The following is a 144,179-nucleotide window of genomic DNA, read 5'->3' as shown; positions in this document are numbered from 1 at the left end:
CATGTGGAGAATGTGTATATATCTTAGACACCATTTATCAAACATAGTCCTTTGGCTATCATTCAACTATCTTAAATAGTGAACGATATTGACATTCCAAACATTGAGTTCAGGCATGTGAAGGGCATGCAGTTTTTTAATCCAATTAAGAAAATAGATATTCGACCTGCAAGCAATGAAGAACGAACAATTGATGTTGTACATGATCAAAAGATCACTGCAAAAGATGTAGAACCATGTAGGCAAACCAATGTCAATGATCTTTATCACAATAATTTGAATGACATTCAACCTTCCTTGGCAAATGACAAAGCTAGGTACAAATTGTTTGACTTTATAATTTATACTTAGATATAGGTGCAATGATAGATGTGGAGTTTTTATGATTAATCTTGAATATTAAAAATGCAAGAATATTGAATACATGAAAGCAATAGATATGAATTTTGATTTAGTTTGTGCAACCGAAAAATCAATTAATGGTAACAATGATCACATTGACAGTAAATAATTGGATGATGTTGATGATGATAACTATACCATGTCGATGGAAGAGGATAAAAACAATTATAACATAGAAGAAATAATGGTGGGTGAAAGTGATGCACAAATGACATTTTTTGAAGTCAAACCCTTGGTATGTTGTATAAGTTATATGAATATTTGTTGTGTAGTATAATTGTTTTATGTTATTACACTAATGAGATGTGGTTGAATAGGTTCCCGTTCAATGAATTTTTCTACAATCAAGAGCAATTGAAAATCATTAAAGTGTAGGTACCATGTTTGTATAACGAGTTGTATAACAAACATCTTAATGATTATGAACAATTCAAGTGGCTAACAATATGCGCAAACGATCAAGAAATTGCTTTCATAAAAAGGTTTAATGATCTTTAGAATTGCCATGAGTTTTTGAAAGAGCATGTGATCATGAATAACTATAAAACAAATTTCTTAAAGAATTGCAATAGCAGAGTCATTGTCGTATATACGAGAAAAAAACTCACATACTATGGTTGATTGCCTCTGGAAGATCCATTGCACAAAGGTGCACGGAGTAGGATTCTTTCAAGTGAAGAAGTATCAAAGTGAGCATATATGTAGTGGATCATTGGGCAACCTTATAGTAAAAAAATGACTTTCAAGTAGATTTCAGGTGTTATTCACAAATGCATGCACGATAACTCAAAGATAACTTTAAGAGAAATCATGAATGACATCAGTTATAAGGAAGGTGTGGAGGTTACTCATTAACAAGCATAGCATGAACAAGAATAGGCTAAGGGGGCATTATATGGGTCATTCAAAGAGTTTTTCATGATGCTTTCTACCTATTTAGATCATTTGATGAAGGCTAACCAAGGATCACTAGAGTACATTCAGATCAATTAGAAATATTGATTTCAATACTTGTTCTTATCCTTTCGTTCAAGCATCAATGGGTTTTTTAAAAGTTGCCCTCTAGTTCTTATGGTAGATGAAACATTCTTAAAAGAAAGATACACATGTATTTTGTTGTCTGCCCGTAATATTGATCTTTATGGTGAGATGTTTCTAGTAGCATTTACAATTGTTGATAAGAAGTCAAAAAATTCATGAGAATGATTTTTGAAACATTTAAAGGAGGAACTCATACACTTTGATGAATATAAAGAGAGATTAGAGCTTACAGTTATCTTAGATAGGAATGAAAGTCTAAAGTATGTTGTCCTTCACACGTGGCTTACATGTCGTGTTAGATATTAAATGAAATATTTGATGAAGAACTTTTCTAAAAAAATTGATTAACCACTTCGTGCACTTTAGTGGAGTGCAACTCAAACATTCACACGATAACAATGCAATTATTTTCTTCAAAAAAAATGGGAGCAAGACAAAGTCATATACAATTATGTTGTCACTGACGTGAAACATGAATATTAGGCTAACAATCAGTTTTTAGTGAAAAGATATGAGTATTTGACATCTAATATAACAACGAGCTTTAATTGATAGATTTGCATCATACGTGATAAGCCCCTATTTTTTTTTATTGAAAGGCTTCACCTCATGTTGATAAAACTTTTTGATAAAGGAAAGAATACCAAGCAGTATATATCATGCATTATGGTGTCAAAGGTAAAATAAAAGCTAGAGAAACTGAAGATAAAAGTATAACAACTATGTATGTAAGTAATGCATTGTCACTAGCGTTGATACAAAGCTCGTGATCGATCTCACAGTTATAGTGTTGATCTTGAGAATCACTTGTACTCTTGTGAAGAGTGGCAAGTTAGCAGGATTCTCTGTGAACATGTGATCTTATGCATTTCATACGAGGGCATACTACCAGAGGTTTATTGCGACAAGTTCTTCATAATTGAATCATATCGAGGTGCATATAATAAATATCCATTTTTTCTGGTGGTGGATAATGTCTCACATATCATTCCATTGACTCGTATACTTGTCTATCTACCAAAAGTGGTTCGTAAGATAGGTTGACCTAAGATGAAGAGACAGATAACAAAACACAAAGATATTGTGTCATACATGTGTTGTGTATGTGGTGAGGTTGGACATAACAGGCGAAAGCATGAATAACAATATGTTAGAGTACATATGCTTTGCAAAATATATGATTTGTTAAAAGTTTTTTAATGAATTGCTTCATTATATTTATCTAGTGTTTTTTAATAAATTGTTCCAATGTCTTATGTTTTCTATGTATAGGTTAGGTATGTTTTCTATGTATAAATATAAAGGAAAATGTGATAGAAAGGAAACCAAACCTCCATCCTCACCCCAATCAAAAAACCAATTGTGGTGACTGAGGTATAATCAATGTGACAAGTGATGTAAGTGTTAAGTTTGTTTGTTTATATAGTTATTCTTTAGTTACGCTTATATGTAGACTCATTTGAATCTAACATGAATGTACCACATATTTTAACTATGTAGCATCTAGTAAAATTCATATAAAGACTGAAAGTGGTCTATAATAAGGGCATGGAAAGAAGAACAAAACTGTCAAGAACTATTTACCTTACCTCGTATTTCTTTGTGAGTCTGAAAAGCGATGTTTTTATTATTTTTCTACCCACTAATAAAAACTAACTGATAAATATTTATATCTATAGCAAATAGTCAGAACTAAAGGGTCATGAGATGGGGCAATTGGGTGCTTGGAGAGAAGTGAGTTGTTGTATCAATTCTTTAAAGCTAACAAGGTATCCATTTGACAACTTTGCATACTTATAAAACTTAAATTTCTATGTGCATAATAACTTTAAACTCAATTTATGTTACAACTCTTAATTCATGTCAATTTGGGCGACTACCACTAGGTTCTTTGAGAAATGGACATGAAGGAGAAAGTGTTAAAATTGTACAATTTTATAAGGTTGATAGTGTGTGCAAAAGAGAATGCCATACAAATAGTACAATAATATTACTTATTCAATAATGTACTCACTTTTATATATGTTTCTTAATTTATTTATTTTTGTATATGTTTGTTAACTCTTTTTTGTAGATTTATTTCTTTTGGTTGGTTTGGCTATGACTATTACAATGATTGGACAATTGAGATTATAGAGGGTATTCCTCAATAACAAAATGAGTAATTACTTTGCATATGTCTATTAACTCAATTCATACATATACATGTTCTTGACTTCATATATAATTGTTACATGTATAATTATAATATATTTGTCCTACTATATATGCAGTACTTGAGAAAAAACTAAAAATTGAAATTCGCATAGGTACATGTTTATATATCATGTTATATTTAGTTCTTTGGGATGTAAGCTATAGTTGTTCCCTAATAACCTTTTTTCAAAAAGATGTCATAGAGTACAAGAGGTATATGATCAAATTCTATGAACACATGAAGAAGGATACTTTAGAGGGTCCAAAAAAAAAAGGCTAACGAGGAGGTAAAGAACAAAAATGAATCCAGCATACCACAGATGGTACAAAAGCCAATAAAAAGGTGGGGGTTGAGGAGACATCAGTCAGTGAGATGCCGATTGGTGAGGTCTCAATAGTTGAGCTGTAGACAATTATGGAGAGTTTAGTTTAAATAGTCAATATAAATTCCTTTGAATGGTCAAACTTTAAGGATGTAAATTATAAGTTTAAATTTTAGATGTTCTTTAAATATTTTATAATCTGTAAATTATGTTTTGTAAATGAAGGATGTTCTTTAAATAGTTAACATGGTTCTACAAATTTTATATGTTTAACTTTATTTCATATGTGAATTATGGAAATGTTTTCAATTTGATTATGTAATTATAAACATGTGAATTATGTAATTATAAACATGCCAAATCATAAATAAGTGAATTAAGTAAATATTGTCAATTTAAATTTACCAGAAAAATTTGTAAATTTAGAGAATGAGGAAAGCCCACAAAAAAGATAGGTGAAAAATGACCAATATTTATTAAGGTGAGGAAGTCTACATAACAAGTGAATTATTTTTGTGGACTTCCACGTCCTCTCAAATGTACAGTTTTACCTACTCAAATTAAATTGATAGTATTTACACAATTCAAATGCTTATAATTATAATCTACAATTAAAATCTACATGTATAAGAAATACTTTTTATATTCAAATTCATAGCACTTACACAATTCACCTGTTTATAATTAAAATCTACAATTATAATTTCATAAAAAGCTTTAACATTTACATACATGTTTACAATTAAAATTTGCAGCACTCACAATTCAAATTCACAACACTTACGATTCAAATTTATAGTAGATACAAAATTATATGATTTATGGTTTTATAATAAACTATTGTTGTGATTTATAATTCAAATTTAGAATTACATATATAATTCAATCAAAGGCAGTTTAATGATTTACAATAAATCTTAGTTACACTCAAATTTATAAAATAATCAAAGGCAAAAGTCATTGTTGTGGATGCTTTGGGCGTGCTCGTAGCTCCTCAATGACCTTATTTGTGTTATCTAGAAGGCCAACTCGAGTTTGTATGATGTCCTTCAGCTTGTAAATTTTGTTTAGTGCAAGAGTCCGATTTCTGCTCCACTTGTAGTCTTTTTGTGCTTCACTCTAACTTCTTATGCACCCTCAATGAACCTCTTTGTAGAGAGACTACATGCAACCTGCTGGGATACAACAACTACATCCTCATTATCGGTAGTGTGTACCATAGATGACAAGTTAATGTTTTTATCGTTGTCGTGTCGGTCTTCAAGTTTAGAGAAGAATACCATGAGATAATCCTTCTTCTGATCTTTTATTGGCATCAAGATGAATTTGCTAACTACGTGAGGGTGATGAGGTTATTGAACAAACCCAAATTTTTGGATGACTCCACTGGCCATTTGAAGTTCAACTTCATTCATATTGTGCAACAAAGTGTCCATCCTCACGATGTCCTTCTTCCCCATAATCACATCGACATTCTTCTTCTCCTCTTCTGCGTCTTCATAGGGGCACCACTTTATATACATAATGAAATTTCATTCATGGTTAGTCCTATATAGTATTTTTTATAAAAGTATAGAAAAATATCATCAATAACACTTACATCTACCCTGGTCAGACTACATAATGATGCAATGCATTGGGTACATCCCATGTGAAGCCCCATCACTCTTTGATTCGTTTACCTCTTCGTTGTGTAACTGAGTCCATATTGCAACATGTGAAAATTCTTGAAGATAGTCATGCATCTAAGGTCTTGCAATGGATGTGTGCTCTCATATCCAAACCTACAAGGATTAATACACAATATATTACATTAACAATGTTAAATAATGTTTGAGTATAAATCAAAAGTTTAGGTATAATGAATGAATAAAGACCTCCAACAACACTATTTCGGTCATGTTTTTTGTTTCACTCTTTACACTACTAAAACTTCCATAAAGTGTGCAAGTGAAGCTTCTCCTCATGTATATTGATTGATGTGGTCCAGGTCTTACAATAGTTCAATATATGATACATGGATCAACTTTACACTAATTATAATGCTCCAATTTTTTAAACCAAAAATGTAGGGAATTTTTTTTCTTTTAAATCCTTTTACATGATTTTCAAGAAACACAACAAAAATACTTTTTGAATATGGTTCAAGCCTTGTGTGGGTTACAAACATAACACACACGTATAAAAACTAGAATAACTAAAACAAACCATAATATGCATTTAATTAAATCAAATACTAGTCTCAAACTTTATTAGAGTTAACAGGACTTAATCAAATAAACAAATAACAAAATATCAAGTCCCCTCCAAACTGTAAATAATTGTAACCCTCTCGGCACCACCTTGACCAACGATCATTACCTATCAACTTGTCTTTTACCTAAAATATTATAAATAAAGGCATAAGTCCACAACTTCAGTAGGTAATCACCAAAACATGTGAACACAAATATTCCAATCACATAAATAAACTTTAGCATATTTTCAGATAACATCTACATCATACAACATCACAATATCAGAATTAAGCATAATTCATAATTACACAAATAATCATACTCGTCTTCATATTTCATAAATAACATGCTACAATGCATCATGCCAATGGAATAACAATTTATGCAAAAACTAAAATATTACAATGACTTCATTCTGATTTCTTATGTGCCACTTTTTCTCATGCCCGAAGGTATACTCTCGGGTTCCTAACTTTGATTCATCCAATTAAATGAGGGGTATATTATGCCATGTATTTTATTAACCCCATTGAACTGAAAGAACCTGCAACTTTACCTCAAGGTTCCACTGGAGCAGTCTGTAACTGAGAGAACTCTCAGTGGTCCTGCGCAGAATTGATTCCTACTCTATAGAGATTTTGGACCTATCATCTAGGACATATGGTAGTTCGAGCCCCATACGATAAGAGACAGGGGACTAGGAGACACCGCTGCTCTCCAAAATAAAACAACAGTCAACCGATCGTGTGCAACCCCACTCTCTCTAAAGTGGGTCCCAGTCCAAATGACATGTTCTAAATGGGTCATAGGTGTTATTTAATTATTAGGTTCATAAATTAAATTATATGTGCCCATCATATACACATTCGAGCTCACCAGCCCAATCACTCCACTGAAGATTTCATAAGTAAGTTTGTTTTTTACCCATCCAGATCTCATGGTTAACACTATGAGCCCAACCTCCACGAGACCATTATATGATTATGTGTATGGATATCTTTCTATCTTTGGTGCACCCATAGGTTCCACCAAACCTTGGCTCACACCAATCCACATACACATGCTCATATCACACATCATTATCATCATGTCATATGCTCACATGCATAAATAAAGGCTGCAACCACATGCAATTCATGATCATACTTAAACAAGCAACAACATGTGTAACAATTCACTTTACATTGATCATATCTTATGATATTCAATATTCATTAACATGCATGTCATATGAATGGTTATAAATCAAGAATAACATGAAATACATTTAGTTTGCATGCATATCAGCTCAAATTTCAAGATAAACATCCATAGCTATGCTGCATAATCTAAAATACATTTTGGCATTCATACATGTCATCATGTATAAATTTAGATCCTTGTTAACCCATTTTTTGGAAAACCCACCAAAAGTTAAAAGAAATAAATTACACTTTCTCAATTTTATTGAAAATGCCCTTATATCTCACGAAAAGAATCCAAGAAATAGAACCATGAAATTTGTTGTACAAAAATCATGAAAATTCTTGGACTAAACCCTATTCTAGAAAAATCTAAGCCAAATCTTGTCATCTGCAGAAATTTATCCCGGTTTGGAGAATTTCTCCAGGCCTATATAAAAATATTTTTTATAAAACCCTTTTTATAGAATCGTCTTATACCTATTTTCTTTCACCCAATTTTTTTCTAATTTATTCGAATTAATTTTGATTAAGTATTTAAAACCAACAAAATCGTGGGTCGAAATAGTTCTGCAGACGGGGCAGAAAATCAATGTTCTATTGAAAGGGATGTTTTGGCCTCAATACTGCTCCAAACGAAGCGATTCAACATTCTAAATTTAAGCCCTGGGTATGTAGAACACTTCAGTATTTTTATTTTTATTTATTGATGAACATGCATAATTTATATATTTTAGATACATATTTTTATGCATGATCTGTCAAAAAAATGAATTAAAAACCCATTCTTGTTAATGTTTTTGAGAAACTACTTTAAAATAAAAATTAAGGAAAAAATGTAGATTTCAATCTTATTTGCATATTTTAATTAATTTAGGAGTTTATGATTCATATTTTAATTAGTTTAGGATTGAGTATTTTTGAAAATTAGTTTTTAGCAAGGTAGTTTTTAAAATTAGTAGAAAATTAAACGTAGTTTTTAGAAAAAATCTTGTGTTGCCCTAGATGTTTAGTATAAAAATAATTTTTTGAGACAGAGGGAGTGTCCTCCCTTTAAAAAAATGCAGGTGCTTTTCTCTCCTTCTCCTCTTTGTTTCTTACCTCTTTGCTTCGTTTGATCATCAGTTCTCCCTCTTCTCTTCTCTTCTCTTCTCTTCTCTTCTCTTCTCTTCTCTTCCCTTCTTCAATCTCGATTTCATCTTTCTTTGAACCTTTGCTATCGCCGATGCTTCTTGCCTCGGCGTTGGAGTACACGTTCAACCATGGGAGCAACCACTCTTTTTCTCAACCCTTACATTAAAAGCGACCACGAGGTATGTTTCTTCTCCCTCATCTCAATTGTCAGTTTAAAGTTACTGCATGTATCGTACTTTATTTTTAGCATTATTAGTCTAGCTAGCTTAGTTTGATTTCATTAATTATTTTTGCACATTAGATAAAAAAAGTTTTCTTGTTGCATCATATAGTAGTTGGTGCTTTACTTTAGTTAATTTTTGGTAGAAAACGCAGTGTTGGGGATTCATTTTTTTTTTTGGTTGTAGAACTGGTTGGTGTGATCTGTATTAAATAAATCAAAGAATAATGTGATATGCAAACACGTTGACCTGCGTGATTTGCAGATCACGTGATCTTCAAGCGCTCGTTAACTATATAGTGTAGATTGTGTTCTTTATTTTCTGATCAAGAGAACTAAATGGCCTATGTGTGATTCAGATCACACAGAATCATCGTTGCCAGTGAGAATCATGATCTAATGTAATTAATTCTTTTTTTTTCACCAACATAGAATAGTTGTCAACCAAGATCACGCAGACCTGGTTCTATGTACTTTATCAGAACCCACCGTCAATCACGCACACCAGCATGATTGACGTTGGTCACTCATGGCCTGTATAATATAGCAGTCACTACATTCATAAGTTAGTATGATTTACATTTTTTTATATATACTATTTAGATTAGGTTGTTTGATTCAATGTTTTTTGTCTCATTAATTGTTTTAGATTTTAATGTTAGGCCTAGTTAGTTTATTGTTTGGTTTACATTGTCTTTCATTTTACCCATCACTTAGTTAATACAATAATCCAGCATTAGTTAATTAACATAGTTAAATTAATATTTGGATTAGTTAGATTAGATTTAATTGTTAATCTTTTCTTTTTGTAGCTATACTTGAATTGATGTCTTCCTTTACTTAGAGTTAGTTTAGCTTATTTTGTTAGTTAGGTAGAGTCAATTAGAATTGTTAAAATTACTTTTAAGTTGGATCAATTAGATTAGATTTACCTATTTCATAGACTTTGTTTAGTTAGTTGTTGAATCAACGTGTTCTAGATTTAGTTATTTAGAATTTACTGTAGCGTATTTCATAATTAGTCAAGTTTTAGTTAATTGTTAAATTTATTTAGTTTTGATCTAATGGTTTCTTGATTTTAGTTATTCAAAAGTTATTTTAGCTTATTTCTTACTTAGATTTAATTAATTTGTTAGATTAATTAGTGCTATTCACATTTTTCTTGAATTGAGTTAGTTAGTTTGTTTTAATTTGTTTCTAGTTAGTTTGTTTGTTTCATAGTTGTTACTTAGTTTGTTACATGTTAGTTTATTTGTTACTAGTTTGTTAGATTCTTGTTCCTTTTTTGGATTTGACTAACATTAGTTTTAGGGATAGTTTTTTGTTTGTTTGTTTGTGTTCTTGTTCTTTTTGTGTTTTGCAGGGAAGCGGTTTCCCTTCAAAAAGGCCTTCCGAGCCCTCAGAGGTCCCTAAAAGGCCCTTCAAGAGAGCCCTCATCAAGTGAGCAAAGAGTACAGGAGCCTACAGATCAAATACTAGTAGCTCATTGATTTAGAGGAACACAACAACATATCAAGGGACTAGAGCTCAAGCAACAAAAGACTTTTTTCTTTTTTTCTTTTTTTCTTTTTTTCTTTTCTTTTTTTTCTTTTAGTTTTAGGGCCATTTATTTTAAGCAAAATTGTAATAAGGCCTATTTATTATTTTTTTGAGCCCTCTACAAGAAGGCAACTCATTATAATTAGTTAGTTATTTTTATTTACTTTTTTTTAAGGCAATAAAGTCTGTATTTTTGTGGAACACAAAGTTTTTCATTTTGTTCCCTAAGTTGGACCTGGATCTCACCCTAGTGTGTGCCGGTTTTTATAATTTGGTGTCTAGCTTTCACAAAATGTTTTATAAAAAATATATCTTTAAAAATCTATTTCATAAAACTTACACCAATTGACTTCGTTGTCAAGGAGTTATCGATTTTTTTCTGAAATAGGTTGGGATAAAAAAATAAGGACAGAAAATCCAAGATTCAAACTCATGCAATATTCATAAAAAAAGAACAAAATTCAAGGTAAAGGTCCATACAATCATGATTTTTTATGCTATAAACATGTTTATATCCTTATATAATAAATCTTTGCTCAGATCCATGCTAATCTTGCTAAAACAATAACATGCAACATCCAAGAATTGTAAAACCATATAAAAATAACTCGAATTAGATTACATCTATGAAAGAATCATAATAAACCCTAAACAATCATGGAAACATGAATTTTTTATACACTAACATGTTGTTTAATCATGTTAAACATGAAATAATCCATCATACATGCTCAGATCAACTTTCTTTATCAAAAACATCAAAACCCTAAAAATGTTTTTGCCAAATCCTTCTTTAAAATGATCTTTCACATACAAGAACATAAATTCAAGCATATAACAAATTTCTAGAACTTATAAAATATATATCTCATCAATATAAATTAAGATTAACATATTAATCATGCCAGAACAAATAAGATTTAACAAAGAACAATAAAGAAGCTTTTCTCAAATCATTTTTCTTTAAAGACCCATAAATCATCCTGTTTAAAAAACTACTTTTTTTTATTCTTTGGTAACATAGATCCATAAAAACATGTTCTCTAGATTGTAAATTAATCTTAGAGAAGTGTTTAAAGGTCTGATTCATCATTAGTTTATATCTAAAAATCATCCCATGCATATTTCATGCATTTAAAAAAATTGATATCTACGTGATTGATGTACCTACCTTAATCAAATTTTCAACCATAGATCGGCCTTCGTCTCCCATCTTAGAAACTTGGAAGAGCTTCAATGGTTGTTGTAAAGGCTCCAAGAAAGAAGAAAGAAAGAAAAGAAAGAAAGAAAGAAAAGAAATAAGAAAAAGAAGAAAAAAATAGGAAAGAAGAATAATAGAGAGTTCTCCTTTTTTTTATATAATATAAAACCTAACAAGGAAGTGTCCCCCTCCTTGGACTTCCAATATAGCTGGTACTCTCTAGGGTTGATCCCTATGAGTCTTATTCCAAGAATATTCTAACTAATTCCCTTAATTAATTAAGTAATTACTTTATTTGATCTTATTTTAATCTTAATTAATTACTAATTAATTTAAATAAATTATGACTCTACTAAGGAGGGGTGTCCCACCCTCTCTAGAGTCTTCTATGGTTTAAGGACTCTCTAGGAGCTAGAGAGGATCCTACTTGGATCCAAATCCAAAAATGAACTGGATCCAAAAATCTGATCCATATTCAAAACCCGATTTAGATCCAAAATCTGATCCAAATTCAAAAACCTAGTTAGGTTAGATCTAAGAACCAAATAAAAAGATCCAAAACTAAAACCTAATTAAAGATTTATATCCAAACATAAGATCTAAATCAACATTGGATCTAAACTTAAGTTTGAATTCGAACCTAACCCAATCCAAGATCCATAATCACAATTTTATATATATATATATATATATATATATATATATATATATATCATTTATTCTCTTGTTTAATCCTCATATTTTAAATTTTATAATTATTCTTGTAATTTTTTTCATAACTTGAGTCTTAATTTTATAATAACTCGAAATCAAGAAAATCAAGAATTTCAAGAAAGCCAAGAAAATCGCATATGTTACACCAGTGTCGATGAATAATCATGTGCCAAAAAAGTAGAGCAAAAATGCTCTCACCTCCTTCTTCACCCTACTACCGCCATTCCCTCCAACATATAGTAGCTTTCTTTCATCATCTTCCCTTTGTTAGGGTCATAGTGGTTATTTAACCATGATAACTTTGACATTTCTCATTCGAACGCATCATCCTTCACTTTCAAATAAAGATCACACATGTGCAAAATTTCTTCACCGTTGTCCACTCACTAGCTTTTCATGACACTTAAATTCGATGATTCATGTTACGTCCTCCAATGTGATGGTCATCTCAAGATCTCCATACTAAAATGTGTTGGTTGTTGGAATCCATAACTGCACAACAACCTCTGATAGGGTGTCTGATGTTTCACAGTGTGATCTCCAGGAAATGTCAGAAATGCATCTGATACAACCACTCCTTTACTTCCTCTGTTAGTATTAGGAATAATTAGTATTGTGGACTGACCTCGCTACTCTCAAGATCTATGATGAGTTATGCTTTAAATGCTTGTGCATGAGTAGTTGACGTGCAACTAGCTTCTGTGCAAACCTGAACAGTCCCTGCACAGCGTGTGTGCGTGGACAATCCTTAAAATTGGAAGTCATCAATTGGCCAAGTACAAGCCATTACAAGGTTCATCATATATGAGTTGCCGGCAGAAACTAAATATTCGTTGGAAATGCACATATGATTTGCCGAGAAATAACTTTAATAATCTAGCCAAGCGATATGAGTGTGTCAAAGGCAGGCTAAACTTCGAAGTCACTTTCGAAAGTGAATTCACCTCCAATTTTGACATGTAAATACTCGATTTGATAGCCCTCAACCTGAGGAATCTGAATACGCAATTGTATTGGCTGATGGGATATCAACTGGTCAAAATAAATTTTAGAACAAAAATGATGTTGTTCAAGAAGCCTGATTTCCAATAGAAACTAGGTGAACTTGATTGGATCTTGATGCAATATTCTGACCCTTAGCTTGATTAGAGAAAATGATGATAGTGAACTATTGGAGATCAATAGATTATTGAAGGTAGTGAAAGCAGCAAGTAGATCATAATAAAGGCTCATCCTATATGAGATTCGCTTTGTTTGGGTCAATCACATCATAAGAACCACAAAGCAAGTGTGTTTGTCTACTCTGATATGAGTTTTAAGATGGTCGTGAGCTTTGAAAAGCTCAGGCGATGCACCTGAGGCATTTTGCCGTATCTAGTAGTGATTTTCGAGTAATCAGCCAGTTGATCTCTGTTTGGCTCAACTGCAGATCAAGTTTTGGTCCAAATTTACAATCTCTGCCAGTTGAACAACAGACCTGGAACTCAACTATACAATGGCTTGAAGCAACGATCCGATTCACCGATTAGGAGAATTAAGCCACTTCACTCGCACTAAGTCACACCCTACGCGCATAGTCGCTAGTGGTGCATGTCACATGCCACCGCGCTCATGTGTGTTGAGAGCCCATGTGCCACATGTGTGTGCACGTTGCTTGTGCACTGCACATGTGTGTGCCCTGCGCTCGCGCATCATGCATGTGTGTGCCCTGCACTCGCGCATCATGCATGTGTGTGCCCTGCACTTGTGGGCCACGTGCATGCACCCTACGCTCGCACATTGTGCATGTGTGTGCCTAACACTTGTGCCACGTGCATGCACCATGCTGATGTGCACCTCACGCCTGTGTTTTCCTACGGCTTAAGCCATGGCTCTTGCTTGTGCTCGATAGGCAATTGCAAGCTATGTGTTCATAGTCTGATTTGCAACACTGGTGTGCTTGGAACTACTAGAACTGGTGCATGTAGGTAGTTGGATCTTCTTAATCCTTTGGTTGTGGATCTTGTAATCACAATTAATTTTGCTAGAATTAGTCAAATTAATCATTGAATTTCACACACATATAAATATAATGTTTTAACAATCTAGTTATCCTAAAAACATGTTTCACACATGACAAACTAATCAATCAATTACAATATTCAAACTAGTTGAAATTATTAGTGGTAACCTTAGCAACATTCAACTAGTCAAATTCATTCATGGATAGTGGTAACCTTAACAACATTTAACTAATTAAAATAATTAAATAATTCAATTAATCACAATAGACACTTTTACCTTTTAATATACAAATTATTTAAATATTCAATTAACATAAAAGGTTTAATATAAAATTAGAACTATTAAGCAACTTGAGCCAATTTTTCTAAAACTTAACATAATGATTATGAACAAAACCAAGTTATTAATGTGGTTTTTAAGTGAAGGAATGTTAATAGACATTATTGTTGATTCAATGAGAAATAATAGTTTATGCTTCACACACACACACACACACACACACACACACACACACACACACACACACACACACACACACACACACATATATATATATATATATACAACATTTTATACATTGAACTGCAAGAATTAAATTCGTTATCCTAAAAATATATTTCACACATACACATGTATATATATATAACATTTAAAGGTATTTGTTGTTAATTGTTTGAGTGCAGATTTTTTTTATTTACAAAGAGTGCATTTTTATGACACCACAAGAAAATAGGTGATTAGCGACAGAATTATTCTGGCGCTACTTAGCGACGGATTAACGAGAGACATATATCCATCGCTATAGTAAATAAAATTTATGAAAATAGCGACGGAATGTATTCTCTCGCAGAAGCCATCGCTAAGTAGCGACGGACAAGTTTTCGTCGCTATGGTGCGGCGGAATGGCGACGGAATATATTTCGTCGCTATGTTCATAAATTTCGTGTACGCTGGATTAGCGATGGAATTAATTTCGTCGCTAATTATCGATAAACCTATTCCCAAACCTCTTTTCCTTTTTTTCTTTCCCTGCTCCTGCTCCTGCTCCCGCCGTTTGCCCTCTCCCGCCGTTCGCCCGCTTTCGACGTTTGTCTGCTGTCGTCTTTCCCGCTGTTCGCCCGAAGAAAGGTACGCCTGTCCCGACGTTCGCCCGGAGAAAGGCAGGGGGTTAACCCTCTGGCGGTTCCGACCGGGGGTTAACCCCCTGCCGGAACAGGTAGGGGGTTAACCGTTGTGCCTTTCCGACACGGGGTGGGTTAACCCCGTGTCGGAACAAGCAGGGGGTCGACTCCCATTCCGGCAGGGGGTTAACCCCTGCCGGAACAGTCATGGGGTCGACTCCCGTTCCGGCAAGGTGTTAACCCCTTGCCGGAAAGGCAAGGGGTTAACCCCCTGCCGGAACAGGCAGGGGATCGACCCTGACCCCCTGCCGGAAAGGCAGGGGGTCGACCCTCTGCCGGAACAGGTAGGGGGGTCGACCCCCTGCTGTTCCGGCGGGGGGCCGACTCCCCTATCAAAACGTAGGGGTCAACCCCCTGTGGTTTTCGTCAGGGGGTCGACCCCCTGTGTTCTTGTAGGGGGTCACCCCCTGCGGTTTCAGTAGGTCATTGGGTACTGGGCTTCTCAAGGCCTATGCAAAAATGTTTTATTTTGCCTCGGTTTTTTTTATGGTGACTTCATTTTAAAACATTGTTTTTTGCAGATTTCTCAACGGAACCCGCTTGTACTCAGCCACCCGTGGTAAGTGAAAAAAATAATGCAAATTGGGTAAATACCCGTGGTGAGTAAGTGATGCAAGCGTATCACATGTTATTTAATTTATTAGATGTAACACTTTATTTTTCACACATTCACTTAGTTGTTGATATTTAGGGTTGCTTTGTTGGAGTTCGGAGATCATGCTAAGCATGATTTTAATGTATGAATATGGAAGTGTTCTTATTTTTGGAGTACGAAGTCCATGCTAGGCATGGTAGTAGTTAGTGAAATATTGAAGTGTGTTTGCTGCAGGTACATGTTTGTCATTTGTCTGATATGAATGGTTACGATTTATTGCAATGTTTGATGTAATCGTATTCATGCTTGCATGCAGTTACTTTCAATTTAATGTGTTTTCCATGTGAAATTGTATAATAAAAGCATGCTTCAAATTATTGTATTGTGTCATTAATAGTTTGCACATGAAAATATTAAGTTATCAATACATGCATCATAATTTTTGTTATTGTATGACATCATATATTGCATGATAAATTTGATATTTTCTTCATCATAGCATTCTGATGGTTCTCTTTTAATTTGTTAGGTTATTATTCGTAGCATCATAAGAAAATGACTGCAAACCGTGAATGGATGTACCGTAGGATAGTGGACAATGAGTTATCGCATGAATATATGGATGGTGTTGAAAGTTTTATTGAATTTGCAACGACAAGTGTCAGTACAGTGGATCTCACAGGTCGGATTAGGTGTCCCTGCAAGATTTGTAAGAATAATCGATTTGTAGAACTTTATGGCGTTAGACATCACCTATATAGGAAGGGTTTTGTGAGTGATTATTAGAACTGGACGTTTCATGGAGAAGAATTTAGAAACGATTTTGAATACATTGTAATACTTGATACGAATGATTTGAATGCATTGCAATGAATGATGTGAATGATTTGAATTATTTGAATGTATTGTAATACTTGATGCGAATGAATGAGTTCTATTACAATACTTGATGTGAATGATTTGAATTATTTGAATATATTGTAATACTTGATACGAATGATTTGAATGCATTGCAATACTTACTGTGAATGATTTGAATTATTTGAATGCATTGTAATACTTGATGTGAATGATTTGAATGCATTGCAATGCTTGATGTGAATGATTTGAATGCATTGTCGTGTTTGATATGAATGATTTGAATGTATTGTAATACTTGTTGTGAATCATTTGAATGTATTGCAATACTTGATGCGAATGATTTGAATTATTGGAATACTTGATGCGAATGACTTGAATGTATTGTAATACTTGATGCGAATTATTTGAATGTATTGTATGACATATGTTATTTGTTAGAATATGGTTCGTGGAGGTTACAGTGGTCGCTCATCCAGTAGTAGCAAGGCCCAGCCTTCATCTTCACGGGCTCCTGTGATAGGTATATCATTTAACTAATTGAATATTTGATTAGTTCAAATGCGCATTCTAAGAATTTTTAACGTATTTTTTTACAAATGATGTTTCGCTTGTACACGACCCACCTACACCAGTTGAACACACAAGTCAGGAGCCAACACAAGAAGCAAGGTCTTCTCAGTCTGGCACAAGAAGACTCATTCGAATAGTGTATATCGATAATCGACCGTAAGTATTTTGTTTTCAATTATTACATATCTTATAAATATTTTATATTGATATTTACTATGTACTAATTCATGTGTAGCACGAGGTTTGAGCCACAAGAAGTAGTACACGAGATTAGAAATTCACTTCTTCAACATCTACTAGAATCGGTTGCTCAATGGAAAGAGTATCCAAAGGAGGTGTTAGACAGATTGTGGTCATCATTCACGGTATACAGTTGTTTCTCATAGTTAATGTGTTTCATATATAATTTTTTTTAGTCATGTCTACTAACTTTATGAAAATATTTGTAGGCTTCAAATCGCTTCGCAACTACGGTGAAAGAAAATGATGCAAGGAAGGTGTAGCAGAAGGTGGCTGCCAATCGATTTGCAGACATGTTGCACAATATGAAGACTGCAGCAAAAAAAGCATCTGACGGAATAGATAATCCACTACAGTGGAAGGGTCATGGCCCTATTACTATCAGGAGAGATTATTGGGATGGAATGTGCGATAAGTGGGCGGGAGATGCATTTCGAAATCGCTCTGCAAAGGCTGCACAAAATCGAGCGAAAATGCCCGAAGTCCATCTACACACAAGTGGATCTAAGACATTTGGGAGCCACCAGAAGAAAATGGTAACTCATCAATATATAATATTAATTTTATAAGTATTATTGCAAACTTGTTAACTAAATCTTTTATCATTTCACTTCGCAGGAAGCAAAAAAAAGGAGGCATTGTACCATATAAGGATGTGTTTGTTGAAACATATAAACGGAAGACCATGGGAGACTTTGTATCAGAAAAGGCGAGAACGACACCGGTATGTATTTATTCTACTAATAATCAATGCAATATGCAAGTTATCATAATGTTATCATTAATTATTAATGCATACTTTAAACATTATTTTGTAGGAGGCATATGAGCAACAGATGGTAGAGCGATATGGCGATGACGCTACTTAGCATCCATCATTTGATCCTGCAGCATGGGTGACTGCAACAGGTGAACCCAAAAAAAATTGTGTGTTCGGGTTTGGGAGTAATATGAACACTTCACATGTTATTGCTTCTTCTAGTTACGACTCACTGACTTCTTCCGCCGCCGTAAGCTCTAAGCAGCAGGCTATTCTTTCTGGTGAAGATGTACGCCAGATCGTTAAGGACACACTGCGTGACTACTTCCATGAAACCGTCGCCGACGTTCTCCGAGATGAGTTCAACAGTTTTTTGCTGAACAGGGGATCTTCGATTGCAGGTCCCTCTCAGGTATAATCACATATTCAGTTTTTTGACTACCTTAGAACACATATGAGCATAATCGAATCACATATATAACTTTTTGCCTGCCTTAGAGCACATATGAGCATGATAGAATCACATATAGAGTTTTTTGCCTGCCTTAGAGCACAGATGAACATGCTATAATCACATATAAAGTTTTTTGTCTGCCTTAGAGCACATATGAGCATGATAGAATCACATATAAAGTTTTTTTGACTGCCTTAGAACACATATGAGCATGCTATAATCACATATTCAATTTTTTGACTGCCTTAGAACACATATGAGAATGTTATAATCACATATTCAGTTTTTTGACTACCTTAAAACACATATGAGCATGCCAAAATCACATATAGAATTTTTTTACTGTCTTAGAATATATATCATTCATGATAGAATCACATATAAAGTTTTTTGCTTTGCCTGCCTTAGAGCACATATGAGCATGATAGAATCACATATAGAGTTTTTCTGACTGCCTTAGAACACATATGAGCATGCTATAATCACATATTCAATTTTTTGACTACCTTAGCACACATATGAGCACGATCGAATAACATATATAGCTTTTTGTCTGCCTTAGAGCACATATGAGCCTGGTAGAATCACATATATAGTTTTTCTAGCTGCTTTAGAACACATATGAGCACGATATAATCGCATATAAAGTTTTTTTACTGCCTTAAAACACATATCATTCATGATAGAATCACATAGAGTTTTTTGCCTGCCTTAGAGCACATATGAGCATGATAGAATCACATATAAAGTTTTTTTACTGCCTTAGAACACAAATGAGCACATGATAGAATCACATATAGTGTATAATTTATTTCATTATATTTTGTTTATCAATACTGATTGTTCTTTTCTTGTGTAGGCTGCTAGCGATAATCAGCGTAGCGGAGCTGAAAGGATAGATCAAGGCAATGAACAAGAAGACGCATAAAATCTTGGCGATAATTAGAGAACTGTGTTGAAGAAGTTCTATTTTTTTTTTTTGAAATTGTAATTGTTGAATTGTAAATAATTAAACTTGTTAATTTTAAGGTGAAACAATTAATTGTTGTAGATTCCTTTTATATGAAATTTTATATGTACTTTATTTTTTATTTACATAAAATATAAATTATACCGTTCTCGATATTTAATTTTCAAATAAATTTTTTTTTTATTTTTTTTCGTTTTTGCGACGGATTAGCGACGGATTTTTCTATCGCTATGCATATAAATCTAGCGACGCCTTAGCGACGAATGTAAATCCGTCGCCAATTCGAGGTCGCTGTTTAGTATCGGCGGATTGGCGATGGAATACGTCGTTCGTTATTCCCTCGCAATTAGCGACGGAACTGGCGACGAATTTATTTCGTCGCCAGTTAGCATCGAAAAATTCGTGATGCAAGCTTTCCGTCGCCTCGTCGTTGCTAAGCCGGTTAGCGACGGAATGTGGTCGTCGCTAATCCAGTGCTTTGTTGTGGTGTGAAAAATGTTGGACACCCAGATTCTTGGCATTGGATGTGACTCCCTCTATATCAATGTGTCAAGCTTACTCTGTGCTTCATAATACATTGAATGACAGAATTCATAATTTTTGTTCTTTGACTTTTTTTGTTTAGCTTCAACACTAGAAGATAATATGAGTGTGGACTCCTTTGACACAGTCTAATCAGTGATTATATTATATTAAATAAATTCAAAATTATCTAAAATAACAAGATAAGGAATATAGGTAACTAGGTGAGCAACAGAGACACAACACAAGCTATTGAAAAAGCATTGCAAAAAATAAACAAAATATCTTATTAACAATACAAAAACTGAATCATTAAAGGAAAAAAATTAAAAGTGTTTTTAACATACCATATTTATCGCACGAGATACACAACATATAAATAAGCAAACTAGAGGATAGAAGCATATGAATCATTGAAACAAATGAAATAGGTTATTGAACATGCAAAGATAACTTGAAAACTATGCAATTCTTTTACAAAATAACTAACTCATGCTAATTGTTAAAAAAAAAACAACTTATTCCTGCCATTGTTTTAAAAAACTAATTAATTTGGCTGTTAAAGATGTGCTTACTAAAAAAATCATCGTCAATTATAGGATGAAGTGTCGCTGATGAATCGCTAAAAATAGTAGCAAAAAATAGTTGCAAAAAATGACACTGACGAAAAGCAGGTTGGAGACCACAAAGAACTCTAGTTTATGCTAAAATAGCCTTAGGGTGCGAACAATCGATTTTTATGCTCAATCATTTAGGAGTGTGATCTTCATGAGGTATATGTGTTGATCGCGACTTTAGTCCGGTATTTGCAAAGTTACATGATTTAGTTTAACTTCACATATATGTGGTGATCACTACTTCGTGAGTATATATGCGATTAAGTAGGATATTTGTGAGGTTACAAAGTTCTCACACATTTTTATATGAATTTTGTATTATATATGTGAACTTAGTCAGGTATTTGCAAAATTTCAAGGTTTGGGTTTAACGGGATGTTTACAAATCGTGATGTCTAGAAAAAAAAAACATGTGAACCTCCTTTTAAGTGAAAGTTTGTTATACTCGGTGAACGGAGCTATATAATGCACACAAGTGAAGGATAAAAAAGAACTAGTGAAGTTGGCTATTTGAACATGAGGCATATTTCAAAAATTATGATGCATTTGGAGAAACATGTCATTTTTTGTGTACGGTATGGTCATTTGCAGCTAATTGCGGCTATGATAAGGCTGATGCGTTGGACAGGACCTTATTTAAATATTGAGGTTCCAAAAGATGAGAGAAACTATAGCATATGGCTTTTTATCATTTACAAGTCAAAAGGTGTAATCATATGCTTGAAAATACACATTTGACAAAGTTGGAAACCTCCAACAGTCATTGTTCAGAAACCCATTTTACATTCTATTCACTAGTGGCATCTCTCTCTCTCTCTCTCTCTCTCTCTCTCTCTCTCTCTCTCTCTCTCTCGTGTATACCTAAAGTATGTTGTGGTTAACCATTTTAGACATAAGATAACATACATTAGGCAAATCAGTCCCATCCCTTAGTTTATAAAGCAGCAGTTAAAGGATTCTACTGCCCATTAGATGTGTAGACCAACTAAAGTAATTGTTTCTCTTGAGTCGAGGATGGATCGAACAAGATTAAACGTCAATCAAGGCAAAATCATTTTCAGAAATCCAAATCCAATAATACAGCACCAAGAAGAGTGCAAGCCACCAATTGCAACTCCACTATTATCAGTTTCCTTTTTCTTTTTCTTTTCTTTTTCTTTTCTCTTTTTTTTTTAAGAGAAGGAAAAGAGAATATATTAAAGTTGAAAACACCTATACCTGGCTGAAAATGACAAGGTTGCCTTCAAAGGAGAAAATGAAATATGCAATTAAGCACAACAAAAACCAATGTCAAAGCTTCATTAGAATCCACATTGAGCATTTCAACTTTCTTCCTTTGAGGTTTTCTTTTTCAAGCAATTTTAGGGATGGGTTTAATTGGTGAGAGCAAAGATGTTTCTGAAGCATTGATAGAAGAGTAAGCAGCCTATGTTCATTAAAAAAATATTTTCTGTAAATAAAATGTATAGCCATCATTAGCACAACCGATGGAAATGACCTCAAACCTAGGAGGAATGTAGGGGTAAGTTTCTGAATGGGTTTCAGCAGGACTACGAGTACATTAATGAACTAGGATAGCAACTTGATCCTATGGACATGGGTGAAACAAAGAACCGGCTCAGAAACAATACCAAGCTCACGCGTGACAGACTCTGAGAGGTGGTTCAGGCCAGGTAAACTTTGGTCCAGTGCAAGATGAGCCGGTCAAGTGGTTGATTCTCCAAAAAACCTAGTTGAGTCAATACTACCACCGGTCCAACCTGGACCAACTAGTGCAGCCCAACGTTGGCAGAATAGGGTCCACAATACTGAGAGAAGTTGGGACCACTGCAGGGCTAGCCAAGGGCTAGTGGGGTGGTTGTAAGGTGCCGGGATGAAGGCACCGGATCAAACCCCACTGGCACACGGGTGTGTCCATAGCTTTCAGAGGTGGGCCACGTAAGGTAGGGTGGTCGTGGGGTCCCACCCAGGGTTTTCCTAGATTCGGCAAGGGCTCATCATAAAAAAATACTAAGAGAAGTTGGGAAACGTTCCGACACTTTCCTTGATTCTGGTCCCAAGTTTGAGACAGGAGCTGCAACCTGTCCAGTATCCATCCCCTCCAAACAGTAAATGAGTGCACGGAAAGCGGGGAATGGACATTGAAATTGGGCGCTTCTTTCTGACGGGAAAGCAGCTTCCATGTTTGCGTTGCACAGTGAAGCCCGTGGAAATGGCACAGCCACCGACATGTTTCTGTGTAATGCACCTATTTTTATGTGTGATGCAAACATACCCATAGCTCTGAAGCTAAACCATAGAAGGCTGGCACTATGGAACTCGACTGCACAGGAGAAAGTGGGGAGGCCTGGTTTAAAGATGGACCAGACTCCGATACCTGGGAGAGAATAAGAGCATCGATCCTATTTGCTGGGTATCAGTTGCTTATGAAAACAATAAAAAGGTTTATTAATGGTGTTAAGATGGAAAGATTAAATGTCTGGTCGGGTACAATAATTGCCTGATACATGAGAGACTAACCATGTGAAAATCCTCTAATACAATTATAATTTACATTTACTTGTACATGTGAGCACATCCATACAAATTAGTGCTCATAAATTAAATAAATCCAAATTCTATCAACTTGGTGACACCAAACTTTGCTCGCAGAATCGCAGTGCCCTCGCCAGACTGCTTTACTTGCTCACGGTTTCAACAGTTTCAACTTTCAAGCACTCTGCATCTAGAAAAGCAAGGCCATGTTAATTTTAGGCAAAATTTTCTACAATATGAAATAATGATCAATGGTCTTTAAAAACTTTTATTACGAGAAGCTCATCGTTGCAATTGCCAAAGCTTTGAGAGGTACAAGGATCGGCTTTTTTCTTCACAGAGGCTCTCATGATTTGTCCTTTGGGTCACTGCAGCACTCCTGCTTGTCGTCAGAATCTTCATCAAGAATGCTGTCTTTATTTGTTACTTTTGGATCATCACAACTGTTCTCTGCCTCTGGTACAGTTTCTTCAGGAGAACCCTGCTTCTCTTCTACACCATCTGAGAGAAAAGTTGGGAACAAACATCATTTTTGCAATAATGCATAACAAAGTTACTCCAAAGGAAAGAAAAGTGCCACCGGTTTCACTTAATGACACAAGAACACCAGATGATCTAAGCATGTGTATCTGGGTGCATAAGAGAGAGAGAGAGAGAGAGAGAGAGACGTTGAATATTAGTGTGCGCTTGGGTTCTTGTCAAAGTGGTCATGTAATTGAATGTTTTGGGCATTTCGGCAAAAGTGCCATGTGCAAAGATTTGAAGTGCAATCTTGGGATTTGCAAAATATTGTATAGGTAGTATAAACATGGAAAAATAAGCTAAAGATATAAGCTAGGAACGCACATAGTGGGTCAAGCAGTGGTATATGTGGAGTCAATGTAATGGTTAGGAGAATTATGACATGCATGTAGTAAGTATTGAAATGAAATGGGGATCTTCGAAACACGAGCTTAGATTAACAAGAGCAAGTGTCAAAAATGACACTAAAGCATAACCCTTAAAAAGGGTATAACTGGAAACAAAATAAAAATAAAAATGTATTCTTTATTGATATGAAAAACCAATTGCTTAAGAAGCATTGGACTAAAATAAAGAGGGGCTGCACCCCTTTATATACACAGCTGAAAGAGGACTCAATAGAGCTGTTGGGCACAGTCCAACAGCTCTATTTAGAGCTGTTGGACTGTGTCAGTCCAACAACTCTATTGCTAGTCAAGTCTGGACAGGACTTGACTAGCAACAGTCATTCTAGTTCAAACTGAACTAGATGACATAAAGACAAAAAATAAAAATAAAGGAAAAAAATTACAGAAAAGAAAGAAATGAAAAATGTATTTATATATATATATATATAATATAATATTATTATATATACATATATGTACAGTTTTACATTTTAACACTCCCCCTCAAACTTACGGTACAATGAGCGAAAGTTTGTCTAAGAGAAAGTGAAATCGGGGAGCAGCAAGAGGCTTTGTAAAGAAGTCTGCTAACTGATATTCTGAAGTGACATATGGCAGATCAATTATCCCGTGTAGATATTCCTCTCTGACGTAATGACAATCCATTTCGATGTGTTTGGTGCATTCGTGGAATGTTCTGTTACTGGCAATGTAGATCGCACTTTTGTTGTCACAACACATTTGTGAAGCCTTTGTTGCTTCAACTCCCATGTCAGCAAGCAGTCGTCGGAGCCAAACTACTTCCATGGTCGTGGTTGCCATGGCTCTGTATTCAGCTTCGGTGGATGAGAGAGATACCTTCTGCTGCTTTTTACACCTCCACGAGATTAATGATTCCCCTAAAAAGACACAAAAGCCAGTGGTTGAGTGTCTGTTATTGGGATCACCTCCCCAATCAGCATCAGTATATGCAATTAAATCAAGAGAAGAGGAGGAAGATAAGAAAAGTCCTCGTGAAAGAGAGGACTTGATGCATCTGATAATACGCATAACTGCTCACATATGAACAGAAGTAGGAGCATGTTGAAATTGACTTGCTGTATGAACAGCATGTGCTATATCTGGTCTGTTAATGGATAGATAGGAAAGTGCCCCGACAAGCTGTCTGTAAGGAGTAGGGTCTGCAAGATGTTCTCCATCATCAATCTTCATTTTAACATTAACAACTTCTGGAGTGTCGACTTTCTTATCATCAGTAATACCAGACCTGAAAACAATATCAAAAGCAAATTTAGTCTGAGATAATAAATATCCTCTAGGAGAATAAGCAACTTCAATGCCTAAAAAATATCTCAACAAGCCCAAATCAGTCATTTCAAAATGAGATTTAAGAAGTGTTTTGATTGTTTCAACTCTCTGTTTATCGCTTCCGGTGATGATCATATCATCCACATAGAGAAGAAGCACAATGATCCCTGCATCAGAATTCTTAATAAACAAAGCAGTGTTAGTTAAACAGAATTGAAAACCAATATCAATCATAACACGACTAAACCTATCATACCAAGCTTTTGGTGCTTGTTTAAGTCCATAAAGAACTTTTTCTAAGCGAAAGACTTTACCCTTAGGAATACTTAGACCAGGAGGGGGTTCCATATATACTTCTTCAACTAGCTTTCCATTTAAAAAAGCATTTTTGACATCCATTTGAAAAATAGACCATTTTTTGATAGAAGCTAAGGCAATTAAGGTTCGAACAGTAGTCATACGAGCCACCGGAGCAAAGGTTTCTTCATAATCAATCCCATATTCTTAGGCATAACCTTTGGCTACTAAACGGGCTTTATATCTTTCAAGAGTACCATCACTCTTGGTTTTAATTTTATAAACCCATCGACATCCTATAGTTTTCTTCCCTGGAGGAAGATCTTGAATATTCCATGTAGAAGCCTTTTCAAGTGCATCTAATTCAGCTTTCATGGCTTCTATCCATTTGATATCATTTTTTGCTTGAAAATATGTGGATGGTTCTTCATATGAGTGAATTAATGCAATAACTGCCCTATATGTGGGTGAGAAAGACTCGTATGATGCAAACTTTCCTGTAGGCCTCGAGATTCGGGTTGATTGTCTAGTTGGAATGTTAGAATATTTCTCAAGTGCACATGGAGGATTAGACTCTTGTCGCCTGAAATATTGAATACTAGTATCTCTATGAACTTCTTCATTTTCAACATTAAGATCAATAATTCTTTGATCATCATCAAAGTTGCAGTCAAGGTCATATTCATCTGATGTTGATGTTAGATCTAGCAAAAAGGAGTACTCAGTGACGTCTTTTAATTTTCTAAAATCAAAGAAGCTCTCCTTTTCAAAAAAGGAAACATTTCTAGACACATATAGTTTATTATTTTTGAAGTCAAAACATCTATAACCTTTCTGGTTTTCAGCATATCCTAAAAAGGCACAGGGAATCGCACGAGGGGAAAGTTTATCATTTTTGTCAGTAAATATGAAACATTTGCACCCAAATATTCTTAGTTTAGAGTAGTCTGGAGAAATGTTCATAAGTTTTTCAATGGGAGTGATATTTTGTAACGAAGAAGATGGCATCATATTAATGAGATAGGTGGCAGTTAAGGCAACTTCTGCCCAAAAGTCTTTCGGGACTTGATTTGCTATTAATAAAGTCCTAGTGGTTTCTATAATATGGCGATGTTTTCGTTCTGCCAGTCCATTTTGTTGAGGTGTATAAGGACAAGATCTTTGATGTGTGATGCCATGCAATTTAAGATAATTTTGAAAATCTGTGGATAAAAACTCTCCCCCTGAATCTGTGCGAAAAATAGTAATATCATTTTGAAACTTGTTTTTAACCATATTATGAAAAGTTTGAAAGTATGAAAATACTTCAGACTTATGTTTGAGAAAGTACATCCACGTATGTCGGGAGAAATCATCGACAAAAATAACATAGTAAACAAATCCTCCTTTAGAAATTACTGGTGCAGGACCCCAAACATCCGAGTGTATTAATTCAAGTGGTCTTGAAGAGAAAAAGGTTCTGTTCTGAAATGGTAATCTTTTCATTTTGCCGAGAATACAATCTTTACAATCAAATGATTCAGAGTTACAAAATTTCCCTAGATTTGGAAAATGTTGGATTTTGGCTATATGTGGGTGACGAAGTCTCTTATGCCACAGTTCCAACTCTATTTTTTTAATATTATAACAAAAAGCTTTCTTCGGCATTTCCAAAAAATCCATGTAATAAAGTCCTCCTTCTCTATGGCCTTCCCCAATCAGCTTGCCTGACTGGCGATCCTGTACCCAACAACCATGAGAAGAAAAAGAAATATTACACCCATAATCAGAAATTTGAGATACAGATAAAAGATTTAAATTTAATTTGGGAACATGTCTAATTTCTGGAATAAAAAAAATTTTTGTTTTATAATTTTTTTCAAAATTTCCTATTCCTTCTATTTCAAGAGAAGTCTCATCAGCAGTAAAGACCTTTGACACACTTGTTTTATTTTTAACACATTTGGATAGACTTTGATTATTTGGGGTCATATGAAAAGATGCACCAGAGTCAAGAAGCCAAAAAATTTTACCTAGATCTGAAAAAGATGAGGCTGCTGCGCCGGTTGAAGCTTTAGATGAGGAAGATGCATCTTTGATGAGAGGCTGAAGAATCTCCATTAGTTGGGCCAGGGAAACTGGTGCATCCTGATCTTTAGGCTCCGATCCAGCAATTGCAGCTCTTTTTTCTCTCAACTCCTTAAGTTTGGGACATTGTGGCCTGTAGTGTCCCGGTTCATGACAGTGATGACAAATAACTTTCTTCTTATCATAGTCACCATTTTGTCGGTTAAAGTGAGGAGGCCTATATGATCGAACATGATTCCCTGGTCTAGACACGGCTAAAACGGAATCATCTTCAATTTTTAAAGAACCTTTCCGGAGACGATTTTCTTCCATTGTTAACTCTTCAATAGTTTCAACAATAGAAGGATTTTTTCCCCGGTGAAGTAGGGCCGATTTAGTGGTTTCAAATCCGGCCTTAATCCAGTGATAAACTGGTAAAAATGTTCAGCATCGAGTTGTTTCTGACGAAGCTCGATGTCTTCGGCACAATGCCACTTTGGTTCTAAAAGGGAAAGTTCTTCCCAAAGTTCGGACAACCCATTGTAATATTCACGAATAGTTTTGTCTCCTTGTGTCATCATTCGAACTTTTTCTTGGAGGTTGCACACGTGTGCAATATCTTTAAGGGAATACATATTCTTAAGGTATTCCCATGCCTTATCGGCATGATCAAATTTGGCAAGACTTGAGCATTTTTTAATGTCAACGCTATTGATAAGCCATGACATTATCTTCGCATGAGATATTCTCCATTCTTTCCATTTCTTCTCGTATGAGGCAATAGCCTTGATTTTCTCTTCTTCCGATAGAGGGACCTCTTTATCTCCCTCCCTTTTAGTAAGAGATAGCTTAGGTTCCGAATCGGAACCATCCACAATCCCCCATAAGCCTTTTCCCCATATATGGTGCTTCATGATTGAAGCCCATGTTACATAGTTCGTATCGCTTAGTTTCATAGGCATGATGGTGACTTTATCATTGTCATCCATCGATTACAAGGAGAGAAAGAATAGGGATAAAAGAGAAACAAGAAGGAAAATGAAAAAGAAAGAAAAAAAAAAAACAATACAACAAGATGTGAAATCTTCTCCAATGAAGTGATAAAATACTTCTCTTCAAGTGGCGAACACTTTTGCAAACGGGCACGGAAACCGAGGCAGCTTTTCCTCAAGATTTAGTACTTCCGCGGCTCTGATACCATGAAATGAAATGGGGATCTTCGAAACACGAGCTTAGATTAACAAGAGCAAGTGTCAAAAATGACACTAAAGCATAACCCTTAAAAAGGGTATAACTGAAAACAAAATAAAAATAAAAATGTATTCTTTATTGATATGAAAAACCAATTGCTTAAGAAGCATTGGAGTAAAATACAAGAGGGGCTGCACCCCTTTATATACACAGTTGAAAGAGGACTCAATAGAGCTGTTGGGCACAGTCCAACAGCTCTATTGCTAGTCAAGTCTGGACAGGACTTGACTAGCAACAGTCATTCTAGTTCAAACTGAACTAGATGACATAAAGACAAAAAATAAAAATAAAGGAAAAAAATTACAGAAAAGAAAGAAATGAAAAATGTATTTATATATATATATATATAATATAATATTATTATATATACATATATGTACAGTTTTACATTTTAACAGTATTTCCAGGGTGATGCATGGGTTTAGTGGTTATTGTGTTGTGGTTATAAACTGTCATGTATGTTCTTAATGTGTCATTAATCTTAATTTATTAGGTAAATTCGTGCTTAATGTTGAGGTCCATACAAAGAAGAACAAAAATCATAACAAGTGTAGTAGAAGTGTGTAGAAAGGGTCTCCATCAGTATACATGTGTTGAGAATGTATTTTGTGTACTGTGAACAAGTATAATTGTGCTTTAAAAAAATATTGCTCTTTTTTTCTCCTTGGTTTTCCTTTTTGGGTTGGGTGGTTATCTTCTTGATTAAAGATAGGGGTTTTTCCCTATAAAAGATGGCATCTGCAACTGCTTCTATCAGGTGGAAAAGGTAAACAAAAAAAGGGAAAATATAATAGCTGAAAACTAAAGACCAGAAGTCACTCACCTTCATTAATGGTGTCAGAACCAACCTGCTCATGACAGTCGGAATGTCCGGATGCATCTTCAATCTCAGCTTCATGAGCCAGAGAACCTGTCTTATTCTTGGATGATTTACGTGAAAACTTCACAGCTGAATTGGGACTGTTTTCCTTTCTGACTCTTAAAAAGCAGCCACATTTTAATAAAGGATGCAAAACAAAAATGACAAGCATGTAATTATAACGTGAGGAAATTGATTACTTTTTTACTGTGCTCTTTCTTTTTCCAGAGACACCACAACCTTTCTTAACTGTTCTGTTTCCTGATGACCTGAAACATCAATGAAGTGACCACGTAAATAGAAAGAACTTCATAGTAGAAAAGTTCCACATACATGGTTGAATTATAAAATCTAGAATCACACAGTTACTTTGAGCAAAATAATAACTTACTTCCCCTGAGGGGTGGATGCACTTGGCAGCTGTGACCACTGGAAAAGGAAAATATTCATTAGGAGTTATGGAAACAATAGAACCTCGAGAAAGTTTTATTTCTCGAGGAAGAGAATCAAAATTTAGTTTACCAAGTCTGAATGGAAGAGAAAAGGACCTTTGGCATATGATCATCATCAATCATCTCCCATTTCTCCTTTCCTAACTTAAGTGTTTCAACATCACCATCATCATATAATATCTGTGAAACAAAATGGTCATACTTAAACATTAGCTGAGGATGAAGTAAGTTTTATTCAAAGGAAAAAAAAATCAGATATGTAGATTACCAAATGTTTCTTCTTTTTAACATCAAAAGATTGCACAACACCTTCATAGAACCTGAACATGCACAAGCAAATCCATCACGAACAAATAAAGAAGCTTAGAGTTAAAATAGAAAAATACAGTTGCTAAGACAATAACTAATGAGAAGTGTGTTCAACTTTTAGGTCTCTGTATTCAATCTGCATAAGAATGTTTTAAAAATAAACAACTTCCATTTGACCATATGAAGCAATTAAATTAGGATGAAATTTGGACCATAATGCAAGAAATGGTCCACCATGGGCTGACCTGTCTGCTGTGGTTACACTTCAATGGGCTCAATGAATATCAATACCCAACCTAGTCCAATCACATGTATTTATCTTCACTCAGACACTTCACTTGGCATGTGTCTCATATTGACACAATATGAACTGCAGACACCATGACAGTTCACGGACAGTCAAACCCATATGGATACGGTCAACACCATGTCCCTAACTTTATCTAGTTTTTTCAATGATCTTGATTGTTCATTTTGTACTTGTGTAATTTTTCTTTTAAAATTTGTCCTTGATTACATTACATATCAATTTTCAACTCAGATTTTCTAGTATTGCTTATGATCATAATGATTTAGAACTGTTCAAGAATCTGCATGGTAATCATGCATTATTGCTTTAAGCATATATATATATATATATATATATATATATATATATTGGTAATGATAGGGTGATTCCGGAGTACCTACTCCCACTTAATTGATGTCTTAGATTTTCAAAAAAAATATTTTTTTTTGTTGATAAGACCCTATAGATATGATCTATAAGCATTATTTAGTAAAAAACAAGTTTTGGATCATGTGATTATAGCATACATGTATGTTTTTTAAGGCCTTTAAAAATCAATGGCTCACAATGTATCAAAATTTCATGACTTAAAAATTCTTATTTTTATGTTCAAAAAATATGATCCAAAGCATGATTCCTATCAAATAAACTATGTTGAGTACATCCATAAGGTTTGATTGAAAAGATACAACCTACAACTTACAAGCTGATTTCTAGTCTGTGGGAGTAGGTACTCCCGGAGCACCGGAGCATTACTATATATATATATATATATATATATATATATATATATATATATATATATATATATATATATATATATATATATATATATATATATATATATATATATATATATAAGGCATCCTGTGTCCATGTCACATACGTATTTATCTAATTTTATTAGAGCATTGTCTGGTTGTGGCCTATGCAGAAGAGACAAACATCATCAACTATTTTATTAGCAAAGACAATTTCACCAACTGTTTTATTCTGTTCTCGTTGATTGAGAGCTCCATATTTACTACATGCAACCTGTACAGTACTTTTCCCTATAGGTACACTGGTCAAATAATTAAAGTCAAACCCCTGTGACATTAAGCTCGAAAGAAGGCAGTAAGTGTTGCATATGTAAATCAACAAAAATGTTACAATCGGATCTAGTTTATAAGCAATCAAAGAGATTAGGACACTAGGTCATGCAACACCATCCTCGCTAATTCAGTTTCTATGAATGTCATTTTCAAAATATCTAGAAGTCTATGTCACACGGACTCGGCTAGGGGGTCGACGCACCCGCGTCGACACGCCCCGACACGGGTACGGACACGAGTGCGGTTTTGGACACGGGGCAGACACGGTCAACCAAGTGTCGGACTCAGTCAATGCACCGGGGCCGAGTCTGTCCACATTTTGGACTCGGTCAACTTTGACCGAGTATTTTTATCCATTTTTTAAGGCAAAAAACTAAAAAATTTGATATATATATATATATATATATATAGCCGAGTCTTATTATTGTTATATATATATATAGCCATGTCCCCTAATGGGCACAACTTTGACCGAGTCTTATATATATATATATAGCCGTGTCCCCGTGTCCAAATTTTTTGAAATTGCTCTGTACCCGTGTCGCACCCGCACCCATGTGACATAGCTAGAAGTTCTTTTGTCAAAAGTAGAAAAGGTCTAGGAGTTTTGAATGGAGAAAGAAAAAATGAAGATATAAACCCATCTTCCAAGAGGGGCATATTTTTCCAGAAAATTGGTTTTACATATACAATGCTGCAAGAAATTTTAACATGTACAAAATGCTTAGCAGCCTTTCAAGGCTTTCAAGGAAGCCTTTACGCCTTGCTCTGTGTCATATTTCTGAGATTGATGCCAGCACAGATTATACTTAACCACTATTGAATGGAAATTTTCCTCAAATTATTTTCAGTAATTGCACAATGAAATTCACTTTCAGAATGTAAAGTTCTTCAGCAACAAAATACAATGGCTTAAACTCGTATAGTTCTTCTATACATGTTGAAAAAAGCATATAGGTTGTAACTGAAGTTTCTACATGTTTTACAGATGCAGATGTTAAAATTAAGAGAAGCCAGCCAGAACTTATGTTAGTGCAATGGTGCTAGTTGCACCCAAGATGGTACACGAAAAAATACATCAAAGTTAAAACTCTGTATAGTTAAAATTTTGTCAATCAGAAATTAAACTTGCCGTTTATCCATTGGCCACCAAACCTTTATTCTGCATCCAATCAACTCCAAATCACTTTTATCAGCCATTTTCAAAGAACACTGCAGAAAAGAAGAATGAAGAATCTGTTCACAGCTTGTAATTGAATTTGTGAGAAAATGAATCGACAAGAATATTTATGGGTTAATAAATTAAATTGGCAAATCACTTGCAAATCATGAATTAAACCTTAAATAACCTTCCAGCATAGGAGCTACCAAATCAAGGAGCTAAAAAAACAAACAAATAAATAAAAGAGAGAATGACTAGCAATGCTTAACACTGATAAAAAATAAATAAATAAAGGAAACAATGAGGATCAAGCATTTCCTTGCATTAGTGACTCAAGCAACATTACACTCAGAAGTAATCTGAAACTATAAATCAAAACATTCTCTCCTTCTGAATGATTTTCTCAACAGGTTAGAGATGGTTTTTCGCATTTAATAATCTGTTGTAAGGCCTAAGTTGCAACAGATGAAGTTGAGAAGCAGATGCAGAAGGTACATGGATGGTATGAATTCAGGAAAAAATTACCTAGATAAAGGCATTCTTAATTTTCTAAGAATTTTTCATTTTGCATAGTAAAAATATACTTAAGGAGAATTATGAATGTATTGTAACATTCAAGAGTGGGTCTAATGTCTCACAAGTCAACTACTCTTGATAAGGAAGAAAAGTCTATACAACTTGTAATACCTGTGACAAACCAAACAGTGTCTTAAAATAGGATGTGAACCATTTTATACATACACAACAAAGAGAAGTTACAGGATTCCCAGAAAATTAGGGAATATATTTATAAACATATTTTTATCATGTTGGGTGTGTCGGACACCGTGTCGAACGTGTCAGACACCATGTCTATATGTCGTGCAGTGTCTGCATGCTGGCCACGATGGTGACCGTGTAAAACACGAATCACAACATGTCCAGTGTCTGAATCTGTGTCATGTTGTTTCGACAAGAGATTCGCCACCTAAGTGGTGGCATGTCCATGTGACATAGGATGAGAATATAGATTGTCCAGCTCCAATGGTTGGAGGAGTTCTGTTGGCCAGGTCAACAGCTTTGTTGGATGGTGGAAGGAGATTTTATGGTTAAGGATTTGACTATGCAAGGCTCAATTTCTTAAGAGTGATTAAAGGGCACATAAAACAGAGAGAGAGTTGCCCCTGTAGATCAGTGTTGACTGAAAACTGATGGCCAATAGACATCATCAGTGTTGGGCAGCTCTAGTGGCCTGTCAAGCTGCACCAAACTAGACTGGGATAGATCACCGCAACGAACAGGCCACACAACCTGGTTCCAGGCTCTAACCATCAATAGCAAAAAAAGATGGGCTTTTTGAAACACCTCACATTCAAGAGAATGACTAAGGTTGCAAATGGCTGGATTCAACTGCCCAAACAAATTTACCTACACTATAGGTATCAAAATCAGGTAAAGAAAGGCCTGCCACAAACCTTAAACGTGAGGACTGCAGGCACTGGACCCCATCCTAATCACAAGATCAGTGAATTGGCCAATAAGCTTCAATAATTAGGCTAAAAAGGCACCCAGTTAGCCTGTATTGCCCCAAAAACAACAGCAAATAGGTTGACTTTTATTGGCCAATTGGTAGGCCAGACCTTTTTGCGGCCAAAACCCTCAGCCCACATTTACAACCGCAATAGAGAGAAAACTGTTTGAGAACAAGGGATCTGACTTTGACTTGAAGCATACATGATCTAAAGCAAGCTGTGACATGAGTGGTCAGGTGGTGAGCAAGAATCATCCAGTGATATATGGTCAAGAAAATTATGGCTCAAGCAGACACAAAGTAGTCAGATACGAGTAGTAGGAAAACACCTAGAGAAACATATTAAAGTACATACATGCACAGGGTAAAATACGAGATTATGAAAGTTGTTGCCGTGTGATGACAACAAAAAATCACTAATAAAACATTGAGTGCATGTGCTTCACATCACATTACCTACAATAACTACATAAAATCTAACAGCAAGTTTCCCCTCACTCCCACACCTACATGTCCATATCAGTGATCTGCCTCAGAATATAAACAGTCCACGTCAACTACAACATATAAGACCCATAATAGAAAAAGAAAGCAACACAAGATAATGTTTGAAATTTGAACATGGAGTCATGAAGGTAAAAAAAAGCCCAAAGAAATATCAGATTTATGACCTATTTTAATATTAAATTAACAGGTCAAGAACTCAAAAATAATTTAAATGGAATATTGACAAAACAATTTTCAAAAATAAATGCAAGACATCGCTGAAAATCACTAAAACACTTGCATTCTTGTAAGTATGAACACAGGAAATCTCACCTTCTCCAACCCTGCAATTCTTTTTTCTTTACACTTTTTGGTAGATCTTACATATTCTCTAGCATTACAAAGCTTCTCATCATTCAAGGATGAATCCTGCGAAGGCATATACAGAATCAATTTGCGCTACAACTGCAAAACCACACAATAAGGCTTTGAACAATATATGACTACCTGCATACAGACCTTCTTTTGCAGAAAGCTTACCTCTTTTTTTTCGTGCTTGGTCTCTCCACCAATATATGTATCATCCTTCAAAGTGTGACTTGAACTTTTTCTTTTACCCCTTGATGGTACCTTTTTCCTAGTTTCCAAGACTGGTTCCATCAAATCTGTGTTATTAGTTGGTTCAACTCTCACTTTGTCAATAGATAATTCACCTTCTAATTGATTAGAGCCATGGTTCATACCGAATGGTTCTGATGTTAAATCACTAGTAACTTGCAAATCAACCCCTAAGTCTTTTTTATGTTTTTTTTTGGGTTTTGAAGAGCCAGGTCCAGTCAAGTCATCAGGATCAGAAACTTTTCTTTTATGATTAGAATCACACCCATATGTCTCCTTGCTTGGAGACAGTGGCACATTCCCATTGTTGTTACTATTAATCATTTCTTCCCTCTCCAAAGATGTGGTATCAGGTGCAAGTTCCCCTACTTCCAAGCTTTTGTCTCCAGCAAGATTTTCTGATTCAATTTCCTTCACCATACTCAAAATATCTAGGTCATCTTCTTGACTTTTTACATTATCCGATGCAGTGGCTGTGACCACATTCTTTTTCTTGGATTTGTTTGACTTTAGCATTTTCATCATCTTCTTAAGGGGCAATTCTGTCTCATCCTTGTCTCTAGGCTTTAAGTTCTTCTTATCCTTGATTCCAGATTCAACCTGAAAGTTATTACATAAGACACTGCTAAACACCTGCAGTAGACATAGCGTAAATAGTTGTGTGAAGAAAAAAAACATATGAAAGGATTTAAGAAAGTACCCCTGCCCGGTTTTGCAAGCTCAATGACTGAAAATGAACAACTAGATCATCACGAGCTAACCATGAAAGTGAATACTCGCCATTGGTCTAAATGTAAAGAGATAGAAGTGAGAAACAGAAGAAAAGCAATTCAATGACTCAGATGAAGATACAAAATAAATTGATGAAGTGCCAATGTTGTACATTCATTTTTCAGCTACCAGCCTACCAGACAAAAGCACATATCACGAAGGACACATCAATGGGTGGTCCTAAGGGTTTTAGGAGGTATGAAATTCACAGATGTTTAACGCATCAGCTTGGGTGTCATGGCCATTTGTTTCATACTAAAAAAAAAAGTTTGTTCTTCCATTGTTTTGGGGTGGGCTGCACATACAAAAATCTATTTTGACAAATTTGCATTGCATTGTATACCATCAATGAAAATTTAAAATAAACTGAAGACGAATCATAATCCTCAGTGAGGATAATAACATACCTAGATCCAAAGGAATTACAAAAATCTAAAAAGCACAACAAAGCCCTCAAAATATATAAAATTACAAAAGGCCAAAGATATAAAATGTCTTGTGTGTGAATGAATGTGTTATGTGGACATGTTTGGATAATTGTGTGATCACATGTTCACTGTGGTTTTGGCATGAGATGCATCCAGATGCATCCGTGGCCTGAATGTGAACCATTGTAGGCCATGTGGGCCACGAGCAGGTGTTGTTTTAAGTTTCGTTGAATATTTTACAAAAATTCATATAAAATTTATTGGTTTTTTAAATTAATTATATTGTTAAATATTGTAACGAGCTAAGGTCCCGTGTTGTGTTTTGCATGTTGATTTGCAAAACGAATAATCTTTCTTTTGATAAAAAGATAAAAGAGACAAAACAATATAATTAATGTTTCTTCCTAAATGCCCCTTCCACAATGTGGGAATCCTGGATGATAAATTTGGAAAACCGTGAGGATACTAAAACTCCATGTGTGATTACGCCTCTAAACCCGATATGGTGGTTCACCTCCCGATCATGATTTTAGGGAGTTTTCGCCACTTTTGCTTAGGGGTAGTGTATTGACATAGCTCTTGTTATTGGTACACCAAGAAAATGGAATCAGTGGATGTTGATTTCCGTATTATCCCGATATTAGATGTTGAATTTTAATGTTTCCTGATATCGGTCCAGGGCTAAGTGAAACCCAGTTTAAAATACAAATTGTGTTAAGCTACAACTGAGAACTTATTTTCAATTTCGAGAATTGTTGTGTCCGTTTTGAGTATCTGCGGGTTTCAATGAAAAGTGAAACTAAAATTATGTTCATTTAATAAGGACATGTATACAAAAGAAAACTCTAATAATAACTTAAGTTATTCATGCATGTACATTAATGTCACGTTTATTTATTGTTTTGCATTAGTTCATGCAATTGTATTTGTTTATTTCCTTGTTAGCTATTGTAATCTTGAATACCTGAATAACTATTGAGTTGTGAGATTATTGTAGTTATGTTTCCTCTAAAACTATTGCATGGATTTGATTTATGCTTTTCTTATTTATTTGAATTATTAGAGGAATTCGTATGCAATCTTTAATTCTGACTCTGTGCCCTTATGTTTTTCACAGGACCTGAAGCTCAGTGATGAGGACATCTGCTATATGGAGCTTACGAGGTTGCGTGACTACTTTATGATATTTTCTTTTGGACAGTGTGGCTTCATTGTTATTGACATTTATTTGATTATGTTCTTAAATTTTAATTATTGATGAATAAAGTAAATTAGTTGATTGTTGGGTTAGTGTAAGATCCCTTGTGGTTTAGATTGTGTTATGTCTGTAAGGCCCCGGATCTCTGGGTAGGGATCCCGCAATTGTTTAAAAAAAATCACTTTTCAACAGGGATGAGCTGGGGTCGTTACATTCAGTTGAATGCTCAAAGTAGCAAGTCTTATGATTTTGTATTCTAAATAAGAAGGGATCACATTTTCCATCCAAAGTTCTCATATGTTATCTTTATGATTGGTTATTTATGACTGGTCAGTCACACATCTTCAAGGGTTTTGTCATATATGGGCTCATTCAGGCAGGGCCTGATCAGACAGATCACTGTTATGATGTTATCTGAAAATTCATAGTGGGTCTTAACAACTACAGACCATAAAAAAGTTCTTGGTGTCATATAAAACAAACAGAAATACAAGATATTTAGTTATGATCAGTATACAAGTGGAGTTGCATGTGAAGGTATTAAAAATAACACCATCTTCAAGGGTTTTGTCATATATGGGCTCATTCAGGCAGGGCCTGATCAGACAGATCACTGTTATGATGTTATCTGAAAATTCATAGTGGGTCTTAACAACTACAGACCATAAAAAAGTTCTTGGTGTCATATAAAACAAACAGAAATACAAGATATTTAGTTATGATCAGTATACAAGTGGAGTTGCACGTGAAGGTATTAAAAATAACACCTCCATGATCATTAGATCTGGTGATTATGCATAAATACAAAGAAGTATGAGTTATTTCCAACTTGTTATCACATGAAACAGATTTATCAATAAACTATGAGTTGGAGCAATCCGTGACATAAAGTGAGCTTACCATATTGTCATCAATCTTACTCTTATCAACTGGGCCATAAAGTATTGGTGGTAGAGAAATGGAATGAGTAAACTCTGTATCCAACTGGTTACTGTATAAATAATTGATAATGATAAGCCCCAGATCACATATAATGTGTGAGTTCTGCAAATATTCAAACAGAGCCATCAAAAAGTAAATAAGAAATAACGAAAGAAAATTGGGTGACATGTAGAACAAGAAATAACTTTCATTTATTTGGAAAGGCATCTATTATTTTGCCCTCTCTGATAAATCTCAATTATAATCCTCCTCATCAGATGATAACCCACCTTTGATTTAGTTAAATCTACTATATCGCCAGAAAGTTTGATGCTTTGGAAGATTGAGATAATGGCACTAACTCTCTCACGTGCATCTGTGCAAACAGTCTCAAATTTCCCCTCCTCATTTTGATGTAACAGCACTGAAAGAAATGCTCGCAACTTCCTGGATAGTACAAGTGATTCAGTAAACGAAGATGGCATGAAATTTGGCTTATTAAGCTGTCTTTCTATTCCAAGCAGTGAACATGAAGTATTTTTTGCACACAGCCCTGTGGGGAAGTTGTTTCCTAGGGGGGGGGGGGGGGGGGGGGAGTGCAGGGACCCTATTTCCATATGAAAATGGGGGATGGACATTTAATTTGCAGGCCCTGTGTCCCCTTTTCCACAGGGCATTCATTTTCGCCCATGCACAAAAGAGCCCTGTAACCAGGATTTTTTGGCTCTTGCATTCTTGGTGACATAGATATTGTCACTGGATACAATACATATATGATGTGTGTGATAACATAAATTCAAAATTCACAATCCAAAGTCATAAAAAATGAATATCATCTTAAAAGTGCAAATTCTTGAACAAAAATTCCAATTCATTAAGGATTAACATTTAAATAACAAATAGATTCATGTTTAAACATAAATGCACATAATCAATCATAAAATTTTAAAATAAAAAACAAACTACAAAATAAAGGATCAAGACAAAAAGAAAAAAAAGGCATAGACGAGGCTAAGGGCATAGTATTGACTATTGATTATGTTCATAAAGTGTCATCACATCTGGTGTTTGTGTTAGTGCCATTACATGTTGAGGTAGGACATGCAAACCCAGCATCAATGTGACATAACTTGCATTTCCCAGTATACCTTTCTGGATAATTTTCATAGCAGTAAGTCCCTTCTATTGAGAGTGAAAGTTTTCTCCAGAATCAACGATCAGGAAACTGTAGAGAAGAAAGAGAATGGGGCTGCAACTATTCACGATTTTCCCTTATGGAAAAATCGTGATCTCTACCTTTTAATTTATATAACAAAACCTAATACAAGGTACTTTACAAGTAACCCTAATAGGTTAGGGGTATTTACAAGTATGCCCCAATATTGGCTGGACATGTTACACAAAAGTAGTTTGGATCCGGATCTGGATCCAAACTTAGATACAAATACAAATGCATGATATCTGCCCTGACTAACAGTCCCCCTCAAGTTGTGCATGATTTTGAATCATGGACAACTTGCTCTTTAGGAACCAAAAACGACACTTTGTGAGTCCCTTAGTGAACAAATCAGCCACTTGGTCTTTTGTTCTAACATAATGGGGCTCAATCTCTTTTTCCTCAATCTTCTGCCTGATAAAATGCTGATCAATCTCAATGTGTTTGGTCTTGCTGTGATGAATAGGATTAAGAGATATTTTAATAGCACTTTGGTTGTCAGAAAGGAGAAAGCAACTAGCAATCGGTTTCTTTAATTTTGTTAACAAATGTCTAGTTCATGTTACTTCTGACGTAGCAACAGCCATCGCCCTGTATTCGGCTTATGTGCTAGATCTAGCCATTGCCTTTTGTTTTCTACTACTCCAGGAAACAAGATTGGCACCAATGAAAACCCCGTATCCTGAAACTGACTTTCGATCATCAGGATCTTCGGCCCAGTCTGCATCTGAATAAGCAATGATGTCATGAACAGTACTTATGGTTCTGCTTTTAGTGTACAAAAGTCCATCGCCAACAGTACTCTTCAAATATCTCAGTATCCTTTTTACTGCATCCATGTGTCCCGTTCTTGGCTCATGCATGAATTGAGAAACTTGATTGACTGAATATGTGATATCAGGCCTGGTAAACGTGAGATATTGAAGCATTCCCACTAAACTCCGATATTTGGTGGAATCATGATACAAGTCTTCGTCTTGCGTACTTAATTTCTGGTTAAGCACACTAGAAGTAGCAAGAGGTTTGCAATCCTTCATTCCAGCCTTTTCTAACAGATCGAGAGTGTATTTATGTTGGGTCAAAGTAAGCTTATTTTCTTGATTATCCACCTCTACTCCAAGAAAGTACCGAAGATTTCCAAGGTCCTTCATTTTGAATCTTTGGCTCAGAAGATTTTTAATCTCTTGAACATGGTTCTCACTACTTCCTGTAATAATTATATCATCGACATATATCAATAAGAAGGTAGTAGACTCCTTACTTCGATGAATAAAAAGAGAATGATCAAATTGCGATCGATAAAAACCATGTCTTTGAATTTCAAGGGAGAAACTCTTAAACCAAGATCGAGACGATTGTTTCAGGCCATAGAGGGCTCGATTTAATCTGCATAAATACTCCTTTGAATCTCCTTCTGCGTACCTTGGCGATTGTTCCATGTATACTTCTTCCTTCAAATCCCCATGAAGAAAAACATTCTTCACATCTAGCTGGCTTATTCTCCAACCATAATCTACAGCTAATAAAAGAACAATGTGAATTGTGCCCATTTTCACGACTAGACTAAAGGTTTCATCATAATCCTGTCCAAATTCTTGGGTGAATCCTTTTGCTACGAGACGAGCTTTGTATCGCTCAACACTCCCATCCGGTTTGTATTTGATCTTGTAAACCCATCGCGACCCAACAACATTCTTACCTGAAGGTCGAGGGACAAATGTCCATGTTTGACATTGGTATAAAGCTTCCATCTCTTCATTCATGGCCTGAATCCATTTCTTGGAGTTAATAGCTTGATGAAAATGTCTAGGCTCGGTCTCTTTTTCAATCTGAGACAAAAATAATTGAAAATCCATGGTGAAATTCTCATAACTAACCCACCTTTCAATAAGATGTCGGGCTCTTTCTGATCGTCTGATCGGGAATGCTACGGTATTCGGAATTGGAGAAGTAGCGGTGTCATTGGGTGGATAAGACGTAAGAGCTCCTTCTTCAATATTATTTGGGGTCAAAAGGGACCTTTCTCTTCTCCTATAAACTTGCCCAAAAAACTTATCAATGTCTGGAGGATTGTCTACTTCAAGTTCTTTTATTCTGTTGTTTCCATCTTGACAGGATATCCCTAAAGCACAGGAGGAAGAGCACGCATTGCTTGTTTCAGGAAAAAGCTCTGCACTAAGCCATGGATCATAGAAAAAAGCGTTCATATTGGTTTTGGCATAAACACATTCTCCATCTCCAAAATCATTTTCATCAAAAACTACATTTTTAGATATCTTGATTCGCCTGTTGTCAGGATCATAACATTTGTACCCTTTATGGTGATTTGCATATCCAACAAATCTGCACTTTGATGCCTTAGCCTGAAACTTATTTCGCAGAGAAGAGTCAATATGAACATAACACATACAGCCAAAAAATTTTAGTTCATCATAATTAGGATGCTTCCCAAATAAAGTGAAATAAGGTGATTTATTTTCTAAAATCTTCATGGGCAGACAATTAATGATGTAAACAGCATAATGAAAAGCCTCTGTCCATAATCCTATGGGAACACGACTTCCGTGCATCATGCTCATAGAACTCTCCACAATGTGGCGGTGTTTCCGTTCTGCAACTTCATTTTGTTGAGATGTATGCGGGCAAGATACTCTACGATTTATTCCACTATCTTGGAGGTAATTGATAAATTCCCTAGAGGAGTATTTCCCCCCACCATCACATTGGAAATGTAAAATATTACAAGAAAATTGAGTTTTAATAAACGCATGAAAACAATGGAAAATAGAGAAGACTTCCGATTTATTCTTCATAAAGTATATCCAGGTGAAACGAGAGAAATTATCGATGAAAATAACATAGTATTTGCTGCCAAAATTAGAGGAATCAGGGGCCGGTCCCCACACATCAGAACAGACGATTTCAAAAGGCCTTGAAGCTCTCTCATTTATTGAATGGAAAGGAAGAACATGACTCTTACACAGTTGACAACTGGAACATATTTTATCATCTGATCTAGGAATCAAGCTAGATTCAGGAATAAGTCTATTAGATATCAGTCGTTTAACAAAGACTCGACCACAATGACCAATACGAGAATGCCAAAAATCAGGCTTATTACATTTATTTGAAGATTGCAAACTAAACACACGAATACTCTTTGACGGCATAGATTGAGGAGACTTCAAGGTAGGTCGGACACAAGTAGAAGGATCCTCCTAGAAGACATACATATTTCCCCGGCGTTCCCCTCAAGCGAACGTCTTCTTCGTTTGTAGATCCTTGACATAAACAAAAGACAGAGTAAATTCAACGGAAGAATTAGTATGATCAACAAGCTTAGAAACGGAAACTATATTTTTCTTAATATCTGGAGCATGCAGGACATTGGAAAGATGAAGTGGGGATTTACACAAGGGAATAGAAACATTTCCAATGTGAGTGATGGGATGGTGTGACCCATCTCCAGTGACAATATTACTTTTTCCAAAATAAGGAATTAAATTAGAGAATTTACCTGCATTACCTGTGACATGAGTAGTTGCCCCTGAATCAATGTACCACACTCCTTTATCATCACGCTTCAGATCAAGATCAGACAACGTGGCCAAGAAAATCTCTTTCACATCCCCACCAAACTTTGAAGAGTTCTCTTTTCGTCCTGACGAGCTCTCACCCTTTTGGAACTTTCCTTTGTTCTGCGGATTGTGCCAACAATTGGCTTTGATGTGACCTCGCTTGTTACAGAGATAACATGTGGGTACATTTTTTACATTATAAATTGATGTAACATTAGGAGTAGGGAGTAACCCACGCCCCCCTGGAGTACCTCATCCTCTGCCACCTCCAAAATTATTATCCCCACATCACTGACCAAAAGAAATCCCAGCAGCAAGAACCTGTCCATCAGTCTCATGTGACATCCCCTTCAAAGTCATCTCATATTGAAGTAGTTTTGCTTGCAAGTCCTCAAATGACGGTAAGTCGGGTAGACATAGCAATGAAGTCAAAAGAACATGAAATTCCGGTCCCAAGCCATTCAAGGTTTGCCTGACTTTGTCTTTATCTGTCACTTCATACCCTACAACTGCTAGTTGATCACTGATACTCTTAACTTTGTTCAAGTACTCCATGACGGACATGGAGCCCTTAGTCAAGAGTTGAAATTCACGCTGAAGAAAAGAAATTCTAGCCTCTGATATCTGAGAGTATGTCTTGACCAGCCTGTCCCACAATTCCTTTGCTGAACACTCGTCTGGAATTCCCACCAATACTTCTTGAGAGATAGTAGAAATAATAAAGGCAATTGCAGCTTGATCACGCTTCATCCAAATCTCGTATTGGGGATTTGGAATTTGTTGTATAAAATCAGCTTCATTTCCATTCTTAGTTTCTTGTATAACAAATTCTGGAGGAGCTGAGATTGATCCATTTAAATGTCCAGAGAGACCTTGGCTTTTAATGAATGGAAGAATTTGTCTTTTCCAAATCAAAAAATTGGAATTGGTAAGCTTTTCAGAAATGAGTTGACCAAGGAAATTAGATGAGAGAAATGAATGGGAAGAAGAATCCATGACTTTAAAAAAATTTGTTTTTTTTTGACGTGTGCAATCAGTATGTAAAATGGTCTCAGACCAAGATGCAACAAATAAGTCTCATCCTTTTTTTTTTAGGAGAGAGCTTGAATATTCAACGTGAATGAGAAAAGTTAGGTCTGATACACAGATCTATTTTGATTGCATTCAAAGAAGTGACCAAAATGAAGATTATATATTTTTTTTTTTAGATTGCACACAACAATAATGAAAACAGAGAAGAACAGGTGAAACCAAGTCTGCAGACTGACTCTAACCAATAGTCAGATTTAATGCATCGATCTGGGAAATACCATGAGGTGTCAGATCTATCACACAGATCCGATGAACAACGAGAATGAATTTAACGCAAAACTGAAAAGAAATATCGTGAAACTGGTTTGGGTTTGTCGTGAAACTGATTTGTGTGAAAAATAACTCGACCCAAATCAGTTTGACGCAAATCTGATACCAAAGATGTCACGAAACTGATTTGGAATAGAAGGGCTGTCGTGAAACTGATTTCAAAAAGAGGGGAAAGATCTGAACCTGATTTGACGCAAACCAGATGGCTGATCTGATTTGTATATTAGGTCAGAAAGAAAAGATTAATAAGAACGAGAATCTAGAGAGCAAGAAATACTTGAAAACAGAATATTGAAGATGAAGAACAGAATGAAAAACGTAGAACAGCAAAAGGTTAGAGGGGAGACAGAAAAGGGAATAAGATCTCTTAGGGACACACCTGTTGGAAAGAATTTCAACCTTCGGATCAGACTCGCTCTGATACCATGAAAGTTTTCTCCAGAATCAACGATCAGGAAACTGTAGAGAAGAAAGAGAATGGGGCTGCAACTATTCACGATTTTCCCTTATGGAAAAATCGTGATCTCTACCTTTTAATTTATATAACAAAACCTAATACAATGTACTTTACAAGTAACCCTAATAGGTTACAGGTATTTACAAGTATGCCCCAATATTGGCTGGACATGTTACACAAAAGTAGTTTGGATCCGGATCCAAACTTAGATACAAATACAAATGCACGATATCTGCCCTGTCTAACAGAGAGTTCTTGCAATGCTAGTTCATTTCCATGCATTGAATTTGAATTTCTTTGTTAAGGTAAAAAAACTTCCACTTGAAAAGAGCAACCAAAAAAAAGGCAATGACCACCATGATACAACTCACCAAACTCACATTTTGTAAAATTACTAATTAATATTCCATGCATGCATGACTACTGAACTGGAAACATATAATGTGGTACTCAGATTTAGTGCAGTAACAGAGCAGTTAAACTGCAAAGGGACCTTTGTATTGAAGCATGTGGCAGGAACTCTAATATGAACTTCATCCTGGTCATGTGGGAGCTAAGCTGCCCACCAAAGACACATTTAGTGCGGAGTCACTCAAACATAGTTGCAACCATCACAAACTATGAGAAAGCTACTCCATGACTGAAACCAAACATGCTTGTAAGACCTGTTCAAGATTGCTGTTTAAGGTGCATGACATTTTATCACAACCTACTATTGCAGAAGTATATGGCAGTGAGATATGTGAGAGTTTAGGAATTACAGATGGGTACACTGTAATGAAATGGAAGTGATCTCACAAAGCACAACCCAATAGGGTTCATACAAGAGACAAGATTTCATTTTGATTCTCATTCAATTCTTATATTGATTTTTTTTTCGCTTCCCGCTTCCTATACATTTTAAAATGTATATGATGCAGAGCATCCGGATATTAGTGAGGAGCAGAAGACCCAATCTGGATTGTAAGACCCATAACCCCATGTCAAAATCGCTCATTTTTTGGTCCATTTGGGATTGAGGGGTATTTTGGTCATTTCATGTCATTTAATTTTATGAGAATTTTGTTTCGTCCATCTCAGAAAATTCATTTTGTAATATTGGTTCCATTCTTGTGATTTTTGGAACAATGTTAAAAACATTTGTATTTTTTTGTTTTATCTGTTTTAGGTGTTGGATTCTAGGTCTAGTGCCCATTAGGATCTATTTGTGGCACTAGAGGGTGTAAGGGGCAAAATAATAATTTTTTATTTTGTTCCAGCTATGGATCCGGATATTGAATTCAATTTTGTCTTGAATTTTGGAGGTCCAATCCATCTAAGTTGGAGCCCTTCGATTGGCCAGTTCTTTTAAAGTGTCATTGGCCAAAGTGTGAGGTGGTCACTTAAGGGTCCATTCAAATTTCAGCCACCTCACCATCCTCCCATTGGTGGCCTCTTGAGGTGCCACCCACTTTAAACCTCTTATCAATGTTGGTGGCTTTCATTGGTTAAGATTGAAGTACAATGAGACAAGATGATTCAAATCCTGTTCTCTCATTGGTCTCTACCAAGGTGACCTCCCAAAAGCCCAATGAGAGATCATTCTACATCGTCTCCCACATATAAAACTTTTCCAGCAAAAAATGTGGAGGTCTTTTGGCTTTTTTGAAAAAAATTCTGAAAAAGAAAGAATAAAGGAAATTGAGAGAGTACCCTTGGGAAGGTTGACCACTTTGGAGGAACCCTAATTAGGGTTTGTGTGAAGAAAACCCTAGCCGACCTACGGTGTTTTTGCTTGAACTTGCTCATGTTTGAACTTGTTGGTGGCTGCCATTTTGGTGGAGCATCATTGCTGGAGCAAATTTCCATTATTGCTTACGTGAGATTGACAAGATCGTGTTTGTGATCCTGATGGTCGTGAGAAGTTTGTTGGTTCGAGATTGGTAACCATTGGAAGGCTATATCTCATTCCTTGTAACTTGTGGATCATTGTTTGTGTTGTTGTTTGGCTAACTCCTCCTTCGTCGGTTTGGCTAGAAACTTATGTGTTGTTGATCTTGTGTTTGAACAATTGTGAACGGTAGTTTTGTTTCAAATTGCTAGATTGTTGATTTATAAAAATGTTGGATTTGATTGGTGTTTTTTGAAAGCTCATTTTGTAAAAGTTGTTCAAAATATTAGCACATGTTTAGTAGATGATCTAACCGAAGTTGGGTTTAAGGAGGAAGGGATTAGTTTCATTGGAGAACTGGATTAGAAGTGTTTTCTCTACAGGTTGAAATTAAACATCTAACTAAAACCAAATAAATTAAATTTTGGTTTGTTTAAGGTTGTGTTTGTTCTCGGTTTGGATTTTCTTCCAACCAAGTCTCAATAAACGGATCATATCTCCATTGATATTGGTCAGTTTACAGAGTTCCTGGACTCGTTGGAAACCTGTCGAATAGCTCAACAACTTTTATGTTTTGACCATCATATAATTCGATCATCTTTGTTTCTGAAAACAAACTTTAACTTATGCTTCAGTTTTATGTGTGCTTGTTTTTCAGAGTTCGGGCCTAACCTGACCCGCCTGTGGTATTTTAGGCATAACTCTCTTGTTTGTGATTGAAAAATTTCATGGTTTGTTTCGTCGAAAAGTTATCAACTTTTCCATCAATCTTCGTGTTCTGGTGATTCCCTGTTTCGGGAGTTATCGTTGTTGAAAACGGCCCGGAACAGGAAGGACAGCCACTCAGGTGACTGTTTTGTCCTTAGTCAGTCCGCCTCATTGATTAAATCATAACTGGACCATCCAAAATCCAAAAATTTTGATTTTTATTTCGTTGAAAAGATAACTAATTTGTCTAAAACTTTCGTGTTTGGACCAGTCGCAGATTCAATCCATAATGTCTCTGAAACTGGTCGTGAACAGTCTGTTGCTTGCCTGCCCCGGGACCATTTTCTCGTGAATTTTTTTGTCCAAAGGGTCATATTGTCAAGGGCAATAATGCCATTGACAATACCTATAAAAGACAACAGAAAATAGAAAAAGGAAAATAAAGAAAATAGAAAAAGTATGAAGACAGTTCTGCCCCTAATGGAGACATTCTTAACATTTGCATATTCATGTTCACTCTCCGATAACTAATCTAGTTCCAATAGAAAGACTGATTCAAGACAACTACAACAAACTAAAATGAGGTAGAAGTAAATACTGCATTTCACCAGAGGTAGAAGAATTAATCATACTGATAAATTGGCACAAACGCTTCAGCACTTGGACATTCATCAATGTTGGGGAATGCATCATCATGTGCAAGAGCATGGATAAAATATGCAAGAATATATTCTGGATAATCTGATGGTAGATTCAGGCCAGATGGTAAATAAAGCTGTCGTGACTTCGCTTCACGGTAAAGCATCTCAATAATTTCAACTAGACAATGCCTGTACTGTAGAGTAAAGAAAAGATTAAAGACATTAGCCTTCACACATGCATGACAAAAGATTGATAGGCACCAAAAGCTTTTGAAAACAAATCTAAAAGTATATTGACCTTTTTGTGTTCATGTTCAGTCATTCCATCTAAGCCCAGTGGAAGGGCAATTGCATACTTGGCATCCACAAGCCGATCTTTTGCATACTGGTGCACTTTATAAAGGAAGGGCTTCCTAACTTGTGGGTAGACATCCTGCAAGTTATGATAAGATTAAGGCCACCATCCAAATAGCTATAAAGTAAGACCTTGAAACCAAATTTGATGTAACTGCTTTATGTAACAAGAACAAATATCAGATGAGGCAGCAGCATCTCAACTGCATTCAGCTTGTTCAACAAACAGAATGTCCTCAAATTCCCATACATAGTAGTAGAAAACCTCAAATAGGATGTACGCACCTGTGAGATTCTTACAGTCAAATGAAATACATCGATCGGTATTTTATGGTCCCAGACCTTTGACAATCGCAGAATTGATTTTGCTGAAGCAAGTCTCAGATGGGCTTTATCAACAGTGCTGATAGGATAAAATAACAAATGGTAAACTTTCTAACTTGCATAACATATAAAAATGTGTGGTAGGCATAAAGGAAAACCTATATTATTTGAATCAGATTTGAAAAGTAACATTAGGAGCTGGTCTACCTTGATTCTACACCCTGTGATACCTCCCCGAAAGAAAGAAGACCTTTAAGCATTTCCAAAAGGTTTTCAATTCCGCTACGTAGATGAGCATCCTTTACAGGCAAGTAGCTCTTTACCAAGGTCTTAATAGCAAATATCTGCAGTTATCCACAAATATTTTTCATGCTGCAGAGTTATAAACAGTGAAAAAATGCAAGGGCTAGCATGTAATGCAGAATATCTTATAGCAATTTCCCATAAACTGTAACAGTTACAGCCTACAAGTCACAAACAAAGTAAAGACTTCCCAGAATCAGACTGACCTTCAGCAAGCATTGTTCACTTCTTTCATCCCAATCTGTATTAGAAATATTCTCTACAATCTGATAAAAGGTAAGCAACATACTTAGACTGAAAAAAAAAGTCCGGATAGAAATCAAGAAAATATTATAATATCACATGCAAGATTCAGTTTATGTGTGCATACACTTCCATCCATAATTTGGTCTGATATAAACCCAACAATTTCCTCCTCCCTGGTTTCAAATATTGGCATGGCAATTTGCGCAATACAACCCAAAGATTGTAATATCGCAGGAAGGTGTGTTCTTTTCTCTAGCATATCCACCAGGTGCTGAACTTCCAGTAAGAAACACCACCCATGTAAGAACCTAGATCATCATAATCTAACCATTCGCTTGCAGCTGAAACTTAAATGCAACTTCAGAGGAACGTGTACACTACTTGATTAAGAATTAATGGTAGGCAAACCTTATAAAGCAGTGAAAGTGACTTAAGGCCATCATCAATTGTTACTGCAGCAAGAGCTTGCACAGAATATTTTGCTTGCTTCCTTGTACCTTCTAAACATAGTCTCTCTAAAAAAAGGTCTACTGAGCTGCAATAAAACCAAATATATCAAACTCATATTTAAGTGAAGAGACCCAACCTTATGAGATGGTGGTACCTGGCTAGAATTGGAAGTTGGTCTCTGATAGCTCCGCCAGCCTTTGCAAGAATGTGCACAAGGCCTTCCTTAATTGCTTCATTATCATCTTTAAGGAGAAGGACCAGCCGTTCTTCTGCTCCTCTAAAAATTGGTGGAAAGAAACTTGCAAGAATCTGAAAATTAAATGACAAGGGATCAAAATATGCATGTCTAAATGCTGCAAGCATACAAGGCACATTTTAAGGCACTGACCTGCATATGTACATAACATATGCATGCATGTGTGAATGTATCCAAACACACATAGATGTGCCTGTGTGGTTGTGTGGGTATGTGTTTTTGAGAGAGAGAGAGAGAGTAGTTTTTCCTGGCACTGGTTTGGCTGGAATGATGTTGGCTAGTAGGGTGACGTTGATTGGTAGCACTAGCCATAGAACTGAGTTATCCATTTATATTTGAATGTATGAATAAGAGCATTTTTCATCATAGATTTTTTGGGCAAGCTAGTTATGGCATGAAGCAAGTCAATGGTGGCCAAAACTAGGCCTAAAACACATCTATGTTTGGAGATGCCCATCCAAAAGAGTATTCTCCACTTTTTCCACCACAGGAAAGATATTAGCAGAGAATCTACTAGGAAAATATAAAACACCAACTACTGGAGTCAACATAGATGAGAAACAGTAGGGTGCAATCACACCACATAGTATATCATGTCAAATTCACCAGTATTGTGCCACACACACACACACTCTCTGTTGTTAAATATGTATATGTAAATGAATATATTTTTGTACTGTATTGTACCACTTGTACAGCATACTGTACTGTATTGTACTACTGTACTGTATTGTACAGCATGCTGTACTGTATTGTACTATTGTACTGTATTGTACCACTCGTACAACATATAAATATCAATGGAAAGGGGACTCATAAGACATCATTGCCGCCCAACATTTTTTTCTCTCTTCCCTCTTACCTCTCTCTCTATCTCTTGCTACGATAGTAAGGTGACTCCCACATCTGATTTCTCACATCTGTAAGACCCGAGATTTTTAATATATATATATATATATATCGGATGTTGGATCCAACCGGATCCGGTTCCCAGCCCACGCCTTGCGTGGGCTATTTAAACCCCCCTTTACTCTCCCGTCTCTCGCTCTCTCTCACTCTCCCTTCGCTGGAGCCAGAGCCACCTTCGCCGGGAGCAGCCGACCCCCCCTCACCAGGTACGTCTCCCGCCTCCCTGCTCTCTCTCTCTCTTTCCCTGTTAGCTCAGCAGAGGAGGGGCGTTGCCCCTCCCTGCTTTCTCTTTCCCCTTTTTCAGTAGAGAAGGGGTGTCGCCCCTCCCTATTCTCTCTCTCTTTCCCTATTAGCTCAGCAAAGGAGGGGTATCGCCCCTCCCTGCTGCCCTTTCTCAGCAGAGGAGAGGTGTCGCCCCTCCCTTAGCTCAGCAGAGGAGGGGCGCCGCCCCTCCTGCCTCCTCCTCTCCTGTCTCCCTGTTTAAAACGAGGCAGAGGAGGGGTGTCACCCCTCCTGCCCTCTTCTCTCTCATCTCTCTGTTTTTCCTCTTCTCGGTTGGCAGGCAGGGGCGACACCCCTTCTGCCCTTCCTCTTCCCTGTTAGCAGGCAGGGGCGACGCCCTTCCTGCCCCCTCCTTTTCCCTGTTAGTAGGCAAGAGTGATGCCCCTCCTACTCCCCCTCCCCGCTCAGCCAAGCTGAGTCCCGACAGGACCAACCCCTATCGCACCCCGCTCAGCCGAGATGAGCCTCGACAGGGCCATCCCCTGTTGCACCTCTTGTACCAATCTCGGCTCAGTCCGGTCAGCTCGAGCTGGGTTTGGGTTTGACCCCTGCAACATGAGCATCGCTTAATTTATTAAATTAAAACTTGTTTCAGCGGACGCGACACGTGCACCAAGGCACGAGCCCTTGATAACCTACGCTCAGAATCGTCAATAAATCTGACCATCTCCGAATTAGGGAAAAGTTGCATACAAGGACAATGGCAGAACACTTCGAGCATATATATATATATATATATATATATAGAGAGAGAGAGAGAGAGAGATAGATAGATAGATAGATAGATAGAGATATTCTTTTAACTCAAAGACACAATTTTGCGTATTTTTGTTTATTTAAATTTATGTTATTTACTTTGCAGTCGTGTTGTAACATGCACAGCTATGTCACAGGGACTCTCCAACTAGGTGTCGCACCCGCACCTGATGCAGTCAACCTGAACCTGGGTGCAGTCAACGCACCTAGGGTCATTTATGTCCAACTTTTAGACTTTATATATATATATATATATATATATATATATATATATATATAATTTTTTATATTTTTGCCGCACTCCCCCACCTCCGCATCCAAGTTTTTTGAAAGTGCTGCACCCCCAACACCCATGTGACATAGGTGCACAGGCTACTGCTTACGCAATTTATTTAGTCGATGTACGGTTGCGTACATTATGCATCGCTTACGCAGTTTATTTAGCTCGATGTATGGTTTCGCACATCGAGTCTTTCTTTATATCATTTACTTTGCCGCCACGTTGTAACGTGCACAGACTACTATTTACGCAATTTATTTAGCCGATATACAGTTGCATACATCGTGTATCGCTTACGCAGTTTATTTAGCTCAATGTGTGGTTTCACACATCGAATCTCACTTTATGTCATTTACTTTGTCACTGCGTTGTTACGTGCACAAGCTTACGCAATTTATTTAGCCGATGTACGGTTGCGTACATCGTACATCGCTTATGCAGTTTATTTAGCTCGATGTGTGGTTTCTCATATCGAGTCTTGCTTTATGTCATTTACATTATTGTCGCGCTGTAATGTGTAGAGGCTTATGCTTTGATATATATGTATGATATATACATATATATGACTTTGTAAGGTACGCAATTTTGCGTACTTCTGCCTACCTTGCATTATACTTGCATTTAAAGATGTAGAATTGTGCATGCTCGCCAAGTCTTTAAAGAAAAAGAAAATTTCATGTGAGGTTCCAATGTTTGTAATATTCGTTGTTTCAAAAAGCGAAAACGAATATCTGATGATTGTTTATTTGCAACCAAGTCATTCTCTCAACCCTGCGTAGCCCTAAGAGGTACATACGGTCTTTTGTTTGATATCCAAAAATGACTCGGACATCCCCAACCTAGAGCACGAGACGATGAAATTTTCTAAACAAAGTTGGGGTTTCTTTCTGAGGAACTGATACATCTTTCATTGTAACCAGAGTTACCGAAAATGCCTATACAGTAGGGAAAGTGCGCTTCGGAAGCGCGAAACGTAGCACTTCCGAAACGCACGGAAAAGTGCACGCTTATATCAGGAAGCGCATACCACATTAAAGGGGTATGTGCACCCCTTTAAAGGGGTACGAAGGGGCAATTTACAAGTTTACCCTTGTTTTAAACCTTTTTTCCCAAAAAAATTAAAAGAATGAGTTTTTTTAATAAGGGCAAAATAAAAATTTTGAAAAACCTGTGAAAATCAAAACTTGAAAGGGCATCAAGGTTTTTTTATCACGCTGCAGCTAAATCTGAGTCTCCTCCTCTCTCTCTCCTCTCTCTGGCAACCAATCGGTACAATCCAAAATCCGATGACCTTCACCGACGTCCGACGGCCTTCACCGACGTCCGGCAACCTCCACCGACCGACGATGAGGATATTCAGGTATGTACTCTCCTCTCTCCATCTCATGTATCTCCCACGGAATACCGCTCATGCTCTGTTCTCCCTTACCAGTTCCCTGTATATATTATTTTCGTTGTAAAAGAGTAGTGATAGGGCTCCGCTAGTCTGGTAGAAGCAGCTACTGCAGGTCACCTTGTGTTGGGACGTTGCAGGTTCAAAACCTAATGGTATAGTTATATGACTGGTAGGGATCTGCCTAACCCCATCTTGCCTCTTAAAAAAAGTACCAACAGTGGCTCCGCATGGTTGGTATGAGCTGTCAGTGGGCGTCGCTTTGTGGTGGAAAGTTGGTTCAAAACCCATTGGTACTTTGAATAACTGGGGTTCTGCCTAACCCCAAATTGCCTTTCAAGAAAAAGAAAGATAGTGATGGACTGATTTGTAAAAGTCCGACAACACATTATGATACTTTCAGCAGCAGCTAGCAATGCACTACAAGTCATAAAGGTAGGCATCATTTTGAATTTTTTGCAAATTTATAACCAGAAATTCAAAGGCCATGATGACCTACTTTTGATGTATCACTTTTTTAAATATTTGCACGTTTTTTTCATTTTTAAATAACTTTGTCATCTTAAATGACAGTTTTTCTTTACATTATTGAAAAAAAACAAAGTTTTTAAATTATTGTGGGATTTTCTCTTGCCAAAAAAATCTAGATATGTGATTAAGCATATTATTAAAGGGTAATAAAAAAATTGACAAAAACTTCTCAAAATGAGGGCATTATTTAAGTGTTGCACTCCTAAAGTATGGCAAAAACAAGTGGGTCATTGTTAGCAACACGTGAAAAGGCAAAATATCATTAAATACTGAAAATGTAATTTAAAAGGTTTTGCACTAAAAAGTGGATTACAAAAAAAATCGGCAAACAATAGAAGGTGGATTAATATAAAAAAAAACAGAAGTTATTCGTATCATGTCTCTGTTATGAATATTTTTTGAAAGCTTTTCATTAAGCAAAATAGAAGGTCAAATATTTTGGAAAAGAAAAGGAAAATGATTGAGGGTCAGGTGGAGATTTTTGGGGGAAAAGGCCTACTAATTAGGGGGATCCTTAGATGAAAAATAGGTACAACATTCAACCAAGTAAATTTGAGAAGGAAAAACATAGTTCCAATCAATGGTAAAACTTGAAGAATCAAAATTTAGTTTAATATATCTGAATAATATGCTTCGGTTTCACAATCAAACTATTAGGCTGGTAAAACTTTTTATATGAAATTGTCTTTAATCAATATATGTAACGAAAATAGATTGGAGAGGAGAAGAGAATAGAATTAGCAGCATAGGAAGAAAAAATTGCTTCTTCCAATCATTTCATCAGACGGTTTTTCATTGTTGGCAGGTTTGTGTAGTGTGAAAGAAGATGGAACCTGCTTAAGACAATTAATTGAATGCTGGTATAATTGTTCTGATTGAATTTTGAAAATATGCATGTTTTTTAATGCGCAGGCTAGTGGACTTGAAATTGCAAGTCCCATTTTGCATATTTTTCCCATTTTAATTATTCTATATACTGTATACTGAGGATCTCATTATTAGGAGTTAGCTTTTTGTCATTTATGCAAGAGAACAATTCTCTCTGGTATATTTATGAGCTTAAATTCGCCAATTGAGACTGATTGAGCTCATCATCCCTGTTAAGCATGAATTCTTTGATATACCAAACTTGGGCACACCCAGGCTCGGCTCATTTACTCTATCAGAAGAGGGGGGCAAATAGTATGCTGCAGCTAGTTGTTTAAAATTTTAAATAAATATCATTATTGTTAGAAAGAGTCGGCCAATATGAATTTTGTCTTTCTTTGTTGCTATGTTGTCTTTCTTTAACATTTTTTCATAAATGCAAACTTTTGAAAGAACTTTCTTTTTTTCTTTTTTCTTTTTTCTTTTTAATTTTGTCTGCTTCATCATAGTATATTATAGAATCATAGTTCTTTCACCTCCTTGAATGATGCTTGTTTTTTTTGTTTTAGTAATTGGTAAATTATGAGAGCAATGATTTGTGTTCTTCACTCTCCATCCTTTGGAGTTAATAATAGCTTTTTTAAAGTGTTCTAAAATTATTCCTATACTTTTATGATACAGGTATATTTGCCTCTTCTTTACTTCACTAATGACCATCACAAACTACGATCACGACAATTATAATGACGATGATGATTCTTTTTATAATTTGGAGCATGAATCATCTAGTGGTGTTGGGAATGACAATGCAAGAAAAGAAAAGGGTCCATATCAGTTTGAAGACAAAAAAAAATTGTTTTGATGAGGAAGATGAAGAAGAATATGACTTGAATGACTACTATGAGGAAGATGACCTAGATGACGAACCACCTAGCATGCATAAAACAACAGTCTTATGGCGCTATATATTGAAACAAAAGAAGAGTGAGCAAGGAAAGGAAGGTGGAACTTAGGTTTTTATGTGTAGGCACTGCAAAAATATTTATTATGGGTCATATACTCGAGTTTTTGTACATCTTATGGGAGCTTAAAAGGGACAAAGTGTTAGAATTGCCTTTTGTCCTATAGTTGAAAAAAATACAGAATTGGCAAGCAAAATTAAGAGGCAAGTTCGACGAGTAGAGGTTTCATCAAGTGCATTTGAGTTGAAGAGATCAAGAATTGATAAACCGAAGCCTATTAGTGTGACTACATCTTCTAGTGGAAGCCAAAACACAGTTAATATTCGCGATACCTTTAAAAAGGTAGAAAGTGACGATGTAGATGATAAAATTATCAGGGTTTTTTGTGCAAATGATATACATTTCAATGTGCTTCGATCACCGTATTAGGAAGAGATGATATCTGCAGTTAGTAAAGTGTCTGGATATAAACCTCCATCATATGAAAAAACTCGAACAACATTGCTTGACAGTGAGAAAGAGTGTGTTTACATAGAGTTAAGTGAATTTTGAGAAAAGTTGGAGGAGTTTGGAGTTTTCATTGTCTCAAACGGTTGGACAAATATAAAGAACAAACACGCGATAAATATACTTGTATCAAATTGTTTTGGCTCGATGCTCTTATATGTGAGCGACTTTTCTAATATGCAACAATCAGCTGCAAATATTACTGAAGAAGTGATTTAAACTTATGGGGCCTTCAGATGTAATGCAAGTGATTACAGACAATGCAGCAAATTGCAAGTTAGCTGATGAAGAATTGAAACAAACGTATAAGTATATTTTTTTGTCACCTTGTGTTGTGTATACACTTAATTTAATCTTCAAGGATTTGGCACATGAGTTTCATTGGTTTAGAGAGATATATTTACAAAGTAAAGAAACTGTGAAGTATATCACCAATCATTCGAAAGCAATAGCAATCTTTAGAAATAATGAAAAATTATAGCTAATAAAGATTGCAAAAAAAAGGTTTGCTTCACATTATACTACTTTGAAGCGCTTGCTTGATGTAAGAAAGAGCTTGAGGCTTAAAATCATATCAAATAGATGAAGCGAGTGAAAGCAATCATGCACTGATGAGACTATGAGAAAAATAGTTATAACAAATAAAACAATTGTTCATGATGAAGAATATTGAGATTTTGTTCGTTTAGCATTATTGATTGCAAAACTCATCTACAAGATGATTAAATTTTGTGATCAGGAAGACTCTATAATTGGTGAAGTGTATGAAGGCATGGACAATATGTTGGGGGAAATTAAAGACAATCTAAAAGGACAACCAAGTTTGTATAAAAAAATTCATAAGATTGTCTCAAATAGATGGGATAGAATGAATATGCCTCTACATAATCTAGCCCACATGCTTACTCCAAAATATTATAAGTCAGAGTATCTTAGGATCCCAACACCGGGAGGGGTTGAGCGAGTTTCTCCTAGTAAAAATTATATTTTATCTATTTAATAAAGTTTAAATTTTAATGATTTAATTATTTTATTATTTCATTTGCATTTTCTTGTTATAGTTAAACATTTTTTTTTGCAAAAAAGGACTGATATCTTCGATGGTGCAATGCTCGCGCTTAAAGTCATATCTGCTGAAAATGAAGAGCTCTCTATACTTTATAGGTCACAACTTGTGGCTTTTGCATGAAGAAGTAGAAGATTTAGCCAAAAAATCAGCAAAAATAGATGCATTGAATCCTACAATGATGGTCCTTAATTGGTGGCATTTTTATGGTGGTGATACGCCCGAGTTGAGAGCATTAGCCATTAAGGTTTTATCTCAACCTATTAGCACATATTCTACAGAAAGAGTCTTGAGCACCTATATCTATATTCACAATGTTAAAAGAAATAGGCTCAACGAAGATCGTGTTGATACCTTGGTGTATATTCATTACAATCTTCGTTTGATTGACAGGTATAATTAAAGTGTTGTATTTTTTTTTTGCTATATTATAAAATATTTATCTATCATTGATTATTTGTTAGCAACTTAGCATCCATATTTTGTATTCTTGTTATAAAAAAATGTAAAAATCGCTACAAAGAAGAACCTAGTAAAAAATGGTATATCAATTTGGAACTTCCTATTGTAGAAGAAAATACGTTGAGATTAGAGGACATGCGTTGGAGAGATTTGAATGATAGTGTACAACAATCAAGCACTATTTTCAAATTCAAACCTAAAGATGCACAACCAAGAGCTTCATTGCCTCCGATAGGCATTCGTACAAATGAGGTTAAAGAGAAAACAAATCAATCCAACATAGCTAGTAGAACTAGTGCAGATATAGTACAAGAGCGACCATCAGTTCCCCAAGGGTGGATTGATCGTTTCTTTAGCAGGAAACCTAGGCAAGGTATGCGTTATATGCATCTTGTGTTTTTTATTTTACTTTATTCTATATATGTATTTTTTATATTTTAGATTAAGGTTTTTGAACATTTTAATTTTTTAACATATTCATTATAGGAAATGAAGGAACAAACAAAAGGCATGGTCGTGGAGGGCAAGAAGGACTTGATGATTCAAAAAGTTCTCGATTTATTGTTGACCTGAAGGGGAAGAGAGAGATGATAGATTATTGATTGTTGACAATGAAATGAACTCTTGAATTCTTAATTATTCTTTTGATAATGTAGTTGGAGTAGTCAAACTTAAAAACTTTTATGCTACCTTTTTTTTGTCATGGTCTTGTAATATTTTGTTGACTTAATATGTACTTTTGTTTTGAAGCTTGCATGATGAAGTGAATAGTGGATTATGCTAATTTTAAGTTTACAGTTTAGAACTTTATAGCTTAAAAATTTAACCATATCTCTATGTATTATGTAATCTTTGAGTTTATTGATTTCTCATTTTCTATGTTACAGAGATCACAAGATTTACAAGAATCACAACATCAAATAACAAGTCATTTGGTTCTTTCGTTGAAAAAATGTATGCTTTTAATCAAATTTATTAGTTTTCTTAATGCATTAGTTAGTGTTTGCATGCATTTGTTAAATGGTTGCAACAGGAATGTGAATTACGATTTTTTCTTGATGTATTATTTTTTAAATGCTTGTTGCAATATGATGCATTTGTTAGATAATTGCAACATGTATTATTTATTGTCTTAGATACTCATGTTTTATTTTGTCAATGATAACATAAATTTTATTTTTTGATAAATTGAAAATATATCATTACATTTTCGCTTCCCACTCGAATCCTGGCTCCCTTCCTTCTTCGCTTCATAAGTCGCTTCTGAGACATTTCCTGGTTCGCTTCTAAGTCATCATGCGCTTCCCGCTTCCTAAAATTTTAGAAGTGTCTTGCTTTCTGCTTCTGTTTCTCATATTGCAACAGTATTATCAGACATGCAAGTCATGTTAGTATTACGATGATTGGATGAGAGGTTTATGGTAACCTCATAGAGTGAAAATGCACAATGATAACATGAAAATCACATAAATGGTGATAATCGCCTTCATAGGCAAGATGCTCAAGTTGGTTTGAAAGACTAGAGCATGTAAAATGGGTCGTCAGTTAAAATAGAACCTAACATATTCATTCATCTATTTGATTCTGTCAAGAGAGAGGATGGGATGGTACAAAAACTCTGATGGACAGGTTGTTAACAACTACGTTCTTCGAGTAGCAATTGACTTTATGTCTCCGATCATTGGAGTTAGAGGACGGGGCTAACAAAAATTATCATGGGTGGTAGTCCCATGGACTTCTACAGAAATTGAATGCATCTCTTGCCACGAATGCCTATGGGGAATTCTCTCTCGATCACTGGTCGTACCCTTTGAAACGAACTCAGCTAGCAATTCAGAGTATCAAGATACATAGAATAACAAACCTCCGGGCAGTCTCAGTTGTTTCTACGTTTCTCATGTGCCTACCCTCAGGACAGTTAATATCGAAACAAAATTATCATGTTCATTTTAGTTATGTTAAATTGCATATCACGAATGGAACAACACATGTTTTAGTTTTGTTCTAAATTGTTATATCTATGCACCTATCAGATTTTCATCAATCTGACCCGTTTCATGGGTACAGGTGATCACTAGGTCGGAATGGCAAGCGATGGCGCAATGATGAGATGACATCAAGATCCTTTTTTTTTTGCATTTTGTTCCTGAAACATGTCCCTTTAGTAAATTTTGTATAAGGGTTTTCTCAGGAAATTCTGCTTTTGTATTAACTCTAAATTATCAAAAACGTCGTTTTTTGAATCTTTATGGTTTTAATGTTTGTACGGAGATGCAAATTCGTTGTGTAAAGGAAAGTTCGCCGTAATGCACCCAAGGTTTGTCGGCTTGTTATTTTAAATACCATTTTCCGCTGAACTGCTATTTTAAAACTCTGAAAAAGAAAGGATTACAAGGCTTTTCAAATTTTTCCTAAAAGTTATAAGTCCTGGATTTTGGGGCGTTATACACACACACGCAAAGATATAGATAGATCCATATCCATAATCGAAATTCTACATCATCATTCCTAAAACTCCTTTAATCATGCTTTCAGTACCAAGGAAGCCAACAATGTTAAATTCTTATCATGTCATATGAAATGGCATGACTGTCATGGCATGGTAGAGATATATACTATGATTCACTCTTCCATATTAAAAAATATGGGTCATACCAAATCAACCATATTGTTTTTAATTTCTTGGAATAGAAGCTAGTTTTTCCCATTATAAAGCTACTTTGAACCTATCTTCTCATCTGATTTTGAGAAGGCAAAGTCCTTCTTTCTCAGGTTTTAAACATCACCTAAATTGGGGCATCTCACTTTTACTCCACAAATCAAACCAAAAGTCGTGTCGTGTGAGTCATATATAGGGAGCTGATTTGAAGAAGATGTGTAACGCCCCAAAAATCCAGGACTTGTAACTTTTTAGAAAAGTTTAGAAAGCTTTGAAATCATACAATAATCAGAGTTTAAATAATACTTCAGCGGAAAATGATATTTTTAAAACCACAAGTCAATGGATCTTGAGCACATTACAGCGTAAACTTTCCTTTTTGTCAAATCCCGCACAACCATTGAAGTCAAATGGTTTAAAAACAGAGTTTCAATAATTGAGAATTCGTTTGTTGAAACCAAGAAGAAGCTTACTAAAACAGTTTTATTAACTCACGGTTTAATAAAAGAGAAATTTTGGAATACCCTTCATACCAAATTTACCAACATGTCCTCAGGAGCGAAACGTCAGGGAAAAAGCTCTATCTTGCTCTCATCACGCCATCGTGCCATCGCAGACTGTATTACCTATCCAAAACCTACCCATAAAATGGGTCAGTTTCACTAAAAACTGGTAGGTGCACAGACATGACAATATTGAACATAATTAAGCAGAATAATTTAATATGTCAAATAGACAGGCAATTATATAGCAATTTAATTTCAACAGATTCACAGAGCAACTATCATGAACACAATGTTAAAATTATTACAAGCATTTTACTAGCACCAGTAGGCTAACTATTACAAGCAAAGCACTGCACAAGGAAGTTAACTAACAAAATACAATGCTTCATCAACCACACACACAATTCCATAAGTATTGAACCTGTTGTACCCTATAACTTTCATACGTGCATAACTGAACACATTGCGATCAGGTTTAACTTATGTTTCGATATTAACTGGCCAAGCGGGTACGCACAAGGCACGACTCTAGAAACAGCCTAGACTGATCCGGGGGTTTATTATGCTATGTATTTTATGATAACCCGGATAGCTGACTGAGTCCGCACCTAAGGGGACGGTCGGTGACCAAGAGAGAAATCCCCAAAGCAGCATAAACAATGGATGCATCCCAAACATGGAGAGCTACCACCTAGGATAATTATGGTAGTCCCATTCCCCTAACTCCGATGACTGGGGAAGCCGAGTCTTTTGCTCGTAACTGCCATTAATGGCCTGTCCATCGAAGTTTTGTACCTTCTTGTCCTCTCTCCTGCCAGGAGTCAGCGATTCGAATGAGTATATCAGGGGTAGTTAACTGAAGACCCATTCTACATACTCTAGTCTTTCGACCCACTCGAGTATCTTGCCGGTGAAGGCGAAAACATCACTTATTTAGGTGATCATAACATTTTGTTATTTGCACTCATCGAGGTTGCCACAACCTACTCATCCAATCATCGCAACGTAAGAAGACATACTTGTCAAAAAGTACGGTCGTACATGTCATAAGTACGACTACGATGAAAGGGATATGGTTCCACAAAAGAAACCCCAACAGATATTATCTGCAAAAGAATTAATACAACACAGCCTGGCAAGATAAGTTTTGAATTCACTTCAACAACATTTTTCATATTTCATGACGCAAGGTCATCTCGGATCTCTCGTCCGATCAACAAAGTACTTAACATGTTGTGCATGTCTAAAAGTACGCTATATTGAACAAGGGAGGTCTGTGGTTTCTCAAACGGAATACCCAACACCCAACTTCATAACCATTCAAAGAATATAGGAGTGCTCATTTGGCACGATTAATCCTTAAAAGCTATAATGCCACATTAAGTCATTCACACAAGACACAACACTATCAATCTTACATTCAAAATTTATCTTGGTATCGACATGTGACACTAGATTGATACATAAAGAATGGGTCCTTCAACAGAACCCCACTCATTCATATGCTTATGCCCCTAATCGGGGTTATTCGAATTGAGCCGCAACTTGAATCAAGGTTATAAAACATTTCTCCCAAGTGTGTGGACTTGGGAGGGCCAAACGTGATTTCGCCATCCTGCGAGACTTAAACATACTTTGCAAAAGTTATGCATTTTGAAGAGCACCAGGTTCGCAGAAGGAAACTCGTTTTTAGAGAACTGAAATGTACAAGCACAACTTCTAGTGTTTTGAAAACAAGTGAAATCAGGATGGGCACAAGACTACATTTATGTAGGTACATATTTACCATAAGTGTCAACATATGCAGGTTATAACATGACGACAAACAGCTCTCGGCTTGCGATGCCGCACATCGAGGGAAAAGCACATAAGTAATACACGAGGTACCAAAACCATACATTGACCACTTAGACAGGCAAACACATAAGGTCATAAGTAATACACGAGACACAAAATCGTACCTCACTCAAAGGAAACGTGCAGGCAAAAATGGATGCAAGCAAACAAGGGCATATGTATTTCAAGAAATACGAAACCACACCTCATCTCATAATCAACTTATGCAAAATAATGATCGAAGAATGAAATTGTACATCGATCCATAGGAACGAACAGGCAAGCATATATGCAAGCAATTAAGGGCATAAGTATTGCAAAAAGTACGAAACCACCTTCAACCACATAAGCAAATATGCAAATTAATACTCAAAGAGTAAAATCATACATCGACTCAAAAATATGCAGTCAAGAAAATATGTAACGCAGAAGCAATATAAATCTAAGCATATCTAGCATGGGCATCTTAATTGTTTCAACTTAAATACGTTCATCAATTGCCCTTTTGTGCGACTTTACCCTACCTTGGGATGTCGTGCAACTGCGTACGCCTACGCGTGAGGATAATATGAGGGTTGAGCCGCAGAGCACGATCGAGACCTGTTGCGTAAATCTGCAAGAGTGCGAAACATTTAATTAAGCTAATCTAATTAATGGTGCGATGAGGACATGGGTAGGTTTAGGCGACAGGGATGAGCCACTGCCGAAAACAGCAAGGCGGCAGGGGCCCTCGGCTCCTTCCGACAGAACAATAAAATAGCAGGGGCTTCGGCCCCTGCCTGACGAGCAAGCGAAGGGCAGGGGCTTCGGCCCCTGCCTGACGAGCAAGCGAAGGGCAGGGGCCTCTGCCCCTGCCAAACAAGGTCACGCATGGCAGGGGCATCGGCCCCTACCTGACAAAACAGCTGACAGGGGCCTCGACCCCTGCCTCACGAAGGTAACAAGTGGCAGGGACACTGGTCCCTGCGTGCCAGCTCAGAATGGCAGGGGTTTCGGCCCCTGCCAGACAGAATAATGAAGGGCAGGGGTATCGACCCCTACCCCGCAGAACAGAGAACGGCAGGGGCCTCGGCCCCCTTGCCTGAAGAACATGATATGGCAGGGGCCTTGGCCCCTGCCTGACAAAACTAGGGAATCGCAGGGGCCCCAGCCCCTGCCTGACGAATCAAGGGACAGCAAGGGCCTCGGCCCCTGCCTGCAGAACCAAACAAATGGCAGGGGCCTCGACCCCTGCCTGACAAAACCACGGAGCCGCAGGGGTGACAAGCCCCCTGCGTGCCGATAAACAAGAGGCAACAGGGGGGATATCCCCTGCCCTCCCAGAAGCCAAGAGGCGGCAGGGGCGAGCCCCTGCCAGCCCAGCAAAACAAAGGGCGACAGGGGCATCGACCCTGCCAGCCGAAAAAACAGGAAACGGCAGGGGTATTGCCCCTGCTCACCGGAGATTGAGAGGAGGCAGGGGGCTAACCCCTGCCAGAGAGAGAGCTCGAGACGGGGGTGACAGGGGGCAACCGACCTCCCGTCGGTTTCCCTATCACCCACAGGGGTGAGGAGGTGCCGCAGGGGCCATTGGCCCCCCTGCTGGCACTCCGGCGAACCCCCACAAGAGAGAAGGGGACGACAGGGGCCCTGTAGGCCCCCTGTCAGGTTTCCAATGGGCAAAGAGGGAGGTGGGAGGGCGCGGCAGAGGTCGTGCGCTGCCTGCCGGCGTCCTGGCGAGGTGACAGAGAGAGATGGGAGGGGGAGGAGGAGAAGGTGGAGGCTGCATACCTGGAAGGAGAGGAGGCGAGGTGGCTGGCGGTCGGCGGCGTGCGCAGGGAAGGAGGAGGCGTCGGTCGGGGTTGCCGGCGAGGTTGTCGCCTGCAGGGAACGAGAAGGGGTGGCGGGGCATCGTTCCTCCCCTCCCGCAATGCCCTTAAAGAGCTCGGGGAGGGGCGACAAAAGGGGAAACCCCGATGGGTTTCCCAATCGGGCCGAAGGCGCGGTGGGGGGATGCGGCGCACAGGGGGGTTTTGTTTTAAACAAAACCTCTCCTGCGTCGGGTTATGAAACCCTATCGCAGGCGGGCCCGGGTCGGGTCCGGACCCGGCCCGGGTCCGATAAAAATTTTTTTTTTTTTTTTTTTTGAAAAACGTGGGTTTTACAAGATGAGACCTCTAAACATGTTTAAAGAAGACAAATCTATAAGTTCGAGGAAATATGAGCAAAAGGCAAGAGGTTTTATCTTTTACATTTTTGGTAAGAGCTCATAGATATGTATACAAACCCTCATAAATGGCTAGTAAAGACCTAGCTTGAGAATATGATCAAGCCTGCAAAAGCAATCAGTTGATTGTGTGAAATAAGATATCATGGGTAATGTATTCTATGGTACATGAGAATATGTTGACCTAAATGTTGAAAATCAAACAAAAAGACAAATAGACAATGGGAGATGCAATAAAGATGGCTGATCACAATATAACTTAACCACGAAAAAAAGGTTAGAGAAGTAGTTGGAAGTGAATATTGGGCCACCTAGTGATATTGGTCCTGATGAACATACCAAATCAGAATCCTGGATGTTTAAGGGCAACAGTGAGACCACTACAAGCAGCAAGAATAATACATATGCAATATCCATTAAGAGAAAAAGATGGCAGATCAGTTTTTCCTGCTTATAATCAATAGCCGCAAATCTCATTTCAGGAAAATCAGTGAGGGAAAATATTGTGATGTTTTGGAAAAAACTATTTTTCTCTCAAAAATAATTCTAGGGAAATATGGTATACATAAAATATATAAATATAAGTTAAATATAAATAGTATTAAAAACTATGCAGAAAGTTGGTTTCATCGTGATATAATGCAATGTAAATGTGATATCTTCAAAGTAGGCAATATTTTGAAAATATCTCGTTTTTCTTTATATAATACCGGCCTTTGAAAATATCTCATAAAAAGTATGAGTGATGCTCTTGGTTATAATTAAAATGATACCACATGTCTAACCTGATATCCATTATGCTATATTTGGCATGCATATTGTTGAATCTGTCAGCCCTAGATTCTATTTTAGAGAGACGAGAGAGAGAGAGAGATGGACAAGAGAGAGAGTTCAACCCTTTCGTTAACCCTAATCACCTATTTAAATAGGTGATTAGGTAAAATGTGTTTACAAGTAGGCATACGTAATTATGCTAAATTACATATGACCACCCCAGATTTATGAATATTGCTTTTAACACTCCCCCTCAAGCTGGAGCATATATATCTATCATGCTCAGCTTGCTGCAACATCTTGAGAAACCAGCACTTGCAAGAGGCTTGGTGAAGACGTCTGCAACTTGGTCTTCAGAAGTCACATGACTAATAGAAATATGCCCCGCCTGCACTAAGTCACGTATATAGTGACAATCAACTTCAATGTGTTTTGTTCTCTCATGAAAAACTGGATTGTTAGTTATATAGGTGGTTACTCGATTATCAAACATCATCAACATTGGGGATGGAAGCATCACGTGTAGATCTTTTAGAATGGACCTAACCCACATCATTTCAGCAATTGTTTGAGCCATAGCTCTAAATTCTGATTCAGCACTAGAATGAGCTACCACAGCTTGTTTTTTACTTCTCCAAGTAATTAAGTTTCCTCCGACAAACATGCAAAACCCTGTGGTGGACTTTCTATCATCGATGGCCCCTGCATAGTCTGCATCTGAGTACGCAATTATATCAAGGTTGGAGCTTTGTTTATATAGCAATTCCTTTCCAGGGGAGGATTTCAAATACCCGAGAATCATCATAGCTTCTTGCCAATGCACTCGAGTAGGTTTGTCCATGAATTGGCTTATCTTGCTCACGGCTAAGGAGATATCTAGCCTTGTTACAATGAGGCAATCTCTCTTGTGAAATTTAAATATTGTTAATGTTGTAAATTTATTTAAACTCCCAAGAAATGGTTGATCCAATAACAAGCACATAATGTGTCTATTTATGAGATGCTATTGCATTGAGGGTTTGGTAGTTTCATGCAGTTTTGTTGAACTCAGGTAGTGTCATGGTAAATTTGGAGACTTGGAAAAATATGTGCTGCACTATAATGGCAGACACATGCACTAACTTGCAGTCAATCCACTCCCACTTAGGATAGAGCAGAAAATGGCAACGATTTGCATCAGCTGGTATCAAAGCAAGGTCTTCGATCGAGAGAAAATCCAGCCTGATTTAAGTTTTCATCAAGCTTCGAACCCAGGGAGCAAGTTTAAACAATTGTCTTACTACCACCCCGATCGAAGAGCATGGTCATCGACAAGTGAGGTTGAGTGGTTGCATGATCCATCACAACGTCTATCCATGGTGTCCATCACAACCGCTTATACCACGTGGTCCAACTCTACATGGCATCAACCAATGGAAACCCAAGTATCACCACATCGACCACCATCTTCTTTTTCATCGTTTGCCCCTTCACCGCATTTTCCACCACAACACCGTTAGACCAACAGACAAACTGACCGCCAACCGTCTTTAGCCAACAACAGGTATGGCTGCCAGCGACCGAGCTGTCTTACCCTCCTCTACCCTCAGTTTCCTCTCCTTTCCTATCCGCTTGCTCTCCTATCAGCCACCCCTCTCATCATCAACACAATCCGGTTGGGATGGTCTGTGCCACCGACCAACACTTTGTTGATGATTGGCCACGGAACCCCCAACCACTGCCCATCTCTCCCCTTTCTTCCCTCCCATCTTCTCCTTACTCCCCTTCTCATCAGACTCACTATGGCGAAGCGCAGGCCGACAGAGACCCCGCCGGAAGGTGGCCGCCGGCCACCTCCGACCCGCGGGACTCTTAGTCATTGGAAGGTGGCCCTACCAGTGATGTCCCAAGGAAGGTGGGTAAGGGTGGGTTCCAAAACCTTAGCCCTCATTATCACCATCCCCACTCCCATCGTGGGATGGTGCATTAGTCTCTACACTACTCCCTTCCTTGTAACCAACTTCTGGAACCAGTTCAGAGTTCCAAAACCAGTTTCAAGCCCCATTAACCCATCTAAACCCTTATTTAGTGCCTAACTCTACCCCATTTGACCCAAACCTTATCCAAAACCCACATTGTCTTATCCTAACCTTGTTTTGGATCCATATTCATCTAAAACCTAGTTCTTCCACTTTCCATGACCTACGAAACCAGTTCTTATATCTATAACCAGTTCTCCATCCCACATCCTCCTTTAAACTATGAGTTTGACCCAAATCAACTCTATCTCCCTCAAACCTGAAACAATTCCACCAAAACACATCCCCAAACCCCTCTAGGTTAGACCCAAATCAGCCCCTAAACCCTATAAATCGGACTCAACATGACTTAAAACCCCAAAATCATAAATCAACCCATCATCCTACCTATTCGAACCTCAACCTAACCCAAGATGCAAAATTGATCCAAACCATGTCCCAGACCCAAAACATCCCATGGGTCCCTACATCTAATCCTGTCGGCCCCCAAGGCAAGCACAGAGCATATCCAACAGGTCTAGAATCTAGATCCATTTTTTAAAACTATTTAGATTTACAAATATTGGATTAATGGAAATGTGTTTGTACTTAATTGATGGTAATGCATGCAATATCTGCATGAAGCATTCTACAAAAAATTTTACTTAATTGTTGACTTATGGAACAGGCACGCTATTGGGTTGTAATATCGCGTATTTTCACACTTAATTATTTTTAGATTTTTCAAAAATTTGGCCAAGTATAAAGGAAAAATCGATAGATTCTCGATTTTAGGCCGATGCTTTTGAGTTCGGGCCTGGCCCAGGTCTCATCAGCAAGGCCTAAATGAGCCACTTAAAATGTGAGAAAAAGTTTTATTTTCAACCTTTAAATTCAAGCAAAATTCGGGTTATTATTGGACAAAGTTCAGAAGCGAAATTCGAGTTATATATCGTTGGATGTGTCTCAAAATTCTGAGTGTAACGATATTTTACTTTCCTAAATTTGTGTTACGGTTGGACCGAAAATCGTATTTTTTTTTAAAAAGAGCGCTTCGACGGGCCGGGTCCGAATTTGTATCGGACTGGATCCAATGCTTATGATCCAAATTAATATGAATCTTGACTATATCCAAGACTCATATTAATCTGGATTTGATCCAGCCCAAGACCCAATTGGATTTTGGATCTAAATTTATATCCAAAACCCATGCCCAACAAAAATCTAGTTTTAAATTCACTTGTTATATTTAAATTGAGGTTATTTAGAGTTAAAAAGACTCCCAGAGGGATAAGATACCCTCTGAAAGTTTCTAGATATTTAATTATTAATAATTAATCAATTTTAATTAATTCTGAACCTCTCTTTTTGGTTATTAGTTGGGACTCTTTAGGAGAGTGCTTATATAGGTGTATTAGGCTAAAGAAGGTTTAAGAAAGACTTTAAAAAAAATGGAAACTTTGAAAAAGTTAACACTTAGGAATTTCAAAAATTTCGAAAAACCAAGAGAGGAAGACTCCCAAATGGGAGTGAACTCTCTCTAGCCCTCTCTAGAAAGGTTGGAGAGATAAGAGGGGCCATCACCCCCTATCCTCCTATAAAATGATAAAAAAAAAATAGAGAGAGAGAGAAAGAGAAGGAAAAAGAAAGGAGAGAGAGAAAGAGAAGGGAAGGAAGAAGAAGAGGGCTTCTTCTCCAGCCATCCGACGTTTCTACCATTGATTCCTAGTTCTTTTTCGATCTACGATTAAGGTACGGGTGTTCTCTCTTGTCTAGGATGAGAAAAAGAGCCTAAATAGGCTTTAGGTAATGTTTTGTGGGGAACCATGGATTCTATTTTGATTTTTCATCATTTAATCCATGAAAATCGACGTAGAATGACTTAGATTATGTGATATACGTGTTCTTATAAATTTATGCATGTTTTGGTGTTTTTCCCAATATATATATATATATATATATATATATATATATATATATATATATATATATATATATATATATATATATATATATATTAAATACACATGGAAAAACGTGTATACATCTAAGTCACACGGACTCGGCTAGGGAGGTGCCGCACCCGAGTCGACACGCCCCGACATGGGTGCGGACACGGGTGTGGCTTCGGACTTGGCCTGGACTCGGTCAACGCCGAGTCGGACTCGGTCAATGAGTCGAGGCCGAGTTCGTCCACATTTTTGAACTTGGTCAACTTTGTTTATGCATGGCAAAAATCAAATTTGATATTATTGTTCTAATTGCATTGTTCCATGTTGCCACGGGCTATGATCTCGTGATGAGCTTCGCATGTTAATTTGTGAACCTGTGTTATTAATTTTGCATATTGATTTGCAAAATAAAGAAATTGAATTAATAACAAGATAAAAGAAGTAAACTGTGTAATTTACGCTTCCTCGATGTCCTTTTTTTAGTATGAGAATCTTGGACATTGTGGTTTTAGGAAACCATGAGGATACTAAAACTCCGTGTGCGTTGTTTTGCCCCTTAACCCGATATTGAGGTTCACCTCTCAGTCACGGTTTTAAGGAGATTTCGTCACTTTGCTTGGGGTGATGTGTAGACACAGTTGTTGTTTTAGTATACCAAGAAAGTGGCATTAGTGGATATTGATTTTCATAATGTCCTGATATTAGATGTTGATTTCTAATATTTTGATGGATGGTATTGATTTCTAATATCGGTCGAGGGCTAAGTATGGAACCGAGTAATAAAATATAATTGTGTGTTAAGCTACAACTGAAAACCTAACTTGACCTTGAGAATTGTTTACCCGTTTTGAGTATCCGTGGGCAACTGTAATAAAATGAGAAAATAAAATTGTGAACATTTAATAGAGACATGCATATAAAAGAAAAATATTGATAAAAGATAATAATTTATTTATGCATGTGCACTGAAATCATGCATATTCCTGTTATGCATTAGATCGTGCATATTTACTTGTTTTCGTACTCGTGTTAAATTAATGATTGCATGATATTGGTTCTCTAATGCATGATAAATGTTCTCTATTATTTAATAATTATTCTTTATTATTTAATAATTATTTTTTTGCTTAATAATTGTTTACTATTGTTTAGTAATAGTTCTCTAATGCATAAATGGTTAATTGAATTATGAATTTGTTATAATTGTATCATTCTAAAATATCGCATGAATCTTATTTATATTCTTTTTACTTATTTGATTCATTAGAGGGACTCGTGCACAAAATCTTTGATTCTGACACCCTTACGTTTGTGTTTTTCATAGCCTCTGAGGCCCAATGAAGGGACCTGCTATTACGAGGAGCTACGAGGGCTACACGACTGCTTGACAGATTATTTTAGGGACAAAGTAGCTTCACACTTTGATTTATTTATATTTACTTGCATATGTTCTCAGACTTTATGTTTTTAATTAATAAAGTTGGTTTAGTTTGGATGATGGTAGTGTAAGATCCCTTATGTTTGTGGATTGGTTATGATTATAAAGGCCTCGGATTCTGTGAATGCTTCCGCAAATGTTTAAAAAAAGTAAAAAAAAATGCCACTTTTTAACGGGGTATGAGTTAAGGTTGTTACATGGGTGTTTCAAAAGTTAATTTTTGTATCTGTTATAATTGTGACAGGATAATAATCTAAAAAAGAAATAATGTTTTCACTGGTGCAATTTTGCGTCAGTAAAACTTGTTCCACTGGCATAGTTTAGTGCCAGTGGAAAGTGTTTCACTGGGGCAGACTTGCACCAAAAAATTTTCACTGACGCAACCTAGTGCCATTGATACGTATATTTTCACTAGCACGAAAATGTGTCAGTAAAAATATTATTGTTGGAGCAAATATGCACCAATAAGAAGAGTATCACTGGCGCAAGTCTGCACCAGTGAAAATATTTTCACTGCTGAATGTTAATTTCGTCACTAAAAGCTTTGCCGCATCAAGTACTTGGACTACTGAACTCAGACCTAGACCTGAGTCTAAACAAAATGGGTTTGCATCACCTATCCTCCTAAAAAATTGTAATTCGGCCTACCCTAATCCCAAACAAATCATAACTTATCTAACCCCTAAAATCAAGCCAAAGGGACCCCAACCAATCAAAAGTGCCTATTTGAAAGGTAACCAATAGGGTACCACCATGACAACTTTGGATGTATCCGGATCTATGGATCATGAATTTGCAGGAAACGTGTCATGATCCGCCAAAAAATCTATAAATGGGGGTCCAACCCACCCTATTCCATCATCTAGAGCTCAAAACCTAGTAGCACTTACATTCTGTCAAAATCCTTGCACTATTAAACCTGACCCACCTAGCCGAGCCGAGCCTACTTAGCCTAGCCTGTGGAACCTGCACCTAGCTGAAGTACTACCGAAGTTCCACTGTGCTCGTTATCAACGTAGGAAAGAGTTACCTAAGCCTGAGGTGACATTCATTTTATTTTATTTATTTGTATTTATTTCATTTATTTTATAAGAATAAAACAACCTAACCTTCACACACTTTTTGTGTTTCTAGCTTTTTTTTGAGCCTTGGTGACATGTCATCAAGCTCGCTTTTTATTTTAGGATCTGCGTAGGAGGTACGTGCACTAACAAGATAAAACCTGTAATTGAAATTGGGCATCAGCTCAACTCTATGATGCAGCCAAAGTTTTGTGGATGATCACTTATGAAGGTTAAGCACAAGAAACAATTTGAACATGGGATGCGTTCAAGAAACTAACAAGGACCAGGTTTGTTGATCCATTGTAAGGTCCCATTCCCAACCTTACCCCGATCCAAGTAGTTGTGACCCTGCAGGAACCAATTCCAAACAAATCTCATTTAGAAGCTATACCAAATCCTGATAGGTGCCTAGATCCAAATGAACCAAATTTGGATCCCAACCCACACATGAATCTCAAAACGGATCCCATCTTAACCCAAAACCAAGTTAAGCCTTATGAATCCTCCATTCTAAAACCCAAACCAGTTGAGCCCCTATCAGAACTTGTCCTAGAATCAGTCTTGCACCCAAACCCAACTAAAGAACATCTAGACCCAATCTTACCTAATTGGATCCAAAAACATTTCCAAATGGACCTTTTCTAGTTTAACCCAAATTTTATATGATCCATTTGCCATCTTAAATCAACCACCAACGGATCAAATTATTTTACTCTTTAAACTTGGGGCTACTATGGATCAGATCTCACCACTAGCAAACCCTCCAGATCTATTCCTAGTGTGTCTGCATGTGTGTGAAGTTGCATTAGATAAGTGGTTTGTAGTAGTTGCAGGAAACTGGAAGAACCAAATGTGAGACAAACTCGAGGCAAGTCTTCTCCAACCCGGGGAGAATGACACGGTTGAAGCACGGTATACCTGGGTCCATTTTGTGTTTGAATTTTTTTTAATATTTGGATTATAGTTATGGCTTGGATCCATTGTGGATCCATATTAGATTAGGGTTGTATGCTTTTCTATAAATTCTTCTTGTAGATGTTTTTATTCTCAGAAATGAATGAATGACTTGAGTATTTTTTTCAATTTTCATTAAATCTCTAATTTCCTCTAGCGTAGGGTAGGAGTAGTTTGTAGATCTAGCCTAGATCTTTGTGAATCGGGCAACCGATTTGCATCACTTTCCTAGTTAGGGACATTGTTGTCATGTTTTCCATTCTTTGACTTTTGTAACTTACCCTTTTAGGGTTGTCCTATATTAATAAAGTTTCTTATAAAGACCACTCTGCCCAAGAAAAGGAAGTAAATGTGGTAGCTCTTTCCCAAGCTTCTCCTTCTCTATTTCTCCTATTGTGTTGCACAAATTGCCAGTGTTGTCAATATTGTATCATATTGTATCATACGAAATACGATACGATATATCGTAGTATCGATGGGGGAACTGACACGATTTAAGTAGTAAATTGTATTTGGTAAGATTATCGTACCGATACGATATGTATCGTATGATACAAGGGTGTATCGTACGATACACCCTGTATCGTATGAGTTGAGCCATTTTTTTTTCATTTCTCAATGTCGACCGACCACTTATGACGGCCATTTTATAGCCCCTAAGGGTCATGTAATCCATTTTTTCATGTGCTCCCTCCCCAAACCCCTTTTCTAAGCCTACCCACCCTATTTTGAGATCAAACCCACCTTAAAAATTGGAATTTTTGCTAGATCCAGGCCCTAAAAATGTGGTTTGCCTCAAATCTCACCCATTTCCATCCTACCCAACCTTTTTTTTTTGCTTCTAACCCTCAAATCTTAACCATTTTCATCTAGAAATTGGGATTTTTGCTAGATTCGAGTCCTAGTGGCGTAATTTATCATAATTCTCCCATTTTCATCATACACACATTTTGTGTCATCTAACCCTCAAATTTGAACCCTAGAAGATTTGATTCAACGTATTTGAAGCATGGCTACATCAAGAGACCCGGCATGGGATCATTGTACACAGGAGGAAAGATATAGTGGCATGCACTTCTTTGAATCTGCCAGATGTTGTAAAATGGCAAATGCATGAGCTTTTAAAGGAATCTTGGAGGACGATGCAAAAAAAAAAACAACAGGGGGCAGCAGAAATTGGGGCTACAATATGTTCCAACCTTGGGAAGAGCCAGAAATGCCATCAAAGTGTTAAAGTACATGTACTTGTACACATATATGTATATATACAAATATATACATATATGTGTGCAATACCCGATAGGGGTATTTCTGTTATTTTGCATAGCTACATAGTTGTTTTTAGAAAACAACTATTTATTTATTTTTAGAATTAGATTATTTTATGCTTTTTATTTCACGCAAGTGGGGGGCCCACATAGAGTCGTTGGGGCCTCCAACGGTCACAAATGTGACCGTTGGGGGCTCCCAACGTCTCTATGGGGAGCCCCTTTTGGCCTCTCCTTTTCCACTCCTCTTTGTGTATAAATAGGGGTTGCTCCCCTTGTATTCTTCATGGCTTTTCAAGCCCTCATTCAATAAAGTCCATATTTTTTTATGTGTTGCCTCTTTGAAGGCCTTTTGTGTTGTCCCTTAGTAGACTATTTCTATATTTCCCATTGTGGGTTTGGGTTTGTCCATTCATTAGACCGTGTGAATGCATTAAGCATTATTGTTATACCTTTCTGCATACTTTCTTACATGCTATCAGAGCTCGGTTATAATCAAGTTAGTCCTTCGGTGCATTGAGAAGCGTGATATTCAAAAATTCATAAAAGTGGTGAAGTATTTGTTACCTCTTTTCTTTCTCTACGTTTTGGTGAAGTGTTTGTTATCTCTTATCTCTCTTCCTTCTACTTGGAATTACTTGGCATGTATTCTTACACTTTTCAAGTATTTATCCAATGCATTACGCATGGGAAAAACACTTATTTTTTCTTTACCATTAAATATATATATATATATATGTAAACATATATTTTGCACAATTAAAATAAAAATGAAATGTATGGTTTTTGAAAATTCTAAAATAATATTTTAACCATCATTGAACTTGTTTTAAGAAAACTAGATATATGTAGTATGTTTTGAATCTTGAAGCCTTTTTGAAAATAACATGCGTATTCATGTTTAAAACTTTTTTGACCCATTACATGCTTGAAATGTAAAATTTTATATAAATCCTATCACTTTCATTTATTTGGTTGAAAACATGTCTTTTCTATAAGATGTGTGGCTTTAATTATTGCACGAGTGCTTTTTCTATGAGAATGTATGTACTTGGTCTCTCATATTGTTTCTTTTTTTGGTTCCTTGTTAAACTCTCGTGTCATCTTTTGAAAATATGTATTTTTGTATTACAAGTGATAACGTTAAGATGTTTTCCTCAAAAATCAAAGCTAAAAACATTCTCGATGCTTGAGAATAATCCTAGATTTTTGTGTTCATCTCTAGTTTGTTTGGTTTGAATGCATTTTGATAACTCAATGTTCTCTAAAAAATGTGTTAAAATAGATTGCATTATGATTGGTATAATTTCATAGCCTTTATATAAATGATCTTTCAAGTATTTGTGATTGGTAGTAATTGTGTTATAAAAGGTTCTTCTAAAAACTTCTTGTGTGGGCTCTATCCCACTTTAATGAGATATATTTTCTCTCCTTTGTGTGTGCACTTTTTGAGTATTTATGAGTGTGTTGTATGAACCATTGTGTTCATTAAGAGAGATTTGTTGTGTGCTTCTTCTTCTTACATGGTATACAAACTTCATATGCATTATTTGCTTAATATTTCATGTTGTGATTTTTTTTTTATAAATGTCTTCGTTTTGAAGAATTGATCATGTTAAGCATGATTCGTATTTATGCAAAATTGTTGTCATAAGGCATATTATTGTGATTGATTATCTACCAATATTGGATCTTTGAATTGATTTTTTTTCAAATCACCTATTTGGAAAATGATTCCCCTAAGTGTTTATTGCCTTCGTATGGCATTTATAATTGTCCATCACATGTTATTTAATACATCACTTTTTGGCCTTGTTATTACAGAGATGTTTGTTGGGGTGAGTTATGTGCACCTTGTGTTATGTCATTTTGGATTGTCAACTTGTAGTTTGACTCTAAATGACATGTTATGTGATCTCTGATTATAAGTGTGTTACTCGTTTGTTTTTTGCCATCGATTTTATTATGGATGCTCTTAATTATGTATACTTGTGATGGATGTCTAAGGTTTGAAACCATAGTGTTTCAAGGTTTATTGATAAATTGATATCCTCCCTGTTAAATGTTTTTCATTACAAGTTTTCTTGCCTCAGGTGTCTTCTCCTCTTATGCCTCTTATCTAAGTGTCATCATATGTAGACAAGAAATATTGTTCACACCTTCATGTGTGTTGTTAGCTCATTGTTGGCTTTGTTCTCTTGATCTAGTAGCTGAACACACTTGTTTTGAGCATCATTATATGTAGACAAGGCTTGTTGTTTCACACCATTGTGTGTGATGTTAGCCCATGGTTGGCTTTTGTATCCTTGTTTTAGTCGCTGATACACTCATTTCAAGTGTCATTTTATATAGACAAGAGATGTGTTGTTACACCTTAGTGTGTGTTTTAGCCCATGGTTGACTTTATACTCTTGTTCTAGTAGCTGAACATACTTGATTTAGAGTGTCATTACATATAGACAAGAGTTATTTATTCACATTTTTATGTATGATTTTTAGTCCATGTTGGCATTTGTACTCTTGTTCTAGTTGTTGATACACTCATTTCAAGTATTATTATACGTAGACAAAAGATGTTTACACACCTTCGTGTGTGTCTTTGGCCCTTTGGTGGCATTATATTTATGTTCTTGTTCTAGTAGCTTATACACTTGATTTATGGGTTTTGGAGGACTAATGAGGCGGTTGATTGTACTGGATGAAGTATTGTTAAAATTTGTAAAATTTCATTCTTAATTTGTTTCTGATCTGAATATATCATATGAGATTTCCCTCTAAATGATTTTTCCTTAATCCTTTCTACTTGCAAAGAAAAATATTTATCGATAAAAGGATTATATCATTGATATGCATATTTGAAAATCAACTTTACATTTTGGCATTTACCCTATAGGGAATTCAGGTACTTTGCATATTAAATGTTTATGGTTTTCGGCCACCTAGTGAGCTTTTGTATTTGCAAATATTTGAGTGAGAAATTCCTCAATATGTAAGGTTCCCTACTCAAATAACATTTATTCTTGACTCTTGAGTGGATATCTTTATTATACTTAATTAAATCATGTTCTTGCAAGTTCACACATGACATTTGTTGGCATAAAATTTCTCTCTATGATGTGTGAGAGAAATCATTAAAAATGTCTCCCTATTATTGATTTGTGTGCGTTAAACATGCTTTCTTTCGTGTGCTCTTATACGCATTCCCTTGGAGAAATTAGTTCTTGTGTGAACATTGTCTTCTTGAATATATTTCTAAATATATGAAACGTTTCTAAAAGTGACTTACTTGATTTTAATACAAATCTCATATTTTGTGTGTCTTTGTGCACTTGTAAGTGTTCCCCGCGTTCTTTTGTGCACACACTTCTTACTTCCAAGTATTGATAAATTCCTTTGAGTATTTATTGGGCTTTTATGCAAAACGATTTGTGGAAGTTGGTGCACTTCGTATGCATTGTCTCTTTGAAGACATTATACATTTTTTTTAAAACTTTTTCACATAGTACTGAAATGCTTAAGTAGTTTTTAATTATCCTATTATGATCTTCCATTTAGATATCCTTTTTATGGGATTTGTTTGAAATGTCTCTTAATAGACATTTTTTTTTAGAAAGTAGTATGTTTATTTTATCTTAGTGAATCATGTCCTTTAAAATAAGATAATCATGATTTACTGTCATCCTTAAGGAATGTTGTCTTTTATCTAATGATTTGAAAAGTTGTTACTATCTTGTTTAAACAACTCTTGCTTTTCAATATATTATTGTTGCAATTCTTGGGTTAGAATATTTTTTCTTGTATACATTGAGCTTTCTTTCGGTTTGTTCTTTCTATACAGGATCGTTAAGATGTGGTGCTTTAGATACATCATGGATTCAATCAATGAAGGTACTTGGGGATGATCACCAATAAAGACATTTTTTGAAGACTTATATTTGAAAGAATTTGCTGAGATGTCATAAAGATGGAGATTTTCCTTGAAGACTTTTTGAAGAATTGGACTTCTTTCCAATACTCTTTTTGTGTTTCCAAACTTTCGGGATATTTTTTCCCCCAAAGTTTGAGGGGGGGTGTTTAAATACATGTACTCATACACATATATGTATATATATGTGTATAATACCCGATATGGGTATTTCTGTCATTTTGCATAGCTACATAGTTGTTTTAGAAAACAACTATTTATTTATTTTTAGAATTAGTTTATTTTATGTTTTTTATTTCACGCAAGTGGGGGCCCCACATAGAGTCGTTGGGGCCCCCAACAGTCACAAATGTGATCGTTGGGGGCTCCCAACGTCTCTATGGGGAGCCCCTTTTGGCCTCTCATTTTCCACTCCTCTTTGTGTATAAATAGGGGTTGCTCCCCTTGTATTCTTCATGGCTTTTCAAGCCCTCATTCAATAAAGTCCATATTTTTTATGTGTTGCCTCTTTGAAGGCCTTTTATGTTGTCCCTTAGTGGACTATTTCTATATTTCTCATTGTGGGTTTGGGTTTGTCCATTCATTGGACCGTGTGAATGCATTAACCATTCTTGTTATACCTTTTTGCATAATTTCTTACACAGAGGTGTATGGGAAAGCAATTGGCAGCATGATCAGCCCCACTGAGGAGTTTGAGTTTTTTCAGCAACAAAAGGGCAAGGGGGTGGAGGTGAGGACAGGCAGCAGTGGTACTGGACGTGTACCATCTAGTGGTGGACTTGGTGGTAGTATTAGTGAAAGGAAGGTAGGAGATGGGGGATTTACGAGTCCAAAACATGGGATTGGTACCTATTTCCCACCTAGAACGACCCCTGGAGCCCAACCAGATATCCGTTCTATCATAGCCTCCACGCAAATAATTGAGAAGGCAGATCTAGCAGTTGGCCATTTTTTTATGAGACTTGCACACCATTCAACGATGCAATCTTGTATCATTTTCAAGCTACGGCTGATGCAATAGCAGTATAGGAGTTGGTTACAAGATGTCCTCCTATCATGCAGTGAGGGGGCAAGATTTTGAATCAAGTTGTTGCAAAAGTGAAGCAGTGGTGTGATGAGTTCAAGGAGTCTTGGAAGACTACAGGTTGCACCATGCATATGGGTGGATGGATAGGCGACAATGAAATCTAGTAAATTTTTTGATTTCTTGTCCTAAAAGTGTCATGTTTTTTAAATTCGTTAATGTCTAATAGACAAAAGACGACAGAGGAGTTTTTGTGATTTTTAAAGATGTGGCGGAGGATGTTAAGCTTGAAAATGTGGTCCAATTCATTACTGATAATGCAGCAAATTTAAAAGTTACTGTATTAATGATACAGGAGAAATATAAATGCTTTTGCAATGATTTCATGGTTGAAGATATTGGTGAGATGAAGGGCATTTCTGAGTGCATTGAGATCTGCAAAAAAGTAACAAAATTCATTTATAAACATTCAGCCATCATAAACTTGATGAAGATGTTTACCAAGGGAGCCAAGTTGATATGTCATGCATTGATAAGGTTTGTTACAAATGTTTTGACTATACAAAGCATTGTCATTCATCAGAATAAATTAAAGCAAATGTTTGCTTCAGATGAGTTGTTTGCAATGAGGACCGTGCAAAAACCTATTGAGGTTGGGATAGTGGAGATAGTCTTCTCCATGAAGTTTTGAAAGAGGTGCAGTATGTTTTTAAGGATGACATTGTCACTCATGAAAGTGTTGAGGTGGGTGGATAGTCACGAAGCTCCAACTATGCCCTACTTGTATGATGATATGGACACGGAAAAAGAACATATTAGAGAAAATTTCAACAAAAAGAAAAAGTATTATATGCCAATTTGAAAGGTGATTGATAAGATATGGACTCACTAGCTCCATCAAGACACTTATGTTGCTACCTCTTCAATCTTGCCATCAAATTCTCCCCCACATTCGTATATGATAAGGGAAGTACAAACAGGCATTCTAAACTCTATTAAGAAACTTAATAGAGATTGTTGAGAATAAGTGGTTTTAAGTTAAGTCTTTTTATATTAGAGGCTATTTGAATTTTTGATTTTATAGTAAGCTTAAATGTAATTATTCTTTTTAGCCTCTCTCTATTTAATATAGAGAGAAGCCCTAATACCGGGTTAACGAGTTCTATTCTTTGCAGTCGTCTCTCTCTCTCTCTCTCTCTCTCTCTCTCTCTCTCTCTCTCTCTCTCTCTCTCTCTTCTCTCTCTCTCCCTTTCTCTCTCTCTCTCTCTACCTAGGGTTTGGGGCATCTCTTCTCTTCTTGAACATGGTATCAAAGCCAGCGATCTCAGGAGCGTGATCGATCTGCAACGATCTCAGGAGCGTGATCTACACCAAACATCAAGTACTCGAACCAGGTGTGGATTAAATTTTTTTTTGAGATCTGGCCCAGATCTGTTATCAGACCTAAGGAGCATCGTGGGAGTGAGCCCTCAGCTGATAACAGATCCTAACTTCGTATGGCTATTTGTGATCGAGATCTGCTGCCATGATTTGTTTATCGTGTCCCTGTCGTGATTGCTTTTGTCCTTTGAAGAAATAAACTTCTTGTTTTTGGCTGTCGTGATTTACAACATCTGTCAATATGATTTCAGCAACTGCTGTCGTGATTTCAGCCTCTGTCGTGATTCTTCATGCTGTCGTTATTTGTTTTTTTTTGTTGTCGTGATTGCAACTGTTGTCGTGACTTCAGCATCTGTTGTGATTTCAGTATCTGTCGTGATTCTTCATGCTGTCGTTATTGGTTTTTCATGCTGTCGTGATTAGTTTCAGCATCAGAAGTTCTATAGTGGAAACAGCAAGCTTGTTTTCTCTGCTGTGTTGAAAATTATCATGTTTATGTGAAAGTTTTTTTGTCGAGGGAGGCTGTGTTGAGTATAGATGCTGGTCGTTGGTTCTGGCTGATGCGTGATTGTCATGTGTGTGGGTTGTTGTTCAAGATTCATGTGTGTGGGTTGTCGTCCACTACTGTCGTGGAAATTGCAGGCTTGATTCCCTGCAGTGCTGGGAAAATACTCTTTTTGTGGCCTGTTGTTCCTTACTGTCGTGGTTTCTTTTTGTGAACAGTTGCTGGGTTGCTTGAAATTTGTCCAGACTTTTTATCTTTGCTGAAACAGAAATATATTTTTAGTATGGTTGAAACTTCAAAATGTGATTCCAAATTGGAACATATTGGAGAATATAAAGCATTTGCCAATCCTTTTTCGTACGGCTCTTCTGTAAGGTTGAATGAAACCAACTATGCCAGATGGTCCAGAACGTTTATGATGTCGGTATCTGGACATCGACGAAAACATATTTTGTTGGAAGATGGACCCACTGAAAAATTGGGAAAATATGTTACTTGAGATGAAGATAATGACATAGTTATGTCATGGATCATGAATAGTGTCGAACCCCATATTGCAGATGGATTGATCTACTATAATACAACCAAACTGATGTGGGACAATCTTTGTGATACATACTCACAAGAAACAAATGTGAGTCGTGTCCTGCAAGTCGAACAAGAGATATATAATTTGCAGCAGGGAGAACAGACCTTAGCCCAGTACTATGCCTCTGTCAAAGTTGCGTTTGAACGACTTAATGCTCACAGGCCTTTGTGTTGCTCGAAGCAGAAGGATCATCAAGAACAAACCATGGTTGCTCGTTTTCTTACAGGTCTCTCTTCAGATTTTTCTTTTACAAATGTTCAAATGTTGACTGGATCAGATGTTCCTACTCTTGTTGATGCATACAATCGTCTGAGTAGACTAGCGATCTCTCTTCCACAATCTCAGCATGTGACTCAGTCATCTGCCCTTGTTGTCTCATCTGGTTATGGGCGTGGAAATACTCAGAATATCAGAGGATGAGGTTGTGGACTGTTAAAATGTACACTCAAAATCAATATTGTAAGTATAAATATATATACTTATATACATAGAGATACGTATACATATTCTATATGTATACGTATCTCTATATATAAGTATATATATTTATATATTTTTATCTTTTTTACCCGAAAGGGTATTTTTGTCATTTTACATTTTGCGCATATTCCATTTGGAATATGCTGTAATTTTTCCATTATTTTTTGCAATTCTTTTAATTTTATTTTTTTCTTTTTTGCACTTTCAAAAAGTGCATTGGGGGTCTCCCCAATAGAGTCGTTGGGGAGCCCCCAACGGTCACAATTGTGACCGTTGGGAGCTCCCCAACGACTCCTTTGGGGAGCCCCCTCTTGCCTCCTTCCTTCTTGTATAAATAGGGGTGTTCCCCCTTTGTATTTTCTCAAGCTTGAGAGTCTCAAGCATTTGCTTTTATATATTGAAATACATGCATTATTGCATGTTTATTATTTATACACTTTTTGTGTATTTTGTTCAAGTGTTGTGAGAGTGCTTTCGTGCACTTCTTTTATAAGGTTTTTATGCTTGTTTATGTATTGTCTCTTCGTAGACAATTTCACATGGTATCAAAGCTCGGTTGTTGATTGGAGATCGTGAGATCCGCCTTTGTTCGAGTGCCTCGAAAACCGTGCCTTCGGATTTTTTGAGATTGAAGTGGTGGATCTTGTTTCTCAAATATTTTAGAAGGATCTTGTGCTAAGAAGAAGTGGAAACATCGTATTGGTACGCTTTTTTTCTTCTTCTCTCTACGTCTTAATGGGTGAGAAAGAGTCTCACTTTGCCCTTGGCTTCAAGTTGAATGGGTCCAACTATCATATTTGGGCCGGGAATATGGAGGCCCACATAAAAGGAAAAGGATTGTGGGGTTATGTGCAAGGAACAATTCCGGAACCGGAACCCAAGATAACCATAATGGACGGAAGTGAAATCAAGATTCTTGAGGGAGAGGAAAGGATCAAAGCTCTTGAAGAATACTCAAAGAAACACGACGAATGGGAAATGAAGAATTTCAAGATTCTTTCTTGGTTCTTCGCATCCGTCGAAACGAAGATTAATGCCAACATTATCAAATTCAAAAAGGCATCGGAAGCTTGGCATTATCTCGAGAAGATGTATACATCAAGAGACCTATCTCATAAGTATTACCTTCAAAAGAAGGCCCTCTCCCTTACTCAAGGTGAAATGTCTATTAGGGAATATTTTGCCGATCTTTCCTCTATTTGGGATGAGCTCTCTATGCTTGAACCAAAATGGAGTGGAGAGGCAATTGAACTCCGCCACAAGCAACTTGAAGAAGATCGTTTCTTCAATTTTTTGAATGGGTTGAGACCGGAATTTGAGCAAATAAGGTCATCACTTCTATCCTCATTTACTCCTCCTTCTCTTGAAGATGTTCTCACCAAATTAAGTGGTGAGGAGACTCGTATGAATTTATGAATTTATGTAAACAAGGACCAAGTGTTCTTATGGTTCCTTGTAATTATGAAGAAAATAATGAGGTTAATGCCGTATCAAGACCCGGAAATAATGTAAAGACCTATCGTCCTCCTCACTTTAAATTCCAAAATCAAGGAGGAGATGGTGGACAAAGAGGGAAGCGGGACTATAGCAAGACTATATGTCACTTTTGTAAAGAACCGGGGCATATCAAGCCGGTATGTCCCAAATGGAAGAAGCTCCTTGCTATGGCCACCACTGGCGCACCACAAAAGGAAGAGGCATCATCAAGTGGGTCACTCTCGTTGAACCAAATAATGGAAGCCCTTCAACCTCTTCTCAAGGGAGCTACATCCGGTGCCGCCGTGTCTACTTCTTCCATTCCAGGTAAAGTCCCTTGGCTTTTGGACTCAGGTGCATCCTTTCATATGTCCCCAAACATGTTTTCACTCTCCGATTATTCAAAAAATACTTCTCCATCCTTTGTTTCCACTGCGGATGGAACTTCTCTTGAAATTAAAGGAATAGGTAATTTTGAAACTCAAGACTTTTTTATTCCAAAAATTAGATTTATACCTAAACTTAATTTAAATCTTCTTTCTGTTTCTCAACTCTCGGATCATGGTTGTGATATTAAATTTTCATGTGATAAATGTTTAATACAGGATCGCCTGTCCGGGAAATTGATTGGGGAAGGCTTTAGAAAAGGCGATTTATACTACATGGAATCTCTTCGAGTTCCAAAATCTTTTTGTAATGTTGCCCGAAACAAAGATATAAACATGTGGCACAAAAGACTTGGTCATCCTAATATCACCAAGTTGTCTTACTTACATTTTGCAAAAGACCTATGTAAAAGTTCCTTTTCTTGTAATGACTGTATTCTCGGAAAAATGAAAAGTTTACCTTTTGAGCAAAGAACTATGTTCTCATCAAAACCCTTTGAAATTGTTCATTCCGATGTTTGGGGACCGGCACCTGTTGTCTCAAAAGGAGGTTTTTCTTATTATGTTATTTTTGTGGATGATTTCTCTAGATATTCATGGATCTTTTTTCTTAAATTCAAACATGAAGTCTTTTCATGCTTTAGAACTTTCCATTCGATGATCAAGAATCAATTTAATAGTAACATAAAGATTTTTAGAAGTGATTCTGGAGGAGAATATCTCTCCAACCAATTTAAAATATATCTTGAAGATCAAGGAATCATTCACCAAAGATCTTGTCCTAAAACCCCCCAACAGAATGGGTTGGCCGAAAGAAAACATAGACATATTATTGAGACCACTAGAACCCTTCTTATTTCCCAAAACATACCAAAAAATTTTTGGGCTGAAGCTGCTCTTGCTTCTGTTTATCTGATAAATCGTTTGCCTTCTAGATTATTAGGAAAAATATCCCCTTTTGAGATTTTATATAAACTTGAACCAGATTATAATAGATTACGAGTCTTCGGGTGTAAGTGTTTCATACTTACGGATAAAAATGACAAACTCTCTCCCAAGGCTATCCCCTGCGCTTTTCTTGGCTATTCTGAAACTCAAAAGGGATTTCGGTGTTATGATCTTCGAGAAGATAAGTTATATGTCTCTAGAAATGTAACTTTTTTGGAAAATGAAAGTGGATTTGAAAAAAATGTTTTGCAACAAGAAAATTTTGATTATTCCTTCCTTTTTGACTTATTGTCTAGTAATGATGATGTATCTAGTGATGATGTATCATCAAACCATGATGAGGACATTGAGGGTAATGTCGAAGAGCATAACCAACAAGAAGGCAGGAGTTCAAGTGATCCAATAACATACTCACGTAGAAACCAAGACACCTTTAGAAGTGCTATTGATCAATATAGTGAACTTGTTCCTGTTCTCGATCACCGTAGATCCGAGAGAAATAGGAGACCTCCAACTCGTTTTGTCTCCTTTGATTCCTTTTCACCCCGATATAGGACTTGTCTTAGTGCCATTCATTCTTATTTTGAACCTAGAAACTTTGAAGAAGCTAAAAAATGTATAGAATGGCAAGAAGCTATGCAAAATGAACTTAATGCTCTTAAAAGGGCTGAAACTTGGGATTTCGAAACTCTACCCATAGGAAAGAAAACTATAGGTTGTCGATGGGTTTTTAAGGTTAAAACTAAGAGTGACGGATCCCTTGAAAGGTATAAGGCTCGCTTAGTTGCAAAAGGGTATGGGCAAGAGTATGGAATTGATTATGAAGAAACTTTTGCTCCTGTAGCCCGAATGGTTACAGTTAGATGTCTCATTACTATTGCATCTATTAAAAATTGGAACATTTTTCAAATGGATGTGAAAAATGCTTTTTTAAATGGTGATCTTAACGAAGAAGTATATATGGATGCCCCACCAGGCATGAAGATTCCTGAAAATAAAGTTCTTCGTCTTCGAAAGGCTCTTTATGGATTGAAACAGGCTCCCAAAGCCTGGTATGATAGATTTACCAGTGTAATGTTGGAAAATGGTTTCTTCTCATGCTATACTGACACTGCTCTATTTACTAAGAAATCTAAAGCAGGGATTGTAATATTATTGCTCTATGTTGATGATATGTTAATTACAGGTGATGATGTTCAAGGAGTCAAGGGTATTAAGTCCGTCTTGACTTCAAAATTTGAGATGTCAGACTTGGGTTTTCTGACATATTTTCTTGGAATTGAGGTTGCTTATTCGCAACGTGGTTATTTTTTATCTCAGTCTAAACTTGCTTGTGAGATTATTGACAGATCTGGGATTTCTGATGACAAAGTATGCGAAACTCCTGAAGTTGTGGGAGCAAAAATGAAAATTGACGATGGTGTTCCTTTAACCGATCCTACCCCTTACAGGCAGCTGGTAGGTTCGTTAATGTATCTTAGTATTACTAGACCTGACTTATCACATGCTATACACATCGCCAGTCAGTTTCAGCACGCTCCCACAACCGTTCATATGAGTGCTGTTCTTCGCATCGTCAGATACTTGAAGGGCACAATAAATAAGGGAGTATTTCTATCTTCTTCTTCTGATTTAAAATTACTTGCTTATACTGACTCAGATTGGGGAGGTGACCCTAGTAACCGTCACTCCACCACTGGTTTTTGTGTTTTTCTAGGTGAATCTTTGATTTCATGGCGATGTAAAAAGCAACAGAAAGTCTCTTTGTCATCCACTGAAGCCGAATACAGAGCCATGGCATCCACTACCATGGAAATTGTATGGATTCGACAACTTTTGGAAGATATGGGAGTACCTATCCGAGAACCAACAAAGCTGTGTTGTGACAATAAAAGTGCAATCTATATTGCCAAAAATCACACCTTTCACGAGCGAACAAAGCATATAGAGATGGACTGCCATTATGTCAGAGAAGAATACTTGAAGAAGGTCATTGATCTACCATACGTGACGTCTGAGTATCAACTTGCGGACTTCTTCACAAAGGCTCTTTGTTCGCCTAGATTTCATTTCCTTCTGGACAAACTTGCGGTTATCACACCGTAAGTTTGAGGGGGGGTGTTAAAATGTACACTCAAAATCAATATTGTAAGTATAAATATATATACTTATATACATAGAGATACGTATACATATTCTATATGTATACGTATCTCTATATATAAGTATATATATTTATATATTTTTATCTTTTTTACCCGAAAGGGTATTTTTGTCATTTTACATTTTGCGCATATTCCATTTGGAATATGCTGTAATTTTTCCATTATTTTTTGCAATTCTTTTAATTTTATTTTTTTCTTTTTTGCACTTTCAAAAAGTGCATTGGGGGTCTCCCCAATAGAGTCGTTGGGGAGCCCCCAACGGTCACAATTGTGACCGTTGGGAGCTCCCCAACGACTCCTTTGGGGAGCCCCCTCTTGCCTCCTTCCTTCTTGTATAAATAGGGGTGTTCCCCCTTTGTATTTTCTCAAGCTTGAGAGTCTCAAGCATTTGCTTTTATATATTGAAATACATGCATTATTGCATGTTTATTATTTATACACTTTTTGTGTATTTTGTTCAAGTGTTGTGAGAGTGCTTTCGTGCACTTCTTTTATAAGGTTTTTATGTTTGTTTATGTATTGTCTCTTCGTAGACAATTTCACAGTGGACGTGGTATGGGAGGCAGAGGAAAGCTTCAATGTACATTTTGTGGAAAATCTGGACACTTATAAGATCGTTGTTGGGATAAGCATGGTCGGCCAACCTCTTCTTCATCAAAGTCATATGCTCCTAAAGCAAATGTTACTACTATCGAGGCCACCAGTGTACAGGATAATATCTCTGCAAGTAACAATAGTATCACCCTCAGTCGTGCTGAATATGATGAGTTGATAGCTCTTCGTCCTTTGAGTTCCACTCCTCCTGTAGCTGGTGTTGCCTATTCTACTGGAAATCAACTTCATCTGACTGACAGTAAGTGGATTATTGACTCTGGTGCATCCAGACATTTGTGTGGAAATTCACTTGTTTTTTCAGATATAAAGGATATTAATGCTCATCGAGGAGTCTCATTAGCCGATGGGAGTTCCTCCCCTGTTGTTGGTCAGGGAAATATTTCTATATCCTCCTCATTACAGTTAAAAAATGTTCTTCATGCTCCAAACTTTCCTCAAAGTTTACTCTCTGTTAGTTGCCTTATAAGAGAACAAAACTGTAGAGTAATATTTGATCTGATGGGTTGTCATTTTCAGGATTTGCTGACGGGGAAGAAGATTGGTGGAGGCTATGAAGAAAATGGAGTTTACTACCTACATCATCCAATGGGTAATGTTCATGCTGCAGTAGAACACTCATTCAGTCTTGTTCAGTGGCATCGTTGTCTTGGTCATCCTTCATTGTCAAAGCTTCGTTCGGTTTTTCCTCAAATTCCTTCCACCACATCATTTCAGTGTGAAGCCTGTCAGTTGGGAAAGCATCATCGAAGTTTGTTCCCTTCGAGTCAGAGTCTGTCTAGTAATAAAGTTTTTGAACTTCTTCATGCAGATGTATGGGGTCCTTGTAAGATTCCTACTAGGACTCAATGTCATTACTATCTTGTTATTGTTGATGATTTCTCTAAGTTGTCATGGGTGTTTTTAATAAAGGAACGATCTGAAGTTCCAAGTATTATCAAATCCTTAATTCTTGAAATAAAAACTCAGTTTGAATCTATTGTCAAGATTGTTCGCATTGATAATGCTCTCGAGATTAAATCAAAAGATCTGTTACAATTTTACCAAGATAATGGCATCCAACCCCAAACTTCCTGTGCCTATTCATCTCAACAAAATGAGGTGGCTGAGCGAAAACATCGGCACCTGCTTGATATTGCCAGGACTATTATGATTCAATCCAATGTTCCTGCGTTATATTGGGGAGATGCGATTACCACTGCTTGCTATTTGATCAACCGCATGCCTTCGTCTTCTGTGGGTGATCAAATTCCATTACATATCCTAAACCCTAATGCCCCGCTCTTTTCTGTCTCACCAAAAATATTTGGATGTGTTTGTTTTGTACACAAACTTGGCCCTGACTGTGATAAATTAGCTGCTCAAGCTACAAAATGCATATTTATAGGTTATCCCAAAAATCAAAAAGGATATCGATGTTATGATCCTATTTTTCGCCAAGAGTATGTCAGTGTGGATGTATCTTTCTTGGAATCCACTCCATATTACTCCAGTACCGGTTCCCCGCTGCAGATTGATCCAGCTGAGTCTTTTCCATTACCTATACCTCATTTTCCTTTGGAATCTATGCCCTCATTACCGAACCAAACTTCATCCGCTTCCAGATTTAATAATCCTCCTTTAATATATGTGTGTAGAACTCCACCGTCGCAAGAGCCTTCATCTTCTTCTTTTCCTGAGGTAAGTTCTACTGACACTCGTGATCTTCAGGATGATGATAACAAGTCTATTGCTCTACGAAAAGGGACAAGACAATGTACCTTATATCCCATATCTCATTTTGTCTCCGATGCCAGAATTGGAAATCAGATGAAGTCTTTTATTTCAGCCTTATCTGCTGAAACCATTCCTCTGAACTATCAACAGGCAGCGCTTGATAATTGCTGGAAATTGGCTATGCAAGAAGAAATGGATGCTTTAGTATCTCAGCATACATGGGATCTAGTTGATTCCCCAGCAGATGCCAACATTGTTGGATGTAAATGGGTATATACAATAAAGTACAAATCTGATGGTTCTATTGAAAGGTACAAGGCCAGATTAGTCGCGAAAGGGTATACTCAGACATATGGTATTGATTTCTTTGAAACTTTTTCTCCTGTTGCACAGATGGGTACCATTCGTCTTGTTCTCTCAGTAGTTGTTCAGCATGGTTGGAACTTGTCAGTTAGATGTGAAAAATGCCTTTCTATATGGGGATCTATCTGAGACCGTTTACATGCACCAACCTCCTGGTTTCGAGGTTGAGGGGGAGTCTCAGAAGGTGTGTAGATTGAGAAAGGCGATTTATGGCTTGAAACAGAGTCCTCGAGCATGGTTTCACAAGTTGTTTGAAGTAATGTCATGCTTTGGCTTTAACAGGTCAGCAGCAGATCATACACTATTTATCAAGAAAACTAGCTCTGGCATAGTTGTTATGGTGGTATATGTGGATGACATCATTCTTACAGGAGATGATGTAAAAGTTATTGAAGCCACAAAGGCTCATCTTCAAAAACACTTTATTACAAAAGACCTTGGTTCACTCAGGTATTTTCTGGGTATAGAAGTTGCCAGGAGCCGTGAAGGGATGGTTTTGTCTCAACGGAAGTATGTTCTTGACTTATTAAAGGAAACGGGAATGTTGGGAGCTAAAGCAGCAAATATTCTCATGGACCATAAAGTTCAGTTGTTTGAAGAAGGGTCAAAACCGGTTGATAGCAAAAGCTATCGCTCCCTAGTAGGAAAGCTACTATGTGTAACTGTGACCAGGCCAGATATTGCTTTACCAGTAAGCAAAGTTAGTCAGTTTATGGATAAACCAACTGAGGTACACTGGAATGCAGCTATTATGATTCTCAGATACCTAAAATCTTCTCCTGGAAAGGGGTTATTGTTCAGAAAAGGTGGAACTCTAGAGATAGTGGCCTATTCTGATGCTGACTATGCAGGATCTGTAGTGGATAGAAAATCTACCACAGGATTCTGTGTGTTTCTGGGAGACAACTTGATTTCTTGGAGAAGTAAGAAACAAAATGTTGTTTCTAGGTCGAGTGCAGAATCAGAATATCGAGCTATGGCCCAAACAGCTGCTGAATTGATATGGGTTCGTACTATTCTTAATGATCTTCATGTGAAAGTTTCCTCTCCCATGACCATGATGTGTGATAATAAAGCGGCAACATATATAGCGAACAATCCTGTATTTCATGAGAGAACAAAGCACATTGAGGTTGATTGCCACTATATAAGAGATATGGTTCAAGCTGGTCATATCACTACCAAATACCTAAAGTCTGAAGACCAAGTTGCAGATATGTTTACAAAACCTCTTGCTAGACCAAATTTCTCAAAATGTTGTGACAAGCTGAGCATGATTGATATCTATGCTCCAGCTTGAGGGGGAGTGTTGAGAATAGGTGGTTTTAAGTTAAGCCTTTTTATATTAGAGGCTATTTGAATTTTTTATTTTATAGTAGGCTTAAATGTAATTATTCTTTTTAGCCTCTCTCTATTTAATATAGAGAGAAGCCCTAATACCGGGTTAACGAGTTCTATTCTTTGCAGCCGTCTCTCTCTCTCTCTCTCTCTCTCTCTCTCTCTCTCTCTCTCTCTCTCTCTCTCTCTCTCTACCTAGGGTTCGGGGCATCTCTTCTCTTCTTGAACAGAGATCATAGTCTCCAAAGACAAATTCATTTGGAGTTAACCAAGTATGAACAAAACAAGGGGGACTTTAAACGAAGGAACACAACCCAATTGCATAGCTCATTGCAGTCAAGCATGCATTTGAAATTCAATGTTATTATATTTAATTATGTATTTTTGTGTTGCAATGATTTTCTCTCATGATATATTTTTCTTTTGATAGTTTAGATTAATGGTGGAATAGGTTTGGTGGAGATGCTCCATTTTCTAGGTTTGCACAGCGTATATTGAGTCAAGGATGTAGTGCAAGTGGATGCAAGAGAATTTGGCGTTTTTTTTTAGTGCATCCACACAAAGAAAATGAATAGATTGGAGCACTCTCGATTAAATGATCTTGTATTTGTCGCCTACAACATGAGATTGAAGCAAAGGTAACATTAAGATATATGTTAGTAGATTCACTTTAATACAACTTGTATTCTAATTAATATTTGAATATTGTAGACAAATACAAAAAGAATTGAGAAGATGCCATTGGAGCAACTACAATCCCCATCAGTATTGACAACCTCGATATATTATAGAAAGCGAGTAGAAGAAAAACCTGGTGTCTTGGATGATGATGAGGATTAGAGGTTGAGATGGAGGCTTAGGTGGATGATGACAATGATTAACCTAGCCCAGAGATGAGTGTAGATGATAGAGGAGGAGGAGACAACTCAAAAGAAGAAGATCCATCGTTTGAATATCGTTTTTGTTATGACTGATAAACTAGGATGCTTCTTTTGTTTTGTTATGTAATATATAACTTTGATATCAAACATTCACACTTGTGACTTATGATTTTTGTAAAATGTTTGTTAGGAGTTATCAGTATCGTATATAATGTTTTACTAGTGCATGTTTATATTTAGTTACAGTGTTGTGAAAAGTGCATCTCGCCTCAAGGCGAGGGCCTTTGCACCTTGAGGTGTGCATGTGTAGTGCAAATGTCTAGAGGCAAGGTGAACCTTGGGCTAAGGCGCACGCTCCATTTGACCCAATTCTAATACGTACAAAAAATAAAAGAAAGGAGAAGGCTTGATGGGTTAGGGCACTCCCCCCCCCCCCTCTCTCATGTCTTCTTCTTCTTTCATTTTTCTCCTTCTCTTCTTCTTATTCCCTTCTTTTGTTCTTATGCTTCTTCCACTCTTCTTTCTTCTTTTTCTTGTTCCCTTCTTCTCCTTATTATTCTTCTTCCACTATTCTTCTCCTTCTTTTGTTCTCCTTCTTCTTCTTCTGCTTCTTTCGTTCTACTTCCAGACTGGCATATCGTAGCTGCTACCTTTGACACACATGTCACTTTCATCATTGACTTATTTACATTGTAGTCTTTTGTTTAGAATCGATAACCATTTACGATGTACCCGTTGTAACATTGCACAACTTTGGTCGGACCATATTGTAAATCACATATTCTTTGGTCATTAACATTACCATGGCAGACCTACAAGCATAAATAATAACTGTGATAACGACCAACTAAGTAACTTATTGTTGTTTACACGAAAAAAATGTATGTTATTGTCCTTACAAACTCTTTCAATTATGTCACAAACTTATTTTCATGTTCTTTCTGTACTTCTGAATCAGTGAGATGCGGAAGTTCTCTTTGCAACTCCAGATCAAATAATTTGCACTTAATAAATATTTATGTTACCGAACCATGTATGCACATATAAAACTTAGTGTTACATATTAAGTATACTTACTTGATGTAGGGGTCGATCACTGAGCAATTAAAAATGATATAGATTTGTGTTGTGTCTTGTTCTCGATCTTCCAAGTCTTGACAGACAACTGCCAAAGGCATACTCAAGTGGTAGAAATATCGACAGTTTGTCAGCTACAATAAATTATTCTCCATCATCATTACGAGGTGGGCAAGTGTAATGTGTTGTAATGTGAGGTTCAAAGTACATAAATGAGAAATTTGAAATCTCTTCTAAAGTGTACCCCTCAAAAATAGAACCCTCCACTCTTGCTTTATTCTGAACCTTTTTTTAAGGTCAAACACACATCTGTCAATAATATATATCTCGTAATACAATAAATTCTCAATAGCATTAAAGAGAAAAATATAAAAAAAAACATACCTTTCAAATGGGTACATCCATCGATATTGCACACGACCACCAACCCTAAGTTCATATGGCAAATGTATAACCACACATTCCATAACATCGAAAAATTTTGGCAGAAATATCTTCTCTAGCTGACAAATAGTAGTGACGACAAAATGTTCGAGATTTTTTACTTCAGTTAATACAACTTTCAATACGCACAATATTCTAAAAAATCTACTCAATGTGAATAATACCTCCCATATAGGTTTGTCTAACATATCATAAAATGCTAGGGGAATCAACCGTTGCATAATGACATGACAATCATGAGTCTTTATCCATCGTCTATCTTCACAGCTCGAGCAATGTTAGAGACATATCCATCTGAAAATCTTAATTGTTTCAACTATTGACATACCTGCTTTACTTGATCTGGTCCAAGTACGTACCTTGCCTTTGGTTTCAGTACTTTGCCATTGTACTCTTTGAGTTTCAATTCTGATATTTTACATATTACTTTTAAATTCATGCGGGCCTTCAGATTATCCTTCATTTTCTCTTTAACATTCATTACCGTATTGAACACATTATCAAACATATTTTTCTCCACATACATAACATCCAAATTATGTCCTATCAATAAGGTCAGCCAATATGGTAGTTTCCAAAATATAGATTTCTTTGTCCAATTGTGATCCTTCTCAAATCCATGGAAGAGCGTTAAACTATGAGCATCTGTCAATACATCTGGAAAGTATTGCAATCATCTTAAAATCTCTATGCTAGACAACCGTGTAGGTGAACATTTCATTTCAATTATACCTGCTCGGAACGCATTATTTTATCGTTAAAACGGATGTTCGTTGGGTAAAAATCGACAGTGATAATCAAATCAGCACGACTTCCGTCCATGCATTAATCTAAAAGATTTTGTATCCTCATGCGGTACGGACATGCCAACCTCCCATGTATGCTCCAACCAGATAACATACCATATGCAGAGAAGTCACTGATTGTCCATAGAACAGTAGCCTTCATATTGAAGTTTTGTTTTTTATGGGCATTGTACATGAGAACACCGTCATCCCATATTATTTTTAGTTCATCAATCAATGACCTTAAATATACATCAAGATTTTGGCGCGGAGAGGTCAGACCAGAGATCAATAGAGACAAAAAAAATTTTTGATACGGTGACAAATACTGGCCAACACGAGTATGAAGTTGATCTATACCCAAATGGATTGAATCCATCTGTACATAAACCGAGCTTAACATTTCTCACTTCCATTGCGAATGTCTGATGAGTACGATCAAGGTGATTCTAAGCTTCCTCATCAACAAGATGCGTGATTTTGTCTTCATCATGTTGAACTTTATTTGCATGTCATCTCATGTGTTTAGTTGTCATCGAAGACATATATAATCGTTGTAATCTAGGATTGAGAGAGAAGTAGCAGAGCGACTTGTATGACACTTCTTTTGACCTCATGCTACCATTGTCTCTTGTATTTGACTTGAACCGAGGATGCCCACATGATGGACATGATCTTTTATTTTCTTTATCTTTGAAATACAACATGCAGTGATTTGGACAATCATCTATCTTTTGATACCCCATACCTAGAGTGTTGACCATAACCTACGCACGATAGAATTTTTTTAGCAATTTCTCATCTTTGGGCAACATACTCTTCACAATAGAACACAGACAATCAAAACATAATTGGCTCCAATTATACTCGAACTTCAAATTCAGTAGTTGAAGAACTGTAGACAAGATAGTGTGACTCTCACAACTATTCTAAAGTGGCTCATCAGCACATATAAGTAAGTTATAAAATCTACTAGCTGCATCGTTTGTTGCTTCTTCCTCTACCCAAGTTGGTACATCATTAAGGCCCATAGCAGAACTCGGTTCTGGTCTTGCAGTATCACATATCAAATCCACATATGAATTATCGTGCACCACATCCACTTGTGCATCAAAATTGTTCCAAAATTCTTCACCATGAAGCATCCAATTCTGATAATCATTCACACAACTCTTCCTGTATAGGTGATGTCTAACGTCATGAGGTTCTACAAATCGATTGTTATTACACATCGTGCAAGGGCACCTGATCCAACCGATGAGATCCATTGTACTGACACTTTTTGTTGCAAATTCAATAAAACTGTCAACACTATCTATATATTCAAGCGATACCTCATTGTCAACTATCGTACGATACATCCATTCAACAGAAAAGTGTTGTATCCAAGAAAGTAAATAACATATGATGCGCTTGCATCACTTACTCACTACGGGTATTTACCCGATTTTCTTTTGCCTTTGCATTTTTTTTTTAATGGATGTATCGTACGATAGTTGACAATGAGGTATCGCTTGAATATATAGATAGTGTTGACAGTTTTATTGAATTTGTAAGGTCCAGATACACTTTACAACATTGCAAATTGCAATGAAGATTCACAAAGCTAGGACATTCGATCCCACCATATCATAAGCACTGCTCAGTCTAGCCTCTTTTCACTTCCCCAACTAGAAAGCCAAATCTTGCATTCATACTTTTGGGTTCCCTTCTATCTATCCTTTGCCTTGGGAACCTCTATGCCATAAAAGCATAGAAAGAAATTGCCAGAAGCAGTTGATCACCCTCATGCAATACCTAAACCTGGTGATCTAACAATGTATCCCATGGATTGTTTGTACATTCTCATTTGTATTTCATAGGTGCATGCCCAGAGAGGTTAGATGAATGTCTTTTATGATGAAACAATACATTGTACATGTCTTAAACCAAAAACATGACAAACACGCCGCAGAGTTGGAACTTCACCAAAAAGAGGAATCACACACACGTAATGTTCATAAGAATGATATCCTACTCATTACATAACATGGAATTAAGGAAAAGCTTAGAAATGTTCTACAAATAAATATTTTTTGTTTTTGATGTGTAAATAAAATAATTTATTAATACAAATTTTTAGTTTCTAATGTAATAATATTGTTGCAAATATCATATGTATTACATGTGAATTATTAATTTCTGGCAACCATGAAGAGTTGAGGGGCACAAGAACAAGCAATACTTCAACCCAATCAGTGTGTAGAACTTTGATATACTAGGAGAGTGGGAGCAAAAAGAATCTAAGGTGCTTGATAAAGATGATAATTAGTAGGCATCAAAAGTAAGAGTTTGAAGCACAAAGACCACTCAATACATGGGTAAAAGAGGCAAATTGTTCTGTGCATGAAAACCCGTAATTTTATTATCATTTTTACCGCAATTGGTTAAAGCAAGTGATGGAAGAGACTGAGATAGCTTTATTGTGGATATTTTTTACCTGTATAATACGCTTAATCTTGAATCTTGATATAAGCTAACAAATGCTTCATTCATAATTTTACATGGTGCAATGGGACTCTCTTGGGACTTTTATGAATGTGGTATTAAGTAGTCGGTGTTTCATTATGTATATGGGTTTTGATCATCTTACTATTGATATATGATTTATCTGTTCCAGCACACTTAGTTTAGTCTATGATCAGGCAACACCAAGGACTAATATCGCTTAATCTTTTAATCAATTAAACAAACATAAGTCACCCTTTTCATCTGCCTCAGGCCTCAGGTATATCACAAATAGTTTACCACCTGATTTCTAAAGCCAAAAGCAAGTCAATATATGTTTCAAGCCCCGGCATAAAGAAACCCAAACTCCTGAAATTGATCAAACGCTAATACAAAATGCAATCATGGAATCTTGAAGAATTATATATATGATATATTTTTTTATATTTGTATCATTAATTAGTAGAAACAATTGAAGTGAAAGTTCCTCCACTTGACAAAACATCAACTGATGTTATCCCTACAGAAATCAAAAACTGCAATCTGAATGAGAGCTCAAAACCAAATATTACTTCAGCTTCAAATCCATTCAAACCTTAACCTAGGAAAGAATATGTCCAAAGTGGAGAGAATTTTGGAGGTTTAGGAGTACAGAAGATATCAGATGTGCAGAAAGCCTCAAAGAAATGCGAGTACAGAAATCCTCAAAGAAATGTGAGTGCAGGAGCAAACAATATCACCTCACAAATGAAATTGCACAACTAAGCATCCAGAATAAATAAACACATAGGTTTATATAGCAGTCTTTTCATCAAGTATCGTAATTTCCAAAGAAATAGATCTAGAAGCACTGCTTACCACAAGTAAGTTCAAGCATGATAAAACAAGCTTTTCATTTCTGGCAGACTTCTGAAGAAGAAGTTCATCAAGAATCTCTTTCACATGTTCGTTGTTGAAGAGAATGTAAGAACATTTGATTGACAATGCGCCTAGAAAATCATACAGTGGATGTTTGTCACCAACGACCTTGAGCAAGTCATCCTACAAAACAGACATAGAATACTGTATCAGAAGACCTTGTGGGTATTCAGTTATACTAATTTATCTGCAGATGGAAATGAAAGAATGAAATTAACCGCTTTGAAAAGTCTATGACTAAAACACTAGAAGAGGGGAAAAACATTACCCGGGCTGTCAAAGCTTGTGCAGTACCAATATTATAATCAACAAGACTAGTTAGAATCTTCCAAATATTATCATCTTTCAATTGATTAAGGATTTGAAAACTTTCTTCAGCTTTGGAAGGATCTTTAAACGATCGAGACATTGCCCTGACACACCCTAAAGTTTTCTTTAGGATATCATGGGAATCATTATCCTGCATAACAACAAGATCATAAATGGATGTGGTACACAGCATTTTAACACTTCTTAACATCAGATATTCAAAGGACCTAACAAAACCTGGCACTTCTTTCTAAGCATCAGATAACTCTGCAATTCTTCCTGCAACCTGCAATCCAAGGAGAAAACTCCTCATAATCTAGCCAATGCCTATCAAATACTAGAAATGGAAAAAGATAGGGTTCTTAAAGTTGGTCACCACTTGCATGACAAAAAATATAAACTATTTAAGGCTAACCTTTTCTTCTGCAGAAAAGCTTGCTCAAGGGCCTTGGTCTCGATTTTTTCAAATTCAGAGAAAGCTGCAATCCAATGCTTCACATAATCCTTCACTGAGATTTCAGTGGGCATCAATGAATCTGATAAAAAAATGTCCATCACTTCATATCTGCAGAAAGCCATAATAGTTAAATCCACCTAACCATTAAACACTACAAATATTAGCAGTAAATAAGACCTAAAACCATAAAGCAAGATCACAATGCACATAAGCTAACATGCACCTCAAATCATTGTCATAAAAGCATCTCAGAATCTTCCCAGGAAGCCATTTATATTCATCATGGTCAATTGAATCATCTGAACATTTCAAGCATAGAAGCCTGTATAGTTCCACCAGCCTCTCTAAGGTATACCTTTTAACTGTTATCTGAAAGTTATGTGCAAGGAGGTCACTCCCCAAATCTACGCTACCAAAAAATCCTACATATAGGAAAATTTTAAAAGAAAAAAAAAGGTTAAAGAAATAAAGAAGAGAACAACACAGATTTATCTTGAAGGCATTCTGCAACAAGCTTGACAGTCCCAACTAGAGCAGACTCTAAAGTATGTTTGGTCACATCACAAATTGCTGCAACTACTTGTTCCCGAACATGTTCATCATAGTCTAACAACCGATCACTGAGGGCAGCTGGAAAATGTTCATCCACCGCAAGGTCAATCAAGACATCCAAAAATACAGGTAAGGAACAAACTCAAAAATTCCTCCTTACAGATAATCTCAGCAGCTTCAAGCCTGGAAAGATTAGACAGTAAACAAGCTTTCATATGTTCAACAACAGAAATTCGAACTTTAACCACTCTGTCCATCAGTCTCCTCAAAAACTCTGAAAACAGGGGCCGAAACACTTCAGATATAGTATTCCCAGGCAATGTAAACATGCGACCAAGCATGTTCACTGATTTCAGCCTAACATCTAGTTGATCTGCCTGCAAAAATTAAAACTTTATTATCAGGCTGCACTTTACAAATATTACACATTGAAGACACTTTAGCATATAGTAACAATGCCTAAGTGAAAAACATTATATAAGCTACTCTTTTACTCAGTGGGTCCAGGCCATGAGGCATTTTCAAGGAAAAGATTTATCCTCTAATTTTCCAAATGGCCCTATCTTTGAATATGCAGCACCACACGGGTGCTATCTTCATTGATTCTGCCCACTGTTGGGGTACAACATTTATGGAAATAAAATGTAAATGTCACAGACCAATACTGTGAAAAGCATATCACAACATGCACTAAAAGCACATAAAACATTTGTATTGTAATGTAAGACAGAACAAAGAGTTTAAACATTTCTGTTATCATGTTATTCTCTTAAAACTTTAAAACACTGTTGATTTTATTTTTTTTAAGAAAAGGGAAAATGTTAACTTTAAAAATTCTATTTTTGACCAGAAAAAGAGAACAAACACACACAAGCAATCTAAATACAAACTTAAGTATATAAATATTCTATAAATCAAATAAAACTGATTTTAGGATATTGACAATAAATAAAACATAAATGTATATAAAAAACACAATAAAAAAATATGCTGACAACAAAGATAATCACAGTCTGTAACAATATGCAATACAAACTAGTTAATCACATTTTCAGAAAGATAAAATCACATTTTCAGAAAGATAAACAAAAATTCAAGACAAAGCAATGGCCTGCACCATGTAGATTCTAGATAAAGCATTCACTTGCAGCGTATGACAGGTTTAAATAAAGTCTTAAATATAACCTAATAGCCAAAAAAAAACATAAGCTTCTCAGTTTTTCTTATTGTTCAGTTTTGCCAACGACAACAAAGCACTAGTGAATGACGGATCTCCTTCTCCAAAATCAATGTCCATCCCTCTCCCTCATCTCGGTCCTACATATTCAATATATTAAGATAAGGGAGTTCTCTTTTTCTCTCCCCTTAGTTTACAAATAGGGTCAATGGCACCTTAAGAATGCCCTATTTGCACAGCAAATAAAGAGAGAAACAATAAACAAAGAAATCTTGAAATGCAAATAATTTTTAAAATTTTGACCAGAAAAGTTTGAGATCTAAATATCAAAAAAGAGTAATATCATATGATACCACTTGTATCTTAGAATATGGTTGTATACAAAACGTACCTCCTTTTTCCAATACAGGTGGACATATCCTGTCATACAGGGATGATATTATGATAAATCGTATTGTATTTGCAAATAATAAAATAATCAAAATCTGATAAACAATGAAATCCTCCCTCACCGAAATAAATTGTTCAAACAACCTCACATGAATCGTTCATGCAGGCAATAACAATAATAACAGACAAATACATAGATCTTGGAAATTATTTGTGCAATAAATCAAAAGTTCAAGCAAGCAACAAGAAACTACCAATAATTCTTCAATCATGTAGGGAATAACTCCATGTAAGATCTGAGGAGAACAACGATAAATCTCATAAATAACTTCATGATGGTCAAAATGACTGTTATGGGAACTATTTTTCCTTGAGATCGCTGATATAAGAAACTGATTTATGTAAGGCCCAAGCTTTTCAGCACAGTGTTCAATAACGTTCATAACCAGTCTTTTTCCTGCCAAAGATATCTCCTAGAGTTCACAGAATTCCACAGAATCAGCCATATAAAAAAAATGCAGAATCAAAATACATGAAACAATGAAGCAAACCATTACAAGGTCAGAAATTGTGTAACTTACTCTTTCTTGTTGACCAAGCCCAGATAACAGAGCAAGTAATAGCTCCTCCTGAACATCCTCACTCTCATCAACTAAAAGGATCATAATTGTCTGCATTGACATAATGACAGCTTCCGGATGATCATTACTGCACATGTAAACAGTTTCATGAACACAAGATGATGAAGGAAAGATAAGTTCAACCATGCATTAGATCCAAGTGTCGGTTATAATTTCCAATTACAAGGAAGCAGAAAACCCATTCCACATAAAGGAGTGATGCACTAGATCCCATTCCATATTTAGGGCCAGCCATGTTGGAGGTAGTGGTGGCAGCAGTGACCACACAGGGCCAGGCCAACTATGTGAATGGTTTATTTTTTTATTTATTTTTGTTCATGATCCGGCTGTTCATGAGATATCTTAATCTCAATTAGTGCTATTTATGGGACATTTTAATCTCAATTATTGTTGTTTGCTATGATATGGTTTTATTGTTGCATGATGTCCAATCTCAATATTTTATGATCCATGTTCAATCCCATAATATGATGTTCAATCTCAATCTTCATGTATTTGCTGTTCAATCTAAATCTTTTCTTATCCATATTCTCTTCAATCCCAATTTATTTTCATGTCTTTGTCATTCATAATGTGATCATGTTAAATTCATGGGCTATGTCACACAGATACTCCATCTGTATCCCCTTATATACTAGTCATATTGAAAACTTCATAAAAATGGCTGTATCCCCATATCAGAATGGGTTTTTTTAATCATGATGCCCTTGCTGCCTCAATTATTGCTGTTTTTATCACTGTTTTTATGACACTTCAATCGTAATATGATGTTCAATCTCAAATTTTTTATGATGTTCAATCCATAATATGATAATGTTCAAGTAAATAATAAGAAGTTCAATCTCAATTTTTAATGATCCATTGTTCTCTTCAATCCCAATTTATTTTGATGTTTTTACTATCCATAATATGATCCAAATGTAATGTAAAAGAATTATTGGTATGTCATAGTGCAAATGTCAATTGGCAAGGACAATTTTTTATCAACAATTGGAAAGCACTGCAAATACATACATACATACATACATACATACATACATACATACATACATACAGGGAAGGGGGATCGTCCAACCAAAGGAAGGTACAAACCGTTCAAACCACTTTTAAAAATCATATTTAAAAGCATTTTTTGGCCAATCTGACCACACGGATGTGATCTTCATGATAAAAAACCTAAGAACTGATGCTTATCACAAGCTTTTTTTATGCATAGGTTGGAATTTTATGATCTAGCAAACATCAAAAATTTCAAACCCTTGATTTTTAGCACATTATAAAATCCAACGTACACATTGAAAAAAATTGTTATAAGAGACGGTTCTTAGGTTTTTGACCATGGAGATTGCATTAGTAGTCACATTTGCCAAAAAGCACTTTTAAAATTGATTTTCGAAAGTGGTTTGGACAGTTTGCACCTTCCTTTGGCTGGACGGTCCATATATATACACGATTGCCCATAATAGTGGACGTGCAATCATGGAAAGAGTGTCAAATGACGCTCACTCGTTTGATTTTGCAAAAAAAAAAAGACATTTAGGGGTGGTCACGAACGCCACTAAATGTCCATTTTTGCAAAAAAAATGCTCATCACTGATCGAGGGGGGGCGCCCAACTAACAGTGGACGATTTACCCGGCCACTGTTAAGTCTCTCTCTCTCTCTCTCTCTCTCTCTCTCTCTCTCTCTCTCTCTCTCTCTCTCTCTCTCTCTCTCTCGCTGGTAATATTTACTACCCTCATGGGTAAGAAACTCTCTAGTGAAAAAATATTATATTTTTATTGTTTTCAGTTTTTTTGCATATCCAACCCTCCATATGTGATCTACATATTAAGTTTACAAGAAACTAACTGTTGTATCATGTTTACCTGACGTATATGTTGTTAAAATGTAAAACTGTACATATATGTATATATAATAATATTATATTATTATATATATATATAAATACATTTTTAATTTCTTTCTTTTCTGTATTTTTTTTCCTTTATTTTTATTTTTTGTCTTTATGTCATCTAGTTCAGTTTGAACTAGAATGACTGTTGCTAGTCAAGTCCTGTCCAGACTTGACTAGCAATAGAGTTGTTGGACTGACACAGTCCAACAGCTCTTAATAGAGCTGTTGGATTGTGCCCAACAGCTCTATTGAGTCCTCTTTCAGCTGTGTATATAAAGGGGTGCAGCCCCTCTTGTATTTCACTCCAATGCTTCTTAAGCAATTGGTTTTTCATATCAATAAAGAATACATTTTTATTTTTATTTTGTTTCCAGTTATACCCTTTTTAAGGGTTATGCTTTAGTGTCATTCTTGACACTTGCTCTTGTTAATCAAAGCTCGTGTTTCGAAGATCCCCATTTCATTTCATGGTATCAGAGCCGCGGAAGTACTAAATCTTGAGGAAAAGCTGCCTCGGTTTCCGTGCCCGTTTGCAAAAGTGTTCGCCACTTGAAGAGAAGTGTTTTATCACTTCATTGGAGAAGATTTCACATCTTGTTGTATTGTTTTTTTTTCTTTCTTTCTCATTTTCCTTCTTGTTTCTCTTCTATCCCTATTCTTTCTCTCCTTGTAATCGATGGATGACAATGATAAAGTCATCATCATGCCTATGAAACTAAGCGATACGAACTATGTAACATGGGCTTCAATCATGAAGCACCATATATGGGGAAAAGGCTTATGGGGGATTGTGGATGGTTCCGATTCGGAACCTAAGCTATCTCTTACTAAAAAGGAGGGAGATAAAGACGTCCCTCTATCGGAAGAAGAGAAAATCAAGGCTATTGCCTCATACGAGAAGAAATGGAAAGAATGGAGAATATCTCATGCGAAGATAATGTCATGGCTTATCAATAGCGTTGACATTAAAAAATGCTCAAGTCTTGCCAAATTTGATCATGCCGATAAGGCATGGGAATACCTTAAGAATATGTATTCCCTTAAAGATATTGCACACGTGTGCAACCTCCAAGAAAAAGTTCGAATGATGACACAAGGAGACAAAACTATTCGTGAATATTACAATGGGTTGTCCGAACTTTGGGAAGAACTTTCCCTTTTAGAACCAAAGTGGCATTGTGCCGAAGACATCGAGCTTCGTCAGAAACAACTCGATGTTGAACATTTTTACCAGTTTATCACTGGATTAAGGCCGGAATTTGAAACCACTAAATCGGCCCTACTTCACCGGGGAAAAATTCCTTCTATTGTTGAAACTATTGAAGAGTTAACAATGGAAGAAAATCGTCTCCGGAAAGGTTCTTTAAAAATTGAAGATGATTCCGTTTTAGCCGTGTCTAGACCAGGGAATCATGTTCGATCATATAGGCCTCCTCACTTTAACCGACAAAATGGTGACTATGATAAGAAGAAAGTTATTTGTCATCACTGTCATGAACCGGGACACTACAGGCCACAATGTCCCAAACTTAAGGAGCTGAGAGAAAAAAGAGCTGCAATTGCTGGATCGGAGCCTAAAGATCAGGATGCACCAGTTTCCCTGGCCCAACTAATGGAGATCCTTCAGCCTCTCATCAAAGGTGCCTCTTCCTCATCTGAAGCTTCAACCGGCGCAGCAGCCTCATCTTTTTCTGATTTAGGTAAAATTTCTTGGCTTCTTGACTCTGGTGCATCTTTTCATATGACCCCAAATAATCAAAGTCTATCCAAATGTGTTAAAAATAAAACAAGTGTGTCAAAGGTCTTTACTGCTGATGGGACTTCTCTTGAAATAGAAGGAATAGGAGATTTTGAAAAAATTTATAAAACAAAAAAAATTTTTATTCCAGAAATTAGACATGTTCCCAAATTAAATTTAAATCTTTTATCTGTATCTCAAATTTCTGATTATGGGTGTAATATTTCTTTTTCTTCTCATGGTTGTTGGGTACAGGATCGCCAGTCAGGCAAGCTGATTGGGGAAGGCCATAGAGAAGGAGGACTTTATTACATGGATTTTTTGGAAATGCTGAAGAAAGTTTTTTGTTATAATATTAAAAAAATAGAGTTGGAACTGTGGCATAAGAGACTTGGTCACCCACATATAGCCAAAATCCAACATTTTCCAAATCTAGGGAAATTTTGTAACTCTGAATCATTTGATTGTAAAGATTGTATTCTCGGCAAAATGAAAAGATTATCATTTCAGAACAGAACCTTTTTCTCTTCAAGACCACTTGAATTAATACACTCGGATGTTTGGGGTCCTGCTCCAGTAATTTCTAAAGGAGGATTTGTTTACTATGTTATTTTTGTCGATGATTTCTCCCGACATACGTGGATGTACTTTCTCAAACATAAGTCTGAAGTATTTTCATACTTTCAAACTTTTCATAATATGGTTAAAAACAAGTTTCAAAATGATATTACTATTTTTCGCACAGATTCAGGGAGAGAGTTTTTATCCACAGATTTTCAAAATTATCTTAAATTGCATGGCATCACACATCAAAGATCTTGTCCTTATACACCTCAACAAAATGGACTGGCAGAACGAAAACATCGCCATATTATAGAAACCACTAGGACTTTATTAATAGCAAATCAAGTCTTGAAAGACTTTTGGGCAGAAGCTGTCTTAACTGCTACCTGTCTCATTAATAGAATGTCATCTTCTTCGTTACAAAATATCACTCCCATTGAAAAACTTATGAACATTTCTCCAGACTACTCTAGATTAAGAATATTTGGGTGCAAATGTTTCATATTTACTGACAAAAATGATAAACTTTCCCCTCGTGCGATTCTCTGTGCCTTTTTAGGATATGCTGAAAACCAGAAAGGTTATAGATGTTTTGACTTCAAAAATAATAAACTATATGTGTCTAGAAATGTTTCCTTTCTTGAAAAGGAGAGCTTCTTTGATTTTAGAAAATTAAAAGACGTCACTGAGTACTCCTTTTTGCTAGATCTAACATCAACATCTGATGAATATGACCTTGATTGTAACTTTGATGATGATCCAAGAATTATTGATCTTAATGTTAAAAATGAAGAAGTTCATAGAGATACTAGTATTCAATATTCCAGGCGACAAGAGTCTAATACTCCATGTGCACTTGAGAAATATTCTAACATTCCAACTAGACAATCATCCCGAATCTCGAGGCCTCCAGAAAAGTTTGTATCATACAAGTCTTTCTCACCCACATATAGGGCAGTTATTGCATTAATTCACTCATATGAAGAACCATCCACATATTTTCAAGCAAAAAATGATATCAAATGGATAGAAGCCATGAAAGTTGAATTAGATGCACTTGAAAAGGCTTCTACATGGAATATTCAAGATCTTCCTCCAGGGAAGAAAACTATAGGATGTCGATGGGTTTATAAAATTAAAACCAAGAGTGATGGTACTCTTGAAAGATATAAAGCCCGTTTAGTAGCCAAAGGTTATGCCCAAGAATATGGGATTGATTATGAAGAAACCTTTGCTCCGGTGGCTCGTATGACTACTGTCCGAACCTTAATTGCCTTAGCTTCTATCAAAAAATGGTCTATTTTTCAAATGGATGTCAAAAATGTTTTTTTAAATGGAAATCTAGTTGAAGTAAGTATATATGGAACCCCCTCCTGGTCTAAGTATTCCTAAGGGTAAAGTCCTTCGCTTAGAAAAAGCTCTTTATGGACTTAAACAAGCACCAAAAGCTTGGTATGATAGGTTTAGTCGTGTTATGATTGATATTGGTTTTCAATTCTGTTTAACTGACACTGCTTTGTTTATTAAGAATTCTGATGCAGGGATCATTGTGCTTCTTCTCTATGTGGATGATATGATCATCACCGGAAGCGATAAACAGGGAGTTGAAACAATCAAAACACTTCTTAAATCTCATTTTGAAATGACTGATTTGGGCTTGTTGAGATATTTTTTAGGCATTGAAGTTGCTTATTCTCCTAGAGGATATTTATTATCTCAAACTAAATTTGCTTTTGATATTGTTTTTAGGTCTGGTATTACTGATGATAAGAAAGTTGACACTCCAGAAGTTGTTAATGTTAAAATGAAGATTGATGATGGAGAACTTCTTGCAGACCCTACTCCTTACAGACAGCTTGTCGGGGCACTTTCCTATCTATCCATTACCAGACCAGATATAGCACATGCTGTTCATACAGCAAGTCAATTTCAACATGCTCCTACTTCTGTTCATATGGGAGCAGTCATGCGTATTATCAGATACATCAAGTCCTCTCTTTCACGAGGACTTTTCTTATCTTCCTGCTCTTCTCTTGATTTAATTGCATATACTGATGCTGATTGGGGAGGTGATCCCAATAACAGACACTCAACCACTGGCTTTTGTGTCTTTTTAGGGGAATCATTAATCTCGTGGAGGTGTAAAAAGCAGCAGAAGGTATCTCTCTCATCCACCAAAGCTGAATACAGAGCCATGGCAACCACGACCATGGAAGTAGTTTGGCTCCGACGACTGCTTGCTGACATGGGAGTTGAAGCAACAAAGGCTTCACAAATGTGTTGTGACAACAAAAGTGCGATCTACATTGCCAGTAACAGAACATTCCATGAACGCACCAAACACATCGAAATGGATTGTCACTACGTCAAAGAGGAATATCTACACGGGATAATTGATCTGTCATATGTCACTTCAGAATATCAGTTAGCAGACCTCTTTACAAAGCCTCTCGCTGCTCCCCGATTTCACTTTTTCTTAGACAAACTTTCGCTCATTGTACCGTAAGTTTGAGGGGGAGTGTTAAAATGTAAAACTGTACATATATGTATATATAATAATATTATATTATTATATATATATATAAATACATTTTTAATTTCTTTCTTTTCTGTATTTTTTTTCCTTTATTTTTATTTTTTGTCTTTATGTCATCTAGTTCAGTTTGAACTAGAATGACTGTTGCTAGTCAAGTCCTGTCCAGACTTGACTAGCAATAGAGTTGTTGGACTGACACAGTCCAACAGCTCTTAATAGAGCTGTTGGACTGTGCCCAACAGCTCTATTGAGTCCTCTTTCAGCTGTGTATATAAAGGGGTGCAGCCCCTCTTGTATTTCACTCCAATGCTTCTTAAGCAATTGGTTTTTCATATCAATAAAGAATACATTTTTATTTTTATTTTGTTTCCAGTTATACCCTTTTTAAGGGTTATGCTTTAGTGTCATTCTTGACACTTGCTCTTGTTAATCAAAGCTTGTGTTTCGAAGATCCCCATTTCATTTCATATGTCAGATATTATGAGGGTTGAAAAATTAACATTCTACAATGTACCAAATTTTTAAACCTTAAAAAAACATATTTTATCGAAAAACTATGATCCAAGGACCTATTCTTACTATTTTGACCATGCTAAACACATCCAAAAGCTCAAATTTGGTCAAAAACCACCTCCCCCTATCAGTTCCAACTAGGGGGTTCCTTACCCACGAGTGGATCAAATGCTATCTCATATATATACAGGAAAAGTAGTAGCTATCTACCACTTTTTTTCATTTTTTGGCCTACCGCATATTTTCGAGTTGTTTTTTGTAAATCTGACGCTGCAGATGTGTTCGGCATGGTTGATTTGCAAAGAAACAACACTTGGATCATGTTTTTTCGATAAAAAATATGGTTTTTTAAGCCTTGAATATTTATGAAAATCTTAGATCGTCGATTTTTAAACCTTATAAAAACTTACCTGCTTGTCGGAATTGAAGGATCCAAGAGTCGATTCCTATAAAATCACATCTGTATGGTCAGATTTAAGGAAAACATGGAAAAAAACCTTCAAAAGTCAGGTAGGCTGTCAGTAGGCAGCTCTCTCTCTCTCTCTCTCTCTCTCTCTCTCTCTCTCTCTATATATATATATATATATATATATATATATATATATATTGCTTGCATGTTTTTCCATTTTTCCTATCTGGCACAATCAAACACAACAAAAAAATCCAAGGCTTTTTGACTGGCAATTCAAACACAGGACAAACCTGCCACGAGGACTTTTGTCCAGGACATTTTTGTCTTAGGAAAATTTGACAAGGATTATTTGTCCTGGCCATCAAACACACCCAATAAAGAACTTTTGCTAGTTGCAGGAAGACAATTTCTGCAACTGTTTGCAAAGGAACAAAACTCCAGGTCCACACATAAATTACTAAGGGGGTGTTTGTGCACCACGGAAGGAGGCTCCACACCGCAATCCATGTGGAGCCTCCTTCCGTGGTAACAAACCCCCACTGGAAGCAATTCTGCTGAAAGGGGGGTGATCCCATTGAGTTTGAGGATCTCTTTTCGGAAGGAAAGAGAGCCCGCTTTTTGTGTTGCCGCAGTGGGGACCGTGAAACCCCAATGTTTCCATGGCACGCAAATGACCCCTAAATGCAGACACTAACACAGACATGCAGTGCATAATATAAAAGTCTTAACTGAAAACCGATAGGGTACTTGTAATAACCGTAAAATTTGAGTGAATTTTTCATATTGGGTCCGGGATCCGTTACCCAGATCCAAAAGGAAATATATATATATGGGTATTAAGGGTATATACGTAATAATAAGGTTTAATAAAAGAATAATTTAAAAAGTGTTATAATTAAAAAGATTTGGGTAAAGGGGGTTTGGATCCATATTAGAGCCCACCAGATCCAATTTATGGATCCATTACCCGAATTCAGGTGGATCCAGGTGGATCTGTCATATGGCGGCTAACCCGGATCCACATTAGAGTGGATCTGTGACTTAATATTGACCTGGATCCACGTTAGAGTGGATCCGGTACAGCAGCAACGCGGGTCGCAGGACCTGTACCCGGACCCGGTGCGATAATTATAAACCATCGCATATAAGAATCGTGCCTGGCACGATTCTTGTAAAGAAAAACCCACAGCCAGAAGCGAAACAGGGAGGAGAGGACCTCGCCTAACCCACCTCGCTCGCCTCCCTCTCGACTCTTCCCTCCCTTGCTGGAGCCCCTTCTCCTCGCCGTCGATGACCCTGTGCACCTGCTGAAAGCCATCAACGTCGACAGCGTCGGCCCACCTCTGCCGTTAAAGCCTGCGGATTCTGTCGCCGGCGACCATCTTTGCGCATCTTCAGGCGTCAACCATCTCCTTCTTCATTCGCCAAAAAACAGGTAGGATTTTGTACTTCTTTGTGCTAGGTATAGATTGAGGTCTGATTGTGGTTGGGTCACTGATGGGGTTTGTCAAGGGAAGGGAACCGGGTTTTCGCATGTCTCAAGCACCGATGGGGTTCTTGGCTGTCGGAAAACCCAAAGCCTGCAAGCTAGAGGTTTCGGTAGCTGCGACATCTATTAGGGTAAATGAGAAACAACAGGGGATTTCAGTAAGAAAACCCCAAATCAACAGAATTTGGGGGTTTCTTGTGGTAGATTCAGTGTGGGTTCTGACATTAAAAGAATGTGGATTTTTCTTGTTTTCCCCTTCTCTTGTAGCTATTCACGGGTTGAGCATGGGGCTCGGGGTTTTCCCGATGGGGTTCTTGGCTATTGGACTACTATAGATCTGATGAATACTTTATTCTTTCAGAAATTTTGTTTTGTGTTTTCTTAGAATTCTTTCAGTCATATTGAAATGAATTCCATGATAGGTTCTGTTTCACCTTGTTATCTGATTAGCTTTATGTTTGTGAAAATATAATGGACCACACATCTTTATATTCGTTCATTTTGGACAGCTGAATGTGTCTGTTTGAATTTTTGATAAACCGAGCATCTTTGGTTAATATATTGCGTTGTATATGATTGTGGCTGATTGATGGTTTACTGTTGTTTTTAAGTCTAGGGTTAATTCAGGAAAATTAGATTAAATCATTGAGTTGGAAAGGAAACTGCAGTAACTATTGTCTTATCAAGTGGTATGAATTTGGGTTCTGCAACATTTCTTATTCACATGCATGCTATTGGAAATATTTTAATCCATCTAAGTATAACATGAGGTATTGAGTTGTTTATAGTTTACCCGAGCTTTGAAATCTTAAACTTGACTTTCTTAAATAGGAAAACTTCTTAATGTTCTTAAATAGGAAAGATTGTTTCTAAAGCTCACCTGTAATGCAAGTTGATCTTATACATAGAGTATCACATACATAATGCCCAAACATAAAAACAATGTAAACATATGGTTTATATGATGATCTGTTGACAGTTAAATACGTGAGTAATATGTTACTTTATGGATGGTATCAAATCTGAATTCCTATTATTTTGTTGATGATGATTAAATTTGATTATATGATATCTTGTGTTTTGTCATCAAATTGATTTGTTTTAGATCCAAGATGACCATATGTCATCTTATTGACTATATCAAATTTGTTTCAATGTTGAATTAATAATGAATATTAAATTTGAATATATATCTTTTCATTACCAATTATCACGCTTGATTTCAAGTTATTCTACTTACCTATTGTTAGACTTGAGTTCTAAGTTAATTTATTTTCCATCATCAGTATTGACTTCAAGTAGTTATGTTGACTGTGACTGGTTTACATGGAATGCCACGTGCTTAAACTGTTTTTTTGTCAGAAAAGGTATTATTTGAACTACTGGAATGCAGTATGTTAGTTATGTTGAGCAATGGGGTTGTTATATTGGTTTCACACATATGAGGGAGTATATAATGATATATGGATATGTGCTTTGCCTAAGAGGGCAATATATGAATGGGTTACCCGATGCGGGTACTTATGCTATTGACTTGTGTATTATGTTAATAAGAGTGAGGGAAACTTAATTGTAATTATTGTGTGCTTGACCGGTTTAAAAGCACTGGCGCACTCTAAGTGGAAATTAAGAAATCAATGTGGAAAAAATATAATTATGGTTTATACACCTTTGTAAAATGACTAAGGTTGGGATCTACTGCTAGGGCAGTAGAAGGAAGTTGAGAAATGTCCTGAACTTTGGGAAAATGATTAACTAATGAAACAAGTTTTTGAGGCTTACCTTGGAGAGGGTAGGTGGAAAAAAACTTTGAGGACTTGTGTTGTGTTTCGAGCGTGAAGCGGCTCATTGGTCCCCGTCCTCGGAGTTAGGGACCAAGACAAACTATGTGTCATAGGTGGTAGTTCCACGTCTTCTGCAGAAGTTAGGAATGCATCCTGTCTTGAGTTGAGCCCTTGATAGATTCTCTCGTCTATTGGTCGCTCATTTTGGGATTTAGTCTCAGTTAGAATGTTCGAGTTAATAAAATACTCTTGAATAATATACCTCGAACGTTCTCTTCTGAGATGGTCACCTGTGCCCGTGTGTACCCGCGGGGTAAGATAATTTAAACACAATTTAGTGCAATTAGGTATCACAGTGAGTGGGGCATATTCTTTCAGCATGCTTTATATTCTGAATTTGTAATGAACTGAAATCCTGAAATGTGCAGATACGAGATGATTGAACTATTACATGAAAGTTATGCATGTTATTATTATTTGTTGTTGCATAACATACCTCACTTGCTTGTTAACGTTGTATATTATGCCTTGCTTTCTCAGTTATTGTTGTTGTATAACTGCTTACATGCTCAGGTTTATGATTGTTGATTTCTGTTGCATAATTTGCTTACTTGTTTAGATATATGTTGATAATCACCTTTGACACCCACATCACATGCTAGATTCATGACATACCTACATTAAGAGTTACAGTTTTCCTACTTGACGTGGTAGTCTAATTCCTATCATTTTTACCATTTTCAGGTAAACGAGTAGCCTTATGAGCGGTTGCGGGATGAGGCATTGGATCGCGATTGTTGATTTACTGTTCCAGTGATTCCTTGGGTTTATGGTAAGTTAAATGTTCATATCATAAAGAAATGAAATACATGTGTTGAGTTTTCTCTCAAATGTAAGGTTCTGTAATGCTTAACCCTATGTTGGTTATTCTTTCCGCTGTTATATAAAAAAAAAAATCCACATAAATCTGGGTTAAAATTTTTGGGGCATTACAGTACTGATAACACAGACTAAAGTTCATGAATTGTATAAAACAAGTTGAAGTTGGTACTGGCCACAGGTCGGTGCTTCCCAACATAGGGAACCTAGTGAGCATGACTAAGCTGTGATCTTTTCGTCAAGGCCCATGTCAAGTTGAACCAGCCCCAATAACTCAACTACTATGCCATATAGATAAGTTTCAGGCTTGGTCCAAACACCAATCTACTAAGCAGTCAAGTCAGTCACCCATCCTCCAGCTATGGGTCAAACATATGTGACTGAGTCTATCCAGCCCTATTATGGGCCCTATAAACATATGTGACTGAGTCTATCTAGCCCTATTGTAATAACCCAAAATTTTGAGTAATTTTATGCATTTTGGGTTCAAGATCCATTACCGGATCCAAAAGAATATATAATAAAAGATTTGGGTAATTGGGGTTTGGACCCACATTGGAGCCACCCAGATCCAATTTATGGATCCATGTGGACCAATGTGGATCTGACAGTTCACTGTCAACCCGGATCCATGTTAGGATGGATCCAACACTATAAAGCCGACCCGGATCTACGTTAGAGTGGATCCGGCATTGTGGGTCACGGTTCGGACCCGGACCCGGGCTTTGTTTTATAAAACACACGAAAACAAGAATCGTGCCTAGAGCACGATTCTTGCAAGATCGAAAGGGGAGGGGGAGGTTACAGAAAGCGTAACCGACTCCATCTTTCTCGGAGGGATGGAGATTTTCGGCTCGTTAAAGAGGGGAGTCTCGCCCTTCTTTCCCCCTGATCTCATCTTCTTTCTGTTGTATCTCGCTCTCTCTCTGTATCACTCCCTTCTCATTGGTTTTGCGCAGGCCGGCAAGGTCACCGACGTCGGGAGGCTCCACGACCACCTGCAATTGTTGTAGTCGGTCATCTCCTGTCGCCAGCAACCTTTCTTCCGCCAAGAGAGGTAGGATTCCTATAACTTTCCTTGTGGGTATTGATTGAGTCCAAGTGTGGTTGGGTTAGTCACGAAGGGGGAAAAACCCTGATCGGTGCAGGCAACAAGTATCCGCCTGGATTCTTGGCTGCCGGAAAACCCAAGTTCGTGAGTTGGGGTTTCTGGTAGCTATGACATCCGAGCAAAGGGATACACTGAGGGAGTTCTGGGTTGATCGGTCTTGAGTCGAGCATGCGGTGTAGGATTCTGGCTTTTCTTGATGGCTATGGATTGAATTAGTTTGTGGTTGGGTCAGTCAAGGGGGAACTCGATTCCTTTCACCTGCCGAGCCTTTTAATATGTTCTTCATTACATTCTCGCTTGACAGAAACCCAACGCTGTGGGTTGGGATTTATTGTAGGGGAGACGATAGAGTTTAGGGGTTTCCTATTTTGGGATTACGGTATGGATAACAATCGATTTGGGGGTTTATATCAACCCTAGTCCGAAAACCCCAAATCTATGATTTGGGGGTTTCGGATTTTTGTTTTATAGAGGGGATTTGCATACGGTCATCAAGGGGTTTCGAGTGTTACTTCGATCTTGCTGTCATGTGTTTCGGTTTGAACTGTGCCAACAACGAATGATGAAATCTGTGGATGGGTCTTAGTTGATTTTCGTATTTGAAATTTTTGTTTAGAGGGTATTAGTATGATTTTGGCAGCCACTGAGTACGAATGTGGATTCTGTTCATCTTTTTCTGAGTTTTCCCTTGCTTTGTAAACCTAATGTTCTATAGTTGGACAACTGAGTTATTGGGTGTGCTTTTCTCTTGATGGAATCTTAGTAGTTTGGTGGAAATTATCACTCTATGTAGTTTGAAGCTTGAATAATGAGAGTTCACTATAGTGGTCCTCACTTTTATGCCTGAAACTGTCTCAAAGGTTCTTTGGGAACTTATGCTGGCATATTATCTTTGGAGTAAATAAACTGATTGGATGGTGTTTTATATCCTTTTCTAGTTTTTGGTACATGTATGAATCGACATGGATGACGTCATTGTTTTGGTTTAAATTATCATCGGATGGTATAATGTGATTGGATGACACTTTCTCATTTATTGTTTTCTTGTCTGTCTGTATGGATTACTTCAGATAATGTGATCATATGGGTTTTCTTGATCCGATTTGTTGTCTTGATCATATTTATTGTCTTGATCAGGTTTGTTTTGTGATCATATGGGTTTTCTTGATCTGATTTGTTTCCTTGATCATATTTATTGTCTTGGTCAGATTTGTTTTGTGATCCTATGGGTTTTCTTGATCAGATTTGTTTTCTGGATCATATTGATCTTCTTGAGCAGATTGGTTTTTCTTGATTCCTGCATTGGATTCTATATCATCTACAAAGTTGTGTCTTGATTCTGTTTTGGGCACCTGATTTCATGTGGAAAAATATATAAGTAAACCATGTCTTAGCATTGTGTGCTTTATTGATTAATTAACCGAATATTTCTATTGTTATTTGGTAAACATAATAAGTTTGATGTTACTTCTGAATCTTCTAAACTGTGCCTGAAATGCTATGTCTCTCATGTTTTTATTTAATAATTAGCATGTTTGCCTGACCACCAAGATTGTGGTACAGATGAGTCACTTCACTCTTAGATTTGTCTTACAGGATTCAGACCAGTTCACATCCACTGTAGGGCTTGTTATATGCTGAATAGATAACATGTTTAGCGTATCTTATTCTGACTAATGTACCATGTTATATTTTGATTAGACATTGTTAACAATATTCACCACATTGATTTCATTGCAATAATATGATTTGTTTTCACAGTACTGTTAGTATTGCACTTTTTCACAGTAATGATCTATTTAAAATAACATGGATTGATTTCATTGTAGCAAGTGAGGGAGGGTTTCACTTGATTACAGCAGCTTTACTATGGGTTTTGCATAAGGTTGTATCAGTTTTGACTCTGTGTTGTATGATAGTGACAACAAAATACTTGGGTTATATTTTTCCTGAAAGTGGCTAGCTGGAAATGCTGTGATGGGGTTTGATGTAATACCATGTATGGTACTCTGTGTTGGGTTCATATGTATGCACATGCCGCTAGCTTGTGCTATAGAAATGTTCCTGATACGTAGATACCCAAGATCTATATACTTATTATAATGATCCTCGGTTTCTTATGAAGCTGCATGCATTCCATATTTCCAAATGTCAAGTTAGTTGCATGTTATGATGCATATGCCTTACTGTTTCAAATGCATGATAAGCCTCGTACATTCGGAAGATTAGTTACAAAGTTTTAATGCTCAAATGCCTATTTAGTTGCATATTCGCTTCTGCCTGTTAAGCTGCAAATGTTCTAATATTCAATGATAGTTTCCAATTCTTATGATAAACTCTATCTCTTTTGGTAGAAAAGGAGTGTGACATATCAAAGAGATGTTGTGTATTGACACTAATTGTTGCATATATTTAGATTATGGGAATTGTTTTTCTTTGGTTCATTATGAATTGAAAATATATAATTTGAATTGCTTGTATGCAACATGTTACCTGTGTTGAGGAATGAGGTTGTTATATTGGTTGCACATATATGATGGTGATTTAGTGATATATGGATATGTGCTTTGCCTAAGAGGGCAATATGAATGGGTTACCCGACGTGGGTACTGGAGTTATTGGCTTGCGTGCTATATTAATAAGAGTGATGAAAACTTAATTGTAATTATTGTGTGCTTGACTACTTTAAAAGCACCGGAGCACTCTGAGTGGGATTAAGAAATCAATGTGGAAAAAGTATATGGATGGTTTATATACCTTGGTAAAGTGACTAAGGTTGGGATCTACTACTATGGTAGTAGGAGGAAGTTGGGGAAATGCCCTGAACTTCGGAACAATAATTAAACAATGAAACCAGTTTTTGAGACTTACCTTGAAGAGGGTAGGTGGTACAAAACTTCGAGGACTTGTGTTGTATTTCGAGCGTAAAGCGGCTCGTTGGTCCCCGTCCTCGGAGTTAGGAACCAGAACTACCTATGTGTCTTAGGTGGTAGTTCCATGTCTTCTGTAGAAGTTAAGGATGTTTCCTGTTCTGAGTTGAGCCATTGGGAGATTCTCTCGGCTATTGGTCGCTCCCTTAGGGATTCAGTTTCCGTTAGAATGTTCGAGTTAATAAAATACCTGGAATAATATACCCCCGAATGTTCTCTTCTGAGATGGTCACATGTGTCCGTGTGTACCCACGGGGTAAGATAACTTAAACACAATTTAGAACAATTAGGTATCACAGTGAGTGAAAATACTGGAGAGATATGTTTATGTTCTTTAACATGTTTTATATTCTGAACTTGTTACAATATAAAATTGTGAAATGTTAAATATGAAATAGTTGAAGAATTATCTAAGAGTTGTACATGTTATTGTTATGACTGTTGCAATACACATTCACTTGCTTATTAATGTTGCACACGATGCTTTACCTGCTCAGTTATAATTGTTGGATAACTATTTACATACTCATGTATATGAATGTTTGTTTTTGTGGCACAAATTGCTTACTTGTTTAGACACGTTGAGAATCACCTTTGATACTCACATCACATGCTAGATTCATGATATACCTGCATTGAAAGTTACAGTTTTCTTAATTAGACGTGGTAGTCTAATTCCTATCTTTTTAACATTTTCAGGTAAAGAGTAGTCTTATGAGCGGTTGCGGGATGAGGCATTGGATCGAGATTGTTGATTTACTGTTCCAGTGATTCCTTGGGTTTATGGTAATTTAAATGTTCATATCAGAGTTACCAGTCGAGGAAGCGGGAGCCGGAAGCGATACGGGAAGCGAGGCACTTTCAAAATTTAGGAAGCGGGGAAGCGAGGGACCACTTAGAAGAAAATTCTGAACCGTCTCGGAAGCGACCTAAGAAGCGAACCGGAAGCGAGGGGGAAGCGAAAAAAAATGAAAAAAAATGGGGAAGCGAGGGGGAAACGTGGGGGAAGCGCGCTTCCCATTTATGGGAAGCGCGTTTCCCATAAAAGGGGGACGTGTTTCCCATAAAAGGGAAGCGCGCTTCCCCTCACGCTTCGGAAGCGCGACGTTTCGCGCTTCCCCTTTTGCCTAGGCGCTTCCGGTAACTCTGGTTCATATCATAATGAAATGAAATACATGTGTTGAGTTTTCTCTCAAATGTAATATTCTGAAATGCTTAACCCTATATTGGTTATTTTTTTCGCTGTTATAAAAAAAATCACATAAATCTGGGTTAAAATTTTGGGGCATTACTCCTATGATGGGCCCTATAAAATAGATTTGACAAATCGGATCACATTGACCAGTTCCATGGATCTTTAACCCAGAAAAGGTTGCTAATATCAAGTGAATGCAGGCTGAGCCACTGGATCTGTAACAGTGGCAGCAGTAAGCTGCACAACTCAATTCTCTCTGGTTTATACTTGTCTGTGACAAATCAAAGAGTTAAACAAAGAGGGTTTTACAGGATAAGGAAATAACTCGTAATTCATAGTCACATAGTCCCATTTGGGTTTTCTTCTTTATCATGTGGTGATCCATGACTTCTCCTGAAAGACGGAGACTCCATATACTAGAAAGCATGATTACCTCTGCAGCTGTGACAAATGGTGAAGTTTATAACAGGAATTCCCTGAGAGGTGTAAGGTCCAACCTACTTCAAGTTTTTTATTGTTTCACTGGATTTATATTATGATAAAAAAAATCGAACTGCAAGGCTGCAACTTGATTATCCCTAAATATGCAATGAAATACATTTCAAATTTTCAATTTTTTAAGCAACCACAGTCATAGCAAAATGTCCGCTTAAATATATATTGTGTTGTGTATAAATTTTCGACCAATTTTATAAGATACAATATTAAATTCAAACATAAGAAAAAAAAATCCCGTAACGATGTTCTCTTCTTGAACTCAAGTTCGTACTATAAAGATGTGCTTTTAACTTTGAAAAATGTAGAAGGGTATCATCAATTATGCTAGTGGAAATTTTTTCCTGACTAACCACTAATGCCTATATTTTCTATAGTTGGTGAAATTGGCAACATGAAAAATTAATCATCATTCCATAAAAGAGCTTTTGAAATTTAACTGCAGGAAAAAATATAGACCATATGATCACACACACACACCACCCCACACTCATACACACACATGGAAATTTGATAAGCAGAAGAAAGTATAGATCAGGTACATAGAATGCAATCTTTATAGTCCCTTAAGGCCTTAAGAATCTAATATGGTTTGATGACAATATATGAGATGGTATAAGTGCCTTTGAAGAAGGTATTTAATAGTCTCTACTGCATCGCGCAACTCTTAAGAAATCTTTCCACATTAAATGTTAAATGAACAGTGTAGATCAGAAAGCTCATCTAATCTGGTTGTTGACAGGAATCTTAACACGTAATGAACATGTATGCATAGCACCTTAATCGAAGTTTAAATAATTCAGATAAGCAATGACTGTGTTAATTCAAGGGAAAGGCTCTGAAAGTACCTGGCAACTGAGATAAATGTACTGAATATTTCCTTAATTAAATCATTGCATTCGAGATCCAACATGACAACACACGACCTATATTTTGCAAGAGTCTCCAAAATAGCAACTCTTCTCCCAAAGGATGGACTATTTATCTCACCTAAACCGCTAAATGTCCCCACAATTAGACAAAATGCTTCCTGCCACAATGAACATTAGCTCCAATCAGATGAATTCAAACCCCATGCATGACCACTTATCAAGAGAATGGATTGGGTCAAAGACCCCTACAACACAAGAACTTCAAGTGTAGGCAACTGACCTCAAGAATAAGGATATCCAAAGACTATACCATTACACTACAAAAAGACATATTGAGGCAATTAACCCTGGTTGAGGACAAGAGAGAGATATACCTTTAGTATGTCGTCACTGTATGGAGGTTCTGGTGCCATAATCCTCATTATTTCACAAATGCATACTGCCACCAGAAGCTTGACATCCCCATCCTGGTGCTTTAGAAATTCTGCCTTAGCTACTGCATTTACACATGATTGTATGGAACCCAACAATGATTTTGGTGGTGACTGGTCAATCTCAGAAAGGCAACTTGCTGCTTGCTGTATATACAAGTGGCAAATCATACATCAAACTGATGCACAGACTAAGGAGTACAGAATACTTGATAATTCAATCAAATATTTCACCTCAATCACTACAAATCCAAACAAATTAATGCAAAATTCCACACATGAAGTATGAAAAATCACTTAAAGAAAACTTTGTGGCTGAAACATACAATTAATTAAGTCTATAAAGCGTTTATTTTTTATTAGCACGATACTAACTCATGCTGATCTGAGCCTGTGGGGATAGAAATGACAAAGTTTCTAACTGAAGTTTGAATATGCTCCATCTATGTCAGTTTTTTCATTGTAAATAGGAAACAAAATGACATGGCTGATTATTGAACTTCAAAAGGAATTTGCAACTTCTAACATGCTGTACATAATTGGTAACTCAGGCTAACATGTAACTCAAAAGAACCTAAAAAGAATGCATATATGCATAGGCAGAGGGGGTCAAACAGGAGGTATGCTACAACTACATGTGTGCTAATTAAAAATGGCAATCTCTTTGATAGGTCTATATGTGACTACCCACGAAATGCCATCAAGAAAAAGAACCATCAGAGAGAGAGAGAGATTTGTTAAACGCAAGTTAAAAGCTGGGTTTTGGTTCTAACCACTTGTTATGGTTTTGATTGTCTTCTTATAAGGAAGGTGTTTATAAGAACCAATCATGTTCTCTTTCCCATACCAAGGTGTTGTTTGTGCATACCAGCATGATAGGCATGCCCAAAGAATTGGAAAAAAGACCACCAATAAGGACTTTGAGAGATCCAATAATTAGGGGCATGAAAAACTGTAGCAGTGTGACTGAGACTTTGGCTATGATGATGGAGAAGTAGGACTCATAAAACTGACCCCATGTAAATGAAACCGGCTGGATAAAGATGAGGAGGAGGAGGAAAGCAGCATTATGCAAAACATCATGGCAGAAAAAAGGAAAAAATCCTTGGCATTTGGCTCTGCATCAACTAGAAGATGCAGGGCCCTTTGATCCCTGGATGCATATAGTGATGCCAAGGCACTTGTGGTGCAATATAGAAGGCCTTCAATTAGACGGTCAGAGCACTAGAAATAGAGGGAACAAAGAAAGGGAGGGGAAAAAAGAACTTCAAAGACCATATGCTTTGCCTGAGACCAGCGACTCCCCTTTTCAGTATTCAAGTGTACCTCATTCTTATGCATGAATACAGCAACTGCCAATGATAACCCAAAATATTATAAAGTAATAAAACATGAATATCGTCTCATGTGCAAACTCTTGATCAACAATTCTTGATTGCTATAACTAAAAAGTAAAAACATCAAATAATAAAATGAAGTTCAAATTAAAATGTAACATAATTGATGGCAAATTTTAAAATAAAAGAATGCATGTGATTAATGGCTTCGTTCATAACAAACTCATGGAGGAACTGCATGCCGATTGCTGCAAAAAATTAACCTATAGTGTTGACTACGGACACACATATATATTGGCTATTGTCTACTGTATGTACAATCTAGTTGGAAAATCATAGGTGCAAGTTGTATCCACTAAATCTGACCTCATAGATGTGTTCAGCATGATCTGTTTGCTAGGATCGCACTTTGGATCATCTTTTCTCAATGTAAGAATATGATTTTTTGAGTTATGAAATTTTGGTACATTGAGGGCTATTGATTTTTGAAGCCCTTGGAAAATGAACTTACATGTTGCAAAAACATGATCCAAAGCCTGTTTTCTACTAAAAAGTCTGTAAATCACATCTATAAGGTTAGATCTGCAAAAAAGTGCACAAAACGTGAAAAAAATAGTGCTTTCTACTAAATTGCATGCAGAAACGATTGTAGTAAACTTATATCTTCCACACACACACACAGAGTAAAAGAAGAGTTCCAGTAAAAGAAGAGTCACTCTTGAAGAGGGTGCTAGCCCTACCAGTTTCCAGCATGTCAAAGTAGGAAACGACTAAGTTTTCTGTACACTTGGGCATGGATGCTCGTATATGTGTGCATAAAATACCAAAATCCTCCAAATATTCCCTTTTGCATACTAAAGGTGTGTGTGTGTGTAGATAGATAGATAGATAAGCTGTAGACTGATTGGTGGAGAGATTAATGAAGGGACTTGCCTAACCATTACTGGCAAGAGAATAACCTTCTGACACACATATGCAAATACCTTTAGCATGCAAAAGGGAGTGTTTATAGGGTTTTGGGGATTATTTCCAAACAAATGCAACATTCTAGGATATGTCACATGGATAGTCTGCACATACAGGGATACAGGCATTTGGCATAGATTCTAGGCTAATCTCTAGACCTTATGAACACTAAATGGGACAACTTCTTAAAGGCTAGCAGCCAAAGGCTCAAGGTTCATCACTGTCTGAGAAGTTAATTATTTTGTTGACATGCCTGTGCATGTATGTGAGTGTCTTTTTTCTTGGGGGGGGGGGGGGGGGGGGGGGAGAGAGAGAGAGAGAGAGCAAATTAGGAATTTTAACAAAAGAACTAATGTACTTGTCATTTTAGAACAACGACTAGATGGCCACATGTTAACAGGATAACAAAGGCTTTTTCAAGGGGGTCACACTGTTACTACTTTGAATTCATTGAACACAATTTATTTAAAGATAAAATACTGCTCCCCTCACAAGATTTATTGGAAAAATTTTAAACAACTTATTACTGCTTGGCTTCATTTTTAGTGGTTGTTTTTCAACCTTGAAGCTATAACACATGGGTATCGGTATGGAGGGTACGACATGGTAATTTCAAAAAACACAGGTACAAGGACACGGTTATATGTGCGTGTGCGTGTGCGTGTGCGTGTGCATGTGCGTGTGCGTGTGTGTGTGCATGTGCGTGTGCGTGTGTGTGTGCGTGTGCGTGTGCGTGTGCGTGTGCGTGTGCGTGTGTTCTGAATTTGGATTGGATTAAATTCAAATCCATTAAAAAATAAAAATTCCTTTTGAATTTTAAAAAATTTAAAAAAAAAAGTGGGAAAGCGGTCGAACCCCCTTTTCCCATCTCTCTTTGTAAAAAGAAAAGACAAGATAATTTTTAAGAATCCACCCCCTCATAAATGAAAAAGGGAGGGGGCAGGGTCAAAAATACCTCTCTCTATAAAAGAAAAAGGGAGGGGCATTTTCAAGAACTCCCTGCCCTAAATGAAAAAGGAGAGGGGGCAGGGGTTTCTTCAAAAATACCCCATCCTATCTCTCTCTCCTTAAAAGGAAAAAGAAGGGGTATTTTTGAGAAACCCCAGCCCCCACATAAATTAAAAAGGAAGGGAGGCAGGAAGAGTTCTCGAGAATAACCTCTCTCTCTCTCTAAGAAAGAAGAAAAAGAACATGAAAAAGAAAAGGAAGAAGAATAAGAGGAGGTAAGTACGCCCTTTCCCTCTCTCTTCCTCCCTCTGCCACCTTCTTCTTCTTATTCTTTCTCCTCCTCCTCCTCTTCCTCCTCACACCAAAAAAAAGAAAAAAGAAAACATGGGTTTTCTGTTAGGTCTCAGCTAGACCCTACCCAAACCTAGAGACTCATCACATACCCTTGCAGCACACAGTACTCGTACACCTGTTCGGGCATGTCAACACAGGTACGAGGGGTCTACATGTGTGTCCTTGCAACATAGCCTTGAAGACTTCTACAATTGTTTCCAATTAAGATTCTTCTCATTGTTATCCTGCTTCCCTCGTGTACGAAAATTGCCTATGAATTGAGGAATCGAGATGGCAAACTTATTGTGGCTGAAGTCCAAGTATTTGTTGATGCTCTCCTGCCAGAAACTAGAGCCATAGACGGTGTCTTGGCTCATTTGGATCTGGGACCTAATCAGGTAACTATTTGTTCTAACAAACACATATGGATTGCATGGATGACTACCATAATGGAAGGAAGATGTCGACTGGATTTGAGTTATCCCAGGATGATGACTGTGAGAGGTTAGTGTTACTTGAGGGTTCTAATATTTCCCATCAGTATGTCTTATTTGACCATATATCCCATGATGGGGAACCTTTATCTTGGACAGATAAACCTCTTGATTGGATTGTAACATCTAAACCTCTTGTACATCCTTAATTCAGAATTATAAAAGGTTGGAGCCTTAATCCCCCAGCTCGTTTATCAAAAAAAAAAAGAAGGATATGGGGATGAGTTATAGCATACTGCAATTTTGATAGCATTTTCCATTTAGAATAATAATAATATAGGGTGATACATTTTGGAATTGAAAATGGAGTATCCATATGACATGGAACATGCTTGCATCCTGTAGAAAGTGGGTTGCCTCCTACAAGGCCAATGTTGGTGCCCATGGGCATGGGAATATTTTTCCTGTGGAAAGTCTCACTTTTTTTGTTATAAACAACACACCTCCACCCATCCAACAACACAAACAACCAGAATCTGCAGATTAGTTCCCCAATTGTATGTGTGTCAAGTTTTGTGAGAGGGAGTGCAGAGTTCATTTGTTTGGCATTTTCTTCATCAATTTTCTTTCTCCACATGACAACCTCATTAACCCAACAAAGCTTCCTAATGAAGGAATTTATATTTTAACCTTTCTTTTCAATAAGGGTCGTCATGTCTCAAGATTTAGCAAGGGTCGAGCAGCTTCTATCACAGCATGTATTTCACTCTGCTCAATAATAGCAACTAAGCTTCTTGGCAAAATGGGTTTATCTAGGGAGAAAGGCATGGGGTACTTATTCGAGGACTGATGTATCTGTGAGTGTGCATGTATGTGTAGACATGTTGATATTAAAGTGAACCACAGTTTTCCCAGTTTTTGAGACCCTAAAATTGTGCCAGCATCAACAATACCAACAGGCATCATTAACAAGCATTAACAGATGCAAGAAGTAGCTACGTATAAAATTGGTGATTTTTCTGGTTGCGAGATAACCTCATGACCACAAAGACATATAGAAGATTTTAATGAACACAAGTTATACCCTGATTTAAACTAGAATAAGCTTAGATAAAAAGCATGGTTTGACAAAGACAACTAGCCTACACTCGATCATGAATTGGTAGAAATTAAGGTAGACCCTAGATAACCTAGCTCTGAAACCATTTCTGCAAAAACAGGCATGAGATATTTGTCATTTTCTAGATGACACAGGCCAAAAGGCCTCCTTCATATCTGAAAATCTAACCCAAGTGTGAATGGTGGAAATATAGTTTCACTTTGCCACATCGCAATTTCCAAATTCTTTGAGTAATTCTTAACCATTGATACGGATCCAGTTGAACCCGGATCCAGATTGGCGTTGGACGGAGCAGAGCAAGAAGGAACTGGATCAGCATTAGAAGGACCCCGATCCAAAGGAGCAATCAAGGGCTAGCCAGATAGGTGGGGCCCACCTAGAGAGGTCGACCTCCCCTCTTGAAAATCCTAGATGAACGTGCAAAGGGGATTTATGAGGAGGCTTGGGTGTTATCTAGCCTCCATCAGGTTCTATCTAAAAGGCTCTTAGGAATTTGCTTTTTATTTATTAATTCTTGTAAGTTGGGAGGGAAGTTAATACCCTCTCTTAAGCTTATATATAGGCATGTTAAACCATTGTGAAGGATATCTTAAGAAATTGAAGATTGAAGTTTGTCCCCCTCTCCCTCTCTCTAAGTGATGTCTCTCTCTCTCCTCAACCTCTCTCTCTTCTCTCTTGGCCCCTAGTCCCTCTCACTCTCTTCCTGTGTCACAGGGATTCGGCTATCAGGGTGCCGCATGCGGGTGCGGCACCGGGTGCGTTCAACCTGACCCTGGGTGCGGTCAACACACCCAAGGTCATTTTGGTCCAATTCTCGAACTTAAAAAAAAATTGCCAAGAAAAGTTTTTTTGACCTATATGTCACAAGGATTCTCCAACTAGGTGCCGCACCCGTGTCGCACCTGCACTCGATGCGGTCAACCTGACCCTGGGTGCAATCAACGCACCCAGGGTCATTTATGTCCAACTTTTAGACTTTTTATATATATAATTTTTTATATTTTTGCCGCACCCCCGCACCCAGGTTTTTTTAAAGTGCCGCATCCCCGCACCCGCACCCATGTGACATAGTCTCTTCTGTTCAAAGGCTCTAGCCATTGAGCCCAGACATCTAGTGGGTCAACCATCCAAGGGACTTAGTTGCAACCTAAGTCCAAGTTCGTGTGGCAGACTCAAGCAAACCGGCGATTGGAACTTTACCCTGGTAACTCAGCCTTCAGTGGACCTTCCCAAGTCGTGAAACTATAGTAGACCTTCTCACAAGCCTAATTGTACCCCTGGTAAGTCAACCAAGCTCAAACCCTGAGTCCAACTCACTTTTAAAGCCTACCTGAAACATTGAACTTAGCCTAAGGTTCAGTATTTTGTTTTTGTGAAATGCAGAATCTAACCCGACTTGCCTATATCATATCTCCATAACCAGACCTTGTTTAAACCTGAAAATTTAACCCTAAGTCAGCCCACGTGTCCTTAACTAACCCACAAAAAATCAGGTTTTTCCTCCATCCCAGTAAGGAGAAACAAATTTGACACCTAGACTTGTTGCCAAATCCCAATCCAGACCCAATCCCGTTTCACCTATTCCTGCATTTTTATCTCCCAGTCTCTGTTAAGTCAAACCCTCAAATTTTGCAAGAACCTTCCCCTACCTGTCCTAAGACTTCTCCTAAATTTCATAATTTTTTGTATAGTATTTTGAGATAACTAATCTTTCTTTCAAGGTCTGTCAGAATCCAGTCTGCAACCTGAAAACCCGCAACTTGATCTAACCATATCTCCCAGAATACAAACCCTACAACCCTGAGATTTAAACCCGAGTTAGCCCTAGGTGTTTGGATTCTGATTTTTTCCCTAAACCCTATCAGAACAGCTTAAAACCAGACCCAGTTTCTAACCTAGCCAACCTACCTAAACCTAAGCTCGAACCTAGACCTACCCCGTGGGCCAAGGCACGCAACAACCATTCCTTCATGACCATCTTTTCCACAAAGCCTCTAATTTTATATCTTCCTCGAGGATTTTTATCATCAGTAGATTATTTCTTTGTTTGCACCATGAAATGGATGCCCATTGTCTTTGTGCAAATAGAAAACCTCCATGTGTTAATATATGTTTCCCTTTAAAATTCTAAATCCAAACATTGTGTCTGACCTAGATTAAGGTTTCAGAATTCAGGGACTCCTTTAAAAGGAAAGGACAGCAGATATAATAATCGCCTATACATATCCATCCAAAAGCAAATAAAATCCTCCGTTAACTCTATGGTCTTGCTCGAAAGAACCCTAACACTGATTATACATAATCCACAGAACAGTGGCATCTAGACTGCCAAAACCAGGAATATTACCATGCCACATTAATTTGACAGGAAATAAATTTCCGAAAAACCATGGTTAACAAACGAATAAATAACGAAACCACCAGATGCAAAAGAAAATATAGTGAAACGTTTATCATTAAATTAGGTAGAAGTAACAAAAGATGAATATAAGAAAAAAGTGCATAAATTGCACGATGCGGACACAAACAACTTGTTATTTAGAACAAGGCAGGTAAGGAAAGTAAACAGTAGCTAGCACTACTTGTTATTTATCCTAAAAGAGCACAAACAACTTCCTTTATTACTATAATTTGTTATTTATTCAAGCAGAATAACGAAAAATACTTCTTTCTTACTAAAGAAGGACAGAGACTACATCGAAAGTTTAAAAAAAACGGGAAATTCAGCAAAGAGACTTCCAGATGAAGTGATCATCAAGAATGATGAAAGACACAGATTTCAGGAACAATTCAACTTGAAAACTGAAATTAGGGAGAGATATTAAAAAAAAAAAGGAAAATCCGTAGACTCTAAAGCATGTACAGAGTCTGAATATTTTCAAGTAATTATGCAAATACTCAGAAATAATTCTTCATTTCTGGAAAAAGAAAGGAAGAAAACAATCAAAAGCATTTAAATTTGGAAAAAATGCGAAAAATAGAAAACCGCCAAAACGGAGTCCGATATAGCAATCAAATAAGCATCAACAAACGAAAACCCCGAAAATTAACCGGCTCGATCCAGAAAATGAACGAAATTAGGCACATATGAGACAGAATCGCGATCTTACCGCAGAGACGCTAAGAAACACAGAAAATTGCCATGAAACGAAAAATTAGCTACGAAATAATAGGAAGAGGCCAGGAAGAAGGAGAAAATCCCTACCTTTAGAAGCTTCAAGAGAGAACCCTTGGATTGAGAAGGCTTCTCGAGCTTCGACCCCACTTCCTTCAGCCTATGCCGAAGGCTCTGCGCCATCTCACTCCTACTGCTCTTCTTCTTCTTCTTCTCTTAATCTCTTTCGATGGGAGTCCGAGATCACACTCCGATCCCTTCCGCCATTACAGAGTCGCGAGCGAGCGATAGAGGGTTCGGTCTAGCCTGTGGAATCGAAACGGAGAATGTAACGGGATTAAATGAAGCGCGTCCGAAGCATTTGAGTTCCGCAAGTAGGGAGCTGTCCAAATGACGAAAAGGGACGCTCCTTCCCCAAAAATGACGCGACTGTAACTGAGCTCAACAAAAAAAGTCAATCAACTACGAACGCTTTTCTGCAGGGGGCGAGCGTCAAGACTGCAGTATTTTGATTCACTGAAGTGTCAAATGACGAAAATATCCAACTGTTGCGGTCTCATATCATATGGACGGCTTAACCCTCTTATGTAAAAGAACTTAAGAGAAATAAAACTAGTTCAACAAGGCTGGTTGGATCAGCGTGGTTGGAGCAGGGGTCTATTTTACGCACTGATGGGTACTTTCGTAAATCAATATTAACAAGACATCATTGTCAAAATTTGGAAAAAGCATGTAGATCATCTGTAATTAAACCTGCTCTTGTTGTCCGGGTTTGTCAGGCACAGCTTAGCGCCACTCCTGCTCACTCATGGGGGCTCGAATAGCCAAATGAGAGCCGGTAACATGAGCGTCGCCCTCATTGTATCACGAGGGAGCACGAGATCTGGGACACCGATGCGGAGACTGTTAAACGAGTGCCGATCAGGTGAGGGGCACCCTGACAGTATCGTATTTCGTTCATCCCATGACCCTCAACAGATGGGCACCACTGAAATGTTGTGAGCCATTGATGCTTTAGCTGAAGGACATATAGTGCATCATCATTCCCATACATCCAGATGATGGAACGATCTCAAGTCCCCGTCATAATTATCGTTGTTGTCATCATCATCATGCCTCACAGATCGATCATGTCATATCCACATATGAATCAGAAATACAAAAATCATCTAAATATAAAATGAAGCAGGTTATATGCCCCCACACACACGCTTATTCTTGGGTCCGAATGAGCACCACATATGTAAGCACATGGGGTTCATTTTCCCATGCATGTCTGCATCACTTAGCATCGAAGTCTAATGCATTTGCAACATTTCGAGTAATGTACCAAAATGTCCTTCAGTTAGAAAATAGAAGGTAACCTTTTGTTTTTGCCCTAAGCAGTAAACACCTCTGCTTGAAGAGTCTCAACCTCGAAATATGTCACCCTCTCTGTTCTGGATCACCCTTACACCTCCAGAGGAGCACCCTTTGTCGTCGTCTGCTACCGCGGAAGTACCATTTGTCGTCGTCTGTTACCGGAGCACCTTTTACCGTCATTTGCTGTCGGACCACCTTTTATCGTCGTCTGTTGTCGGACCACCCTTTGTCATGCAGTTAAGGATCTATCAGATATTAAATCAACAAGAGCAGATTCAAAACTATACTTTGCAGTTGGTAGCTCCATGTTCTTCTGCAGAAGTTCTGACAACTCTGTAGCAGGGGTCAGATCCCACATATCCTTTGCAAGCAAACGAGCTCATTCGCAATGGTTGTACATACTTATCGAAGAGAAATAATTAAAAATCTTTACAAAGAATGGATTGACCCTGCCAAAGAAAAGGTGGTTGGAAGCATAACAAAGCATGATAAGGTGGTTGAAAGCATGATAAGGTATCACTCTTGAGGAGTGTAATAAATTGGAGTTTAATAACTTAGTATACAAACTTTGTAAACTTTGTTCAACATTCATTGTCATTTAGTTATTTGTAATGATCTTCGAGTTATTATTTACCATTCTAATAAAACTAACGTTTTATAGTATTAGCATGTTTTGACGCAATTCATGCGACAAATATCGTAATAATTGACACTAGCAAACACATAATATCTATTTACAATGATTCATACTTCAAATAATGTGCAGCGATTTTAATAGAAATCGCTAAATGTGCAATGATTTGAACACACAAATCGATGTACATATCGCATAATATACTACAAATCGATACGATAATTCAGCATAATCGCTTATTCATATTACAAATTGATACGATAAACGTAAGCATAAGAGCTTATAAATCGATATTAACAAACAAAACAATATCTCTCAAATCGATAGTATATTACTACAACCACGATTTGCGTTATACTATTCCAATATTTTCTATACAAAGGCAAATTGTTATGGCCGACAGAGACGTCATTGTGTAAATCTCATAAATCATCAACCAGAATACAAGTCTCACAAGGCATATCAATTTTTGACAACGAGCGGGATGTGAAACGATGTTTCTTTTATAAACGAATGACACATGTTTTGGTAACAAAGCCAAATCAACACGATTTATGATTTATACATTTAAAACAGCAATGATTTATACATTTAATGCAGTAGCGATTTATGATATATAAAGTTACCAAGATTTGTAAGTTTGTTAAATCGTACAACGAGGTTTACTGTTGAAGCCCAAACGTTACAACTATATGTACTTATGAAGGGTGTGATTTCTATATCGTTTTGTAAGTTTGAAGCAGTGATTTGTACGTTTGAAGTAGAAAAGATTTATACGTTTGATGTAATAGCGATTTATACTAACCTTAAATGAGTAACGATTTGAACACACAAATGGCCACCTCATGTCGCTACAATTGTTATTCCTCACGCACAGGTTTCAATTACATACTACAAATATCTAACCCTAAACCTAAACCTTGTACCCTCACTGTAAACCCTAAACCTAAACACTAAACCTAAACCCTAAACCCTAACCCTAACCCTAAACCCTAACCCTAACCCTAAACATTAAACCCTAACCCTAAACCCTAAATATCTTACTAAACCCTTAATATATTACTAAACCCTAAACCCTAAACCATAAACCATAAACCCGAAACCCTAAGCCCTAAATAATAAATCTTAAACCTTAAACCCCAATCCCTACAACATAAATCCTAAACCCAAAACCCAAAACCCTAAACCCGAAACCTTGAACCTTAAACCCGAAACCCGAAATCCTAAACCCCAAACCCTAAACATTGTGTTGATTTGTTCTTTAATAAGTCTAAACATCATGTTGATTTGTTTATTGTTTTTCCTTTCCGCCTTTTATGAATCGGTATCAAGTAAATCGCTATACGACATATCGTTCATATAGAAAATGCTCGTAAAAGCAAATCATAATAGTTATAAAGTTGTAAATTGATTTATACTTTACTAAGTCTAAACGTTGTGTCAATTTGTTACTAAACCTTAAACCCTAAACCCTAAACTATAAACCCTAAACCCTTAATATCTTACTAAACCCTAACGCTAAACCCTAAACCCTTAATAAATTACTAAACCCTTATCCTTAAACCTTAAAACCTAGACTATAACTCCGAACCCCTAAACCCTAAATCCTAAACCCTAAACATCGTATTGATTTGTTCTTTAGTAAGACTAAACATTGTGTCGATTTGTTTACAGTTATTTCATTTCCACCTTTTATGAATCAAACATTAGGTACAATGTGATACGACATATCGTTCACGTAGAAAATGCTCATAAAATCAAATCGCTATAGGATATCGTTCACATAGACAAAGCTCATAAACGCAAATCGTGACAGGACAAATCATTTTCGATTTAGGTTCGTTGTTGTACAAATCTTGATAGAATACTTCTTCTATAAAATAGTGATAACGATTTGCAACTTTAACTTAATGTATGTTGTTGTACAGATCATTATAGAACACTTCTTCTATATAACAGTGATAGTAATTTGCAACTTTTTAATAGTTATCAAGTCATGTTGATTTGTGTACACGTGCGTAAAACCTTATTCTAAGTAAAACTCTAATATAGATTTGTGTAAAACCCTAATATATGTAAAACCCTACCCGACCTGACCTGACCCGTTGTCCATGTCTAAAACCTTAATCTATTTATCCTCTTTTCTGCGTCAACGCAACTTTTTATTCTTCTTTTTTCTCCTCCGCCTTCTTTTTCTTCTTCTCCTTCTTCTTTTTCTCCCTTGTATTTTTCTTTCTTCTTTATTCTTCTATGTTCCTTCTACATGTGCTTGATAGATGGGTTTTGATGCTGATAATATAGTTGTTTCATGCCGTGAGAAAAGATTTTTATAATCTTTGATGATGATTATGGTTATTATCTTTTGTGTATACATCGATATATTCATGACACATACGACTATTGCGTATTTATCATGAAGTATATTGAAGCTTACATAGAATATAACGATCATAATCATCTTCAATCGTTGTCGTCATACCAGAGCAAGCACAAATATTCTGCATGATAGACAGGGGGTGATGTTGATGTTCATCTATTTGATCTATTCCTACTGTCGGACCCTTCATTGTTTGCAAACCATAATTCGTAGTTGAAAAAATATCTGCCTACCTTCGATATACTTCATAACAATTATGCACATAGAATCGGTTCCTTCTAGCGGTGAGTGCCTGAACTGAAGTTTGTGAAGCATATTCTCAAGAGTGCGCTCATTTTCTGCTGCAAAGCGATTCTATGTGCCGATCGAATATATCTCTCTCTAGAGCTCTTGCTAGCTGGAATATAAACTATGTGCTAGGAGTGATAACATTGGAGGATCTCTGAAAACAAAGAATGTGCAGCACTCTGAAAGCAAAGAATGTTCAGCTGAGGATATTTGCATGTGAAGCAAAGAATGTGCAACACTCATATATTTTGTAATGAATGTGGTTGTAATGTATCATTGAAGATAACTCGATTTATAGTTTACTATGCCTAAATATCATGTCGATTTGTTTATTGTATTTTCCTTTCCGCCTTTTATGAATCAGTCATTGTATAAATCGCAGTAGGACATGTTGTTCACATATACAAAGCTCATAAAATTAATTCGTGAAAGGATAATCGATATCAAGAAAATTGCTATATCAATTATCGTACAGTGATATCGATTTACTACTAAGTCAGGATTTGTAGTTTACTAAGTATAAACATCGTATCGATTTGTTTATTATTTTTCTTTTTCTTCTTTTATGAGTCAGTCATTGTGTAAATCGTGGTAGGACATATTGTTTACATAGACATTGCTCGTAAAAGCAATTTGCGATTTTTTTAGTTTTCTTTCTGCCATTTATGAATCAATCATTTTATAAATCGCGATCGAACATATTGTTCGCTTAGACAAAACTCTTAAAGGCAAATTGTGATAGTTCATAGTTTTTATACGTACAAATCGTTTATACATTTAAAGCAACAACAATTTATATGTTTAATGATTTTTATATTTAAAGCAGCAATGATTTATGATTTATATAATGAGGATTGAGAATGATAAAAAAAGAGATTTACAAATTATGTCATATCTTACTAATCCCTAACACTAAGCCCTAAACCCTAAACCTAAATCCTAAACATTATACCTAAACCCTAAACGAGGTGTAAATTTGAAGGCTAGATGAGATAACGATTTGTTCGTGCAATTGTATCACGATTTGTACTCATGCCAATAGCGATTTCCATCCAGTTGTGGCAGACATATACGTCATTGTGTAGGTCGCGATATGACAATACATGGTATAACATCTTAAAATTTGATACTAGAAAATACCTAATATCTTACACATCAATATACATATCGCATAATATATTAATCATCGATACAACAATACAACATAATACTCTTAATATTGATTTAAGATATTGTTTTGATTCGTAATTTCGATTTCTATCCTGATTCTGTATATCAATTTAAGATATTGTTTTGATTATTAATATCGATTTAAGATATTGTTTTGATTCTAAATATCGATGTTTAAGATATCAATACGAATTTTCAAATTGATTTAAGATATTATTCTGAATCTTAATATCGATTTATGTGCTAATTCTTAATATGGATTTAAGATATTGTTTTATTTTTAATATTGATTTATAAGCTATCAACAGTAATTTCCATATTGATTTGTATGATATTTGAATATTCGATTGTGTTATACTATGATAATATTTTTGCAACATAGGCAGATTTTTGTGGCCGACAATGATGTCATTATAAAATCTATTATTATAAGACGTGAACCGCCAAAAATGTGAACCGCCAAAAAATCTTTGGCGGGTCCCATAAGCATTAAACTCCTTGGCTATAAAAGGAGTTCTTCATAATATTTTTCCCTAAACGTTCTACAAAAATTCTAACGCTTCATCTTCTTTCGTCGGAGCACCCTTTGCCGTCTCTGTAAGTTTTTGTGTTGTACAGGTTTTTAATGGCTTACATTCCTAAGAGAAGAAACGCTTCATCGTCAGCGAGAAAAACTCTTGACGTAATCGTCCAAGAGTATGCTTTATATGAGCAAGTAGAAGCGTACTACAGAATAATGAAGATTGAGAATGATAAAGAAAGAGAGCAATTGATGGTAAAGTATAGATTGGAGCCAAATCCGTCAGATATTGAAGATGATAATCCAACGATGAAAAAGAAGAAGAAGGATGTCGAAGATAAGCAAAATGAAAGGAAGGAGGAGGATAATGAAAAAAAGCAAAGGAAACCAAGGCAAAGGAAGGAGGAGGTGGAGGATAGAGGAAAACAAAGGAATAATAAGGAGAAAGAGAAGCAAAGGCAAAAGGAGGAGGAGGAGAAGAGGAAAAAGCAAAGGAAAAATAAGGAAAAGGAGGAGAAGCGAAGGCAAAAAGGAGGAGGAGGAGGAGAGGGAAAAGCAAATGAAGAATAAGGAGAAGGAGGAGAAGCGAAGGCAAAAGAAGGAGGAGGAGGAGAGGGAAAAGCAAAGGAAGGAGAAGGAGGATGAGGAAGAGAAGGAAAGACAAAGGAAAAAGCAAGAGGAGGAGGAGGAGGAGAGGGAAAGATAGTTGAAGAAAAAGAAGGAGAAGGAAATGGAACTGATGAAGCAAAATTTTTTTGAAAAGCAAAGGAGGATAAGGCAAATGAAGAAGGAGGCGGTGGAATGGGAAATGCAAAAAAAGAATAAGGAGGAGAGGGAAAGGCAAAAAAAGAATAAGGAGGAAAAAGAATGTCAATTGAAGAAGAAGAAAGAGGAAGAAGAGAAGGAAAGCCAAATGATGAAGATAGAAGAAGAAAGGAAAAGGAAGAAACATCAGGATGAGAAAGAGAAGGAAAAGCAAAGGAAGGAGAAAGGGAAGGAGAAGACAGACGAGGAAGAGAAGGAAAAACAAAGGAAAGAGAAGGACGAGGAAGAGAAGGAAAGGCAAATGAAGGAGAAGGAGAACGAGGAAAAGAAGGAAAGACAAAAGAAGGAGAAGGAGGACGAGGAAGAGAAGGAAAAAGCATATGATGGTCGCGAAGGACGGAAGGAAAGAAGAAGTACAAAAGCAGAGGAAGGGGATGAAGAGGAGAAAAGTGTGACAAAGGCACGTTAATCACTATTGTATGTCGCAGTGTACTGTTGTAGGTATTATTATGTATAGCGATTACTATGTATAGCGATTATTATGTATAACGATTACTCTGTACAGTGATTATTATGTATAATGATTACTCTGTATGGCGATTACTGCAACAATGATTACTGCGATAGTGATTACTATATATAGCAATTAACTATGATTTGATATTTTGTGTTACAGGCAGGTCAAAAGAGAAGCAGAGCAGCAAGTGAAAAGCTGAGAGGGTGGTGTCAATGGCCTATAGTTCTATCATGGTTTAGAAAGCTGAGTGAATGTGAGAATGACTGATTATGAAAGATGCACTTCGGTGGCCTTCTAGACTAACATTATTTTGAAAATTGCTGGAACACCATAACCCACCTGATCAATAAGTAGAACCATAAAACAAACACATTCCAGTTTGGGGGTTTTGAGATAACCATGACCCTAGAAGATGTGACATGAATTACGGGTCTTAAGTGTCATGAAAGTGTTATCCTAACACGTGATTCAAACTATAACACAAGGGACAATTACACGGCCCTTCTAGGAATGTCGTTGAAGGATTGACATGAGTGTATTTCTGGTGGAGGCAATTCCTCATCGATGAAAGTGTATTTTTTTCATAATAAATGGGAAGGTCGGTCCACTGCATGTGCATCTGAAGCAGCTGACCCAGAGTTGCGCGGCTTTCTTCTTTGTTTTTTTGGACTTACTTTATTTTTCTATTGTTCTGGTTCCAAAATAAGTTACTTGTGGCTGCAGTTCCTCGAAGACTTAAATAAAGTTGACAATTGGGCATGAGGTGTTGTTATGCTCGCACACTTGTACAGTCAACTTTACCGTGCGAGTAGGGGTATAAAAACCGTCAGGGGGTTTTGGCAATTTTTTCAGGTATTTGTTTATTACATATTTAGTGCTTGTGGACTAAGTTCATTGAAGGTTGTAATCTTACTAATATATTATTTTTGTAGGCCTGGACTTGGGAGCATATTGTCGCCTTGCATCCTCAATGTGGCACTATGGTTTGTGGTTTTCTCATGATCGGCGAGTGGGCTTCAATAAATGTTAAGTGCAAAAATGCTCAATTCATTCTAGATGGGCTGTAATTAAATGAGGTAAACGATTTAAAATCATTGCAATGTTTAGCATTCTTAAGTAATCATCGCTTTATGATTTTGTCTTCCTTAGTATAAATCGTTATCTCATTTGCATCTAACTTTTATTAGCATAAAACGTTATATGGTTTATCATTCTTAAGTAATCACCACTTTAGAATTTTGTCTTCCTTATTAAAAATTGTTATCGCATTTGCATCTAATTTTTATTAGTGTAAATCATTATAATGTTTAGCATTCATAAGTACTCATTGCTTTAGAATTTTGTCTTTCTTAGTATAAATCGTCATCGCCTTTGCATCTAATTTTCATTACTGTAAATCGTTGTAATGTTTAGCATTCTCAAGTAATTATCACATTCAACATTTCATTTTCCTTAGTACAAATCGTTATCGCATTTGCATCTAACTTTCATTTCCATAAATCATTGTAATGTTTAGCGTTCTCAAGTAATCATCACATTCGACATTTTATTTTCTTTAGTACAAATCATTATCGCATTTGCATCTAACTTTCATTATTGTAAATCATTGTAATGTTTAGCATTTTCAAGTAATCATTGCATTCAGCATTTCGTTTTCTTTAGTACAAATCGATATCACATTTGCATCTAACTTTAATTACCGTAAATCGTTGTAATGTTTAGCATTCTTAAGTAATCATCGCTTTAGGATTTTGTCTTCCTTAGTACAAATCGTCATCACCTTTGCATCTAATTTTTATTACCGTAAATCGTTGTAATGTTTAGCATTCTCAAGTAATCATCGCATTTAACATTTCATTTTCCTTAATGCAAATCGTTATCGCATTTGCATCTAACTTTCATTACCATAAATCGTTGTAATGTTTAGCATTCTCAAGTAATCATCACATTCAACATTTCATTTTCTTTAGTACGAATCGTTATTGCATTTGCATCTAACTTTCATTAGCGTAAATCATTGTAATGTTTAGTATTCTTAAGTAATCATCGCATTTAGCATTTCATTTTCTTTAGTACAAATCGTTATCGCATTTGCATCTGACTTTCATTACCGTAAATCGTTGTAATGTTTAATATTCTCAAGTAATCATCGCATTCAACATTTCATTTTTCTTAGTACAAATCGTTATCACATTTACATCTAACTTTCATTACCGTAAATTGTTGTAATGTTTAGCATTCTCAAGTAATCATCACATTCGGCATTTCATTTTCTTTAGTATAAATCGTTATCGCATTCAACATTTTGCATGAATAATTATGTTTATATCTAAACCATAATCTCGATTGTGCAGGTTGTGTGAAGACCTTATAGGAATGACGAGGACTAGGACGACGAGGTTGTTGTCAAGGTTGTGAGACTGATTGTATGCGATATTTGGCTCTTTAGCAAATGTGAAGCCGAGATGCAGCATCGTAGTCGAGTACTCCTATAAGCTGGCTTGGGACAGTCAATACCAAAATTGAGTGTGGCATTGAAAAGGAAGATGAATAGTGGTGGAGCCACAAACGTGAATTGGCACAAACGCTTTAGAAAACAATTGAATAGTTGGAACAAAGGAGGTGTTCGTGCCATACCATATGATTATAAAGAATGACAATATGACCCCAACTATTTTAAACAATATTGGCAACCCATGTGTGGAAATTGACAGATTATGGAGAAGCAACCTGAAAGTGAGGTCACCCTTATCCTCAAGCGTGTTGTCCTCCAGCATAGACGTAATGTCCATCGTGTCCATTTGGCAAATACTACGATTCCATTTGTTGCAGTACACGATAAGGAGCAAATACAACTTCCAAAGGAGAAGGTATTGTCCGACCAAAGGTTAGCGATGTTGGAGAGTGAGAATAAGAAGTTATAGAAGGACATGCAGAATTTGAGTAAACAAATTAGGTTACTCTTTGAGATGATTACCAGTGGGTTTTATAAGATCAAGGAAATGAAGAGGCCACCGAATAAAGAGACTCCACCAAGCCCAAGAAATAGACGAGTTCTATGTACATCGGAGTCGTCAAGCGCAAGTGAATAAACATATGTGATTTGTGTATTCCGATAATTCTATATTGTAATTCTGACATTCTTTATTGTAATTATATAACTCTTTCCTTAATAAGTGTAACACAGAAGTGCCACTGAAAAATCGACAAGACTTCATAAACTTAGGTTTGTAATTATATAACTCTTTCATGATTTGTACTTACGTATAGCGATTACTGGCTTAGGGTTTATTATGTATCACGATTCTTGTGATAGAGATTACTCTGTATAGCGCTTAATATGTATAGTGTTTAGAAAGTTACCACGATTTGTACTTACGTTTGCTAAATTGTATAGTGATTACTAGCTTAGGGTTTATTACCTTTAGTGTTTCTTGTGATAACGATTACTTAATATGTCGATTACTCAGTATAGTGATTATGAAGATACCATTATTTATACTTACGGTTTCTAAATCGTATAGCGATTACTGGTTTAGGATTTATTATTTATAGTATTTTCTGTGATAGCGATTACTTAGTTTAGCTATTAATAAATATAGCAATTATACAGTTACCACGATTTGTACTTATGTTTGCTAAATCGTATAACGATTACTAGTTCTGAGTTTATTATGTATAGTGATTTCTTTAGTTATAAGAAACGTTGCATAACATTAGTATAGGGTTCAGGATCTGACACGCTACTGATGTTATACTACGTGTCATTCATTTACACGTACTAACATCATGTCGATGATACTAGCAAATGAAACAACATCTTTTGATTAATGTGCAATATAATTTATTTATTTATTAACATTCTTTTTACGTAATTTTTGAAAACTGATAGGATGTGAAACAATGTGAACAATAAATGAATGAATCGTCACGTTCTGCATGGCACGCAAGACATTTCCTTTAATAGCATGGAACATACGATGTTTCATTTAAAGAAGAAAAGGAGTCTTTCCTATAACCTGCTTTGTGAGCAACGAACAAAAAAACTAATGTTTACTCTAACCTCTTTCTAAGCGCAAGTTGTATCGATGTCAAAGAAGGACGTTATGATTCAGTTGAACGTCCGCAAAAAAAGGGTACCTTCGATTTCTATAACATGCTTCATCTTTTTTACGTTGTTTACAGTTCGTTTACAGAATATAATGCTATAGTTATTTTACTGAATATTCAGCTAATTTTAGTGCAATATCTACAAAATAATATGCTAGAAAACTCAACAAAGTGCTCGAAGAGAACATCGACCGGATGCGAGATGAATTTGCAGAAGGACACACTATAAGTAATTTTGTATGTATGAAACCACTATCAGTTATGCATTAACGTATGCCATGGGTATGCATATTAACAAATGCACATTTGTTCTAAATAAACTATACATAATTTCGTCATGTATATTTAAAGCAAGGGAAGAACCATGTCAGTCCGCGTCGTCACCCCTTATTTTATGATATATCGGTTATCTTATATGTTTATTTTATCATTTTATTTACTAATGTACCTTCGTGTTTTAAACTTACTATTATTATTGTTTCGTTCAACAAAATATTATCCACAGAAATGTCATACGCGGCTGGATTTCTAGACGGAATACAATACTGGGGTGACGATCACCAAATGACAAACTTTTTTTCAAGTGAAAAGGTTTGTGACCATCGATTTGTAAGATGTTAAATCTATTTAAGATCTTTTTTTGATTCTTAATATCGATTTTTAAGCTATCAATAGGAATTTGCATATCAATTTAAGATATTGTAATGACTCTTAATATCGATTTCTATGCTGATTATTCCTCATAGATTTTTAAGATATTATTTAGATTATTAATATTGATTTAAGATATTGTTTTGATTCTTAATATCAATTTCTATGCTGATTCTAAATATCGATTTATGATATTGTTCTCATTCTTAATATCGATTTCTATGCTGATTATTCCTCATCGATTTTTAAGATATTGTTTAGATTATTAATATCGATTTAAGATATTGTTTTGATTCTTAATATCGATTTCTATGCTGATTCTAAATATTGATTTAAGATATTGTTCTCATTCTTAATATCGATTTCTATGTTGATTCTTAATATCAATTTAGGATATTGTTTTGATTCTCAATATCGATTTTTAATATATCAATACGAATTTCTAAATTGATTTAAGATATTTCTCTGAATCTTAATATCGATTTCTATGCTGATTCTTAATATCGATTTAAGATATTATTTTGATTCTTAATATCGATTTCTATGCTGATTCTTAATATCTATTTTTAAGCTATCAATAGGAATTTCCATAGTGATTTAAGATGTTTTGATTCTATGTTGATTCTTAATATCGATTTAAGATGTTGGTTTGATTCTTCATATTGATTTACATGCTGATTCTTAACATCATTGTTATGGTATTAGTACGCATTTCTATATCTATTTTTTAAGATATTTTATAATCAATTTGTAGATATTGATTCCTACATTATGGTAATCGGAAAAGCATTGGGTTGTATACGTGTTAGATGTATGAGAACAAAAAATATGGCTATACAACTCCTTGGACTATGACATTGGTGTAGATCATGACATTGTGCATTAGGTAAATTTCTATCTTTAAGATTATTGTATCTTGTACCATAGCCCAGAATTTACTTGCTTTTGCATAAATCACAGGTTGGATTTTTCAAAGACATATTGGGTGTTGACATTAGCCCGTGGAAGCTTCACGTCGCAGAGGATGCTCCTTTACAAAATAATGACTTCGATTGTGGCGTCTTTATAATAAAGTATATTGAAGCAATATACTATGAACGAGCACCAGAATTCACCGTTGTATGTTGTACACTTAAACATGTTTTATTAACCTATATTATTGATGACTACATTTTTATGTTCTCATTTTTGTTTTGTTTTTTTCAAGATGATATACCTGGATTTCACAAAGAATTATGCAAAGAATTGAAGGATTTTCTAGTTGAAGAAGATACAAAAACCCAGACTACAAGATTACCTACAAAGCTAAGAAGGATGCGAGGCCCCCAGGAGTAAGAGAAAGTCATTTTAAATGTCTACATGTTCTCAAGGATAACATGAAGAAGGTTACATTCTACTGCTGAGAGAGAGATAACAATTTTTGGTTCAACTTTCAATTTCCAATTTTTTTGTGTATAGATATTTGTAACAAATTTTGTAAGACTGTGTACAAAATTCACATTGATCCATAAACTAAAATTATGAACCTGACAAATGTGTGTTGAATATGCAAATCGCCACCTCAAGCACCCAAATTGCAACAATATAAAATTCGTAACAATTTAAGATATTATATCAATTTTTTGTGAGATATTATTTTGTTAATATCAATTTGTAATATATTATGTTGAATTGCCGTATATAGATTTATAAGATATTATGTATTTTTTAGTGTCGATTACTGAGATATTTTTTTAGTTGTTAATATCGATTTGTAATATATTATGTTGAATTATCGTATATCGATTTGTAAGACATTATGCTGAAATGCCGTATACCGATTTG

At 36.5% G+C, this 144,179-nt stretch overlaps 1 protein-coding gene across 2 annotated transcripts; it reads right to left on the bottom strand.

Annotated features, from left to right (window-relative positions):
* Window positions 1–23,386: 23,386 nt before the first annotated feature.
* LOC149837536 (sister chromatid cohesion protein PDS5 homolog A-like) lies at window positions 23,387–130,273 on the bottom strand. 2 transcript variants are annotated; one of them, XM_090006104.1, is made up of 33 exons: window positions 130,052–130,273; window positions 121,652–121,855; window positions 121,254–121,435; window positions 102,804–102,930; window positions 102,477–102,695; window positions 100,816–101,032; window positions 100,588–100,733; window positions 100,327–100,472; window positions 100,062–100,211; window positions 99,884–99,932; window positions 99,606–99,797; window positions 99,278–99,460; window positions 51,068–51,222; window positions 50,872–50,998; window positions 50,588–50,734; window positions 50,424–50,483; window positions 50,122–50,258; window positions 49,876–49,993; window positions 49,535–49,669; window positions 49,228–49,430; window positions 39,695–39,851; window positions 39,384–39,527; window positions 36,787–36,873; window positions 36,009–36,686; window positions 35,802–35,897; window positions 33,443–33,522; window positions 30,887–30,938; window positions 30,715–30,798; window positions 30,558–30,595; window positions 30,367–30,435; window positions 30,131–30,285; window positions 23,773–23,998; window positions 23,387–23,687 (listed from the first exon to the last, which is right to left on the bottom strand). In XM_090006104.1, exons 1-32 carry the CDS (start codon window positions 130,142–130,144, stop codon window positions 23,844–23,846), a joined length of 4,785 nt encoding a protein of 1,594 aa, XP_089862230.1. In that variant the 5' UTR covers window positions 130,145–130,273; the 3' UTR covers window positions 23,387–23,687; window positions 23,773–23,843. The 2 variants fall into 2 exon arrangements, with proteins under 2 accessions (XP_089862230.1, XP_089862231.1); XM_090006105.1 differs by having other exon boundaries at window positions 23,387–23,681.
* Between the last annotated feature and the right edge of the window lie 13,906 nt (window positions 130,274–144,179).

Source organism: Nuphar pumila, chromosome 5, assembly GCF_984573655.1.
Source record: "Nuphar pumila chromosome 5, dmNupPumi1.hap1.1, whole genome shotgun sequence".
Classification (NCBI taxonomy): domain Eukaryota; kingdom Viridiplantae; phylum Streptophyta; class Magnoliopsida; order Nymphaeales; family Nymphaeaceae; genus Nuphar; species Nuphar pumila.
Note: the sequence above shows the minus strand (reverse complement) of the source record. Positions and strands in the feature narration are given on the sequence as shown.

Bases quoted from the DNA above. Each gene is read 5' to 3' on its own strand.
- LOC149837536 (XM_090006104.1), bottom strand. From the start codon at position 130,144: ATGGCGCAGAGCCTTCGGCATAGGCTGAAGGAAGTGGGGTCGAAGCTC. The intron at 50,259-50,423 runs GTCAGTCTGATT...GGATAACTGCAG, and splicing joins GTGAACAATGCTTGCTGAAG to ATATTTGCTATTAAGACCTT. The intron at 30,596-30,714 runs GTCCTTTTCTCT...TTCCTTTTCCAG, and splicing joins ATGATGATCATATGCCAAAG to TGGTCACAGCTGCCAAGTGC.